The following is a 127,982-nucleotide window of genomic DNA, read 5'->3' as shown; positions in this document are numbered from 1 at the left end:
GCGGAGGTATTGCCGTCGAAAAATTTGGATTATGAATAAAATAGTATTTACGGTGACCAATTCTTTATTTATTACAGTGTCCGGTCCCAGTGGTAGTGACTAAAATCAGTCATCACTTTTTACCAAGGCTCGATATCACGGCCTCGTTGACTCGGCGACCTTTTGTTTCATAATCAATTTCCCAAATGCTACTTTTGGAAGCCCCGTTTTCCGTTATTTTTTCGCGACACCCATAGAGTCCAATCGACACCCTGACTGACAACCACCGTGTTAGCGACAGGGCCAGGCGCAATGCTACGAGTACTCAGATCCTAATAGAGTATTAATTGTAATGATCGTGTCAATGAAGCCGGGTACGGTAGTTAAATTATACTCCTCTTTCCACTAGGAGTTATATTATCAATGAAAGTTCTAGTTTCGATACTTAGTTCGCACCGAGTTAAGCCTTGAAACTTTGATTAGTCATATCGCATCATCCAATGTAGCGCAAAGCTACGTACGTAAGCGGTAACAGCATTTCTGTGAAGTCATGATCAGTCCGCAGCATTTTCGTAAAGTGCAATGTAATAGGTACTGTCGAAAAAAAATGCCCGAAATTATCTTTATGGGATGTAAAACTGGTATTATTTTATTAAAGTCTCATAAATGAAACTTCTTTGAACTTTCCGCATGTTACAGACTGTTGCATCATCACTACATTCAGAATCTTGGTTTTGCCTTGCCCCAGTAAGCGCCATGATCACGTTGAAAGTGATTGTCCTCTAAGCAAGGGTGCTTGCAAGGTCGATCTTCATCTACATTCATGGTAGCTTCAGGTTGGCATATGGCATACTGTGCTGTGATAGGCTTACTGATGGTAATAATTGGTGAAACTTACAGTGTCGGCACAGCGTAATTATGTCATAAGATTCAAGCCTAAGTACATCGCAGGCTGACAGCATAGAAAGTATGAATTGACCTTTCGTTGAGAGAGCGCTCGTAGGGTAATTGTGTGTGAGTCTCGATAGACTTCGTTATGTGTTGCTTGCAGTATATGCGTGAGACTTGGTATTAATGCATGAAGCACCCGAATATCATTTCCCACTAACATGCCCTATCTGGAAATGAAATGTAGCCGGACGTCTTTTGATGTTGGGCTGAATCCACTCAATCCTTTGTGAATTCATGGATCTTTTTATCAAACATGGTTGGCATGGAATATGTGGATTGCCATTCGTGGCATCTGTCCAACTTTGAAGAATTTAAAGTGTTTTATCCGCATTGGTAACTATCAGTCGAGATTGACAATACAAAAATCCTCAAGAGGCGATTTGTTATACTAGTCAGATAATGCCAACTCTAGAATCCCGCCCACAACCTATTCAGGATAGTTCCATTTATAACCTTGACGGGATCCAACCTACTGGTGCTCTACTGAGAGAGATACGTGATGCTCCAGTTGTATTCAATTCTGTTGCGGCAGCTCCAGTTGTATTCAATTCTGTTGCGGCAGACTTCTAATACACCAAACCCACACACAATCTTCCAGGCAATCAGATATACCATGATGCTTTACCAAACTAACAGATGACAGGCACCTCAAGTGACACCTCACTAATGAACAGGCAATGAGGCAGTGAAAAATTTCATATTTTTTCTAAAAAATACGTTGGTAACAATTTTCAACGATGTCATGTCGTGGTCAAGACCGGCGGGAACGCGTTCTTTTTGCTGATAACCAGCTTCTTGTGTTGGTGTGAAATGTATCCTCGTATATTGCCGGAATAGATCAGGCCCGCCACCAAGCACTCGGTTTCGTCCATATCGATGTCAGATATCTGAAAAATCGGACTGTCAAAGGCAGCAGCCATCGACGAGCTCAGAAGACTTCGCCAGCTGCCATTCGTCATTAAATTATTGAAACAAGGAATGAATGTCGCATAAAAGCAATCAATACCAAATGAAGTTTGAACGATAATTGAGCTAAATTGGAACTAAACGGGGTGGAGGGTGTCCGCTACCCTAGAGTAAGTAGTGCAAGTACTCGGCTCTTGCGATTCTCACCCCTTGCATTTCCAACGCGCTCTGGAAGGACTGTAACGGAACTTGGTGCGTGTTCAACAATTCCGACACGCGTTTCAGCAACGTCCTCAACACCACGGCGCGCAGTTTCTCCAAAATTAAATACACCCCGGTCTTGATAAACAGACTTTCATTACTGCCCAGAGTCTCGTTGAACTGCTGCACGTTCCCAGTCCTAAAATCGAGTGCTAGCTCACGAGAGAGACCAACGTTTGGTCAACAAACCAGCATTGTACCTGATGGCGTTTGCGATATTGCCGTACTGCTCGAGGCCGTACCGTTCGAGTATCGATTTCGGTGGCAAGCTGCCGAGAAGCATTTTCACAGGCACCAGGTATGTCATGATCAGTTTCAAGTTCTTCTTGCAACTGGAGTGGCAGTTCTTGAAGGCGAAACTCAAGAACTCGTCGGCTGTAAGGTAACATGATTGCATCACGACAGACACATTAGAGGCGGACAGTAAATCAACATCAGCTGTAGTCAGTACCCATTACTGAAATTACTCAAACTCGATGGTGGTCCGACATTATATCGTTAATCAAGGATTCGTCCCCCAGAGATCAGATTAATCGCCCTATGGACGCCAAGACAACCGTTTTCAAGGGTTGAACGCGATTCCCGATATTAGACTTGCACTCTAAAAAACGCAAGCAAACATAGCAGTGCTGGTCTCAAAAAAAAAAATCGCCTACACCTGTCCGATTGACACCATAAAATCAAACATGGTGTCTTGTGTCGATTTTGCAAGGGACCGTGTGTCATTTAAAAATGTCGCAGTAATCAAGCGGGTTCAGTGATTACGTCTTGAGATTACTACTAGGACAGTTGTTGTTGGCAGACTTGCTCACCCCTTACATTTTGGATATGTAAAGGTAAAAAGTAAATTGAGGATTGTTCATTTTCTATTTCCACTCCAAGCAGTTTTGGCACGTCTTGAATATTTCTACTTGTAAATGAGTAGAAATTTGCAACCTTAATACGAGTACCGGTAACTCCTACTTCAATTACCGAGCAGTCAGCGACAGATAGAAGACTACATGTAATTTGCTACAGCCAATTACGGGATGGCGTACACCAATGACGATGGTCCTAAAATGCTCACCCATTTTATAATCGCTGTCGAACATTGCTTTTCTTCCGACATAAAACCTAGAGGGATGAAACGAAGAAGTGTTTTCATTCAAGCAGAGAATTTCAGAGCAGACGTACTTATAAGTAACCCTTTGCGCGAGAGTGAATTTATCTTTTATATTGTTGCTCTCGATGGCCCGGATCAACGGTTTGCATAAATGTAACTTTCCGATTCTAGATGAAAAAGAATAGTAATTAGTCTATAAGTAACATTACAGTAGGTACAAGTATATTCAAGTATATTCACATCTGACAACAAGACACGCCTAACAAGTTTCAAAAGTTGTCGGGGCTACTCGCAGAATAAAGCGCGGAGGGATAACCCACAAACTACTCTCTGAAAGCTATACACCAAACACAGTCCAAACCATTAAAATTCAACGTTCTACTTGCTTGGCTTGGAAACTGCCACTTTGGCCTACTCTAGAAGTACCGGTACACAAAAACTTCGAAAGGCCAACCTGAAATATATTTTAAAGAGTTGGTTGACGAGAAAAAGCATTCCCCATTTCTTGGAAACGTCGACCGACGAGCGTCTGAAAAGAACAGTGAACGGTAATAATGATTATAGATTAACAAAACTTAAAATGGGACACACTCATTTGCTGTAATCTGATCAAGAGAAATACTTAAATATTTTATAAAATCACTTGTTGTTAAAAGTGTAGTGCCGTATTTTATTGCTTACTCGGTGCTCGGAAAGCATCAAGTTTATACCCTTCAATCTTTCACAAGATATCGTGCTTTCCTGACATTTCAGCACGGGACGCAATGCCAATGAGTTTTGCATAAAACAGTCATGCCTTTGAGTTTATAAGCGTAAACCCACCCAAATTTAACCCTCATGCTATTGTGTCGCATGCTCATATGCACAGTTGTAAGCAAGTCACAAGGTTCCGAGTCACAAGTCAACTTAACTTTTATAGTTTTGACTCGAGTCAAGTCGAGTCATTTTCCAAAAACCTCCGAGTCAAGCCCAAGTGCAAGTAGAGTGTCGAGTCCGAGTCATAGTGTTTTGAATCGAGTCACAGGCACAACGGTCAGAGCATTCGAATAAGTCTGAAGTATTACTTGCAATGATTCGAGTTGGTTATGGTTATTAAAAACAGAATCATCTTTGACGATCAGTAGTTGGCATTATTTTCTTGCCAAACAATATATTTTAATATTTTGTTGAACTTGCATACCAGGTACCTATTTCAACTCTTCCTATATGTCCCAATGATTCTTACTCCAACACTGGACTGGACTTGAAGCTTAACACTCTACTCGGAATTGAATCAGCGAAGTACTAGACTTTGCACCAGGGTTATAATGACTCGAGTCGCAGTTTTTTGGCGACTCGACTTTACTCGAGTCATTTTTTCAAATGCGTAAAATGACTCGACTCGTTCGCGCATGACTCGAACCAAGTCATGACTCGAGCCTAGGGCAACCAAGACAGACATTTCGTTGTAACTTCAAAGAATAGTAAAGTTACCACATTATTATTGTTACGTCCATCAGTCTTGGTAGCCCACTTGGAATATAGGGACAGAAACTGTTAAAATTGAGGAAAATTCCTATATTATGAATGCGAGCCATTCTATATCACTCGAGAATAGTTGAAAAGAGTGGATTGAACCGAATTCAACTGAAAACTGAATAGTGAACATAATGACTTCGACTCGAGTCAAAGCAATATGACTCGGACTCGACCCTCTAATACAGGGGTCGCCAACTCAAAATGGGTCGCGGGCCACTTTTCCGAATTCCTAGAGACCGCGGGCCGCAGGACATCAATATCGATGTAAAAGTTGGCAACGCAGTTCAACAACCACATCTGATAACTCTACGTTATTACAATGCTGTGCTCTCTTACATGGGCGACGGTTATAGTCACCACAAGGAAATAATATTTTATTGAACAAACACAAATATAATAAAAATTATCATGATCATCAATTTCGTTATATTTTGAACTATGAGCTGTACACGATACCTGACAACACTCTGTAGCCGCTAAACAGGGGTGGCCAACATTTTTGCTATTCATGGCCGCATTTCGATTACTCATTTAGCCTGCGGCCGCATACCGGTGGTTAGTCGTAATAAACTAGCTGGGGTCAAATGCCCAGGTTAAATTGTCCATGTCCATTGCCGGTACACTCCGAACTAATCCATTTATACATATCGGCTTACTAAGCGTACCGAAATCGTTAGTAGTTATGTTGTAAAGAGCCACCGGAAACCGGGGCCTGTAGTCGCGAAGCGCGAAAAATTTTTCTATGTTATTAGTGAATTTCGTCAATATTCGTATAGTTTCACATATTACTATAAAATATTTATCCTTTCCCGGCCAATGTGATCAGATTCACCGATAGAGCTGATGCAGGGAGTATCTTAGAAAACGTAGGGTTGTTATCAAAAGTGTCGACAGCCACATAATTTCCCTTCTACTACCGCAGATGGCCACCCCTGGATTAAAGAATCAATATTTGGGTTAGCTAGACACGGTAGGCCTGCTTGCTAGACAACTATCTCCTCGTAAAGCATGGTCTTTTGGAGAGCCCGAAGTTGTTTTTCCCGCGTCTCGGTCTTGGCAGTCGTGGGCCATTGCACGTCAAGGCAATATATTATGCCCATTCGTACCAGCAAATTCTTCATCCAGGGAATGATATTACCATGCCGAAGCCGTTTCAACTTGAAAGGAATAGTGATATTGGGCACAGTATAATGGCTTACTTTGAACAACAACAACATTATGTTTCAATTGAAATCAATTTCAGCGTTTCAAAATGATTTACTAAGCGTTTTTCTGAATTTTTTTCAAATCGGGTCGCGGGCCGCAAAATAGGACCTCGCGGGCCGCGTGTTGGTGACCCCTGCTCTAATAGCTGACTCGGACTTGACTCAGTGGTGAATTGAAAATGACTCGACTTGACTCGAGTCAAACGATAAAAGTGACATTTACTTGTGACTTGGAACCTTGTGACTCGGTTACAACCCTGCTTTGCACAGCCCTACTCATATGTTCAATGACCTTTTAAAAGACATTGTGTTGAATTCGATGACAAACTATGATATTGAGAGATGGATGCATAACAGACTTACCCATCACTTGCGCAGACTCTGAAACAGCTCATGACGACTTCGGCAGCTGTTTCTAGAGTGTCACCTTTCCTTCCCTTACCGGAGGACAGAACGATTTGTTCAGCCTAAAAAGATCGACACGGTCAACGGGCTGACAACGTCGCGTTTGTTTCGGACGTACCTTGTCGGCAAATCTCCTCAGGTCCAAGATCAACGTGTACATGATGGGCAAGGCCCTGTCAAAGTTTACGGTAAATTATAATTTACAAGTGAATGATACGTTCATATTGAAATGAACCCGAATATTTTCGGCTGACACTCGTTAGGGGTAATCGTCAGCAACTAGTAGAGAATTTGAAAGAACATTGTATCTCGAAAATTGTATCACAAAATATGACGTCACTGTCATAAAATTCCGAAAAATCGGGGCGAAGAGATCGTTTACAATCACTCTGAATAGATAGCAGTTTTAATAAGCGTTGTCAGGCCCAGTACTATTGAAACAGGAGTTCAACACAAAGACACAGGTTGACTCTATTAGATGCGGATTCATTCACAAGCAATGTCAACGCAAGTCCTCAAGTTTCCTAACCTACCAGTTTTCGTCTTTTTGAACTTGAAAGGCCCTCACAAAGGCGTGCACCGTCGCCACTTGACTGTTGTGGGCCTCGCCGAAGTCTCGATTCGCAACGCACCAGCAAGCCCTGCAATTCGACGAGAACAGCCGTCGGAAAATGGACTCTTTCCGTGGATACTCGAACAGGACGAATCAACAAATCAGTAATTACCGTAATTTTCCGAATATAGTGCGCCCCCATGTATAATATTCACCCTTGAAATGACATGTATATTCTAGGAAAAAAGCCTGTACCCATGCATAGTACGCATCCCGCATTCGCAGTACATGAGTACAGGGTCAGATCATGTCAAGTGATCCAGAAAAATTTCAATTTATGCCCCCACCATCTCAGATTATCATGGAAATTGGTATGCTTAGAAAACTTTTCTTTCTGAATTCAGAAAAACAAATTTTATGAAAATCGGTCAAGTAATACTGAAGATGTGGCCGTTCAAAAATTGCTGTTTTTGTGATCGCTCAAGCGGAAAAAATGTCAGAAATTTACACATGTAATTGAAATCTGCTATATTTTGGTCAAATTAGGGTTGTTGAGAGTGACACTTTCACACATGTTCATTTACATCCTACTTGATACTTTGCCCCCTTCTTTGACACCTGGGGTTGCATTGTCTGACCTTTAACCCCGCGAATCTGTTAATGTCTTCAAAAATCACTCATGTGTGACGCCATTTTTAATTGCAAATATCTTTTGGCTAAGACGTGGTGTCATCAAGTATAAGGTGTCATTGGAAAGCTCTTGGCAAGGACTTTCAAAATCAAAAATAACATTCCTCGCTAAAGAACCATTACACACCGTAAGAGTGCAAAGAAACTAACCTGCAAATAGCATGTTTTAATGAAAAATTCTCACATTGCGTACTTATAGAACAAACCGATTTTCAAATATTGAAGGAATTTTTGCTGCACAGTTTGTGGTGAATACACAAAATACTTCATAAACATATAAGAATTCCAAATTAACACAATGATGAGATACAATATTTTTTGTGTCTACACAATAGATTTGAGTGACAATCAGCACTAAGCATGACAATAAACATCAATGTCCTGTGGGTTTTGTAGTTTTTATATTGTGCAGCGATGATTACTTTTCACACATCAGATACATTTATCTTTTATGATATTTTTCCCAACCTCGATCCACTTTCACTTTTGATTCTTTTGACAGTTCATACTGTCCCCGACTATTGACTAAAGAAGGAACGTCTACTGTGCACAAAATGTGCTGGAATGGTGTCCAACAACAGTCTTTATTTTGTGGCCAGTGAAAAAACAGAGATGGACCTTTACGGTGCATGAAGTTAACCAAAGCATCGTTGTTTAGCTTATCCAACTCTATGACCATGCCAATGTACCACTTTTTGTCATAAACCGCGCATACAAATTGGTTTTGAATAATTTCACTTTGAAGGATGTGTTCTTGGTTTTCAGAGTCTTCATTCAATTCAACTTCCAACGCATAGTGCTCATCTTGGCTGACACGTTTTGCTCCTAGCTTTGTTGATGACAATGGCCTAAAATGATGAAAGGCTCGAGTACCTTTGACTGTGGCTGCGAGCTGAAATCGAGTTTCCAGAAAAGATTTTGTAGCATCCAATTCGTCTTTGAGCAAATTTATAAATTTTATTTTTTGAAGATTTGGCACGCAATAAGACATCATTCCTTCCACATTCAAAATCTGATCATTCAGTGGGCGTCTCAGACTTTCCATTGCTGTAGCTCTTTTGACAGTGCCACCAACTCCATCACATGGCGATTTACCATGGCTGGTGGCAAAAAAGGACCAAGCGGCGTCCACTTTAAAGTCATCATTGTGCTTGCACAAATTGTAAAAAGATTTTCTGTTTTTGTACTGCGCAGCACAACCATCGCTAAAATATTCAATATTGTCCAAATCGGGAATTGTTGCTTTGAGAACTTGAATTGTTTTACGCTGAATCAAATAAACCATGACTGCATCATGCAACAACTCTTCGGATAGAAAACAGAGACTAAAATGCAAAATTTCATTGCTTGCAGACTTGTAGTAGCAAACTACTGGGTGCACAGTGCAACTTCGGTGGGTCCAATGATACCCCTGAGCTTCATCCTGAATGTGGAAAGAGTAATTTTCTGCAAAATCCATTAATACAAGAGCTGTTTGATGATCCATATCTTGTTTACGTTTTTTCAAATATAAAGACTGTGAATGCGAAATGTGATGATGTGGTGCTAAATTCGCAAGCCTTTTCAATAATAATTGAATAAACTCAGTTACTGATAAGGTTTGAGTTATAAGATCAGTTCGGTCAACTGACACCCACTGTTTGAAAGAAATTGGTTCATCCACATCTTCAAATTTTGAGTTGAGTAATTCCTGAACTGGTTCAAATCCGGGACAGTTCGAACAACGCTGCAGCATGCAGTCTCTGTTTTCAATATTGCAGACTGACAATTGAAGCAAATCTTTATAAGTTTCTTCAATGTGGGCAGCATGCAACATAAGAACAACGTTTTGATGTATGGTGCAGACACATACTGCATGTGTTCCAGATGATCCTGCACTAACACACCATTTTGGCCTCAATTCACAAAATTTAGTGAATCCAATCTTCACATGCGGGTTTTGCTGTTTAAACAAGGTATACAATTCTTTCAGAGTACACAAAAGTAGACGTTTTTGTTTATACACCTTCTTTTTAATGCTAACTCGGTCTTTCATCCCTGGCATCAACCTGCTGTGTTCGTTGTTTTCAAAAAACTTCACAACTGTTTCAATTGTTTCATCTGAAAGCATCTTCCCTTTTCGTGGTGGTGGTAAAGAAAAAACTCCATTGTCTTTTCGTTGCTCTTTCGCATGTCTCACTAACCTTTCACTTACTCCAAAAATTTCCGAGATTTTCTTTCTTGGCCAATTTTCTGGAGCCATTGTTAAGACTTAAATTTTTTGAGCTCTTGTTGAATTAGGGCTACTGATTTTTTCTTTCATTTCTGATATGATATTTTCAAAAGCAGCTTCATTTTCATATTCCTCTTTTCCCGTCTCTACTAATTCTTGAATCTCATCAACATGTAAAACCGTGGCAAGCTTTGTTCTAACATTGAAATTCAATTCTTCTAATTTTCTTTTGCCGTATCTGATTTTCCGATTACCAGAAAGAGCATGCAGCTTTAGTGGAGATTCACCAACAGCATGAAGACTCTTATTTAGAGATGATAGTGAGGAATCTGCTTCAAACTGTGATTGTATTTCTTCCAACTCACTTCCACTAGTACTCAATGATGTATCAGGATTGCTTTCAAGCTTTTTTTCCATTTTATATCTGCAATTGTTGCACAGTTTCCTGCCCGGAATTATATTCAAGCTACTGTCGTGGTGCTTAATTCGTTTAAACCAGTTCAAAGAAATGATGCCTAGTTGTTTTTTGATAGGTCTTGTGTGGCCTTCAAATACATCACAGCAGGATTTATATGATGCAGAATAAGTGTCAAGAAATTTATACTTGTGAAACGTGCAAATTGTACCAGTAGTCAGAAGATCAGCACCGGTACTAGTATTGATGTTGCATTCTGCTCCAACCCGGATTTTCAGAAGCTCTCGTTCTTCATCATTTAGATCATCCAGTGACACTAATTTTTGCTTTTGATATCGGTAGGCCTTTATGTGACAAACAGCTTCCAAAACAGAGCCTATACTACAAGTATCCATACTACAAACATAAGTCTTAATCCAATACCGTGCAGCCTGTAAAAGTAAAATTGTAATAACATTTCAAAATACAAATATTTTTTCAACACTTTTTTACAACAAATTTTTCTAATATAATGATTCTTTAGCGAGGAAAGTTATTGTTGATTTTGAAAGTCCTTGTCAAGAGCTTTCCAATGACACCTAACACTTGATGACATCACCTCTCAGCCAAAAGATATTTGCAATTAAATATGACGTCACACATGAGTGATTTTTGAAGACATTAACAGATTCACGGGGTTAAAGGTCAGACTATGCAACCCCAGGTGTCAAAGAAGGGGGCAAAGTATCAAGTAGGATGTAAATGACCAAGTGTGGAAGTTTCACCCTCAACAACCTCAATTTGACCAAAATATAGCAAATTTCAATTACATGTGTAAATTTCTGACATTTTTTCCGCTTGAGCGATCACAAAAACTGCAATTTTTGAATGGCCACATCTTCGGTTGTGCTCGACCGATTTTCACAAAATTTGTTTTTCTGAAATCAGAAAACAAAGCTCTGTAATCATGCCAATTTTCATGTCGGCTCGAGATGGTGGGGGATATGGCTTGGATCACTTGACATGATCTGACCCTACATGAATAGTTGCGGTTTAGTATTCGATGTTATTCTGTTTTGCGATGTCACTGTCGAACAATTATGACATAATGATCGCTAATCATAATACCATTATTGGCATTATCTCTAAACGAGAGTAGATAGTAACTAAAGCCTGTAAGGTCGGCGACGCGATTGTTCAGGCTAGCGACACACGACATCTTGCACACGTGGCCTATTACAATTACAGATGCGATTGCTCAGGCAAACGGTTATGTCGGGCGCACCAGTCCTGTTGGAGATGCGACTGATTACGCAAGCGATTATATCTCGCGCACATGGCCTCTTGTGTATGCGATTGTTGAGGCCTGGCTTTGACGCGATGAATCAACAAGGATTGCCGCGCACGTTTGTAGCAATTAGCGACCTAATTTCGCTCGCGTACAAACGGCAAACCCACTCAGCAAGAGATCGCGTGCTTTGCAGATGACTCTCATTAATTAGAAACACGCTTTCGTTGATTGGTAACACGCTTCTCTATTTGGCAGCGCGTTACACTCTATAATACGAATTACGGGGCCCAATGGCTAGAGCTGATGCGCAATTTAAACAAGCACGAAGAAAGGTGTGATTTCAAGTTTTTGATCGAAGGATTTTTTTTCAAGGCTTGCTGTACCCATGTATAATACGCACCCCCCTATTTTAGGGCAAAAAATCGGTAAAATTTTGCGCATTATACATGGAAAATTGGGGTACTCAAGCCGTTATATGTTTTGAGACGACTTGAACTTTGACTTGAACACTTTTTAGGCAAAACAACATATTTTTTATAATTCCGGATTTTAAAACCTCGAAGGCAATTTTGGGATAAGTTTGTAACAATTTCATGAACACCGTGTGAAATAGTCCCTGTATCACGGTAACTGAATAAATTTTCCAAGAATCTACTTATGTCAATTTGCATTACTCACGAAGAAACATCTTGCATTCTATAAAGTAGTATTCACCTCAGATTTACCGCCAACAATATACGACCCCTCGAGCAAATTGACTTTTCAAATCAAGTACTTTTCGTATTTTTTATTTCTTCTTGAAGTGTGTTTTTTCATGCCTTGTAAATTGCGACTTCCACGTGAGTAAAAACACGGACCACTTTGACCAACGCCATCGGCTAGTGATTTCCACTGACTTCAATTCGACGGAAATTCACCCAAAACTGGCATTTTACTTGATCAAATTTTACATTTTAAAACTCACTGAGTCAATGGTAGAAGCAATATCATAAGCTTTCTAAAATCCAAAACACATAAGCAGCACAGGTAAAGACACTCGCCCTCAGTAGGCCTTACCGACTCGTTAACGGCTACCAGGGTTGTGATGACTTGAGTCGGAATTTTTTGTTGAATCGACTTGACTTAAGTCATTTTCTTGAGTCACTCGACTCGGCCTGTACTCGAGTCAAGCCGAGTCATTTTAAATTCACCACCGAGTCAAGTAAGAGTCCAAGTCAATCTGTTTCGACCCGAGTCCGAGTCCAAGTCATTGTGTTGACTGTTCAGTTCTGAGTTAATGTCAAGTGAAACCCACTTTTTACAACTCTGCTTGGTGATATCGAATGCTTCGCATTCATAATATACCGGTACTAATTTTCCTCACTTTTAATAGTTCTGGTAGCATTTTCAAGTATCAGTACTGATAGACGAAATAATAATAGTGTGATAACTTTACTATTCTTCAAAATTACAATGAATGCCTGTCTCGGTAGACCCAGTCTCGAGTACAAGTGGAGTCAATACAAAAATTGACTCGAGTTGAGTCGAGTCATTTTCATTTTCAAGAAAATGACTCGAGTCAAGTCGAGTCATCAAAAATTGTGACTCGAGTCATTACAACCCTAGTAGCCGTTAACAGACATGTTAAGAGTGAGAAAAATAAGTATGAATGCGAGGCCTTCGATATGACCTAAGAATTTCAAAAAAGTGTCAAGTCACCAAGTCACAAGGTTTCGAGTCACAAGACAATCTCACTTTTATAGTTTTGACTCGAGTCAAGTCGAGTCACTTTAAATTCACCACCGAGTCATAGTGGTTTGACTCGAGTCCGAGTCCAAGTGATTATGCTCACTGTTCGGTTTTCTGTTCAATCTGGTTCAACCCACTTTTACAACTCTGCTCGAGTGATATTGCGTGGATTGCTTTCATAATATCGTAATTTTCTTTAGTCTTAACAGTTTCTGGCCCTATTTTCCAATTATCATGACTGATAGACGAAATACCAATAATGTGGTTGGTAACTTTACTATTCTTAAAAGTTACAATGAAGGCCGTTCTAGTAGCCGAGTCGAGTCATTTTACGCATTCGAAAAAATGACTGGAGTTAAGTCGAGTCACCAAAAAAAAGTGGCTTGAGTCGAGTCATTACAACCCTGAACTAGAGTCTCAAAACTATGCCACGCACTCGACCATTTGCTCACTGACTTGTATTCGACTCGGTTGCGAGTTGAAAATGACTCGACTTGACTCGAGTAAAAACCGCAAAAGTAAAATTGACTCGCGACTCGGAACCTTGCGACTTGGTAAAACCCTGCCGGCTACATCCGCATACACAAAGTCTCAGTATCACTCACCTGAGATGAGCCGCAATGATTTCGTCGTAAGGACTGTCAAAGAAGCGACGACAGCTGCCGATTGCATTTTCACTCTGCAGCTTAGAATTAGCGACGTGCGGGTCGTTGAATGATACCAAGCGTGCGAAACCGTCACCGTCATATTCGTCTAGCACCGAAGACACCTGAATGGAGACACGGCCAAAGTAGTAACTATTGGTGATCAAGTAGCATAGAGATATAAGTAATGCAGTGAACTTAATTCAGAGTGGAAATAGCAATTTCTAGGACAGTCGGAATGAGTGATTGGCATTATAGTTTGGCTGCAATTTTAAGGAGGTTGTCAGCTTGATAAATTTACATGTCTTGTGTGAAATAGAATTTGTTTAACTACACTTCTGTGAAATTGAATAGTATATTCATATTGAAATGAACCCGAATATTTTTGGCCGACACGCGTCAGGGTAATCGTCAGCAACTAGTAGAGAATTGAAAAGAACATTGTATATCGAGAATTGCATCACAAAATATGACGTCGCAGGCATGAAATTTCGAATAATCGGGGCGGAGACAGCTCTTACGCTCAATGTAGGCTACTATTTTCAGATGTTACAAAACCTCCTTCTGTAGGCACAGGCTTGTTTGGCGTATTTTGATAAAAGTCGACCCCAAGGCACCCAAATGAAAGTGTGAAATAATCAAAAGGTTTCTATCAGATATGGTTGTCTTGCGGCAGTACTCAGTAGCGGTAGTACAGCAGCTTGAAAAACTTAAAAATTTCAAGAAAAGTCACTTACCTCTTGTAAATACTGATTTAGCGTATGATATGACATCGTATATCGTTACTTAATTTCACTAATAAAACAAAAAATCGCCCATAAGAAATCATTGAACTAAATTTGCGCCTTTCAAGAGTCAAATACATTCAATATCAGCGTTCACCACTACATGAAATATAGTAACATAATTATTCATGATATACAACAACAGATTTCCAAAAAGTCTACTAGTTCACAAACAGAAGTGACAGACCCATCAATGATAGAATAGCTAGAAAAGTAATCATGACGTGAGGTTGGGTACAAAGTCTAACATATATGTCCACTGGAACTTCAGAATGATCATCAAATTTCAAGTTGTATGCCTTCCTGAACACGTCACTGGAACAAGTTAGCTATACATGTACAGTACACGGGCATTGCACATAACATAATAAAATTGTAAAAACACCATTCAAATTATCGAATTTCTCATATTAGATGTTTTAGGATTCGTTCACTCATCATGTTATGCAATATAATCCACAATTAAACTTGTGGTTCCCAACGTTGACAATATCAACCCCCCAGTGGGCGATGTTATGAAACAAGGGGCCGAAAACACCAGAGGGGCGATATGGGGGGGGCGAAAATTTTAAAAACGTCCAATGACGTATATTTAATTAACACGGCCCAAAAATGCACGTGATAACGGCTTGGCTTATCCCGCATACGACGCGAAAAAAAGGCCTACTCAATGGAAAGTAGACGCGGAAACCTGTTTTCCGGGCACCCTCCACCTCGGAAAAACAGCCTATTTTAGTAAATTTACCAGCAATCAGAGTTTAGGTGAATATATTTCCCGTTTAGACGTCCTCTTTTTTGAACCGTAAATATAGGGAGGGGGTGAAAATTTGTGTCGAGATTGAGAAAGTGGCGATGGGTTGAATAAGTTTGGGAACCACTGGCTTAGCCGAAGTTACACATTTGATTTATGTTTTGAATTCCAGAGATGGGCCCAATATCAATGAAAAATTTCACGCTCTCAAAAATGACATACATAAATCGACCAATTCCATACTTACAATAAATAGATGATGACTCAAGTCATATTGATACTGTGGTTTTGAAGAAACAAACAAGAGTAAGAGTGCCCAGTGGCATTTACAAGTTACAAACGATAATGGCCTACAAAAGAGGCCTGCACAAAATTCATGGGTCATCAGAATCATCATCATCCTCGGCGATATAATCTTTAATCTGCCTTTGCCCGAGCTTGCTCTGCACTTGAAATTTCAAGTAGATATTAAAGATCCCCTTCAGGAATACGAATGACATACCCCCTAAAACGCTACGGCGCAAATTGGACTTGACGCTGTGAAATAACAGCTTTCCGAATAGCGTGGCTACAGTTGGAAATATCAAAGCGCCGCACAGGACCCTTGTGAATTTTATCTCCCTAGTTTGTCGAGCTTGGACTGGGACGGGCGGCAAAATGGTTTGAATCGACCTGGGCATCGTACTGCCCGAGAAAAAAGTTTTAAGCGCGTACAACTTGTGAACGTGCCTGTTGTAAAATTTCAGGAGATGATCGTCCCACTGTATCATTTTACCCAGAATCAAAACAACCGGGATCATGGGAAGGCCCACAAGTAAAAACAAGGGATCGGCCCGCTCCATCATATCTAGTCCTTCTTTGTGACCTAACACTTGCATTACAGTGATGGCTCCGTACGTGACCGCGCTCCAGTACAGAGAACCCAAAAGCACACCAGTGGCGGCAATCGGTGATGCTTTATACACCAAATGGTCAATGTATTGGATAGCTTTCGCAAGCTTCCCAAACGGAGGGAACACGATGACGTATTCGGTGTTACACTGCGGGCAGTTGACTTTGTTGAAGGAATGTCCTTTTTGCTTTTCGTCAATCCACCGCATGAGACAGGTGTGGTGCACCCACATGGTGGTTCCCTTGCATCGGCAGGGTTTCACCCAGGCGGAATTCATATCCCCGTCTTCGTCAGTGCCGAAACACACCCAGCAGCTACGCTGGTGATAGTCTGACGAATCGGACTTGTGTCGTAATTCCCCGGGCTCGCTCATCGCGTATTCCCAGAAATGCAGGCAGAATATTTCAGGTTTATTTTAGCTACAAAACTTTTGATAGGTGGAAGGTGAAAAATATGATTTATAAGCACTCTTGTTTCATCATACAATTATAGAATTGTTCTTGCCTGAAAAACCATGTAAGATATTTCATTATCATTTGCAAAAGATCTGGAATTGCTCCTGAGCAGTTTATAATCGGATGCTTCACAGTACCAGGCGTATGTTTACACCACAATCGTCAGCGTCACTTTTTGTGTAGCTCGGACTGTCGTATATTACTTTCATAATTGTAGTTCTCATACCAAATGTTATGTTCTCTATTACACTGAGTAGCCTACCCAATAGCCTATAGATCTGATTACTCCCAATAACGCCAGAAAATTTCACATCAGCATCATCTCCCAATTACTGTAACTCTATTAATCATAAATTCCTAACTAATAATCATTTTGCATGACAATTCCTTCATGAACTGCATTTTGGCCTAGTTGTAGTGCATCCGATCATTTTTTGTTGTGTGTGTCATTCCACAATTGATTTTGAATATATTCTCTCTCTCTCCCGCAAACACACCAATGTAACAATGTGAAATTGACGGGTATAATAAAATATGATAATATGAAACAATCCCTTGTAGTAAAAACAGCTAGCGTTGGAGATAGTCCAGTTTACATCTTGACATATTAGATCACAATTCGGACCTTGACTTCTCTCGAGACTCAATTTAGCATAAATTGATTGCATCTTGTAACATCTAATAGAAAATACCAAGGGAAGTGTTACGGGCCTTCTATCACCGAGAGAAAAGAAGATTTGTAATGGTCAGGAGAGTTACAATTAATGAATAATACCCTATGTTTTAGAATGAATTGCGAAATTACATCGCTGTCAGAAGGTTGCAACTTAGTAAAGTGTCGCTCTACATCTAAATCGATTAAATACTAATACGCCAAATTGGAGAAACCGTGCATATATATTATATTCCTGATATCACAGTTCATCAACAAGTCTAGTGTAATGGTATTCCCAACACAAACACAGAATGGCGGATTTCGTATCAATCTATGTATTGGGCATGTCCACATGCTATACCGGTACATGATTTAACATATGTTCATTTAATGTTATCATCTGTTACCTTTTAGGGAGTCCCAATACCTCATTTTACATGTTTTCCCTTCATCGGCTTCATCAAAATATGTTGGTCTAGGTGGATGTCAACTAAAGACTATTCCAAGTCGTTGTGACTGCAATTTCTTTTCATAGTGATGAATTTCTCCATAATGGAACTGACCAGTACAAACAAAGTATTGTCGGAGAAACTTGATTTAATGATTAGCTATGATTATGATTACCAATTTACCATCTAGGCATCTACATGGTTCACTTTTTAAGTTGACCGCAACATTTGAATATTTTGGTTGTCGATGCGACAACGTTAGGCACGCTAAAATAGGTCAAGTTCAATAACAATGACATTGACACGACGAAAATCAGATAAAGCAATAAACAAGGCTTGATGGGGCGGTGTTTTACTAGTATTCGGTCGAAGCGGCAAAGGTAAAGGATGATTTCCGAGATTTTAACATTATGATTTACATAGATTAAAAGGTTATAACTTACTAGTATGGATCAAGTTTAAATTCACCCTTGCACAAGTACAGCCACCGTCAGCCAGTACAACCAACTATATAACCGACGATTATGAACTTGCGATGTTTACCATGTTCACCAAAGTAAAACTGGACCGAAACCAGCGAACCATGCGAAGGATGTCAAAATGGACTCATTTGGCTGAATGTCAATAGACACTTACGTGACCTTTGACACGAACCAATCAGGTTGCAGCAGGATGTAAACAAAGAACATGGCCGGGCAAGCTTACTATGAGCTCTTATGGAAAAGGGTTGAAAAATATAATTTTTTAGCAAAATTACATTGAATTGGGAATAGCTGGCTTTGGTGAATGGTAATAACGTAGAGCTAGTATGTATTTGCAGTGTTCTAACCTACAATAAACATGAATGGTGGCAAGCACGCATCGGCATGGTATGTCCAAATGCATGGATTTCTGACAACTTTTCGGATGAAACTATTACTGTATTATCCTTAGTCGTATACTATAGGATTGTCGTACCGAATAGCATGTATTAGAGGAATCTTGAGTCAGGATATGTGGGGTATTCATTATGTAGGCTTGGCGTTATATGCGTTCTATTTATGGAATCGTATATAGTAGTCTGCAGTCTGTATTATTATTTAGCAAATTACTGTTACACTGGACACTTGTCTGCCTCTTCAATGATCATATTAATATGATATATGTTAGGCAATATGATCCGTTCCCAGCTGAAATCGTCATTTTTTGTTCTAGCTCATGTATTGAATTATGGAATGTGACTAGTCACATTCCATAATTGAATCAATCAGGATAAACACTGTGCTAATAGCCTGAGTAACTTGGAGATGGCTACCCAGACCGTTCCTGGTGTGCGCTTGTACCTTTCCCAGAGCCAATAAGATGCATGGAAGAATGTAACATCTGGATAAAGGCATGTGGACTTCCTTGTAGTCATCGGAATTCTCATTTTATTAAATGACACACGGTATCTAATATTGTACCAAAAATATTGAATCGTGACATAATTTAGATGAAACAATTCTGCGTTTCAAAATGAGTCCAATCTGAAATGCAGTCACACTTGATGCCACAATCAACTTGGTGTGTGTCTCGTTTTATTCCACTCCAGTTTTGTTGCTTGATGGTGTGTCATTGAAATTGTTGAGAGCAATATATTCAATAATGAGATGAATAGTTGAAATTGGTAGCGGTGATACGTTGCATGAGTCGGACGAGTACGCTTTGATAGGTGCCTGCAGCCCTGCACAGCAGTGTTGCTCTGTAAAATAAACATATTATATATTTTGCGCAGGCTTGATGGATATCTTTTATGAAGCTGCAGAAACAGGAAGTCGATGGATAAAACTCAAGAAATTCAAATTTCTGGAAGAAGTAGAAGCACAAAACAGGAAACTCGTCCAGGAAAATTACAAATTGACGGACAATTATTGCTAGTGAAGTTCAGTTCTCAGAGGAGCATCATAATGTCAAAAGATGCGGAGAAGCTGATATTTTATGCTAGATTACATTAAATTCTTTCTGAATTGCCCGACTTATCCTACTGACGTCAAATTTATAGTATTGCTGTAAGCATAGTATCAAACCATTGGGTCAACCATATGTAACTGCTTCATTAAATTTCAATTTGGCCATGTAGATATGTGGTTCTTAAAAATGCACCATTTGCATTCATTCATGATTTCTCAAAACTAGAATGATTATTGACTGTCAATAAATCACATACAACTTTGAAAGGATTGATGGTTTGTGGTGCACTTACTTTCGTGCAGGAACTATTCACAGGGAGCATTTCAGATCGAAATATTAGTTAAATATGTGGATTCGACAAGAAATGTAAGAAAATGATGGAGTTCAGTTATGGGGAGCCAGGCAATGCTATCATGGCAGAAAAGGGATTCACCACCGAGTCTGAAATCAAGAAATTGAATCTAGATTTGAATATTCCTGCACATGATTTGGCACACCGTCAAATGCCTGAGCCAGACTGTTCCGCATAAAGAAAGACGACGAGACAACGAATTCATATTGAATAGCTGATCGGAAGAATCTAGGAGCATAAAATTTTGTCCGGTGTCATACTATGCAGCACTGTGTATCACAACTAACCAAATATGGACTAATTGCATACTCTAATTCAAGATTGAAAATTAAAAATAAATGACGCAACATATTTGGCAATTGTGCAAATTCAGTTCCATTGTGAATATCGTAATGCCTAATAGCATGCTACGGATCGTAATCGCGCGGTGTCGTGGTCAGTGTGTACCAACAGTGCATGTATATATATTCCAGTGGTGTTGCATTGAAGCTCATTTAGATGCCCAATTTGTTGAATGAACAATTCTCCAGGTGAAAATGTTCTAGGATTATTTGTGTTTGGTGGAATGTTATAAAACTGAAGACACCAGATACACCAAAATCTACCTTGAGGCAGGAGTTGATCGGTTGCGAGTACGGTCGATAGATTGCTTGTCGATCACGATCGAGCTCACTGATGCTGATGCAAATCACAATGTAGTCCTTGTAGCTTCAGGTGCTGGATTGTCTTAATCAATGCATTTGCATGAGAGCATATATCAGAACCTAATGTGAAAATAAATCATGGTTACAATATCTATTGCAGGAGTCTCTAAAGAAATTTCTTTTCCTTACTTACCCTGTCTCACAAGTGCAAGACGAATCAATAATGGCTTTTCTGAAAACGTGTATTTCCATTGAGTGTGTTATCTCACTTTTCCGCAAGTTGCGATAACATTGGCTGTTCACTAGATAGAATATTGCTTCCACAAAGAGTGGATTGTCTCCTCAATCTTTATCTTCAAGTCGTGTACGTAGCGCTCCATGAAATACTTCGTAGCTTTCTCCGCGGTGTTAGAAGAAGATGCTGTTCCACTCAAATCCAGAAATTCGATAGAATCTCCATTGCTTTCAAGTTTCATAATCAATACACAAAAATAGTGTGATGTGTGCCAGCAACTGTATTTTATAGCATATATTTCTGAACATGAGATATGCTTGAAAATTTCGCTCGAGACCTGGAGCCAATGAAATCGTCAAAATATGCATTACCACAATCCTATAGTATAGTATACAACAATCGTCGCTTAATCCGAAAAGTTGTCAAAAACCCATGCATTTGAACACAGCACGCTGATGCGTACTTGCCACCATTCATGTTCATCCTAGATTAAAAGCTGCAACTACATACTAGCTCTACGCTATTACTATTCATTAAGGCCAGTCATCCCCAATTCAACGCAATTTTGCTTAAAACCTTCATTTTTCAACCTTTTTCCATAAGAGCTCATAGTAAGCTTGCCCGGCCCTGTTCTTTGTTTACATCCTGCTGCAACCTGATTGGTTCGTGTCAAAGGTCACGTAAGTGTCTATATAATATTCATGGGATTTAATAATCTTTTGCATGTTTGTCCATAACTTCCAAGACGATTAAAGGATATCGTGATCTGTAGTCCGGAGGATATCAACAATAAGTATATGCTACATAAAATACGGCATAACAGTTTTTCAACAACAGGATTGGATTTAGCCTTGCAATTTTCATAGAGTACTCGTCCGAAATCTGCAATCTATGCTTGCACGGTCCATTAATTACGGTTTTGTAAACAGGACATTTTCGGATCCGGTATTTTTTAGCCAAGCGACGTTAAATCTGAAAGTGTGCTCACTCACAGAATCAGGATTAGATTGGACTGTCATCGGGGTATATTGGTTGAGGAAGGTTGATGAATATAGGCAATATTTCTCGAGAGAAGAGACCACGTCAACCACAGCTACGAACACGATAGAATCAGTGCGTGCAAACAGTTGCAGTCGGTACAGTGCATAATCTGTGCCTGCACAAAAAGAACACAATTTATACGCGCACGTAAGGAGTGGGTGTCATATCGGCGTGGGGCGTGTAGCGGGGGCAAAGTAAGGTCGGTCGCTATGAAACCTCTAACCAAGGGGTGAAAGGTCTCCCTTTTTAACTAAGCAATATGACATATTTTCTCACTACATCAGAATAGATCCGTGGTGTAGCAGGTGTGGTATATGGCACAGCACCTTTCTAGCGCGTCATTGTTAAAAATAATTGAGCCCAAATTTCTGAATAACGGACTTGTAACCAGTGGTTACAAAAGAAGTCATTACTTTGTATTTAATGAACAGTATTTTACAGATTACATATATACGGACAATCGGACAAGATAATAATGTCTTCTTCGGAGGAAGAAGAAGAATACGTTTTTTACCGGTAAGATTAATACCACTAGAATTGTGATAGATGGAAATACTTCCCGATAAGGATTGCCCATTCATGGTCAATACAATATTTTGTCACGAGTGAACATAATATTTTGATTTATTGTGCTCATTTTTCAAGCAACATTAACAGCTCGATTCATATTGTTTATTTTAACAACAACTATATTTCAGGGATCGGCCAGAATGGAAGGATGTGGTCCCTGTACCTCAAAATGACGGACCTCACCCTGTTGTGCAGATAGCTTACAGTGAAAAATGTTAGTTAGCCTACAATATTGGTCTGTGCCTGATTACCGATCTTGGTTATTTAACTTTTTTTGGTACAAGACTTTGATGTGAATCGTAAATTCTGGTAAATTTGTATGTTCGGCTTACTTGCACCACTTGACTGAGTGTATTAAAATATTGTAAACTGAAGATGAAGCTTCAACTTGATTAATGACTGTTATCTGTTCTGCTAACATGTAGCCTATATACGTTTCAGTCAAAGATGTTTTCGAGTATTTCCGAGCTGTATTAAAAGCTAATGAAAAAAGCGATAGAGCGCTTGAGCTGACCCGAAGCGCAATCAGCATGAACCCTGCAAATTATACAGTTTGGCAGTACAGGTAATGCATTAAACATTGTCATATTCTATGTTGAAATTGGAAGACAAAGAGATAATTTATCGCCAAATCTCCATTGCCAATGCAAAGTGTGCAATGGCTTACTCCTATTTTCCATGCCATTTTCCACCCTAGTTTGTTTAATATATTTTTTTAGTCTCAAATCATCAAGTGACCACTTGAAAATTACCAGTCTTTAACACTGCAAAGAACTTTATGATTCATCGCAACTTTAAATAGTATTGCTACTGCAATATTATTAATGCATGCAGCTGGTTTTTGGGTGTTTACTAAACGCAACCTTTTTGGGGGTGATGTCTTTAGGCGAGTTCTTCTGAAGCATTTGAATAAAGACATGTACAAAGAAATGAAGTTTCTGGCGGATATAATTGTGGAACAACAAAAGAATTACCAGGTGATAATACCTCTTCAACGATTTGAATTTACTGCCTTTAACCAATTCTCAAAAACCTAACGTTCACTGGCCCTTTTGGTGCCCACGTGATCTATTGCGCTTGGCTTTGGCCAATGTTGGATGGATTTGGTAGGCATGATGGGTCCAGTCATGTGCTTCTCTATTTTATGGGATAACTAGATTTCGAGATTTGATAGTAGTTGTGCTATGAATAACATTACTGCGAAAACAAGTCCACGTCCACACTGTACATTGAGTCCCTAGAATTACCATATCCCAACAATTTCAGGAATTGATTTAGGTTATATTTCACACCCTAGTCAATCATTGCAACTTGGTCGCAATCATTTTTTTGGTAAAGTATGAATTAACTCCTGAACTATGTGAAATTTTCAACTCTCGCATTGATATTTGTCGATCTGAAGCCATGGCTGAGCTGCGAATGCCTTGGCATAAAGTTGACATTGATATCGCGCCTGACATGGTCCTGTAGACTGCTTCAAGTTAAATTCCTTTGACTGAGCCGTCGGAAAAACAGATTTGTCGTTTCAGGTTTGGCATCACCGAAGAGCGTTGGTGGAATGGACCGATGACCCTTCGAAAGAATTGGAGTTCACTGCTAAAATTTTGAATCTCGACCAGAAAAACTATCACGCCTGGCAGCACAGACAGTGGGTTGTGAAGGTAATAGTGTGCTGTGTGCTGTGTGAGAAAACATGAGAATATAACAGATATGATTGAATACGTCTATATATTTTTGTCATATGTTGTCACACGTCAGTGAATCTTTAGTAGGGTTGTAACCAAGTCACAAGGCTCCGAGTCAAATGTCAATCCCACTTAGTTTTTACTCTAGTCAAGTCGAGTCATGTTCAATTCACCACCGAGTCAAGTCCAAGTCTGCGAGTTGAGGGTCGAGTCCGAGTCATGGTATTACGACCCGAGTCCAAGCCATTGTGTTGCCTGCTTAGCTTCCAGATAAATTATTGTTAAATCCACTTTGTATAGCTCTGTTAAGTGATATCGAATGGTTCGCATTTATAATATAGGCCCTACTAATTTTTCTCACTTTTAGCAGTTTCTGGTCGCATTTTAAAGTATTCGTACCAATAGACGAAATCCCAATAGGATGGTTACTGTACTATTCTTCGAGCCCCCTCCGAGTCTCGAATCATATGATTTGGCCCGAGTCATGCGCAATACTCGAGTGCAAGTCGAGTCAATTATGAGTATTATTATGAGAGGCGCATTCTCGCTCAATTGCCCATACCATTGTCGTCTTACTGAACGTATATACGGTAGGTTACTTGTAAGAGAGTAGTTAAAAAAGGATAAGCTACTTTCAGCAGTTGAGTGAAAGTGACTGCTTGGGAAATCGCAAAATGCATCTTTATACTAACCCAAAATGACTATTGATACCATGCGTAAGGCCAATGTTGAAAAATATCATCATGTACCTTGATACAGGGCTGTTTCCCGCAATTGTAGGGATGCAAATATACGCCGAAGCTATTTCCTACTGCACTGAATCGTAAGTGCATAAAGTAGATAGTTTTGCTTGAGAAATACTCAATAAAGGTGGCAGCAGTTTAAAATCATAACCTGTTGAGTCGGGAGTGTAAATAGACCAAACCTACTTGAGTACTCAAAAAAAGTAGAAATACGCCATCACTGACCACTTCTGGCTGTAAGGGATCAGTTAGGATCATGGACTTTGCCTAGTAGCCAAAGCCAATGATCCCTTATAATTCAATAATCACTACTCCAACACTGCAGGATGGAGAATCAATTCTCTTTCAACGCCAGCAAAATTGCCGAGTCTGCCTTTCACAGACAATTTAGCGTAGTGGTGGAGCATCCGACTTCTTGATCGTTGGATCGTGGGTTAAATCCCCGGTCAGGTCAGACCAATGACCTGATCGGTAAAACTGGTATCTGTGGTTTCCCCGCTTGGCATTTCATAGCATGGAGGGCTGGTGCAAGACTTAGAAAGCCATACAAGGCTATATCTGTACCTTCCTGGTCCAGCGGCATAAGTACATCATGCACTCATGGTATATATATGCACATATCGTGTGTATGTATAATGTATATCAGTCAGTATATATGCTGCAAAAACACCAACAAAATATATAACGTCCTATTCCTATTCGATTAACCAGTACTGCCAGCTGCTAACGTAGAGAACAATATTTCATGCAGTCATACAAACTCTGGGACGGAGAATTGGAGTTTATCGACAAATTCCTCGATTCAGACATGCGCAATAACTCCGCTTGGAATCACCGATACTACGTCATCACTCACACGACGGGGATTACAGACGAAGTGCTGCACGATGAAATAGAGTATGTGCTGGCCGCCATCGTTTCAAAACGATGAAGTCAATCCCTTTCTTAATTTCCATTTCTCTTTTGTTGTAGATACGTCATAAAAAAGATTGATATCATTACGAAGAACGAAAGCGCTTGGAATTACCTTCGAGGGTGGGTATAGTTTCGATGAGGACCACGGCTGTAATATGTATCAATCTAGCCTTTGCAGTTTCTTATCCAACACTGGTCGATAGACATTTGTCGATATTTAGGAACGGGAGATAAATCTTTCAGGTCTGCACACGCCGAAATAATGTTAGATATTGTGTGACTTGAAACTAGTTCAAAAGCCACTTTGATTATCACAAGTCAAATTATTAACGCCATGGGTTTTGTCAGGTCTATCTATAGTTAGTCGACTTAGTCTAGATATCCCTGGTTTTCGTGTCTACCTCAGAGTTTTTTAACCTTTACTAAACTGGCGAACCCTTGAGCTATTTTGAAAACCGTAAATCTTCGCCTAGTCCAGTGGTTCCCAACCGGGGAGGAATTCCCCCCTTGGGGGGAATTTTTGAAATTTTTAGGGGGAATCTGGCTTTGGCGTTGTATCGGAAGATACACAGGGTTCACAATTGTGGCGAAATAGCGCAGTGGTAAACTCCACAGCTGCTACACCAATGGGTTCTGGGTTCGAGTCCGACCGAGGTCGACTCCAGAATTCCTACCTCTAAGTGTTGGGGGTTTATCTAGGCACCTCCTCGCCATCTCATCCGTGTAAGCGGTGTCTTATAAAAGCCTAGAAGTAGTCCATGCTATAAGTCGGCCGCTACGGAACATAAAAAAATGCAGGAAATTGGCCTGGTATAAATGACCATAGTAGACAACACACACCATGAACGCCTCAAAACAAACCAACAGGGTTCACAAGGTTTTTAGATTTTTATGGTACAACTGTTATGTTGAAACTAATTCTTTACAATTGTATGTCTCTTTGGCGGATTTTCAGCTGGGTGTATGTTTAAATGCCTTCCGTAGATATATACAACCCCTGATAAAATGAGGCTCGCGAGACGATTTCGTTGGGCCCGCGACAGCCTCCCGACCAAATTGCGACTAAACAGGAAAAAGTCAAGCCAAATTCAGCACAAGGCCGCTGGTGAAATTGTTTACCTTTTTAAGTCAACATATGAGCTAATGTGAAAAACATATCAAATTCATCGATTCGACTCGAGGCCATAGCAAACTGACTTAGTGATTTAAGTTTCGTCAGCGGCTACCCGACCGGTAAAAAAGCAGTTCAAGTTTAGCTGTACTTTACCACAGTGTTGTGCGGTTCGCATTCGACATAGCTCGGTCATATCTGAATATGATTGTCCAGTAAATGCTCAGTCAACAAATGGTTGTGCGTTAAAAAGGTCCTTTTTTGTCACAGGCAAAGTTTTCATAGGGGGGAGTTTCAGCTCAAATATCGGCCAAGGGGCCACGAGACGAAAAAGGTTGGGAACCACTGGCTTAGTCACAAAAACAAAAATCACATCACAATTGAATGCTACTGCACAGAATGAACTTAGCATCAACATCAGTGTTAAAAGAAGAAAACCGCAAAAACATTACTTTCACCGCAAACAAAAAGATGATTATTAATATTTGCTGCAGATCAGTATGTCTGTCGAACCCTTGGGGTTAGTGTGAAGCCCGTTTAAGAACCTACTGTCCAGCCGTAACTGATTAGTTCATTGAATCCGCTTTTATTTCTAGAATTCTGCTGGAGCGCGGGTTGCTCTGGAGCGATAAACTGAACAAGCAAGTCCATTCTTGGAGGGAAGAGGGATTGAAATCGCCGCAGATCGCAGCGTACTTGCTGGACATGTACGAGGAACAGCTGGAGAAGAACGTTGCCGAGAATAAGGAGGAGACGTTGCAAAGCGCGATGAAGGTGGGCGGAAAGTTACGAAGACGGGGGCAGCAGTTTGTCGTGATACTCCAGTCCACTACTGAGTGGATGTGACATAAATTTCTACTCTATTTCAAGTAGAAGCGGCGCATGACTCGGACCAAGTCATATGACTCGAGTTTCTGACGGCCGAGACCACTATTGATATTACGTGTATTAGTACTGGTACTTGGAAATTCGACCAGAAACTGTTAAAAGTGAGGAAAATTAGTATATTATAAATGCGAACTATTCGATATCACCGAACAGAGTTATAAAATGTGGGTTTAATCAAGACTTCAACTGGAAACTGGGTAGTCAACACAATGACTTGGACTCGGACTCGAGTCATAATACCATGACTCGGACTCGTGCCTCTGCCCGATGACTTGGACTTGGTGGTGAATTGGTTCTGACTCGAGTCAAAACTATAAAAGTGAGATTGACTTGTAAATCGTAGCCTTGTGACTTGGTTACAACCCTGCCTTTTGCACTTGGTGGTGACTAGCCTTGTTACTTTAAAAATTGCAGGGTGCATGTTCGGTACTAATGTGATACCAATGACACCACAACTAGGTTCTGCTTTCGAAAATATATTCATTAACTACGATACAGAGGCTATTCCGCCATGTTGGCACGGCGAATCTGCTCATAAAGTGATGCAAACAAACCCCAAAACTCCGTTCTATTTTATAACATTAAACTGCAAAAAGTAAGTATTTTTGCCTTAAAATCTGCCAAGTGGAAGTAGTCATAAATCACATACCTACTTTACTTAGTAGGCAAAACGTATTTGGGTACTGCGGAAAACTGTAAGTACTTGGTTACTGATCACTAGGGCAAGTTTTTGCAACTTTTTTACAGCTTCCGGCAGCTTCCTAAATACTCGTAAGATATGTAGAATGCTGTTTTAAGCTGTTTGAAGGAATCTTATAGTGCAACTTTTTGCAACTTTTGTCCATTTTTTTCATGCAACTTTTTCGATTTTTCATGAAAGTATTTTTGATTTTGGTGAAATACACGGCCAAATAATTCGACTGAAATACCGTAAATCAGCACTGAAGTAACGCTCTTGCGGGTATTTCGGGAGCTGAGCCGGAAAGTTGACGTCTTTTTTTTTATGGTCAACCGAGCAAAATGTGGTCTTTTAGTGCAACTTTTGTCAAAAATAAATGCAACTTTTCACGGATTTAACTGCAACAAAAACTTGCCCTACTGATCACCTCAGTTCATCAATTACAAAATACAATTAAACATTATAAATCCGTTTTCATTCAAATCCAGATATATTCCGATCTGGTTTCAAGCCGACCGACAATATTAGTAAACCGAACCACCAATACATGCCTCTTCTATTAATTTTCACTCCCGCAGATATGCGAGGAACTGGCCAGCGAAACGGACAAGATACGGCGCAAATACTGGGAATTTCTCGCAAGATCGTTAGAGGAACACTATTCGAAATAGCGACACATGGTCTGTGTGCCGGCCTGCTACTGTAGTGCTGGTGAAGACATCACTTTCTGCGTCGACATGACGAGTTTACCCGAAACATTAACAACGGAACTAACGCGACAGTTTTCCGGTCGTAATCGTCACGGTCCGCCGCGTGGACTGTTGTGACGATTTTTAATAAATCACGTGCTCGTCCAAGCCTGCGTTATATTTGCTGGATAGGTCAAGTTAGTCAGCGTACGACAGGGGTTCCCGACCTTTGTTGGGCCGTGGCCCATTTTCCGGTTTGAAAAGGATACTATCTTTTTCGAACAGTCGCCAAGACGATCATCCTACCAGAATAGGACAGCTAGATGATTTTTTTCTAATGCTCCATTTTATTCTAATTTCTGTTCTTCCTGAAATTGCTACAGGGGAACTGTATGCTGCGAGGCGAACCAAGCTTTGGGGTCAGACATTTATTGTAGTTCTTAGGAATTATGAATTTAATACATTTGCAAGTTTCTTCTTACCGGCCTCGCGTAAGTTCTTTCCTGACAGGTTAACGTATATTATACACAATACTTCTTCAACGACGGTTTTACTCGGGAATTATGCATTTGTAGAATTAAGATTCAGTATGATAGCGAAATGGGTGGTCCCATGAGGTATTTATGAATGCACAATTGCACATGCACAGTTGCACACGTTATTATATAGGACAAAACAGTGGCGGCTCGTCCTATAGGGCAACTGGGGCATTGCCCCACCTAAAATTCTGTTCAATAACAATTTAACCATTTATAGACGCACAGCAATCAATATATACCGAGATCACAGCGAAACCCGCGTTCTTGTGCTTTCGCTTGCAAACGCCCATACATAGCGAAGTCTCTGCGAAAATCGAATTCTCTTCTGTGTTTTCGCTTTGTGAATGCCTAGCCGGGGCTTGCCCCGGTAGCGCTCATAACAAGCTTTCACTATCTATTCTCTCAAAGCCGCGCACAATATAGAAACGGTGATTTACTCTCTCCTATTCGTAAAATGGCCGAGCAACCGGGGCAAATATGCCTACTCGCCCCTAAGGTGTGATGTAACAATCGTATCTATATCTGAACTCGGTTACCGTAATATGCGTTGAGTCGACCTTTGCTGGTATAGGTCGATTTTGACGGTGTTTCGCACCATGATAATTCTTGAAACTTGGTATGATATGTCGTGAAGGTAGTATTTAACACTGCTCCAAGTTTCAGGCTTGCTACTTAAAGATAATGGTAGTAATTCCGTTTCCGAAGTTCAGTGTGTGCTGATCTATCATGTACATAGTACAGCAAACGGATTTTACTCAAAAGCCGGTATTGGTCTCCATTGATTTTGACGATGTTCTATACCGAGATCGGTCATGACATTTGGCACGGTAAGTGTTAGTATCGACCGATGTAACAAGTTTTAAGTTTGTCACTGAACTATGTGGGTGGTAATTTCGTTTCCAAAGTCGAGTAAGAGCTGACTCTTCATTTATCGCCAACAAATTTACGCAAAAGCCGTTATTGGTCTCTATTGATTTTAACGATGTTCCATACCTAGATCTGTCATGAGCTTTCACACGGTATGTCTTGATTTTAGTATCGAACGCGGTGCCAAGTCTTAAAGTTGACACTCAGGGTGGGTTTCAAAAAGTTGTCTTAATTTAGACCTGGCTTAAGGCCAGTGAATGACTTGGCCGAGACGCCAGGCGACGGCGGTCTTAATTCGGTTTCAAATGTCAATTTGGCGCCGCGCTCGGCCAAGTCCGTTAGTTGCGAGTAATTACTGTCTACTTCGTCGCTGTAGCGAGTTCAACACGGAACCGAGGCCAGATTGTTATTGTTTTGAGTTGCTCGTGGATGAATGAAAGGAGATCAGTGGAGGATTATGGAATTGCTGGAGTTGTTGGAATTTACTGACGATGATGATGAACAGTACAGACTGCCAAGAAAGTATCTCGCAGATGTTCAGAACCCCTTCGAAAGGTATTCGAACAACGAGTTCAGACTGCGATTCCGGTTTTCAAAAGACGCAACTCACTATCTTTTTGGGCTGTTGAAAGATGATGAAGAATTGACCTGCAGAGATCATGCTCTTCCGCCAATACTACAACTAACTTGCGCCTTACGGTTTTTCGCGGATGGCCATTTTCAACAGACTGATGGTGACCTAGCTGGTATAAGCAAAGTAACTGCTCACAGAAGCATTCACAAAATTACCCGTGCCATATGCCGCAAGAAGCTCCTGTTTTTGAATTTTCCTACTGACCTCACCAAAGTAAAGCAAGAATTTTATGACATTGCAGGCTTCCCAAACGTTGTTGGAGCAATCGATTGTACTCATCTACCCATAATATCCCCTGGCGGTGATAATGCAGAGGTGTTCCGGAACAGAAAAGGTTATTTTTCATTGAACGTTCAAATGATATGTGATGCACAGCGAGTCGTAACAAACATTGTCACACGTTGGTATGGATCTTGTCACGATTCAAGAATCTTTGACAATTCGGTGATCCGTGATCGATTCGAAGATAATCAAATCGATGGATATTTGCTTGGGGATAATGGATATCCACTGAGGAGCTACTTACTTACACCACTATTATCACCAAGAACATCGGCCGAAAAAAAGTATAATCACGCTCATATTGTAACCCGCTCTCGCATAGAGCAGTGCTTTGGCATGCTGAAAAAAAGATTTTTCGCCTTAGCTATACCGATGAGGACCAAGCTCAGCAATTCCACGAATATCGTTGTGGCCATAACCTGCCTTCATAATCTGGCAATTCGGACACGACAGATGACTGATGAAACGGAAGTTGATGACGTATTCGAACCAGATGCTTCAGACCACCCTCATGTCGCATCGACTCCTTCTGGACAATCCGAGCGACAAAGCATAATTTTGAGACACTTTTCAAACTAATCCATGAATATTCTTTTTCTACACATTCCATTTCAATTACAAAGAAACAAACATGAGCTTTATTGCGTGTGTCATGTAAAAATGAAAATTCGCATAGCGGCTGATAGTAAGTTTAACACAGTATAGCAGGATAGCATAAAACAGTATAGCAGGATAGCATAAGCGCTTAAGCGGTGTAGAAAAACGGTGGAAGCAATTTTATAAATTGCAATACAGGATAGCATGAGCAGTGTGGAAAACCTCGGCAAGAAAAGAATGGCGTGTCAACGAAATTGAACGAAGTATACAGAAAATTGGTTCAGACACTGGATTCAGTGAGCAAAAATTCACTGATACTTTTTGTCCAGCATCTCGGACTTTTTTTTATAATGATTCACTTTGAGATCATGCTCAATTTGTCTCATTCTCGTCTCCGTAACTCTCATTTCCAAATCCTTTTCCAGGAGTCTTTTTTTAGCCTTGCTCTCCTCCAATTTAGCGTTTAGTACATCCAACCTCATTTCTTCATAGGTGGCCTTAGGCTTAGAGCGAGCTGTTTGGAAAGATGAAAATGATAAATACCATGAGTTTAAAAAAAATGTTGATATTTATATTGCTGCAATATGTCCAAAATTCCGCAGTTGATAGCAGGGGCGGCAACCTCTGGTCCGTAGACCAGCACTTTTCAAGTCCGTTCCTGGTCTGCGAAAAGTGATTTTATCATGCTTTGGCAAGTAAAGCGGGTTTTCATAATTATAGTGGTCAAGATCCCTGATGCTTATTTGGAAAAATTCAAGTGAATCTATTCTGAATTATTTTCCTCTGCTGCTCGCATCTGTAGGCTACTATATTCTGGGGATCAGATTGCATAATTCAATTACTATATTGTAGTTGAAAAATGAAGCCGAATTGAAAATTTCAAGAATAATTAAAATCTCTCAATTCCGAAATTCAATTTGCATGTTGACGGCCGCAAGCACATACTAATTGAATTACGTGTCGACGGCCGCACAAATGTCCGGCCATCCCAGAAATAGACAATGGTTAAATCAGAAATGAATGCGAATTTACCTTGATTTGGTAGTGGATTGTTCATGACGGAGCAAGTAGAAGTTGAAGTTGAAGTTCCAACTGCAACCCCAGACGTTGACAGATCAGGTGAACTAGGATCTATCAGAAAATATCCAGTAAATTCTCAAGCAGTGAATAGAAATTGTATTGTATACTTACGGTTCAGTGTCGGAACGGAAAAAAGTTCGACCATAGAAGTTTCAGAAGAACCTAAAGATAAATCGTATTAGATCATGTTATCACCATTCAAGTGTATATACAGATATATATAGACCTATTTCAGAGCATGGCAGTTCTATGCCTGCTACATTTTCTGTGGTGCTGAAAGATGGCGCCTCCATTTGTGTTTCGCAGCCTGCATATGACTCTTGTTGCACTTGTACTGATATTGAATCATCATCAAATTGACTGGGGATGCTACTTATTTGACTTGGTATCAAACCTGTGAAAAACAATCCTGAATTATTATGTAGTCTACACAAGGAATGATGGATTACTGCAGCACCTACTTTTGATCTTGGCATAGATCATGTCTGATGCAGTTGGTTGAAGGTCAGGTATTCCACCACCAGTTTTTCTTTGCTCCCGTACTCGTTGCGCCTCATGCTTTTTACAATCGCTCTTCAAATTTTTCCAGAGTTTTTTCAACTTGTCCTCATTTCTCTCCACTTGTGCAATTCCTGATGAATTGAATTCACTGACAAGTTTGCGCCAGGCCGCTTCTTTATTCCTTCTAAAATCCTTATCGCTCTGTCCACTAGTTTTGCTGGTAATCAAAACGGGGTATTTTCCAATCAAGTCGATAAATCCATTTTTTTCAGCTATGCTGAAATTCGGAGCGCGTGCAGTGCCAGCCATTGCTTGTTCAGGATAATAAATTTTGAGTGGTGATAGCCAAAGAGTCAACTAGACCAAATTGAGTATGAGCACAATGCTGGTAAAAACAAAGTCGAGTAAGAGCTGACTCTTCATTTATCGCCAACAAATTTACGCAAAAGCCGTTATTGATCTCTATTGATTTTAACGATGTTCCATACCTAGATCTGTCATGAGCTTTCACACGGTATGTCTTGATTTTAGTATCGAACGCGGTGCCAAGTCTTAAAGTTGACACTCAATGATTGAGGCAGTTATTTCGTTTTCGAGGTCGAGTATGGTAGAGATGCGCGCTGATCTGATACTTAGCCTACCTACGTCATTGCGGATCTCACGCAAAAGCCGGTGTCGGTCTGTGCTAATCTATAGTCTGCGTTCCATAACGAGATCGGTGATGATATTTCCAATGGTATATCTCGATGATCGCATGAAACAGCTAACCAAGATTCTCGGTTTGCATTCAAGTATTCGCATAATTTTATGTTCGCCAATGTCCATTTCACTGTGAAATTGTGGCCTTCAAACCATTTGCTTACAATCCCCTGTCAATTGCGATAGCTATTTCATTTTCGATGTCGGCTAACAGCTGATCATTCGATCAGCCTATTCCTCGATCTATTTTACTTAAAGTTCGGTGTTCGTCTGTTTGCATTGATTTTGACAGTGTACCATACCGGAATGGGTTATGAGATTGCGTATGCTACTTGTCGATGATTTCTTGTAACAGTATACTAAGTTACGGCTTTTATTCATGTATTTATATATTAATATATTTTCCAACGGCGATTTCGCAGCAGACTTATAGACAGTAAGCCGTATGTGTTGTGTCACAGTCTCCAGTTTCAAGGCCAAAATGTCCTACGTTGTTCCGAGACCGAAGTTCCGAGGCTGCTGTCCTTAGTTCTTCAAAGACCATTCAAATTGATGTTCTGGATTCAATTTGGGCTCGAAAGTCACGTGACTTGTGGTTCGCTGGGGCCAAACAACTATATTAGATAGGCGCTCCCTGTGTTAATTTGCACCACTGTGATTCTAATAGAATTCTCGGGAATTATATATGTTCAGGTAAAGCACAAAAAACAGCGCGGACATCATGATATTTTTCAGTTAGGAATTTTTACCAGAATTCCAAAAACCACTTGCCAGATTTTACAATAGCTTTTTGTGACAGGTTAAAGGGATATCTGATCAAGAATGCGACTGAATCGGTAGACACAGGTACCCAACTATAAAACAAATTTACAATAAAAATGGTTTGAAATATCTCAGGAATACGAACAGACCGGAATCACCACCAATACGATGAAATATCACGTTGTTCAATATATAGATATAATTGTATTTTCGACAAAATCGACACATATATAATTAAAGAATTACCCATGTTGGGACCCTAAAGGAAGATATTCAACCCCATCAGTGGACGTAAGTGACCTTATAAAAGAAATATTGACAAACAATAAGCTTCGGAATAACTCAGGAACAGAACAGAATCCAATCGAATTCGGCGGAATATCGCGTCGTTCAATCCATAGATACACTTGAATTTCTGACAAAATCGGCACATATATAATTAAAGAATTACCCATGTTGGGACCCTAAAGGAAGATATTCAACCGCATCAGTGGACGTAAGTGACCTTATGAAAGAAATATTGACAAACAATAAGCTTCGGAATAACTCAGGAACAGAACAGAATCCAATCGAATTCGATGGAATATCGCGTCGTTCAATCCATAGATACACTTGAATTTCTGACAAAATCGGCACATATATAATTAAAGAATTACTCATGTTGGGACCCTAAAGGAAGATATTCAGCCCCATCAGTGGACGTAAGTGACCTTATGAAAGAAATATCGACAAACAATGAGCTTCGGAATAACTCAGGAACAGAACAGAATCCAATCGAATTCGGTGGAATATCGCGTCGTTCAATCCATAGATACACTTGAATTTCTGACAAAATCGGCACATATATAATTAAAGAATTACCCATGTTGGGACCCTAAAGGAAGATATTCAACCCCATCAGTGGACGTAAGTACCCCTCATAAAGAATTATTGATGATCATTAAGCTACGGAATGACAAAGGAACAGAACAGAATCCGAATGAATTCGGTGGAATATCGCCTCGTTCAATACATAGACACACTGGAATTTCCGACGAAATCGATACATATATAATTGAAGAATTACCCATGCTGGGACTTTAAAGGAAGATATTCAACCCCATCAGTGGACGTAAGTACCCCTCATAATGAATTATTGACGATCATTAAGCTTCGGAATGACAAAGGAACAGAACAGAATCCGAATGAATTCGGTGGAATATCGCCTCGTTCAATACATAGACACACTTGAATTTCCGACGAAATCGATACATACATAATTGAAGAATTACCCATGCTGGGACCCTAAAGGAAGATATTCAACCCCATCAGTGGACGTAAGTACCCCTCATAAAGAATTATTGATGATCATTAAGCTACGGAATGACAAAGGAACAGAACAGAATCCGAATGAATTCGGTGGAATATCGCCTCGTTCAATACATAGACACACTGGAATTTCCGACGAAATCGATACATATATAATTGAAGAATTACCCATGCTGGGACTTTAAAGGAAGATATTCAACCCCATCAGTGGACGTAAGTACCCCTAATAAAGAATTATTGACGATCATTAAGCTTCGGAATGACAAAGGAACAGAACAGAATACGAATGAATTCGGTGGAATATCGCCTCGTTTAATACATAGACACACTGGAATTTCCGACGAAATCGATACATATATAATTGAAGAATTACCCATGCTGGGACCCTAAATGAAGATATTCAACCCCATCAGTGGACGTAAGTACCCCTAATAAAGAATTATTGACGATCACTAAGCTTCGGAATAACTCAGGAACAGAACAGAATCCAATCGAATTCGGTGGAATATCGCGTCGTTCAATCCATAGATACACTTGAATTTCTGACAAAAGCGGCACATATATAATTAAAGAATTACCCCTTTTGGGACCCTAAAGGAAGATGTTCAACCCCATCAGTGGACGTAAGTACCTCTAATAAAGAATTATCGACGATCATTAAGCTTCGGAATAACTCAGGAACAGAACAGAATCCAATCGAATTCGGTGGAATATCGCGTCGTTCAATCCATAGATACACTTGAATTTCTGACAAAAGCGGCACATATATAATTAAAGAATTACCCCTTTTGGGACCCTAAAGGAAGATATTCAACCCCATCAGTGGACGTAAGTACCCCTAATAAAAAATTAATTACGATCATCAAGCTTCGGAATGACAAAGGAACAGAACGTACGCGCGTCCTCTCGTTCAATTACCACATGATCAGCAGAATTTAAGAGAGAACGCGTCGCTCTGTCAAAGTATGATATCACTAGGGCTGTGCAAATTCGAGTACGGTGATATCGTAGTATTTGCAATCCTCCACATTCATCTGTTTTGGTTCTCAAACTAGGATAGGTGAAAGCATCTGAAGTGGGGCGCAAAGCTGCACTGAACTGAAATTTTTTGAACGCTTCGCGCGATATACATGCCATTGGTAGTTATTGTTCTGCTTAAAACTTCAGATTTCATATTTTAGAAATCTCTCTTCAACAACTATAACCTTGCATGCTATCAGACAATCCGTTGGGAATGTTAGCATTCTGGTTGCTTGATCCCTATAGCATAAGGTCGATATTTGCAGGCAAGGCAGATAACGGTTACTCGATAATCGAGCTAAATCCGATCTAAAACTTGGGGGTCCGCGGGGGTCTGTGACAGGTTCAAGGGGGTCCGCGGAGACAAAAAGGTTGAGAACCACTGCCTAGATCTGCTGATACTACCAGACTGTAGCATTCAGCTACACGGTTACTCAGGTATTTAAATTTATATTCGTTGTTTGATTCAATCAAATTTAATTCAATTAATCTAGCTGTCTTTCACGCAACGAGTGATGCTAATGACTATGAATTATCACTCATACTTCGAAAATTCAATTTGAGTTGAATTGCGACTTTTCTCGTGACTTAACTTGATTCGACTTGATTCGACTCAAGCCACCTCCAAAAAATGAGTGACTTGACTTGACTAAAGTCACCTTCGAAAATCGATTGACTTAATTTGACTCGAGTCAAAATGTGCAATGACTCGAGATGACTCGTGACTCGAAGGTAGTGACCTGATCCCAACACTGCCGTGTGAGTAAATGAATAATATCGGGGTTTTACGACAGGATCACGGTCATTTCAAGAATCCGACCTTAGAGTTGGACCGAAGTAGGGCCAGCGAATTGAAAAGACAAGATATCAGAGTAGTTGTCCATCCGCGCCGCACTATACTTGATCATAAGAGCGACTATATTTCAAAGTTTTCTGAAATCCTAGATAGAATGGTGTCTAGTGATCCAACCAACGGTGCCTGCTCATCTACATTGGTAAATTATACCGAAGGAGTAGACCAGTGGTTCCCAACCTTTTTCGACCCATCGCCCCCTTTTCAAGGTCAACACCGATCATCGCCCCCCAAATTTTGTTTACCGAAAATTGGGCATACAAACTGTAATCACCGGCGGGTTGACTAAAAAAAGGTCAAATTTTCGGCTCGATGTCTAATTTGACACACTTTTGTAACGAAATTACCGTGGGTTGACTAAATGAAGAAAAAAAAGGTCATCCGTTTTGACGCGTCATCGCACCCCTATCTCCTCCTTCGTTATTTTCTCGCCCTGTCGCCCCCTTTGTCCATTTTCCCATTTTCGCCCCCCTATCGCCCTCTTCGTCATTTTCACCCCCCTAGACCGCCAAATCGCCCACGTTGGGAACCACTGGAGTAGACGAAAATAAACTGAATATACCCCCCTCCACCTATACATTTGAAAACACAATTTCACACGCTATATCGTTACTTTTCGCTATACTCTAACTAGTAGACTATATATTCTTGGAACTGTTTTAAAAAGGAAATTGTGTTCGATGCAAAGCCGGCGCCAATTTGGTTAGTTATCATGTACAACAACATAAATGAATTGTACATATCACGGTGTAGGAGTAACTTGAAGTATTATTATATTGACTAACGGGATATTCCACCGAATTCGATCGGATTCTGTTCTGCTCCTGAGTAATTCCGAAGCTTGATGATCGTCAATAATTCTTTATTAGGGGTACTTACGTCCACTGATAGGGTTGAACATCGTCCTTTAGGGTCCCAACATGGGTAATTCTTTAATTATATATGTGCCGATTTTGTCAGAAATTCAAGTGTATCTATGGATTAAACGACGCGATATTCCACCGAATTCGATTGGATTCTGTTCTGTTCCTGAGTTATTCCGAAGCTTATTGTTTGTCAATAACTCTTCATTAGGGGTACTTACGTCCACTGATGGGGTTGAATATCTTCCTTTAGGGTCCCAGCATGGGTAATTCTTCAATTATATATGTGCCGATTTTGTCAGAAATTCAAGTGTATCTTTGGATTGAACGACGCGATATTCCACCGAATTCGATTGGATTCTGTTCTGTTCCTGAGTTATTCCGAAGCTTATTGTTTGTCAATAACTCTTCATTAGGGGTACTTACGTCCCCTGATGGGGTTGAATATCTTCCTTTAGAGTCCCAGCATGGGTAATTCTTCAATTATATATGTATCGATTTCGTCGGGATTTCAAGTGTGTTTATGTATTGAACGAGGTGATATTCCACCGAATTCATTCGAATTCTGTTCTGTTCCTTTGTCATTCCGAAGCTTAATGATCGTCAATAATTCTTTATTACGGGTACTTACGTCCACTGATGGGGTTGAATATCTTCCTTTAGGGTCCCAGCATGGGTAATTCTTCAATTATATATGTGCCGATTTTGTCAGAAATTCAAGTGTATCTTTGGATTGAACGACGCGATATTCCACCGAATTCGATTGGATTCTGTTCTGTTCCTGAGTTATTCCGAAGCTTATTGTTTGTCAATAACTCTTCATTAGGGGTACTTACGTCCACTGATGGGGTTGAATATCTTCCTCTAGAGTCCCAACATGGGTAATTCTCCAATTATATATGTATCGATTTTGTCGGTAATTCAAGTGTGTCTAAGTATTGAACGAGGTGATATTCCACCGAATTCATTCGAATTCTGTTCTGTTCCTTTGTCATTCCGAAGCTTAATGATCGTCAATAATTCTTTATTAGGGGTACTTACGTCCACTGATGGGGTTGAATATCTTCCTTTAGGGTCCCAGCATGGGTAATTCTTCAATTATATATGTGCCGATTTTGTCAGAAATTCAAGTGTATCTTTGGATTGAACGACGCGATATTCCAACGAATTCGATTGGATTCTGTTCTGTTCCTGAGTTATTCCGAAGCTTATTGTTTGTCAATAACTCTTCATTAGGGGTACTTACGTCCACTGATGGGGTTGAATATCTTCCTTCAGGGTCCCAGCATGGGTAATTCTTCAATTATATATGTGCCGATTTTGTCAGAAATTCAAGTGTATCTTTGAATTGAACGACGCGATATTCCACCGAATTCGATTGGATTCTGTTCTGTTCCTGAGTTATTCCGAAGCTTATTGTTTGTCAATAACTCTTCATTAGGGGTACTTACGTCCACTGATGGGGTTGAATATCTTCCTTTAGGGTCCCAGCATGGGTAATTCTTCAATTATATATGTATCGATTTCGTCGGGATTTCAAGTGTGTTTATGTATTGAACGAGGTGATATTCCACCGAATTCATTCGAATTCTGTTCTGTTCCTTTGTCATTCCAAAGCTTAATGATCGTCAGTAATTCTTTATTAGGGGTACTTACGTCCACTGATGCGGTTGAATATCTTCCTCTAGGGTCCCAACATGGGTAATTCTCCAATTATATATGTATCGATTTTGTCGGTAATTCAAGTGTGTCTAAGTATTGAACGAGGTGATATTCCACCGAATTCATTCGGATTCTGTTCTGTTCCTTTGTCATTCCGAAGCTTAATGATCGTCAATAATTTTTTATTAGGGGTACTTACGTCCACTGATGCGGTTGAATATCTTTCTTTAGGGTCCCAACATGGGTAATTCTTCAATTATATATGTATCGATTTTGTCGGAAATTCAAGTGTGTCTATGTATTGATCAACGCGATATTTCATTGAGCTGGTTGTGATTCTGGTCTGTTCCTATTCCTAAGTTATTTCAAACCATTTTTATTGCAAATCTGTGTTACAGTTGGGCACCTGTGTTTACTGATTGAGTCGCATTCTTGATCAGGTATCCCGATAACCTGTCACAAAATAAATATTGTAAAATCTGGCAAGTGGTTTTTGGAATTCCGGTAAAAATTATAAACTGAAAAATACCATGATGCCCCTGCTATTTTTTGTGTTTCACATGAACATATATAATTCCCGAGAATTCTATTAGAATCACAGTGGTTAATTTGCGTTATTGGTCTGTTTTCAAATCGTATTTTCTGTCTCAGTGAGGTTGTTTGAAGTACAGTTCTGGGTTTTATGTTATCTTCTATGACTTATTAGCTAGTTTCAGGACTTTTAGACACCAACTAGGTAGGTTTATGTTGTTTTGCAGCCGCGCAAAATGCCAGGGTATAACGTGCCAATTTGTTATAATGGATGAGAAAACAATTCGGAATAGTCTTTCCATCGACTTCTAAATTGCCAGAAAACGACAGGAAGGTGACTGAAATTAATAAGGCTAGATAGAATGATAAATATAATTAACATTTGATCTATGTTGACTTGTTTGTTTGGTGGTATCAAATGTCACACCGGTATTTTGTGTGCCCCAAGACAGCGTAATCAAGTCAGCTTCAATAGCAAATGATTTAAGATAACCCACAATTATTAGATTTTTATTAAAGTGTTTATATAGTAAAATTGTCCTAAGAATAGATGCATCAACTGCAGGCACCGGTTAGCTATTAAGATATCTGTGCCATTTATCGAAAAAGATAATCAAGAATTTCGGTCAGCCAAATTTATGTTGAACCATGCCAATCAGAAGGAAGTTATTGATTGTTTCAAGGATAGTGCTGAGAAGACTGCTATTGCCGGACAAGGACAAGAGTACCGTACTTTCGACTTGGTTTTTGTGATGATGCAGTGATTTAAAATTTGGTATCATTCTAACTCTGGAATGTAAAGATTCTTTTAATGGAAGACCAGGTCTTGCTGTTACTCGTGACACTACTTCGTATAATTTAGTACTGGCACTGTAGCCAATGTTTTTTTTTAAATTTTGATCAAGTTTCTATACATCAATGTTGTTCAAAAACAACTTTTTTTTCAAATTTCACTGTCTCATGAACAAAATTGTTAGGTTGGCTCGAAGAAAGGTTGCACACTAGATTTGGCTCAATTCCAACATGCAGAAGTGAAGTTATCAGATTCTTCAAAAAAAAAATTATTGAAAAAATAAAATAGTTTTATAGAATTTTACTGGCTACGCCATGAAATGGTTGAGTTTTCAAAAAAATGTATAACAAATTGGGCTAGTTTAGCCAAATTTAAAATTTTCTACCTTCAGTAGCTTTTGCATTGCCCTATACAAAATTTACACAAATTTCTTGAACAAAAATCAGAGGGTAGGCTAATTCATAACCATTTTATTCTCTTTATAGATACCTACTTTCAGATGTTTAACAAATCAATGCAAACATTGATGCTAGTCTCACTAATCTGTACCTGATTGCTGTGCTAGTGAAGTTGCACTGTGCGCTATATGTAAACCATATCCGGGGCATCTCTGATCCAGGCATTTTGTATGATGCAATCGGTATCTCTGCCAAAAACTGCTCTCCAGAAGACACCATCTCCTTTATCGCAAGAACGAGAAGCACACACACGCTATTTACCCCTTGAACGGTGAGAAAATGCAGCTCAACTGTCTATAAAATGACGTCACCGTAGGGAGGTGGAGCGAACACTTGGAGACGCTTCCGGCCTTAAAAGTCGGGACCACATATACTTCCTGAACTTGGAAGAAATCCACCCAAAACGCTGGGAAGGAACTGACATTGTTGTCGACATATGGTACACCAATGCCACCAGTAGGTCATTTGTGTGAGACCAGCCTCGTAACCATACGGACCCAACAACACTGGTATCCCTTACCGTCGTTCTCAGGGCCAGAGCACCCTAAATTTACACAAACGCCGTTCAGGATCTTGGCTTGTCAATGGGAAATACTTACGTCGACGCGATGCAGAAACGCAATAACTACAGATTCCCATGGAGTACTCACAGTTATGTTGCTTGCTGTTATTCTCGTCAATTTCAATATACCAACACAGTCCTATCAATTGTATTGCTTATGGCTGCCCATTTTCAAGCCAACTCTGTGTGTTTAAGTGAGTCGTCAGTTTAAGACTACCTCCACAGTAGCAGTGTATAGCTTGAGTCAAAATTGCATCCGTCTATGGTAAGTTGGCAACATTAATCAGGAATACCTAATCTGTGACCAATACCTACATTCTATTTGTTTCATTCTCGGTACAAAGGAAATACATTCTCAAGTTGTGAATTTGTCGAATTTATTCGCCAGTTATTGATTTCGTCAGCACTCTTAGAATTTTGTAAAATCAAGCGAGAGTATGCAAGATCAAGAAAGTATTGTTGTGGAAATATTATAATATCAGAATTAGGTAGTTCTTCTATTCAGAATCTTGAGGTAATCGTCGGGTCCAAAACAATTAAATGGCATAAGTTTTGAGTATGCAGTGCACAAGCTGCCCTGCACTTGTCAAAGTACTTGTGATGCTGGGCAAGTACTATAGCAGGGCCGGCCAACCTTTTCAGCCAAAGGGCCACATTCGATTGTTCATAGGTCAATAATATTGTCACTTGACTATATTGCGAGCCTGTCGTATATCGCTGGGCTAAGTTTGCGAGAAATGGGCTATTCGGCGCATGGACATATCGGTATCGAAAGCTGCGACCAACATGCGTCAACCTTTCCGTCCCTAGGTTCCATATCCAACGATCTTACTGCGAGCGCAAACGCAGGTCGCATATGTTGAACGACACTTTGTCTCGTAATCGCGAATATAGTTGGACTCAATCTGATACATCAGGCGTTCTTCCATTTTCACAAAAAGGGCAACAATATTAAAAAACAAGGAATCGAGTGACAACATGTTGCGCTAAGCTTGCAGAAGATTTTTACTTTTGATAAATCTATCGCAAATTATTCTGCTTTATTGTAGTGTACGAAGATATACCAATATGTGACTGGCTGATGGATCTGTCAATGCGTCGGAACTGATATTCTAGTCATCACATCTCAAGTGTTGCGGCCAAACTAATCAAATTTTTGGTTTGCCTTGCAATTTCACAATCTATGCAATCCATTTTTGATATTAGAAATTTCGGAAATTACTTCGCGGGCCACTCAAAACCTTCTCGCGGGCCACATGTGGCCCGCGGGCCACGGGTTGGCCGGCCCTGTACTATAGTATCACCGATGACCGACTCATTTCAAAATGAAGACTTTCTTCATAAACGCTCAAGTCTATTAATGATCTTGATTTGGTAGAATAGGGACACTTGATATCTATCAATACACACATCACAAAAGTGCCGCAAACATGTCCTAAAACTACTTTAAAAAATATAACACTCCGGCAAGTATGCAATATTACATAGTACTCTGAAAAGGTGGAAATGCTATCTTCTTCACTTTCATTCAGTGTGCATTAGGGCTCTACAAAAATGACTTTTTTCTCAAATCGTACTGGCTACTTGATAAAATTGTTAGGTTACCTAATTAAAGCCTACACACAAAATTTGGTTCAATTCCAGCCAGTAACCGCTTTGCTACAGGAGAAGAAAGTTTCTATTTATAATGGAAAAATAAATAATAAAAATTTTGAAAATTTTCTGTTCACCCCATAAAAGCGTTAGGCTGTCTATAGAAACGATGCTCACCAAATTTGGTTCAATTCTAATTAGTGGAAGCGGAGTTATTGCCGTCGAAAAGTTTGGATTTGAATAAAATAGTATTTACGGTGACCGATTCTTTGTTTATTTATTATAGTTGTGCTCACCGTAAATACTATTTTATTCAAATCCAAATTTTTCGACGGCGATAATTCCGCTTCCGCTGGTTGGGATTGAATCAAATTTGGTGAGCATCGTTTCTATAGACAGCCTAACACTTTCACGGGGTGAACAGAAAATTTTCGAATTTTTTATTATTTATTTAAAATAATAAATAGAAACTTACTTCTGTACCAAAGCGGTTACTGGCTGGAATTGAACCAAATTTTGTGTGTAGGCCTAAATTAAGTAACCCTAACAATTTTATCAAGTAGCCAGTAGTCCCAGTACGATTTGAGAAAAAAAGTCATTTCTGAAAAGCCCTAGTGTGCATGTGCATGCCTCCTCTTTACATCGCCTAGGTCAAGATAAGTGTCCTGATTCCATATACTACTCCCAGTCGCTTCGACATCTTCCTGTCTTTTCATTGTATCGCATTTTGTGGTGTATCGAACTGATAAAATTGGTAATAAACCAATGATGATGATGATCGTCTGTTTGCACCACAAAATAAATGCTTTCAAGTTCAAGGGTCTCTTTGCTTTTTGATAAGCTTTTTCTGAGTTCCTGTCACCCATTCGTTGACCATCTTTCTTCTCTTGCTTGCTTTCATATGTCCTCGTCAGTGATGCCGATTTTAGAGCCTCATTGGCTTTACTTAGCCATCTGGGCTTGATTACATGACGCTGCTCATGTAGTTAGGTAAGCAGTGGGGAGTCCAGATAAGGCTCCGACCCACTTGCGTCAAGTGGGATTCGAACTCAAATCCAACGCTTCCCCAATCTTTCAGGTAATTTTGCAATTACCAACCTCCACGTCATAAACTTTCATTATACTCATGGCTGAACTGACTGTTTCCCAATTCACTGCCATCTCCACCATACATTGCTGATGTTGGATGGTCGTTGTCTAAATCATTTTGACTTCTTTTGACCAGATTCGGATCATTTTTGAAGAACTCGCAAATCGTAAAAGTAGCTTAACCAAATCCATCTGAAATCAAATTTAACACGGTACGGTAATGTTACAATATTACTAATCTCCGATGTTGACTGATCACTGTCTCGGTGTCGATAAGTATACACTTGAAGCATAATAATGCTGCAGCCATACGATGAATAGTTAGTAGGTCCAGATGAAAGTACTAAACCTTGGAATTACTTGTTTGACATAGGCTATCTTAAACTGCTCTATACTCCATCATGTTAATTGAATACTACACATTGTCATCTATCTGCACGAAAAAAAAAATCAATCCTGTAACACAAACACAAAATGTGACAGCAAAGACCAGGGCAGTAGCAGAAATTGCGACATACAAATGCATTACTGTCGCAGAGAAGATGATACCAGAAACGCGCTTGGCCCCAGACGGTGGTTGCTATGCTGAAAAGTCACGTGACTTTCGAGCCCATATTGACAGGCCCAATCTATGAGATAACAATTGCGTATGTGTCCGAACTCGTTGACCTTTCCAGTTAGGCTTACGCAATCTCTCGAGTTCTAGTCGTTGGAATTAGTCAGGTCAAGTCAAGTGCGAACATGAATCGTATTTAATCTTTATTCCGTACGTAGTTTACGCAGTTGCCTTTAGAGCGAAAATGAGAGGTCTAGAAGTTGTCCAGTCTATCGATCCAATCGTACGCCGGGTGCCTCCGCTTTGGTTGCCTATTATCACCTGGTCGTAACCAGAGATGGCCACAGTCCGGTTCAGGAGCAGGAGCAGGATTTCAATGTTTTTTTACCTGGCCGGACTGGATCCGGATTTCGAATTTGGGGTGACGGTCGGATTTTAGGGTCTATCGATTTGCGTAATCTATAACTCTACCATGAAATCAAAACGCATGCTACTAAGGATGACCTGATACTTGATTCGTGGCATAGGGACGATTCTTAGTTCACGTACAATTTGTAAAATAATCCTTTGATTAAAAATAAATGAATAAAACATTTGTTACCACACTTCAAGTCACGGCTCACCGGCAAACTTCTCGCGGCACCTACGTTAAAATCACTGTTGTCGGGAAATTCATGTGACCATCATAAAGTTACTTTTTTACGTTGGAAAACGCCATTGTGACGAAATGTTGATAAAAGTCGCTCGCAGCCCTTGCCCCACCACCCGATATTGTCACGAGCCGCCACTGGGACAAAACACACAAAGTAGGCCTACGTGGTCAACTGGTCATATATGACAGTATGGTGTTACTGTACGTTGTATACTGTACTATACGGTGTGCGTAACGCATGGCTATGTTGCATAACATAGAATAAGACGCCAGGGGCTCTCTGGACTACCGAGTCTTTCTCTATACATCTCCTTTATTTGAACGAAAATCCAAGGATTTCAGTCGATAAGCCGACTATTCCATACTTTTAATAGATATATCCCACCATATAATTTTATATGATTTATGTTTAGAGGTGACAACAATTGAGTTTTATACATTTCCCTCTAACTCTTCTTCCGTTGGGGTATTTCTTGGATGATAAAATGAATGCTGAGTCCTGGTAGCCTATATGCGAATTAGCCTACCTATATAGGCCTATAATAAAGGTGAAGTCATTTATCATGTCTTATGGCTTATATCAGTTCGTCTTTCAAAGGCTCCAATTCGTGTTTGTCCAGGGAATTTTCCTTTGTATCTCGATCCAACCGGTTTGCCTCGTGTGGGACGCCGAAACGGAAAAATGCGATGACGGTTTGCGGTAATTTTTGGTTGCTCAATATCGGCATAAAAAGCTTTGGGTCAGCGTCCCGGCCCTTCTGATGTCCTGTTATGTGATAAAAATACTTGAGCTATAAACTACAGGTTTATGTAGACCGGGATACGAGTAGCCTAAAACTACGTGCAGGACCACAACTGCTGCTCATAAAAAATATCAGAATAAAACAATAATAAAAATACGCATAATTCACAGAATTGAGTCTAATGATATTCGTTGTTGTTCATGTTCAGTTGTTCACGCACCGAAATATCAAGGACCATATCGTCTTATCCCAGCAGTCTGAGCCCGCTGTATAAATTTGAGTTTGGTCTAGTAAGTGTGACAGATTATCCACCAGTTTGGTTAAACATCTAATATGGGAGCCCAAGACGGTGGCCACTATATAAGGACTAAGGAGGCGCTGTTCCGGTCCTGACTAAGTGCACGCAGCTTACATAATTGTGCATTTTGCCCATGGCTAGCTTAACTGCTGTTCGAATCAGACAAATCGAAAAAGTAGCTGGAAATAATCTAATGCAGTACATATGAAGGATTACTTTTCAGGATATGGTCACTTTTCAGTGCAGTTGAGGTGTTAAGTATAATGCCTTGCGAAGTAGATGCAAATTGCTGAGTTTGTAGTGGTAGATTAATTGGGATGATGTGTGGGGATGTGTCGCACATTTATCTCAGTCAATCACCGGTGACATCTCTCAGTCACAGAAATGGATCTTACTAACGCAATCTGCATAACCTAATATATATGTCCGTTCTGGATATAATTATCATTGTTTCTTTCGCATCGCCATTGATAACGGATCATGCCTATATTTATCATATGAGTTATCCGAGTAGGATAACTCATTGCATAGATAGACGGAACGAAATGCAAATATTTTAGGGAAGGTTCCGAAATCGCTTCTAACCTGTTAGGAATGACACTACCAATCCGACTATCATTGTCACTGAGCAACCAATCAGTACATAATAATGGAAGTTGATGCTGTACATCGTCTCGGCGAACGAGTACCTGGAATTATTGCAGACTGAGTTAGTCCTCCTCAGCATTGTATGAATGTACATTGTACAACTATGTCTTTACCCGTCATCGATTTGTTCGATGGTGAAGGTTGCGTTCGTAGTCGTAATCACTTCTGGCAAGATCGTTGTGTTGCCAACCGTGTAATTTCTCGCAGGACATAACGCCACTGATGTTGGCAGCAATGGTACGCGCGGAGGCCGGTGCGGTAAAAAGTTTGAGCCGTAGAATATCCAAATCATGAACATGTACCCCGTCACCGCTCCTGTGATTGCTCCCTGTGATTTGATAGATGAATCTTTATTTGAACATAAATCGAATTCCGCTTAGGTCTCGCATGGATTTTAACTTGGGGTCAGCGGGTCCTGAACCGTCAATGTTGTCCTATCCTTAAGTTTGACTAATGTCAGTATTTTGTGTTATGTTCAGTGCTTACCACAAATCAAAATAGTTTATAAATGTAGCCTACTCCAACCGGTAAACAGACCACGATGAAGGCTGGTCGAAGGGGATGTTCGTGTTTTAGAGTCACTTGCTTCCCAAATTATGTGGTTACAGACTACATAATTTAACCCTGGATTTATAGTTCAAAAAATTATGATCACCGTAGGCCCATAGGGGGTTAGTAGCCTAATCGTGTGATCATCCGCAAAAAATGATGAAAAATGCATTTTCTACAATAGAACATAGAGATCGGTGATTCTTCATAATAAATCCACATTCGCATATGGCAGCGTGCCTAAAATCATAACCACTAAAAACTTGCATTATATGTTAGAACTAGGGATGGTGTGAACGTGAGGTTCACGTTCACGTTCACGTTCTGTGTGTGAACCTCGGAATTTTTCAGGTTCACGTTCACAAACGAACCTTGGTAGGTTCTGCACTCTGCACTGTGAACCTTATTCATATATTACAATTTTCGCTTCATTATAACATCATTGGTTGAAATTTATTGCATTTCAACTGCGGGCCACTCTATACATGGCGCTGGCAGCATAAAAAAATCAACACCAAACGAGCATGCACCTTGATAATTTCAAATATTTTACTTGCTTTGTTACAACAGTTTGCCCGAAATATTCAGCTTTCCGGAAATATTCGGGGGTGGGGGCATAAATCTTCGTTGCATGTTGTTATTTCGTGACCTCACGTCTGCTATGTAAAAAGATATTGAAATCGCCAAAGCGCACTAAACTAAAAGACGCACACAATTCCCAATTGGTATTTCTTCACGGGCAAATATTGCCTATGGACAATTGAACATAGTGGTTTCCGATCAGCATAAGGGCAGTCCTTTTCGGCCAAGGTTTTCTCGAGGTCGAGCTTTTTCGCATTTACTTGGTTAATTTGATCAGCAGTTGCAATTGCAGTGCATTCTCGTTATCCCGTGTTGCCCTAAACTTCATATATTTTGGTGAGTCGTGGCGCGGTAATGGCTGACGCCGAAATGGCCAATTATATAAACCATTGATCTCTAAATCGCGCCTATTTGAAAGAAGTTGCAGAAATTTTCAAAAAATAAACATTCTATAATTTATGTTCGTTCACGAAATAATTTTGGGTGCCCTTCGAGCTCGCCTCCCAATTGGGGGGTTTAGGGTGCGGCAGATACGGTCCTGGGGATATTATGAAGCTTATTGTCTGGATAGCCGGTTTCCGAGAAGTGTACAGCTTGCCGGAAATGCCTTGTTATTGAGCCAAGCTTACAGTTATTCCGAAATTCGCCGTGTCTTGACCGAGGGTATGTCTTCGTATTTTTGTCATAGAACCGACTTCAATTATACTCCTTAAACACGGCGACTTTCTCGGCACTAACTCCTAAAAAGACGGGTAGTAAACAAATATTTAGTCCTCCGAACCATCCTTGAATTTAAACTTTCGGATTTCATTTTTAACATCCTTTATGGGTGGTGATATACTCATAGAAATCACGGGCACTGCTTGACTTGTTTTACGAATTAGGGATTTGGAAATGCATCACCTAATAATTTGAAACACAGACCGTGTAATGCGTAATCTGTAGTCTGCGTAATTGCGACATGTTAATGAACAGGCTTGATAGTAAATTTCTGGTTCAGTTTATACATCCTATGGTTTTAATCCACGCAGCAACATTAAAAAGTAGGTTTTATATTTTCAATTTCAAGCAACCTTTCGCGGGTCGCACAGAATAGCTTCGCGGGCTGCATTTGGCCCGCGGGCCGCACTTTGCCCAGGCCTGTTTTAGATGTTCACACCACCCCTAGTTTGAACCATATCAAATTCCATACTTCAACCCAATGTTCCCTCTAATTTTGGACGAGTCTGCGCACACTCACCAACTCACTGCGCAGACCCTTGGAAAATAGTGCGTATAACGACAAAAAATAGGTCATCACTTCGGATTTTTCGTGCGCAACTCAGATTTTCTGTGCGCAGAGACCGTGTCAGCACTGCGCATTTGCGCACGTGCGCAGCTTAGAGGGAACATTGCTTCAACCCTAATCTGGTCAAAATACCCGGACTATCTTATATTCCTAATCTAAATACGTGTCTATATTTCTGGTCTCTTATTATTATTATTATGGGAAAAAATGGCGCTTTCAACCGATGATGGTTATTTGCGCCACGCTCAGTATACATTCAATGAAATGATCGGAAGAAAGCAATAGACAGATCTAGAGAAATAATTCGCATATTTCTGGTAGAAACGCTTTACTGGTATTGCCAAGCTCTGATATATTTAAAGGCATACATACCGCAGAATTTGTCCACGGAGTAAATATTCCAAGGAGATAGATCCCCAGAATGCTTCCAACGATGGATCCCGAGACTTGTCGCATGAGCATGAAAATGTTGCCCTGCGCTTTGGAGATCCCAAAAGCCATCACAGTCACGATCGTTCCCAGAACTAACGCTGCGATATTTCACCATGTTTGCATATAAATACTTTGATCGGGCTCTACTCAGTTAAACTCACCGCTCAATTTCCCAACAAATACTTTCATTTTCTGACCCATTCTCGGAAAGAACATCGGGCAAAAATCTTCCACAAATACCATCGCATATCCATTGAGACCAGAAGACAACGTGCTTTAAAGAGACACGGACCGTATAAATAAAAATAATATTAATAATGATGCGTTACATAATTCGATAACTGTTCCAAGTGGACACTGCGACACCACATCATTAGAAGATGCGAATCACACTCATAGATATCCAACGTGACCTATAGTTTTCAAAGTCTGAGTCGATCATTATGTTCCATATCTGGCATGGTAGGAAAATCCAATGCGTCCCTCCATTTAACGATAAATGTCTAGAGATGGACAAAGTAATCATCGTTGATAATCAAGTAGACGCAGAAGCAGGGAATTTTAAGTAAGTAGCCTATATTCTAGACCCCAATTTGCCTGTAAATCTGAAAACTGTCAAGTAGAATTTGAAGTAATCTAAAACCTAAACCACATGAGTAAGTAGTGTGCTCCGGAAAATTAGAACCGACCGTTGTGTATATCTATATCAATATATATATGCATATATTCATAATATCGTTTCCTCAATTATTGGCAAATTCAATGAAAATTGAACATAAAACTTGTAAATAAACATGAACGAGCTATATCAAGGCATGAATATATGAAGTTTTCGGATTATACATTGAATATTGTAGATTATATCAGACATAATACGCTTATATCAACATCATTGATGGTCTTGAAGATTGTTGAGTTAAGTAGAGCAGCAAAAAAGCGAAGAAATCGACCGTACGATAGCCGCGGAGACAGCTGCCACGCACGAATCGTGCATGTGTGAACATTTCCACGTCAAGTCGGCCTGTTAACCGTACGATGGAAAACCGCACGGCAAAATCGTGGCTGGGAACCGTGCATGTGTGAATTCGCCTTAAAGTCTGTCGTGATCAACTTGAAGCCTCGTGACAATTTAAATTTAAATAAGTATGGTCGCAAAATTATCGAATGTATGATCCTTCTCCACATGGCGGCAGGAACGGTCAATATTTTCTCTAAATCAATAATGATATAGTAACGTCATAATGAGTGGTAACGTGTGGACTTTTATTGACTCCAGGCTATCGACGCTATTTCTTGTAATCATGCCGATTATATACCATTGAATATATATCGATACTGCCTTATGTTATCCTCTTCTCGGACGATTACAAGTTTCCAGACTTAGTATTGTCAGCTGCCACACGAAGTTCGTGACAAAATAGGGTTAGATACGAAGGTTACATCAAACTATAAAGTACGTCAATCATCAATTATAAGGATGATACCGTGATTGATGCTCATTGCTTATACGGTTTCGATCAGAATTACCGATTGCCGACTATTCAGCACGTTTTCGTCGATTTCTCGATCGGTATATTGAACGAATTTATGTCACATAATGTACAATATTTTGAGATTCGAAAAAGAGGACACTTTTTACAAGTCATAACAGATATAATAGCGGACGAAAATACGCGTGGCTTCAAATTTTATAGTGGAAATATTATTGGATTGACTAAACTAAACTTTACCGCAAGACACGACCTTGTATGAGACTCTCTCCTGCCCGATCCTTACCTTAGACTCCCGCTGAATACTGCCGCCACAAAGGCACCGGCAAGTCCCGGCAAAATTTTACTGAATTCCATTAGAGCCAGTAAAGGCAGCGCTTGATCGCGGCGTTGAATTAGTTTGTATTGCACTGGGTCGCATCCTTCGTAGTACGCGTAGAGCAGAAGGCCGTTCGCAATCGACAGCGTTATGATGCACATAGCCGGGAAGAAGTAGGCGAGTATGGCGCTAAATGAAATATTTTGAATATTATGCTTCGTTAACACAATTTCGTCCCCGAATTAACCAACGAAGTATACTAATTTGGACATGTTTTCGGTCTCAATGCAGGCTGCAATCAACCTCCTTCAACCAACTTCAAGAGGTCACCAGTAAAACTGAACAGCCACTTTTTCGAAGTATTCAATCACGTTATGCCTATCACTCTTAGCGAAAAGAGTGTGATTTTCACCCGCATACCACCCCTGATATACCGGGTGTGAAAATACACCCATGACACACAAAGGAAGAGACCTAGCTCAGACCTACCGCGGTATAAATCGAGTACAACATTTTAATCCAAATTATGCTTGTACGCATAGCAGCGTAGGAAGGTATTTACGTGTAGGTACTTAGAACAGTGGTTATTTTGTTTTGGACTACTTCTATGCTTCTGCTTCAACAGTTCTGAAGTCAAACTGCTCACCATTTTCATATTAGATTTGTAAAGTGGAGAGTATAGCTTTGGAATACATCTGCATCACTTGAGTGATTTCTAGACCTCTCATTTGCTACTACTCTTTCAGGTAGTTTTGGCATGTTTTGAAAGGCGCTATCAGTTCTTGTCATTGAGTATCATCAATGACTACTTTGACAAACTATACCTACTTTTTCTACTATACCTATACCTTACTGGTCTAAACCGGGTCCCACCTCTTTCATGCTTAGACATGAAACAAATTCTTCCAAGTCCACGCCAACTTGTTAACAATCATCTCTCTACCTAACATGATTGGCATAAACCCGTGTCTTAAATATGACTCAAATTGACCTTTCACCCCAACCTGTGTACATATAATCTGTCGTTAGATACGCTTTTATTCTAGCAACTCAAATTCAGGCTGTAGCCGTTGTGTAATCCATCACGTCTGATGCCGTGCCGCATATCGGAAGCAGACATGGGGTGATTACTTCATGAATGTAATCGATTGCGATTACGATTACTTCTGAATGACGCGATTACGATTACGATTACGATTACAGCGAAATCAGGAAGTAGTCCATTACGATTACATTGGAAAAGTAATCACGATTATTCACGATTACATTTATTTTGCATCTTAGAAGCTATGCTGGAAGTCCATATATGGATTGCGCGGAAAAGGCCTAATGAGATAACAAACTCCCTTTAAGAAAGATGCGTCATTTGCTTGTTATGTCATAATGTACCCATTGCCCATTTTTATAGAGGTCAATTTATCGCGCCCAACTATCCGCATTCTTGCCAAGGCCATAACTGCCGCACCCCAAATTTCTCAATAGGCTGGAAAGCGGGCTCGACGGGGACTCAAGAATTATTTCGTAAACCAACATAAGTTATAGAGTATTTTCGAGAGATCTAATCAACTTGAAAATCCTCTCTAGATCAGTGATTCCCAACCGCGGCTCCCAGATAGCCTATTTGCTGCTCCCATTGATGTCGGAAAATCCAACAAATATAATAAAAAATCAATCTATAACATAAACGAATATATCGATATTCAAAAATTACACTTGCTTGGCTTGGAATCTGGAGTTTATAATTAAGGGTGGAGACCAATTCCTTTGCTGTCAAGTAGCGATTCTCTACTCAGCAACGATTTCGTTACTCAACTCACGTCAAAGAGTATGCTCACACTCAAATGCGTTTGCATAGGCACTCAAATTTAAGTCTGCTCATCACCAGACTTAATTAAGTGCAGGTGGTGTTACAACACGTTCTACAACGCTATCTGACCATCAGACCAATGGATCATTTGGCTTGATTGTTAAGTTCAACGCCCGCATTGACGGAATGAATGCTTTTTTGTCCACGATGAAATTGTTTTCACGTCCTATTGTACTTAATGTGGCCACTGATCCTAGTAATTTACAACTTGAGTTGCTAGACATGCAATCAGATATAAGACATGACGATTTGTTTTTGCGTCTCACGAAAGTTTTTCTTTTAGTCTGCTACGTTTGAGCCACCGCAATATCTTTTGATTATGCAACAAATCGGAGGTCACGAATTACCAACATACACTAAAGTAATTGTAACAAGATAATATGAATTATGAATTACGTTCCCCCAGGTCTTCAAGTAGGTAATTGTGTGGCGAGATAGCGCAGTGGTATAATCCACGGCTGCAACACCAATGGGTTGCGGGTCCGACTCCAACCGAGGTCGACTTCAGAATTCCTACCTAAGTGTTGGAGGTTTATCTAGGCTCTTCCTCGCCGCCTCATCCGCGCAAGTGGTGTCTTACAAAAAGCCTAGAAGTGGGACTTGCTACAAGTCGGCAGATACGGAATCAAAAATGTAGAAAATCGGCCTGGTGTAAATGACCGTCGTAGTCGACAAACACCATGATTACCTCAATCAAACAAACTCTACAGGTAAATCTGACCATCGGGGGCTGAGAGAGGATTAAAAATTAATAGTAATATAATACAATTAATAATATGATTGACGAATTTCAGTCTTCAACTTGAGATTACCACCCTATGCGGGCCAAAACCAACGTTTGGACTGGGGGACGAATTGCTGTTTTGGTCCTGATTCCAGCTACATCCCACGTTAACATGATATATAAGCCCATGGCCATGGCGGCAGGTCCCAATGTTGAGTAAAGAATTGTGAAATACCGATCGGCGCCCGTTTCAAGTAGAGTCATATGAGAATAAGGCGAAGCGAACATGAAAATATGCTTAATACAGATATACCGAGATACAGATATACTGCAAGCTGCAGTTACGAGAAACGGCAAAAACGGCTCGGTTATGATATATTCATATATATCGCCAGCTGTTGATTTTTACTGCTTCGTTGTGGAAACCGCACAATGTTTTATTTGACGAGTACAAAATATCAAATCTTTGTCCGGTGTACGTACGTACTAGATAGGCCTACTGCGCGCCAAACAGCAACGGTCAGACTGCGTTTAACTAAGCATAACCAAACATCAATACATAAGTTACTATTTTAAACTAGGCAGAGCAGAGACAAATTATACTGCTGCAAGGTAGTGGCGTGTGGAAGGTCTTGATTACCTAATGTAAAGCACGGCGGGTGTTCTTACAATCACACTAATGTACGACGTACGTATACAATGTACGTCGTACATCGAATATCTATTTACTGTGGATACTTCTTACGCAATGACGCGCAAAGCTAATACGCTGCTTCTGACGTAACAATGAGCAGTGGCGTTTGAAAATCAGACGTTTGTGGTATCACGATCCTGGTATAATATCTCTTCCTTGTTTACGAATGTTCAGTTTACGTCATAGTCCTTGTACAAATAAAAAGTAATCGTTCTTTCACAGAGAAATCGATTAGATATGAGAAGTAGTCGATTACGATTACTTCGGAATTTTTTCGAATGTAATCGATTGTGATAATGATTACTTGAAAATGCTGTAATCGTCGTTATCGATTACGATTACTAATCGCGATTACCCCATGTCTGATCGGAAGCTCTATAAATATAACTATCTGCTATATAAATATATGTATATATATATATATATATAAGTGTCTGATTCGGGAATACTGTGACATTTAGGGTGACTGTCAGATTCCAAGACATGTAGAAGCCTTATCATGCCTGAACATGAAATTCAGAATCCGTGTCGACGTTCTCGTGGAGTCGATATGAGATGGAGCGACTCATGTCATTACCATGTTAGAATCCATGTTTATTTTTTCAAGTTCAAGTGGTTCAAGTGTTGATGAAAATTTGAAAGTTGTCTCGGGGTGCTTGGTACGGTACTCGACGTGATGTTCGTACACACTTACTTTTTTGATTGTCTGACATTCCTGCAGGATAGAAGGCGTTGGTAGATCGCCTGTGTAAAGCCCAAGTATTGCGTGAACACGAAGAACTCTCCTATCACCAACGCAACGGGGTGTTTTCGCGATGAAACATCGAAGTCTCCGAATCTATACAGAAGTAGGAGTAGTTATTGTCTTGCTGCAAGCCAGTATAATGCATAGGACTCTCTGTAAATCGCCTTACTTGAAAAAGGTGTCACGCTCTCCTCGTTTTACAGCCGCAGAGAGACTTTCCAATCCCCCGACCGAATTGGACCCAATTACGAACACAGTGAGCGACGCTGCTATCATGAGCAGAGATTGAACGACATCTGTCCACACCACAGCATTCATACCGCCCTATGTGAGACAACAGGCGGTATGGTCAGACGGGCCAACATATGAAATTACGATGTTAAATCCGTTAATAGTTTATTGCTTCAAAATTGTTCTCAATCTCAAGTTCTACCACTCCTATATCCCGGGCTAAACTTGGCATGTAGGTTCAATTCAATTCAATCTATTGCTAAAAATTTCATCATTTCAATACACCACAAGACTGCGATACAATGAAAGACAGGAAGGTGTCGAAACGGCCTGGAGAATTCTTCGGAATAAAACTCCACCTGAACCGAGGCGATGTAAAATAGGAGGCATGCACATGCTCTCTGAATGAAAAGTAGAAGAAGATAATATAAAAGGCCAGGTGACAAAAAAGGTGGCATGTGTCGGAAGGCGATATCGATATGTTAGGTCCAGTAAACTAGAGGGCTATAAAACACGAAATGACTTCAGTCGGATCAGCACGTCGGAAACTGGGAAAACATTTTCGGAATTCACTTTGACACTTTGAAAACTTGAAGAGACTTGAATTTCACCCAATTCGGGAGTTCAACTTCTATGGTACCTTCTTAATTGAGTTCTGTCATACTTAAGGAGTTCATTATACACTAACCTAATATTATCACTCGCACTAGGGTTGTATTTAGAACAAACGATGTTTTTGAAAAAGAAAATTTTGTTTTTTAAGTTGTCAAATTATGCCGTAATTTTGTATAGACTTTCCAAAAAACATGTTGTATGAGCCTACGGACAATTACCACCCGATATAGCCAACGTATATCGATATGGGATGGTTGGAACCCTCAAAATAGTCGGTTCAACATTAACAGTACGGATATTTCGTCAAAGGAGCTATATTCACCCTATATTTTCAATTGTCAATGTCAATCCACTATGACGTCACAATTGAATAATCCTGACGTCATGGCTAAAAAAAAACAATAAAAAACATGTTTTAAATTAGGGTCTTCTTTTAAACATGTTTGTTTTAAATTGATTTTTGTTTTAAATGCAACCCTAACTTGCACTATCGCCCGCCCAGTTGTGGAATTCGTAATATCTAGTAACAAGATTTTCTAGTAGCTTAATTATTTCCAATTATAGCATGTGACCAAAATACCAACGATTTGATAAACATCACTTAAACCTACAATAATACTACGAGACTTAGCACATCTCATATACGGGTGCAGTGAGCTTGCAGTCTCCTATAGCCTAGAGCTGGAAACACAACAGGATGGTCATTACATTCACCTCAAACCCTTTACCCCACCCCCTTTAGGCAGCCCATAAAACAAATCTACTCGTTGAAACTAAAGTGCTTACAGTAGTTTCAAGTCCCTTCACTTTCTACTTCCACGTGGAGTAGTTTTGATATGATTTGCAAATCGCTCTTCTACTTTCAATTGAGTAGAAATTTATGGCGTGTTACTCTTGCTTCTACTGGAATTGCAACGCTGACTATACTTTCACCACCTCTGATGATGATAGACTTTAATCACATCTGAATTCATAACTCATTCATTCTAGTTATATTGCGTCGTCCTTGTCGTAAGAAGACATTACCAATGTCGTGTAGAACGTGCATATTACTCCGATGAGAGCGATGCTAGTTGTTATCGGCAGAGGCGTAACAGCGTTTATTGCCAATGATGGAATATAAATGATTGATCCCATGTAGAAAATCTGCAATGGAAACATAAGGGATGTAACGTCACGTGTATAGAGGAAATTAGCATGTATGCCAACCTCATTAATCACGACCATCCCGGCTACCATCCTTCGGGTGAAAACGCTATATCGCAGTCCGAGGTACTGAAAAAAGCGACATGGTTTCAAAGCCTGTTCGTATAGTTTCAAAGCACAACAAGCGCCTCAATTACAGTGCAGGTTTGACTGCGTCAGTGAAAGTGGTATACCACTACCGGCAGCCCACCGGCATTTTCTCTCGCGATCCCGAAGTCGCATGATGTAACCATGTTTCCTTTCTATCCCCTCTGGATGTCAAAGAAAATGGTCGCATAATCAACTCCTATGCCTAGCAATCAGTAAAAGTCCTACCGTGTACACTGTGTCCAGCTGTAAGTTGTTGAAGAATGGTACGTAATAGATGTATGACACCACCACGGCGGCAAGTATACCTCCCATCGCCCAATAGAAGGCTGTACCGACCAGGTATACTTCAACGGGATACCCGATCATGGTTATCGCAGAAATGCTGGTGACTGCAGTTGATATGCCTACCGCAATCTGAAAACGGAATGATAACATTGGAAGCAATTGTGTAAGATTGCATGTCGTGTAAAACTGTCGATTGTTCGCTGGCTGGTCATGGATATTGTATTTGTCATTCAAAGGATGAATCAAGATCCATATGCGGTGTCGAGCTGACGGCTAACACACTGGTACATACATGCGGATGGCCGCAAAATCGTCTCTAGTAAGAAACCATGATAACTAACGTGCAATGAAACTGAAGTCGATCTGATGTCCTGCAATGTACTGATCTGTGTGTGTTGTGGCGTTCTATAGCAACAGTTCTCAGTATTTTATGCAAAAATAGGTCTTGAATGCAAAGTCTTTTTCTCACCTGGAAATCACCATTTCTACTTGTACGTGAATATAAATTCACGATGTTACTTCTACTTCTACTTGAGTACCAACTACGTATACTCTTGACCGCCTCAGGTGGTATTCGACTGCGGTAAGGGCACCAGGTCTATATATTATCGCTTACAGTCTAATCATTTAGTTCACCTACGTATAAATGAGATTATTCGGTTTCTGAACCCTCCCTCTCTCATCCCATGCAGAAGTATACGTTAACGTTTCTAATATCAAATTAAAAAAACGAACTATCCCGAGAATCCCTAACTGCAAAAATATAGCTTACTATCAATTTAAGCTTTTTCTAAACTTATAAACAGATGGGTTAGCATCGCCGGGGAGTGTAGATCAAGGTGGCGGTAATAGTGACGTCGAAAAAAACCTTCGTAATGATAAGATAAACGCGCTAGTCAAAATATTTACCGGATTCATCTCCTTTCCGCCGAAGAAGTATTGTTTCGCAGTGACATCTTTTCTGTCTTTGAACGCGAAGTAGACGCCCATGAGCATAGGGATCGTTAGTAACACTGGATGAAGGAAATATACAGATGTGACATTATAATAAAAGTACGAATTCGACGAGGAACTACCACACTACCATTAAGTAGCAGTGGTTCTTAACTTTAACTCTAACTGAGAGCGAGCCAAATCTGAGTTTTATTGACATCTCGCGACCCAAGCCTCATACATTGAAATGTATGCATGTTAGAATGTTAGAATATGATGTTAGAATGCTACATTTGCACGGGCACGTATGCAATAACAGTCAAATAGACAATCAATTGTACGCAACGCGATTCTATGAAACATGATTCATTTCAAAAAACTAATTGCTTCAGCGAGGTGCATCCGTAGATGTCACATAGCATTTATCCACAGCATTATTTATGCACGATTCATTGGTACGGGACTCTATACGCGCATATCAGTGGTCCGCAAGTATTACCGTTATTAAATATCAATGGACATAATAAATCCTCTAGACGCGTGGAACGCGAATTTTTTTAAACTCCATGAATGAATTTTGGCAATAATATATGTTCTTGCATAAATTACCGTCATTTTTAGCCCTCTCTCAGCCGATGCGATCAAATCTATCGGTGGAGGTGATGTAGGGGGTGTCTTCGGAAATTTAGGGCATGTAATTGTATATCCTAATGGCGTCATGTTCATACAAAACCACCTATCTGCGCGTCTCGCATATTGTCTTAAGTACCCAACACAGCACCTGGACATTTTTAGATTACCCACAGCAGATCGCGCAAAGCGCGAAGAAATAATGTTGCTATGAGGTATTCAGTAAATATCACATAAATAACAAACGATCGCTCTGGTGCGGTCGCCACCCATATATAGACCTTAGGCTATTTAGACCTTTTAAGAACCCTTGAAGTAGATAAACATGTCAATTTGATGTCTCATGTGTTTAGTTTTCATATAATTCTGGAAATTGCGATTATCGTGACTATGCAATCCAACAGTACTCGATATCTGACGCGTTACCTGAGACTATATGCCATCCCTGCAAACAACGCCTACTCTACAGATATACAATATACATATTGCGAGTCATCATACGAAAGCAAGCGTTTCGTCAATGTCCCGTCGTAGTCTCCCGATATCCATACAGGAAGCATATCCCCGGCGAGACAAATCGAGAAATATCTTTCTTTATCTAATCTCTGATGACGCAAAAACGCGCTTGAAAAAGGAATCACCTGGGTAATACACGGCAACGTACGTTATAACATTTAGATAGTATGTTTATAAGTATGTATTATTGTGTATGTGTGATAGTCCATCAGAGTGCAGCGTATTGACCATGTTTCAAATCAAACTTTATTATCCAGCACTGATTCAAATTCATTCACGATGAATTCACGTGTGAAAATACTAAATGATGAAAATTTTCATGTTCAAATACTAGTTTACCAAATATTGTAAACCTGAATTCGATTAGTTACAGATTTTTCTGGGCTCCGCATTGCCCAGGTAAATTGCAATCTGCATATGCGTACAAAGCCAAACTAGATCAAAAGTTGGCTGTGATATAATTGGATCAAATGAACGGCTGGTTATCTAAATGGAAACCTTCCTTATTTTAGGATCCCAAATATGAATATAAATACAACTTCACTTGCTAGACGGTTAACTACACACTGAGTGAAAATGTCACGAAGCTATATATTTGACCCCAGGGCATACACTATAAATGAACTCGACAGAACTGCTTATTTCAAAGGACGTATTGATGTAGGGTTTAAGCCTAAATGTACGCAAAAATCGATAATTTTTTATCCTTCAATTGATGTCCGATAACTGGACTCAAATAGTAGCTTATAGGCCTACAAAAGTAACGAAAATTTGAAGTTCGCTGACTTTTGTACGTTGCAGTTTCCTTGGTAAAATTTAATTGTCCATAAGTAATATTGCTGATATCATCATAATGCAGGCTTGCCTTGAAAATGGTATGTGCTCATTCGATCGACACGATTTCTAGCAAGCTCTAATGTAGTTCATAATATTATAGGGCCTAGGCCTACTTATAAAATGTTAGACACAGCGATACATCATTCTTGTTTCGTCGCAGCATCATCCGTTATCGAGCAAAATTTGCTAACCTTACCTCCGAACGTCGCGTAATCTGCGCTTGATAAGCTCGCGTCATATTGCTGAATCTTCATTGTTGAATGAATGTCTCGAGCTATGAAACCTACACGAGCGAACTTGAAAAAGATGCGTACAGAAACGCGAAACTGCGTTCTTTGTAGATTTGCACCGTGTAGAAACTTTTACTCCTATTAATCGATTGTGGATGTTATCTTCATAACTCCTTTCACGCCTCAGGCGAATGCATGCCTATATTGTTTGCCATTCCACCGCTTCCCGTGATAACACTTTCGTTCCCGAGTATGCTGGACAGTGAGAAGAGCTGATTTGTGCTTATATACCATACTGCTAGGGTTGCATTTAAAACAAACGGCGTTTTAAAACACTTTGTTTAAAACATGTTTTGAACAGTGTTCTAAACAAAAGCCTTCAATTTTTTTTAAGTTGTAAAATTATGCCATAATTGTGTAAGTACTTTCCAAGAAACATGTTGTATGAGCCTATACGGACAATTACCCCCCGATTTAGCCGACGTACATCGATATGGGATGGTTGAAACACTCATAGTCGGTTCAACAGTTATAGTACAGATATTGCGTCAAAGGAGCTATATTCACCTTATATTTTCAATTGTCAATGTCAATCCATTATTACGTCACAATTGAACATTCCTGACGTCATGGCTTAAAAAAAAAACAATGAAAAACTTGTTTTAGATTAAGGCCTTGTTATAAACATGTTTGTTTTTAATTGATTTCTGTTTCAAATGCAACCCTACCTACTGCTGTTATAATGATTATAGTATCACGTCTTAGAGACGATCTCTCTCTTTCTGTTGTACTCAACGGAGTTCAGGACACGATTGGGAAGGTATTCGATCGTACAGGATCTCCGGGGTAGGTACGATTGAGTGCACACTGCACAGTAAATATATTATTGTATGTTGCATTCAAATCTACGAGGTGAATTCAGTCCACGTCACGTATGCGGACTACTTAAACTCGAAGACACCTTGCTGATCGTAACCTTACTCGAAATCCTAACGCCGGATTCGCAGTATGCGCGGGGCCGTAACGGCGATCGCGTTACAAAATGAATGTCCGAAACGTTAGTACGAAATGACAAATGTCTGAATTTTGTGGTTACCGTAGCAATGATCTTCTTCAAATCGGGCGGTATCACTAGCAAATAAAATCTTAATGTCAGCCAATTGAGTGCTTTCTTGCCTATAACTTGAGTCGAAATATCACTTCCGATTTCAATTTCGTTCTTCCCTTTACATCATGCATGCAGCCCAATTCTACATCTCTTACCGGTACCAGTAGTCACGAGGGCACGGTACGGTATGGAATGGGAAAATTCCATACCTGTCTCAATCGTTCTATACCATACTTACAATTTTCCATACCATAAAAATATTCTTCCATACCATATTTGATATTTTTCCATACTTTCACAGCTGTCCAACCTCTCATATATTATTCTATTTTTGATGTGTGGAAATTTTCCGGCATTTATATTCTAATTATTCTATATGAAATTATTCATTTAAACAGCTCTGATGCACCAATTCTACCGCCAACTTTTCTGTGTCATACGTCAGTGGTGTAGGCTGCCTCATTACACTGGTCTACACAAAATTTCAGGTTTGGGTTTTGACAATTGATTTGGGCTAGTTTTGAGGCGCTGAATCCGAAAATGGCCTCAGATTTTCTCCATCACATCACGTTTTCAAGATATGAAATATCCCTATTTTTTTTTTTAAATTCAATTTTTGATCCCCCTCTGTTGTCAAAACAAGGAATTCTGATGCACTAAACACTGTTTTACCTGCAATAATCTGGCTTTAATTAGCAAACAAGCATTCTATGTTAGATTCATACAAATTTGAGTTGTCTTTATTAAAGTTTTATGCCCCGGAATTAAAAATAGGCGTGCAAAAGAGCAACCATATTAAAATTAAATGCTACATTATGCTGACGAACATGTGGATAGGACAGTAGCAAGGTATTATCTGAATTACAGCCTAGAGTTCACATAATATGCACATAGACATTCCAACGAAGTGCAGAAATTCTGAAGACAGGGACTTGGGCAGGGCGAGTACAAAAACAGTAGAAAAGAGCTTTCATAAAATATGAAGTCTTCACTTATAAGCCTAATTCTCTTTTGAGGGACTTTCTTTTACGAACAGCATCTGGAATTTCTCTTTTCCAACTCCATCAACAGTCGGCTATCATACGAAAATCCAGGTACAGGTGGCAACTGTGTCCTTGTCCTTGCTCGTACCGGATTTTTACTGGTGTGGGAAATAAATGAATCTATGAATCCCACCGACCTTGATAACGTGCCTCCATAATTTTAATATCTTAGCTGAAACGTTCACCCTGTTCTTCACTAACTTACCCAAGGTTTGGTGTAAACTCATCCGCATGGCTCTTCAAATCGTTAACTTTGATGCTCATCCTGCATCCCAAATCTTCATAACAAAGCAGTAGCTCCCCTGAGAGATTTTTATAATTTTCTGCTTTTTTGTTTCCCCAAAATCAGCACTGAAAGCATTCTAAGCTCTAGCCTCGAATGGCAACGTTGATTATATACAAGGTTTTAATCCTTTAACAATTGCCTAATTTGAGGTCCATTGAAAATCCCAGTTCTTTTGTCTCTTCATTGAGACCAGAAAAAGCATAACATATATCCTTTAAAACACCACCCTTCACAATCTAAAGCTTTTACATATTGTTTCATGAGACCAAGTTTGATGTAAAGAGGACGCAAGAGGTTTTTTTTCAAATCAACAAACTGATCACGTATGATATTGTTAGTAGTTATATAGATCGCTCGTGATTTGCCTGGGGCTCTTATGGCGGGGTGGCGATTCGCCTGGAAACCCGGGGTGGCGATTCGCCTCTTATCTCTTATGGCGGGGCCGCGATTCGCCATGTGTTCTTATGGGTGCGGTCGTGATTCGCCTTTTCGGGTATAGGCCGCGGTCGTGATTCGCCGTGAAAACTCGTGGTCGTGACTCGCCTTTTTTGCTATAGGCGGTGGCGGCGATTCGCCTGTCGTGTATTCTTACGGGTTCTGTGGTGATTCACCATGTGTTCTTATGGGCGCGGTCGTGATTCGTACTTTCAGGTATCTCTCGCGTGGTGTTGAATATGTACGAGTCGCCAACAATAACCGCACAAACGGAAACGTGGCTTGTTGTGAGGATTAAGCAGTGCAACCTATATTTCGAATGACCTGTGCGCTGAATTATTTCTCGTCCAGCCGCTACTATCGAATATTACACTAGACCAGTCAGTGCGAAATAGTTTGATCGTAAATTATGATATATGATGTCGTAGTTTAGTCGTGTCAAATGACCGATCGTGTTCTCTTTCCTCGCTATTGATTGCTAGCTGAATAATACTTTCGGCTTATTCGCTGTTTCGCGCCTACAGAATAGTCTGCTGTTCACAGTCGCAACAAGAATCACAAGTATACACATTTATACATTCATTTATTACTCTGAAATCAAACTCTTCACAAAAGCACGTACAATCGTATCATTCACTTTTTTATCATCGCCAAAATTATCCAAGTATTCCTCGGTTGAAAACCCTTGAGCTCTTTTTATCAAGAATGCGATAGCATGATCTCCACACACATCCGAAGTTTTACTCTGTAACTGTTTGCCAGTCACGGAAAATTCATCCGGCTCCGGGAATTCGATTATCTGAGGTTTTAGTGGTCCGAAACCTAGTGAATCATGAAAATGAGTATCGTCATCTCTGTATATACACACCCAGTGAGACCCAGACAAACTCGACTCGTCGTAATTAATGGTGATAGCGAATTTTCCGCTAATTGGTTTATGGCCTATCGGATAAGTCCCTAGATATAGACTTTGTGTGTCAGGGTGGTTATAGAGAATATCATTAATCTCAGACAGAGCCGGCGTAGACGGTGATTCCAATACCAACAACATGCTAACACTCCAAATAGGTGTGAAATAGTTTGCAAAACCCCGCAATCGCTGACAACATAATGTCTCGGTCATAGCCATCTTTTGCGACTTGGCGCTACAGGCATCGATCGCTCAAGCGTTGAAATTTTCGTAAGCAGTTTGTCACAGAACTTGATTTTACTCGTAAGATTTAATAAGTAACGAATATTAGACCGTCAGTGTCGGTAACTTGAATAACGATAAATTGTCACTTATTTCTGCTCTAACCCTAATCCTTTGTGAAGTGAACGCTTATTCAAAAAGGTGTGAAATAATTTTCAAATCCTACGACCGCTCACAGGGTAATGCTTCAGACATAGTAATCGCTTACAAGGTAATATTTCCGCAATAAGTTTGTCACAGAGACGGTGATTTAAAAAACCAACAATTTGACACTTTCTGGTGGTCGCTATATGTTTGGACACTTCGGAACAGTCGTTGACTTTGTATGATAAGAATCATGAGAATATTCAAGCAATGTGTCAATTTGTCAACTTGAAATGAAACTCACTACACAAACCAAGTTGATTCGTATTTGAATGTGTTGATCCGGTACAACTCGAATCCTTTGAGAAATCCATTTACCGCGATCTGTTGATTCGAACGTAACCTGAATATTACTGACTCCAACTTCAGTCGCGTCGAATTATTCACACATTCCACGCCGCTGTTTCACACCTATAGAATCAATACCAACTAACTAAACAAGAATCAAGAAATCTCAAGTATACACATATAATAATTGTATTTATTTCTGAGAAATCAAACGCCTAACAAAAACACGCAACTTATCATTTGGCCAACTCTAGCATTACCAAAATATCTAGGTATTGTTGATTGAAAACCCTTGAGTCCTTATTATCAAAAATGTTATAGTGTGGCGTCGGAATCCATTCGCGAGATGTTCTATAGGTAAATTGAGGTGATCCAAAATGAAATATCTCGGCTTTGACATCGTCTAAATTGAAATAGATTGACAAACATGACTACCAACTTTCCCGCAGCTCCATTTCAATATTATACGCACATTGATTTGAAACAAGTAATGATACCTTACAACTCTATTCGCGATCCGGCTTTTCGTTTGTCAAAGCGACATTTTAACATCTTACCATACTCAAAAGAATTATTCACAACATCACCGAGTGTTAAAAATCTAGTTTTCACTTACTTGATTATATCACTGCAACTCACAAATTTGAATTAATTCATTCTGGTTGTATTCGTATGATCGGTCTTTTTTTTTATATTCAATTGTAAAGGTCGTTACTGTTCTGAAGACAAAGTAAGCTATTTACTAATCGACACATATACGACTTGACATAAACATATTATATTTTGAGTATACGAGATTTGAATGTCTGAATAATAACCGAGAAATAATTTATCACAATAAAATCCGTACATTACAGCGTAAAAGATGTTGGAATGTCAGCAACTCTGTACGGTCAACCTGATCAACTCGTCATGATCATTCCTGAAATCGACACAAACACGACCACTGACTTGAGTTAACCACAAAACAGCATCAAGTTTTAAATCCACTTGTAGCTTACGGCTTATTCGAATGCTGGTTATGTTTTGTTGTAATTGAGTGTACGGAAATAGTATTACATCTCGACATCTTACCATCTTACCATATTCAAAGAGTCAACCACGAAAACATTGCCAAGTAAATCCGTTTGTAACTTACCCAACCAACCCAACAGTATCCTTATGAAAAGTAGACAAGACTACGCGAGTAATCACCACAATCCGAAATCCATAGCAAGTTCAGTTGTATTCATGGTCCGCCAACTCGTATTTTTTTATTCAGCTGTAAAAGTCGTTACTATTCTGTAACCTAAAGTAATTACTACTCGGCGCGCACAACTTGAGATTAACATAATATGTTTGAGTATACGAGGTTTGAAAGTTTGACCAACGTAGTTGAGAATTCATTTCTTACAATCGAACGCAGGCGTTATATTGAAAATTATAATGATGTAAACATAAGGTTCGACACATTGATTTGACATATGAGATTTTGTAATGCTCGACCATGACTTGATTATTAAATTATTTTGAATCGCCTGAAATAATTGTCGTCATCTAATCAGACTACTGAAAGTCGTTGCCATCACAAAAAACAATTTGCATGACGTTTATTAAATGTGTCCTATAGTTAGAATTATTTGTAAAACACACACACAATCAGAGAAATTGAAAATCTTCCTAATTTCATTCGTCAAAGTAAATGTCATCACAATACTCAGTCACTAAAAGACCTTACTTGTACGGGATTGAAGCACCGATAATTAACTAGCTAAACCGAACTCCAAAGAAATTTTACTCACTCGACGGATATGAAACAGCGTCGCTTAATCGGTCTATATCGTTTTTCTAAATGCAAATCATATCCACCCAGCAGAAAACAATTTTCACTCGCTTGGTAATGAAACCGAAGTCTCCATTTGATATTTTATTTTTGGTCAAATACTTTGCAATGAACACATTTGAGTGGCTGAGCTTTACATCATCAAGCTGTCATCTGTAAATCAAGATTACATCCAACTTGTAACTGTATCGTTTAACTACCAGGTTGCATCAGTTTGCTATTTTTGTCATTCAGTGACTGCTGAACATACCAAACGATACCCATTCACTTACGAAATACTGTGTTGATCGTAATTTCCATCATCGTGATAATCGCAGTACATTTGTTTCGAGTTCATAACAACCGACTACTTCTCTATGACATGACGAATTTTTGAAAAGTTAAGCTTAGTTAGAAGATTGGTGCATCTCGCGAAAAATAATATACCACTCATATTGATACTGTTACTCCATTGACCGGTATTTTCAAACGAGTCGATTTTCAACCGTGCAAAATTTATTACTTGAGTTGTCCCGCTTACTATATTTAAATGTAAACTCACCCGTCTTTCAACAACAAACAATGATAAAAAAAGTACACAAGCAAACACAACAAGTTTTACTTTTGTAGGACACTAATTATTATTCCACGCATCTCATTTCACACTAAGTGTATATGAAAGATATTCATGGTACACGAATATATTCGCTCATGCTACGAACATACGCAATGATTGGTGACGCTTTCACACTATTTCGATTTAGTGTAACAAAAACAACAACAACAATTTTCACTCTCTTGACTTATGAAAACAACAGACGAACATTCATTCAATATTTTGTTTTTGTCAACTAGTTACTTTTTCATGAGACCCCCACTACTCTTACAAAAGTACGAAAGATATTTACATCACACAAAGTAATCAACTTTACTCGATATTCCCACATTACGAAACTAAAGAATGGTTGGTTTGGCTCTACAAACTGTTTCGTTACCTCAAGACCTTTATTGTCTGAATGGTTGTTCATGTGTCTTAAGAACCGAATAGTTCAACACAGCACTAGTATTAACAGAAACACCAGAGTTGTTTACACAAAAGTTGTATGTGTGCAGTATACAAACATCATGTGTAAGTCCAGCACAATTGTGGTATCCATACGAGTTAAGTTAACACAATTTACGACACCGAGGTCGCCTCATCTTTCGTAAGACAACAAACCAAGGCTTCAGGATATGTCCATGTCATAACAATAAATCAGCTACGCCAACATCAGAGTACATATGTTTTCTAGTTACGGTGCTTACATCTTACACACAAATCGACCTACTTTGCTAACGAAAAGTGCTGAGTCATCACATGGTTGTCCTCACAACAATACAACTAAAACATATTATCATACAAAATGATCGTTATAGTTTGCACACCAATGGTACATCGTACAAGTAACAAGTCTCGAGAATCCAGTTATTAAAAAAAAAAAACGTGAAAGTGTTCCTACGCCAAGTCGGTATGTTGACGAAAGCATATACTGTGATATCATGATCGATTTACATTCGTTGGTCACAAAATGTCTATACTCTAAATAATTATTTTTCGCTCAAAAGCCTACTTGTCACCATTCGTTTCATCAAGCACGAGTTCAAGAAACCTGCTACGATATGAATTGTTATTTTTATGTTGTGTAAATAGGTAATAATTTTAGTAACATTATATCAACATCATCGAGTTGTGCGAATAGATTTACATGTGGTCTTGTGGTTTTCATCGAGACATACAGCACGAACTAACTGTAGACTCCTCTCTGTTGTACAGCTACTCGGTAATCGAAATGCATTAACATGTAAACAGCGATCTTGTTTCGTCGCACCAAAAATATGTTCCCTGTCGCGATAATCCTTTTCACACTCGTAATAGTATACCAACGTCAAGCGATAACGTTTAACAAGACCAACGACACTGAACCCACGACGTTTACCTATGTAAAATTACCACTTTCACTTGCCAGTCCATCGTTTACCTGACTAAACATATTATTTTCCTTTGGAGATCTGGCGTTTACCCAGAGTAAGAAACCATTTTCACTTGTAAATATTTTTTTCCTCAGCTAACAAACCTTTTTTCACTTGGAAATATATTTTTTCTCTGGTTAACAAACCTTTTTCCCTGAGCAACACACCATTTTGACTTGGTGGTCGTCGTTTACCCGAGTAAAAATATCATTTTCTTTTGGAGATCCGGCGTTTACCCAGTGTAACAATACATTTTCACTTGGCCCTCTAGCTTTACCAGAGTAACTAATCATTTCTCCTGGGTAACAAACCCTTTTCGTCTGGAAAACTATCATTTGCCTGAGTACCAATACAGTTTTCACTTGGAAATCTATCTTTCACCTGGGTAACAATACCATTTTCGTTTGGAAAACTATCATTTACCTGGGTACCAATACCATTTTCGTTTTGAAAAGTGACAACTACACCGGTCAATTTGATATTTTTTGTATATTGTTACAACAGACAGTGACAAAATATACACCAACAACGACTCCGATACATTTGTGTAATCGCATATTCACTTGTTCTGGTGCATCCCATCAAAACCCTCAGTTATCCACATGTAATGCGCTGTACATCGATGTGAATGTTTTGGAAAATTGGACAATAGGCATCGATAGTTCTGTGATGTCCGGGTTCGTGCTTTGGATTTTCCAGAGTCAAAATGTCTGAATAAAACACCTCCTTGACGATGGTTGGTATGTGGATAACGGTGTTCGGAAAACGGTTAGATTTATGTCACCCATCGCGATAACAACTCCAGGTCGAGTTTTCCTCCCGCATGTTTACTATATTGTGTCTTTATTGGTCAATGTATGTCTCGACATTCAGTTTGAAATCGGAAACCCTGATAAAGTATGTAACCGGATCCGGATATCAACTGTGAATTGATAAACCAATGGACAATATTCAAAGTAAACATGTTACACCCTGTGTTTCCACGAAAAAATACCATCCAGACATACGTCGCGCTTGTTTGCCCACACCAGTATACGCGTAAATGGAGGTGTGTGACATTGCATGCAATGTGTTGGTATACAAACATCGACCCACAGACATTATCATAGACGGTAGTTTTGATGTAGATCGAATGTCACCCGATAACAATGTCATACCAATAAGCCACATTGCAATGACTCTGAGTCCGCGCTATTACATCGATATTTCGATACCGTTCACTGATTTACTCGATGGTGTTATCGTGTTGTTACATTGCAAGATAGTCCTGACCCTATCTCCAGACAGATCACCCAGACCAATTGGATACATCGGTCGATATCCGTCGTGTTGTCGACACCGAAGTTTTCTGCTGAGACTGCAGCGTTTGACCAATGCGAACTATCGAAGTACGGTGCTCGAAATGATTGCGATCAGTCTTTCAGTCACGATGCATGGATGTCGCTACTCCCACATAACGACTCCAGATAAATATCGCGAACAGTGATTCTGAAAATCTCGGACTGATACTGTGATCCAATAAGGTGTGTTTCTGTGAAGACTGCAATCGTACACCACAAATAGAACACTACCTCGTGATTTCACACACAATCATAAAACACATCATCCTAAGGGTCCATTTCGTCCGGTGTCATCTCGAAACGGGCATCGCTACAAGAGATCGGGTTGGTCTCGTCATATCGGTAGCATTTTGACACTGTCATCACCACGAGGTTATTGACATCGATTCAGTTGGTCATGTCAATCCGTTTCACAATCTGTCGTTTTTCAAGTCCCAGCACCATAGTGTTACGTCACAGACAAGAAGCGTCGGTGGAAATGATAAAACACGGAAGGCACACTTTGGTGTTATTTGATATGGATTTTACACCAGACGAACCTCACATTCGAGCGATGTATTTGAATGGCGATTGTATTATTGATGTCCAGGGAAAAGAAATGTATCGATTTATCGGTTTCGTACATATCCAACAAAAACCTGGGTATATGATTGTGCACGGTTCGCATATTTGACTGTGATCACAATATTGGTATGTACTGTACAGTTCACTTTCCCTGTCAAAGGTGTAAGCAAGAGTGTAAAGCGGGTTTCTATCCTGGGTATACGGTCGTGCACGTTTCGCATATTTGACTGTGAACGCTATATTGATATATGCTATATAGTTCACTTTCACCGTCGAAGGTAGTCGTGTGAATACCCATGTTACGGTTTCTATGTTTGTGTGTCTGTATGTCATGCTTCAGATTGAGAGTCATTACAATGTGGCTTATTGGTATGACATTGTTATCGGGTGACATTCGATCTACATCAAAACTACCGTCTATGATAATGTCTGTGGATCGATGTTTGTATACCAACACATTGCATGCAATGTCACACACCTCCATTTACGCGTATACTGGTGTGGGCAAACAAGCGCGACGTATGTCTGGATGGTATTTTTTCGTGGAAACACAGGGTGTAACATGTTTACTTTGAATATTGTCCATTGGTTTATCAATTCACAGTTGATATCCGGATCCGGTTACATACTTTATCAGGGTTTCCGATTTCAAACTGAATGTCGAGACATACATTGACCAATAAAGACACAATATAGTAAACATGCGGGAGGAAAACTCGACCTGGAGTTGTTATCGCGATGGGTGACATAAATCCAACCGTTTTCCGAACACCGTTATCCACATACCAACCATCGTCAAGGAGGTGCTTTATTCAGACATTTTGACTCTGGAAAATCCAAAGCACGAACCCGGACATCACAGAACTATCGATGCCTATTGTCCAATTTTCCAAAACATTCACATCGATGTACAGCGCATTACATGTGGATAACTGAGGGTTTTGATGGGATGCACCAGAACAAGTGAATATGCGATTACACAAATGTATCGGAGTCGTTGTTGGTGTATATTTTGTCACTGTCTGTTGTAACAATATACAAAAAATATCAAATTGACCGGTGTAGTTGTCACTTTTCAAAACGAAAATGGTATTGGTACCCAGGTAAATGATAGTTTTCCAAACGAAAATGGTATTGTTACCCAGGTGAAAGATAGATTTCCAAGTGAAAACTGTATTGGTACTCAGGCAAATGATAGTTTTCCAGACGAAAAGGGTTTGTTACCCAGGAGAAATGATTAGTTACTCTGGTAAAGCTAGATGGCCAAGTGAAAATGTATTGTTACACTGGGTAAACGCCGGATCTCCAAAAGAAAATGATATTTTTACTCGGGTAAACGACGACCACCAAGTCAAAATGGTGTGTTGCTCAGGGAAAAAGGTTTGTTAACCAGAGAAAAAATATATTTCCAAGTGAAAAAAGGTTTGTTAGCTGAGGAAAAAAATATTTACAAGTGAAAATGGTTTCTTACTCTGGGTAAACGCCAGATCTCCAAAGGAAAATAATATGTTTAGTCAGGTAAACGATGGACTGGCAAGTGAAAGTGGTAATTTTACATAGGTAAACGTCGTGGGTTCAGTGTCGTTGGTCTTGTTAAACGTTATCGCTTGACGTTGGTATACTATTACGAGTGTGAAAAGGATTATCGCGACAGTGAACATATTTTTGGTGCGACGAAACAAGATCGCTGTTTACATGTTAATGCATTTCGATTACCGAGTAGCTGTACAACAGAGAGGAGTCTACAGTTAGTTCGTGCTGTATGTCTCGATGAAAACCACAAGACCACATGTAAATCTATTCGCACAACTCGATGATGTTGATATAATGTTACTAAAATTATTACCTATTTACACAACATAAAAATAACAATTCATATCGTAGCAGGTTTCTTGAACTCGTGCTTGATGAAACGAATGGTGACAAGTAGGCTTTTGAGCGAAAAATAATTATTTAGAGTATAGACATTTTGTGACCAACGAATGTAAATCGATCATGATATCACAGTATATGCTTTCGTCAACATACCGACTTGGCGTAGGAACACTTTCACGTTTTTTTTTTTTGAATAACTGGATTCTCGAGACTTGTTACTTGTACGATGTACCATTGGTGTGCAAACTATAACGATCATTTTGTATGATAATATGTTTTAGTTGTATTGTTGTGAGGACAACCATGTGATGACTCAGCACTTTTCGTTAGCAAAGTAGGTCGATTTGTGTGTAAGATGTAAGCACCGTAACTAGAAAACATATGTACTCTGATGTTGGCGTAGCTGATTTATTGTTATGACATGGACATATCCTGAAGCCTTGGTTTGTTGTCTTACGAAAGATGAGGCGACCTCGGTGTCGTAAATTGTGTTAACTTAACTCGTATGGATACCACAATTGTGCTGGACTTACACATGATGTTTGTATACTGCACACATACAACTTTTGTGTAAACAACTCTGGTGTTTCTGTTAATACTAGTGCTGTGTTGAACTATTCGGTTCTTAAGACACATGAACAACCATTCAGACAATAAAGGTCTTGAGGTAACGAAACAGTTTGTAGAGCCAAACCAACCATTCTTTAGTTTCGTAATGTGGGAATATCGAGTAAAGTTGATTACTTTGTGTGATGTAAATATCTTTCGTACTTTTGTAAGAGTAGTGGGGGTCTCATGAAAAAGTAACTAGTTGACAAAAACAAAATATTGAATGAATGTTCGTCTGTTGTTTTCATAAGTCAAGAGAGTGAAAATTGTTGTTGTTGTTTTTGTTACACTAAATCGAAATAGTGTGAAAGCGTCACCAATCATTGCGTATGTTCGTAGCATGAGCGAATATATTCGTGTACCATGAATATCTTTCATATGCACTTAGTGTGAAATGAGATGCGTGGAATAATAATTAGTGTCCTACAAAAGTAAAACTTGTTGTGTTTGCTTGTGTACTTTTTTTATCATTGTTTGTTGTTGAAAGACGGGTGAGTTTACATTTAAATATAGTAAGCGGGACAACTCAAGTAATAAATTTTGCACGGTTGAAAATCGACTCGTTTGAAAATACCGGTCAATGGAGTAACAGTATCAATATGAGTGGTATATTATTTTTCGCGAGATGCACCAATCTTCTAACTAAGCTTAACTTTTCAAAAATTCGTCATGTCATAGAGAAGTAGTCGGTTGTTATGAACTCGAAACAAATGTACTGCGATTATCACGATGATGGAAATTACGATCAACACAGTATTTCGTAAGTGAATGGGTATCGTTTGGTATGTTCAGCAGTCACTGAATGACAAAAATAGCAAACTGATGCAACCTGGTAGTTAAACGATACAGTTACAAGTTGGATGTAATCTTGATTTACAGATGACAGCTTGATGATGTAAAGCTCAGCCACTCAAATGTGTTCATTGCAAAGTATTTGACCAAAAATAAAATATCAAATGGAGACTTCGGTTTCATTACCAAGCGAGTGAAAATTGTTTTCTGCTGGGTGGATATGATTTGCATTTAGAAAAACGATATAGACCGATTAAGCGACGCTGTTTCATATCCGTCGAGTGAGTAAAATTTCTTTGGAGTTCGGTTTAGCTAGTTAATTATCGGTGCTTCAATCCCGTACAAGTAAGGTCTTTTAGTGACTGAGTATTGTGATGACATTTACTTTGACGAATGAAATTAGGAAGATTTTCAATTTCTCTGATTGTGTGTGTGTTTTACAAATAATTCTAACTATAGGACACATTTAATAAACGTCATGCAAATTGTTTTTTGTGATGGCAACGACTTTCAGTAGTCTGATTAGATGACGACAATTATTTCAGGCGATTCAAAATAATTTAATAATCAAGTCATGGTCGAGCATTACAAAATCTCATATGTCAAATCAATGTGTCGAACCTTATGTTTACATCATTATAATTTTCAATATAACGCCTGCGTTCGATTGTAAGAAATGAATTCTCAACTACGTTGGTCAAACTTTCAAACCTCGTATACTCAAACATATTATGTTAATCTCAAGTTGTGCGCGCCGAGTAGTAATTACTTTAGGTTACAGAATAGTAACGACTTTTACAGCTGAATAAAAAAATACGAGTTGGCGGACTATGAATACAACTGAACTTGCTATGGATTTCGGATTGTGGTGATTACTCGCGTAGTCTTGTCTACTTTTCATAAGGATACTGTTGGGTTGGTTGGGTAAGTTACAAACGGATTTACTTGGCAATGTTTTCGTGGTTGACTCTTTGAATATGGTAAGATGGTAAGATGTCGAGATGTAATACTATTTCCGTACACTCAATTACAACAAAACATAACCAGCATTCGAATAAGCCGTAAGCTACAAGTGGATTTAAAACTTGATGCTGTTTTGTGGTTAACTCAAGTCAGTGGTCGTGTTTGTGTCGATTTCAGGAATGATCATGACGAGTTGATCAGGTTGACCGTACAGAGTTGCTGACATTCCAACATCTTTTACGCTGTAATGTACGGATTTTATTGTGATAAATTATTTCTCGGTTATTATTCAGACATTCAAATCTCGTATACTCAAAATATAATATGTTTATGTCAAGTCGTATATGTGTCGATTAGTAAATAGCTTACTTTGTCTTCAGAACAGTAACGACCTTTACAATTGAATATAAAAAAAAAGACCGATCATACGAATACAACCAGAATGAATTAATTCAAATTTGTGAGTTGCAGTGATATAATCAAGTAAGTGAAAACTAGATTTTTAACACTCGGTGATGTTGTGAATAATTCTTTTGAGTATGGTAAGATGTTAAAATGTCGCTTTGACAAACGAAAAGCCGGATCGCGAATAGAGTTGTAAGGTATCATTACTTGTTTCAAATCAATGTGCGTATAATATTGAAATGGAGCTGCGGGAAAGTTGGTAGTCATGTTTGTCAATCTATTTCAATTTAGACGATGTCAAAGCCGAGATATTTCATTTTGGATCACCTCAATTTACCTATAGAACATCTCGCGAATGGATTCCGACGCCACACTATAACATTTTTGATAATAAGGACTCAAGGGTTTTCAATCAACAATACCTAGATATTTTGGTAATGCTAGAGTTGGCCAAATGATAAGTTGCGTGTTTTTGTTAGGCGTTTGATTTCTCAGAAATAAATACAATTATTATATGTGTATACTTGAGATTTCTTGATTCTTGTTTAGTTAGTTGGTATTGATTCTATAGGTGTGAAACAGCGGCGTGGAATGTGTGAATAATTCGACGCGACTGAAGTTGGAGTCAGTAATATTCAGGTTACGTTCGAATCAACAGATCGCGGTAAATGGATTTCTCAAAGGATTCGAGTTGTACCGGATCAACACATTCAAATACGAATCAACTTGGTTTGTGTAGTGAGTTTCATTTCAAGTTGACAAATTGACACATTGCTTGAATATTCTCATGATTCTTATCATACAAAGTCAACGACTGTTCCGAAGTGTCCAAACATATAGCGACCACCAGAAAGTGTCAAATTGTTGGTTTTTTAAATCACCGTCTCTGTGACAAACTTATTGCGGAAATATTACCTTGTAAGCGATTACTATGTCTGAAGCATTACCCTGTGAGCGGTCGTAGGATTTGAAAATTATTTCACACCTTTTTGAATAAGCGTTCACTTCACAAAGGATTAGGGTTAGAGCAGAAATAAGTGACAATTTATCGTTATTCAAGTTACCGACACTGACGGTCTAATATTCGTTACTTATTAAATCTTACGAGTAAAATCAAGTTCTGTGACAAACTGCTTACGAAAATTTCAACGCTTGAGCGATCGATGCCTGTAGCGCCAAGTCGCAAAAGATGGCTATGACCGAGACATTATGTTGTCAGCGATTGCGGGGTTTTGCAAACTATTTCACACCTATTTGGAGTGTTAGCATGTTGTTGGTATTGGAATCACCGTCTACGCCGGCTCTGTCTGAGATTAATGATATTCTCTATAACCACCCTGACACACAAAGTCTATATCTAGGGACTTATCCGATAGGCCATAAACCAATTAGCGGAAAATTCGCTATCACCATTAATTACGACGAGTCGAGTTTGTCTGGGTCTCACTGGGTGTGTATATACAGAGATGACGATACTCATTTTCATGATTCACTAGGTTTCGGACCACTAAAACCTCAGATAATCGAATTCCCGGAGCCGGATGAATTTTCCGTGACTGGCAAACAGTTACAGAGTAAAACTTCGGATGTGTGTGGAGATCATGCTATCGCATTCTTGATAAAAAGAGCTCAAGGGTTTTCAACTGAGGAATACTTGGATAATTTTGGCGATGATAAAAAAGTGAATGATACGATTGTACGTGCTTTTGTGAAGAGTTTGATTTCAGAGTAATAAATGAATGTATAAATGTGTATACTTGTGATTCTTGTTGCGACTGTGAACAGCAGACTATTCTGTAGGCGCGAAACAGCGAATAAGCCGAAAGTATTATTCAGCTAGCAATCAATAGCGAGGAAAGAGAACACGATCGGTCATTTGACACGACTAAACTACGACATCATATATCATAATTTACGATCAAACTATTTCGCACTGACTGGTCTAGTGTAATATTCGATAGTAGCGGCTGGACGAGAAATAATTCAGCGCACAGGTCATTCGAAATATAGGTTGCACTGCTTAATCCTCACAACAAGCCACGTTTCCGTTTGTGCGGTTATTGTTGGCGACTCGTACATATTCAACACCACGCGAGAGATACCTGAAAGTACGAATCACGACCGCGCCCATAAGAACACATGGTGAATCACCACAGAACCCGTAAGAATACACGACAGGCGAATCGCCGCCACCGCCTATAGCAAAAAAGGCGAGTCACGACCACGAGTTTTCACGGCGAATCACGACCGCGGCCTATACCCGAAAAGGCGAGTCACGACCGCACCCATAAGAACACATGGCGAATCGCGGCCCCGCCATAAGAGATAAGAGGCGAATCGCCACCCCGGGTTTCCAGGCGAATCGCCACCCCGCCATAAGAGCCCCAGGCAAATCACGAGCGATCTATATAACTACTATTGTTGTCTCCAGGCGTCAAGGTGAGCCTTGGAGGCCACTCATCTTTGTTCCTGTTGTGATCCTTGACCCTGCTGTCCCGGTAGCATAGGAAACATGGGTATTCGGTGAAGCCCCAGCAAAAACTTCGCCATTTTCAAATCTAGACAGATGAGCCAGCCATGGTCATGCTACTACAACTTTTCGAGAACGGTTTTGATATTCTGATAATCTTCTTTCATTGTTCATTGCGATAAAATGTCACGCTTGTACCAGCTTTGTTAGTTGCTCTTTTGCCTGCTTATTTTTTATTCCAAGGCATGAAATTTTAATAAATACAACACAAATTTGTTTGAATATAATATAGAATTCTTGTTTGCTAACTAAAGCTGGATTATTACAGATAAAACATTGTTTATTGCATCAGATTTTCTTGTTTTGAAAACAGAGGGAGGTCAAAAATTGATTTTTTCTTCAAATTAGGGATATTTCATATCTCTAAAACGTGATGTGATGGAGAAAATATGAGGCCATTTTCGGAATCAGCGCCCCAAAATTAGCCAAAATCAGTTGTCAAAACCCAAACCTGAAAAAAAAGTTGAAATTTGTAGACCAGTGTTATCAAAGACGGAACGAGAAATATAGAGGGATTATTTGGGAATCATAACAAAAGCTCATGACATGCAAAACTAGTGTGGTAATATTATTTTCCTTCATATATGCGAGTTGCACAACCTTTTTGTCTTCAAACAGATGTCTGTGCCGGGATGGGTGAGTATGAGACGCAATTTGAGATGCGAACATAGAATTGTCAGTGAACGATTTTCTGAGAATTGATAGGACAAATCGAAAGTAGCATCTTATATTGTCATGGCAAAGCTGCCAGAGTCAGGAAGTATCGACAAAATTTCTGTACGCCTACCATATTTGGAAATATTCATACCATACCATACTTTAACCTTTTCCATATCCCATATCGAAATTTCGTTTCATACCATACCATACTATACCATACCATATCATACTGTGCCTTGGTAGTAACTACAATATATTAATGGTAGGTTCTGCACTGTGAACCTTTTTCATATATTACAATTTTTCAGGTCATTATAACATCTTTGGTTGAATGATTTTGCATTTCAACTTCGGGCCACCCTGTCCACGCCGTTAGCAGCATAAAAAATCACCACTAAACCAGCAGGCATCTTGCCAATCTCAAAATTTTTAGTTATTGTTATGATACATTTGGTGACGTTTAAAAAGTCAGCATGTACTTCAGCATTGTGGCATAATGTGCCCTGAGTCGTCGCTAGGTATCTTGTATATCACTTCACGGAAACGTAGGGTTAAAATTAGCAATATGACATCACGTGACGTCATAATGTTCGCCTTCGCGTTCACACAGAACCTTTCGAAAAGTTTCACGTTCACACGAACCTGAATCTTTAAGAGGTTCACACCACCCCTAGTTGACAGTTTACATGTCTTGGTGTGTCCTGGCGCGGAGATGACAGAAGTGAGGGTTGAATCGTTATACGCAGGCCAATCAGAGAGCGCCACGTCATCCTAATTGCCACGCCCATTTTCATACCCTAAGGGTACATTCATCTGCTACGTCATCTGTGCCACATCATCAAGCGCCACGCCTATAGTGCCACATCATCCATCCATTGCTATATCATCGCTGCATTGATTGCCGCATCTTGATACTTTTCTCAGATATTGTATTATGTGTATTTAGGACTAATATCATCCATACATATTTTTTAAACTTGATTTTATGTGTACAAGTTACGGCTTCTGCAGTTTCCACATTTTACGACTTATGATTGCCGCGTCAAAACTTACATTGGCACTTTACTCAGTCTCCTTGAAATAGCATTGTTTAGTGTACGAGTTCATTTTATTTCGAAAAAAGAGCATATCAATGATATCGTTGATCGTTATTGCGTCGATTCACTAGCTGAAATCCTCCAGATCGGTTGATGTTTCGAGGTACACCGCTTTGCTGCCGTCCGACACTGCGATCCGAGTTCTTGCGTTCGATCTGACCGTTTTGTTTGATGTAGCGATCACTGGCTTGTAGTATATACGATACGAGCGGAAGGTCGGGATTATGAACAACTACGCTAGGCGAATAGATGACGAATTCATCAGCTCGCAGTATAACCGCTACCTGTATAATGTTTGCATGTCGAGTATAAGGGTATTTAACTCGCCACTAAAATGCCAACGGAATAGCCGCAGGGAGCCGGTTCTCGTTGCTATAATTAAACGAACACCTTTGCCGCAGGTACGCGATCACCGACGTTATAATGATAGGGACAAATTAGCCGCATGAAAGCGAGTCTAATGAATATAACGACAGACAACAAGTTAGTTGAAAAGTAAAACTAATCGTGACCGATGCAAGACGGCGTGAAACAGCGCTTTCGCTCGATTCTTGTTGATGTAGCGATCACTGGCTTGTAGTATATACGATACGAGCGGAAGGTCGGGATTAGGAACAACAACGCACAGGCAGTCTCACACACTTTGCTGCATCTGAGCTTCGTACTAATACATGCATAATTTTTGCATGACGAGAATACGGGTAATACGGTCAATAAACGCCGGAGGCGAGTCATTTAAACCTTGTTGCTAGATAATACCACTTTCGGCTACAACAAAGTTGCCCTGCAACAAAAAATAGAAGCCCTAATGATCATGCAGAGTAAAGTTCAATTATACATCGAATTATTCGAATAGACTTGTGTAGGTATGAAGTGAAATAGAACGGAGTTTACGCAAAAGTTGCTATTGATCATAGACCAAGCTTGCTTTCAGAGCTGGAAACTAAATGCATATGAAAATTTAGCTAGGTTTTCTCCACACGCATCAAATGTAGGCCTACTCAAGTGTTTATGAGGCGGCGAATAGTTCGAAGGTTGTTAGCATGTAAGGACGTCACATAGAATTGTGGAGTTTTCTGTAAACTATAATCCGGTGATCTATTTTCAATCACTATATTTTTCATTAATCTAAACTTCGCAGTTACGCTTTCTACAGTTTACACATTTTACGACTTATTTTCTTTAGACCCATACAAGTGATCCCCAATGTCGGGGCTATGGAAACAAATCAAGCATGCGTAAGTAAATCTTGAGCTTAGATCACCGAGACTCTTGTATGCAACTAACATTACAGACAACCATTCGACAATATTCAACTAGCATTAATGCTTTCGATATAGTGCATCATGTACAGCGACACGCTGATCAATTCAAATTCAACAATGGGATCCCCCGCACAATCATGAAGCCCGATTTGCGTTGAATATTAACGATACCAACAAATCGGAAGATCTCTTTTCCCTCTACATCTATGATAGAGGTACCATTCCATTGACTACGAATAACTTGAGATTCTGTGGGATTGAAATCGCAATCAAATAATATGAGAGTTTTTTTTCCAGCTTTCAGAACTTGGACAATCGTATCAGGACTATATCGCAACACCGCAGTATGTGTGCGTGCAAAACGATACACAGTTATTTTTAGTGCCATCCGTACGACTTATGTTCAACTTGCAGTGCAACAGATGATTTATTTGCGACCGATGCATTAATGACTTTAATACTATGTACTTTAAATTATCCACACCTATGAGTCGAAATGTTGTTAAGTAACTCATGTTTTCAGCATAACCTAAAAGCAAAGTGGACGAATTTCCATGCGACCGATGCATTAATGACTTTAATACTATGTACTTTAAATTATCCACACCTATGAGTCGAAATGTTGTTAAGTAACTCATGTTTTCAGCATAACCTAAAAGCAAAGTGGACGAATTTCCATGTTGATCAAATACCCCAAACACTGCTTGCTTTCATAGTTAGTAATTAAGCGCATCACAGAATTTACCCAAAAAAGTCGGTACTCCGAAAATTTTCTAAAGTAGAGCTTTTGGCGTTGGACTTAAGTTCAAATGAACAAGTGTTCACGTAGGTTCGAGGTCTGAATGAGTCTTTTAAAGCATATAGAAACGAAAAAACTAATCTAAAAAATGTACGAAGTTTGGATGCGGCATATTTGGGTTTTTTAAAAATTATTTATACCCACGATTCGAGATATCGTTACAATGGAACTGGGTTGGCCGAGTGGTTAAGGCGTTGAACTTAAGCTTCAATGAACAGGTGTTCACGTGGGTTCGAACCCCACACCCAGTACGTCTTATGGGGATTAGGATTTTTTGGATTCAAATTTTTCGCTATTTTTTCATGGCCATAGGTCATTCTGGACCGCGAAATTGTGTAGCATATACTAATTTACGATAGCGCATTTGTAATTCGTGCAAATACAGTAATATCATAGTTCTTGTAACAAATTTGTATGCGCACAATATATGTTTATCATAAGTCCCACACATTCATGATTTCGTCCTAGTTTGAGTTTTAGAAAATATTATACCCACATCGCGACATCTTTCAAAAACAAAACGATGGCCAATGCTTGAGAGAGCAAATTTGCTATTTTTCATTGCCAAATATTGTGCTTTCAATTCACACATGGATTATTGGCAATATAATTTTACTTAACATATTTCTTTCAATTCCAGGCCTATTCAGTCCAATTAACGGCCACAAAGCTGAGTCCTCGACATCTCATACTAGCGCACCATGAAAATGGTGACCTGCAGTCATGGATCGTGGCGAATGGCTTCCGCATAAAGGGATCGTCTCACAATGAAGCGACACCATTTGAGATGGTGCTGGATCTTCTCTATTATGTTTGTGACCTCACATATCCAAAAGTTTTCCAGATACTCTCAATTTTGGATGAAATATTCGAGCGACATCGAACTGTCCTAAACGCAGTCTCCAAACGTCTCCGCTATTTGCACTTTTTCACATTTTATAACACCTTAAGTAGTACTTAACAGTTTTAGTTTTAAATAAAATACGGAATATAAACTAATCGAAAAATTCGGTTTTTGCGTGCATCTGTTTTTGCGGGAGCGTATAGCACGTACCTATACATAGTCAACTTTAATAACTGAATTACCATGCTTAACATTGAATCCCAACTCTAAACTTGATACGTAGATGTAGGACATTATGGCAATGCACCATGCTAAATTTCATCACACATCTAATGATGGAACACCTTTAAAACTAACGCAGTCGAATACCGACTTTTACGCGTATCTGTTTGCGTGAACTTAGCATATACCTATACATAGTCAATTTTAATAGCAGAATTACCGTGTTAAACGTTGAATTCCCATCTTGAAAGTTGGTACGCGGTTATAGGACATTATAAAAATGCACCATACCAAATCCCATCAGACATTTCATGATGGAACAACTTTAAAACTAACGCGACTCTACATCAACTTTTTGCGTACATCTGTTTTGCGGGAGCGTATAGCACGTACCCATACATAGCCAACTTTAATAACGGAATTACCATGCATTGAATCCCAACTCTAAACTTGATACGTAGTTGTAGGGCATTATGACTATGCACCAAGCTAAATTTCATCACACATCTAATGATGGAACACCTTTGAAACTATCGCAGTCGAATACCGACTTTTACGCATATCTGTTTTTCGTGAACATAGCATATACCCATACATAGTCAATTTTAATAACAGAATTAGCATGCTAAACATTAAATTCTCACCTTGAACGTTGGTACGCAGTTGTAGGACATAATAACAATGCACCATACCAAATTTCGTCAGACATTTCATGATGTAACACCTTCAAAACCGATGCAGTTCTATACAGACTTTTGGCTAAATCTGTTTTTCCGTAGCGTAGCACGTACCTAAACATAGTCAATTTTATTAACGGAATTACCATGTTAATATTCGACTCCCTACCTTGAAACTCGGTACGCAGTTGTAAGACATTATGACAATGCACCATGTCAAATTTTGCAAGTACTTTATCTTTACACGACGTTTTTTGTAAAATGAATACTAATTTTATTGAAAAAATAAAAAATAAAAAAGAGCGAAAAATTACATTATATCCCGGAACGCAACAAGAGAAATCGTATGAATTTGTAAACTACTTGTTCATGACATAATAATAATTCTACTTGTACACTTTTTCACATTTTATAACACTTTAAGTAATACTTAACAGTTTCAGTTTTAAATAAAAGACGGAATATAAACTAATCGAAAAATTCGGTAACCAATTTCGCGTAGGCTATGCATGCATACAAATGAGGAAAGTTACATCAACGCGTGTTAAAGTAGCTGTATCGAGTTATCGAATGATATTCTCCTTACATCAAAACAACTAGAATGTATAACTAAATTTAAAAAACGTATCTAAATGAGCTCCAGGGCATTGTGATTATGCTGCATACCAAATTTCATCACACATTTCATGATGGAACAACTTTAAAACTAACGCAGTTCTATAGCAACTTTTGCCTGAATCTGTTTTCGGCAGCGTGTACATATACATAGTCAGATTTAATAACAGAATTATCATGCTAATATGTGACTCCTCACCTTGAAACTTGGTACGTAGTTGTAGGACATTGTGATTATGCAGCATACCAAATTTCCTCACGCATTTCATAATGGAACAACTTTAAAACTAACGCGGTTCTACATCGACTTTTTGCGTACATCTGTTTTGCGTGGGGGCGTATAGCACGTACCTATACATAGTTAACTTTAACAACGGAATTACCATGCTTAACATTGAATCCCAACTCGAAACTTGATACGTAGTTGTAGAACATTATGGCAATGCACCATGCTAAATTTCATCACACATCTAATGATGGAACACCTTTAAAACTAACGCAGTCGAATACCGACTTTTACGCATATCTGTTTTGCGTGAACATAGCATATACCTATACATAGTCAATTTTAATAGCAGAATTACCGTGTTAAACATTGAATTCCCACCTTGAAAGTTGGTACGCGGTTATAGGAGATTATAACAATGCACCATACCAAATCCCATCACACATTTCATGATGGAACAACTTTAAAACTAACGCGGCTCTACATCGACTTTTTGCGTACATATGTTTTGTGGGAGCGTATAGCACGTAGCCTACCCATACATAGCCAACTTTAATAACGGAATTACCATGCTTAACATTGAATCCCAACTCGAAACTTGATACGTAGTTATAGGACATTATGGCAATTCACCATGCTAAATTTCATCACACATCTAATGATGGAACACCTTTGAAACTATCGCAGTCGAATACCAACTTTTACGCATATTTGTTTTTCGTGAACATAGCATATACCCATACATAGTCAATTTTAATAACAGAATTAGCACGCTAAACATTAAATTCTCACCTTGAACGTTGATACGCGGTTGTAGGACATAATAACAATGCACCATACCAAATTTCGTCAGACATTTCATGATGTAACACCTTTAAAACTAGCGCAGTTCTATACCAACTTCGCGTGAATCTGTTTGCGGGAGCGTAGCACGTACCTATGCGTGATCAACTTTAGTGATGGAATTACATATGTAATTAAGTTTCAACACTTTTACAGTGATTCGTCTTGCTTCCTATAACATCCCACTCGAGAAAATGCGTCGTAGGATATAGATGAAACTAGCACAACTCATCAAGACCGCTGAAAACAGTACATTTCAACATTTAGTAGCAGTAAATTTCTAGTAAAGTACAAGACGTGATGATTTCCGAGTGAGTTAAAAAGTAAGTATTGCAGGTATAGTTTACCTGAAAACTGAATACTCTGAAATAGAAGTAGATGCAGTGTAAATAGTTAATCACTTGATTAAGTTTAGTGCAAGCAGCTAAACCTATACTTGAGTAGTACAAAATGCACGAGTACTTCGCTATCGCCTCCCTCCGCGTAATAAGTGTCTACGGTTTAAGACTGCTTTTACCGATACTCGTCGGTTTCAGTTTTAGATAGAATTCGGAAACCAAATAATTTCATAAACATAAGCTAATTTAATGAATTTACTCGAATGTACTATGCCGCGCTGATAAGATTAATTATAATATACTTATCATGTTACAGCGATTTTTCTAGCGTTGAAAATCTTTAAAATGTAGTAAGCAGGCCAAATGAAGATATTCGTTGAGCTGAATAAACATAAAAATACTCTAGACTACTTTATCGGTACTTTACAGTTACAGTTTTAGATAAAATTTGTCCCTTTCACCTATAATTACAACTCCTCGCTATCTAAACATGTTTAGAATATATTATTTGCGATGATACGAACCCGTGAAGTACTCAAGTTGCTTTTCGTAGGATATAGATGAAACTGACAACACTCACCAAGACCAGTGATCCACTGAAAAAAGTAAATTGTAGCAGTAAAGTCCCACTAAAGTACAAGAAGTAATGATTTCCTAGTTAGTTAAAAAGTAAGTATTGAGGTATAGTTTGGTCGAAAAAGCGAAAAACTCTGAAATAGAAGTAGATGCAGTGTAAATAGGTAATCACTTCATTAAGTATAGCGCAAGCAGGCCAAACCTATACTTAAGTACTGCAAATGTACAAGTACTTCGCTATGTTCTCCTTCCACGTAAAAAGTGACTAGGTTTTAGAGTACTTTATCGGTACTCGACAGTTTCAGTGCTAGATAAAATTTGGTAAGACTTTAAATTTTAAAGTAGTTTGAGCTTACGTTTGTATCACCTTGACAAGTAACATTATCAGACATGAAAATGATACTATCACCGAATATAGAAGTTAACACGCGTCAATGTGTTTCGGAATTCACGAGAAATTGCTTACTAAGAGAAGTATATTGTTGTATACACAATAGTGGAGAGAATATTTAAAATGTAGTAAGCAGGCCGATGGGTATTCGTTTAGTTGTATAGGTATAAAAACATTCCCGCGCGCGTCTTAGTATTAGGTGGTAGGGTTAGGAAGTGTTTTGTTTAAGAGCGCGCGGGAATGTTTTTTATGTCTATACAACTAAACGAATACCCATCGGCCTGCTTACTACATTTTAAATATTCTCTCCACTATTGTGTATACAACAATATACTTCTCTTAGTAAGCAATTTCTCGTGAATTCCGAAACACATTGACGCGTGTTAACTTCTATATTCGGTGATAGTATCATTTTCATGTCTGATAATGTTACTTGTCAAGGTGATACAAACGTAAGCTCAAACTACTTTAAAATTTAAAGTCTTACCAAATTTTATCTAGCACTGAAACTGTCGAGTACCGATAAAGTACTCTAAAACCTAGTCACTTTTTACGTGGAAGGAGAACATTGCGAAGTACTTGTACATTTGCAGTACTTAAGTATAGGTTTGGCCTGCTTGCGCTATACTTAATGAAGTGATTACCTATTTACACTGCATCTACTTCTATTTCAGAGTTTTTCGCTTTTTCGACCAAACTATACCTCAATACTTACTTTTTAACTAACTAGGAAATCATTACTTCTTGTACTTTAGTGGGACTTTACTGCTACAATTTACTTTTTTCAGTGGATCACTGGTCTTGGTGAGTGTTGTCAGTTTCATCTATATCCTACGAAAAGCAACTTGAGTACTTCACGGGTTCGTATCATCGCAAATAATATATTCTAAACATGTTTAGATAGCGAGGAGTTGTAATTATAGGTGAAAGGGACAAATTTTATCTAAAACTGTAACTGTAAAGTACCGATAAAGTAGTCTAGAGTATTTTTATGTTTATTCAGCTCAACGAATATCTTCATTTGGCCTGCTTACTACATTTTAAAGATTTTCAACGCTAGAAAAATCGCTGTAACATGATAAGTATATTATAATTAATCTTATCAGCGCGGCATAGTACATTCGAGTAAATTCATTAAATTAGCTTATGTTTATGAAATTATTTGGTTTCCGAATTCTATCTAAAACTGAAACCGACGAGTATCGGTAAAAGCAGTCTTAAACCGTAGACACTTATTACGCGGAGGGAGGCGATAGCGAAGTACTCGTGCATTTTGTACTACTCAAGTATAGGTTTAGCTGCTTGCACTAAACTTAATCAAGTGATTAACTATTTACACTGCATCTACTTCTATTTCAGAGTATTCAGTTTTCAGGTAAACTATACCTGCAATACTTACTTTTTAACTCACTCGGAAATCATCACGTCTTGTACTTTACTAGAAATTTACTGCTACTAAATGTTGAAATGTACTGTTTTCAGCGGTCTTGATGAGTTGTGCTAGTTTCATCTATATCCTACGACGCATTTTCTCGAGTGGGATGTTATAGGAAGCAAGACGAATCACTGTAAAAGTGTTGAAACTTAATTACATATGTAATTCCATCACTAAAGTTGATCACGCATAGGTACGTGCTACGCTCCCGCAAACAGATTCACGCGAAGTTGGTATAGAACTGCGCTAGTTTTAAAGGTGTTACATCATGAAATGTCTGACGAAATTTGGTATGGTGCATTGTTATTATGTCCTACAACCGCGTATCAACGTTCAAGGTGAGAATTTAATGTTTAGCGTGCTAATTCTGTTATTAAAATTGACTATGTATGGGTATATGCTATGTTCACGAAAAACAAATATGCGTAAAAGTTGGTATTCGACTGCGATAGTTTCAAAGGTGTTCCATCATTAGATGTGTGATGAAATTTAGCATGGTGAATTGCCATAATGTCCTATAACTACGTATCAAGTTTCGAGTTGGGATTCAATGTTAAGCATGGTAATTCCGTTATTAAAGTTGGCTATGTATGGGTAGGCTACGTGCTATACGCTCCCACAAAACATATGTACGCAAAAAGTCGATGTAGAGCCGCGTTAGTTTTAAAGTTGTTCCATCATGAAATGTGTGATGGGATTTGGTATGGTGCATTGTTATAATCTCCTATAACCGCGTACCAACTTTCAAGGTGGGAATTCAATGTTTAACACGGTAATTCTGCTATTAAAATTGACTATGTATAGGTATATGCTATGTTCACGCAAAACAGATATGCGTAAAAGTCGGTATTCGACTGCGTTAGTTTTAAAGGTGTTCCATCATTAGATGTGTGATGAAATTTAGCATGGTGCATTGCCATAATGTTCTACAACTACGTATCAAGTTTCGAGTTGGGATTCAATGTTAAGCATGGTAATTCCGTTGTTAAAGTTAACTATGTATAGGTACGTGCTATACGCCCCCACGCAAAACAGATGTACGCAAAAAGTCGATGTAGAACCGCGTTAGTTTTAAAGTTGTTCCATTATGAAATGCGTGAGGAAATTTGGTATGCTGCATAATCACAATGTCCTACAACTACGTACCAAGTTTCAAGGTGAGGAGTCACATATTAGCATGATAATTCTGTTATTAAATCTGACTATGTATATGTACACGCTGCCGAAAACAGATTCAGGCAAAAGTTGCTATAGAACTGCGTTAGTTTTAAAGTTGTTCCATCATGAAATGTGTGATGAAATTTGGTATGCAGCATAATCACAATGCCCTGGAGCTCATTTAGATACGTTTTTTAAATTTAGTTATACATTCTAGTTGTTTTGATGTAAGGAGAAAATCATTCGATAACTCGATACAGCTACTTTAACACGCGTTGATGTAACTTTCCTCATTTGTATGCATGCATAGCCTACGCGAAATTGGTTACCGAATTTTTCGATTAGTTTATATTCCGTCTTTTATTTAAAACTGAAACTGTTAAGTATTACTTAAAGTGTTATAAAATGTGAAAAAGTGTACAAGTAGAATTATTATTATGTCATGAACAAGTAGTTTACAAATTCATACGATTTCTCTTGTTGCGTTCCGGGATATAATGTAATTTTTCGCTCTTTTTTATTTTTTATTTTTTCAATAAAATTAGTATTCATTTTACAAAAAACGTCGTGTAAAGATAAAGTACTTGCAAAATTTGACATGGTGCATTGTCATAATGTCTTACAACTGCGTACCGAGTTTCAAGGTAGGGAGTCGAATATTAACATGGTAATTCCGTTAATAAAATTGACTATGTTTAGGTACGTGCTACGCTACGGAAAAACAGATTTAGCCAAAAGTCTGTATAGAACTGCATTGGTTTTGAAGGTGTTACATGATGAAATGTCTGACGAAATTTGGTATGGTGCATTGTTATTATGTCCTACAACTGCGTACCAACGTTCAAGGTGAGAATTTAATGTTTAGCATGCTAATTCTGTTATTAAAATTGACTATGTATGGGTATATGCTATGTTCACGAAAAACAGATATGCGTAAAAGTCGGTATTCGACTGCGATAGTTTCAAAGGTGTTCCATCATTAGATGTGTGATGAAATTTAGCTTGGTGCATAGTCATAATGTCCTACAACTACGTATCAAGTTTAGAGTTGGGATTCAATGCATGGTAATTCCGTTATTAAAGTTGGCTATGTATGGGTACGTGCTATACGCTCCCGCAAAACAGATGTACGCAAAAAGTTGATGTAGAGTCGCGTTAGTTTTAAAGTTGTTCCATCATGAAATGTCTGATGGGATTTGGTATGGTGCATTTTTATAATGTCCTATAACCGCGTACCAACTTTCAAGATGGGAATTCAATGTTTAACACGGTAATTCTGCTATTAAAATTGACTATGTATAGGTATATGCTAAGTTCACGCAAACAGATACGCGTAAAAGTCGGTATTCGACTGCGTTAGTTTTAAAGGTGTTCCATCATTAGATGTGTGATGAAATTTAGCATGGTGCATTGCCATAATGTCCTACATCTACGTATCAAGTTTAGAGTTGGGATTCAATGTTAAGCATGGTAATTCAGTTATTAAAGTTGACTATGTATAGGTACGTGCTATACGCTCCCGCAAAAACAGATGCACGCAAAAACCGAATTTTTCGATTAGTTTATATTCCGTATTTTATTTAAAACTAAAACTGTTAAGTACTACTTAAGGTGTTATAAAATGTGAAAAAGTGCAAATAGCGGAGACGTTTGGAGACTGCGTTTAGGACAGTTCGATGTCGCTCGAATATTTCATCCAAAATTGAGAGTATCTGGAAAACTTTTGGATATGTGAGGTCACAAACATAATAGAGAAGATCCAGCACCATCTCAAATGGTGTCGCTTCATTGTGAGACGATCCCTTTATGCGGAAGCCATTCGCCACGATCCATGACTGCAGGTCACCATTTTCATGGTGCGCTAGTATGAGATGTCGAGGACTCAGCTTTGTGGCCGTTAATTGGACTGAATAGGCCTGGAATTGAAAGAAATATGTTAAGTAAAATTATATTGCCAATAATCCATGTGTGAATTGAAAGCACAATATTTGGCAATGAAAAATAGCAAATTTGCTCTCTCAAGCATTGGCCATCGTTTTGTTTTTGAAAGATGTCGCGATGTGGGTATAATATTTTCTAAAACTCAAACCAGGACGAAATCATGAATGTGTGGGACTTATGATAAACATATATTGTGCGCATACAAATTTGTTACAAGAACTATGATATTACTGTATTTGCACGAATTACAAATGCGCTATCGTAAATTAGTATATGCTACACAATTTCGCGGTCCAGAATGACTTATGGCCATGAAAAAATAGCGAAAAATTTGAATCCAAAAAATCCTAATCCCCATAAGACGTACTGGGTGTGGGGTTCGAACCCACGTGAACACCTGTTCATTGAAGCTTAAGTTCAACGCCTTAACCACTCGGCCAACCCAGTTCCATTGTAACGATATCTCGAATCGTGGGTATAAATAATTTTTAAAAAACCCAAATATGCCGCATCCAAACTTCGTACATTTTTTAGATTAGTTTTTTCGTTTCTATATGCTTTAAAAGACTCATTCAGACCTCGAACCTACGTGAACACTTGTTCATTTGAACTTAAGTCCAACGCCAAAAGCTCTACTTTAGAAAATTTTCGGAGTACCGACTTTTTTGGGTAAATTCTGTGATGCGCTTAATTACTAACTATGAAAGCAAGCAGTGTTTGGGGTATTTGATCAACATGGAAATTCGTCCACTTTGCTTTTAGGTTATGCTGAAAACATGAGTTACTTAACAACATTTCGACTCATAGGTGTGGATAATTTAAAGTACATAGTATTAAAGTCATTAATGCATCGGTCGCATGGAAATTCGTCCACTTTGCTTTTAGGTTATGCTGAAAACATGAGTTACTTAACAACATTTCGACTCATAGGTGTGGATAATTTAAAGTACATAGTATTAAAGTCATTAATGCATCGGTCGCAAATAAATCATCTGTTGCACTGCAAGTTGAACATAAGTCGTACGGATGGCACTAAAAATAACTGTGTATCGTTTTGCACGCACACATACTGCGGTGTTGCGATATAGTCCTGATACGATTGTCCAAGTTCTGAAAGCTGGAAAAAAAACTCTCATATTATTTGATTGCGATTTCAATCCCACAGAATCTCAAGTTATTCGTAGTCAATGGAATGGTACCTCTATCATAGATGTAGAGGGAAAAGAGATCTTCCGATTTGTTGGTATCGTTAATATTCAACGCAAATCGGGCTTCATGATTGTGCGGGGGATCCCATTGTTGAATTTGAATTGATCAGCGTGTCGCTGTACATGATGCACTATATCGAAAGCATTAATGCTAGTTGAATATTGTCGAATGGTTGTCTGTAATGTTAGTTGCATACAAGAGTCTCGGTGATCTAAGCTCAAGATTTACTTACGCATGCTTGATTTGTTTCCATAGCCCCGACATTGGGGATCACTTGTATGGGTCTAAAGAAAATAAGTCGTAAAATGTGTAAACTGTAGAAAGCGTAACTGCGAAGTTTAGATTAATGAAAAATATAGTGATTGAAAATAGATCACCGGATTATAGTTTACAGAAAACTCCACAATTCTATGTGACGTCCTTACATGTTAACAACCTTCGAACTATTCGCCGCCTCATAAACACTTGAGTAGGCCTACATTTGATGCGTGTGGAGAAAACCTAGCTAAATTTTCATATGCATTTAGTTTCCAGCTCTGAAAGCAAGCTTGGTCTATGATCAATAGCAACTTTTGCGTAAACTCCGTTCTATTTCACTTCATACCTACACAAGTCTATTCGAATAATTCGATGTATAATTGAACTTTACTCTGCATGATCATTAGGGCTTCTATTTTTTGTTGCAGGGCAACTTTGTTGTAGCCGAAAGTGGTATTATCTAGCAACAAGGTTTAAATGACTCGCCTCCGGCGTTTATTGACCGTATTACCCGTATTCTCGTCATGCAAAAATTATGCATGTATTAGTACGAAGCTCAGATGCAGCAAAGTGTGTGAGACTGCCTGTGCGTTGTTGTTCCTAATCCCGACCTTCCGCTCGTATCGTATATACTACAAGCCAGTGATCGCTACATCAACAAGAATCGAGCGAAAGCGCTGTTTCACGCCGTCTTGCATCGGTCACGATTAGTTTTACTTTTCAACTAACTTGTTGTCTGTCGTTATATTCATTAGACTCGCTTTCATGCGGCTAATTTGTCCCTATCATTATAACGTCGGTGATCGCGTACCTGCGGCAAAGGTGTTCGTTTAATTATAGCAACGAGAACCGGCTCCCTGCGGCTATTCCGTTGGCATTTTAGTGGCGAGTTAAATACCCTTATACTCGACATGCAAACATTATACAGGTAGCGGTTATACTGCGAGCTGATGAATTCGTCATCTATTCGCCTAGCGTAGTTGTTCATAATCCCGACCTTCCGCTCGTATCGTATATACTACAAGCCAGTGATCGCTACATCAAACAAAACGGTCAGATCGAACGCAAGAACTCGGATCGCAGTGTCGGACGGCAGCAAAGCGGTGTACCTCGAAACATCAACCGATCTGGAGGATTTCAGCTAGTGAATCGACGCAATAACGATCAACGATATCATTGATATGCTCTTTTTTCGAAATAAAATGAACTCGTACACTAAACAATGCTATTTCAAGGAGACTGAGTAAAGTGCCAATGTAAGTTTTGACGCGGCAATCATAAGTCGTAAAATGTGGAAACTGCAGAAGCCGTAACTTGTACACATAAAATCAAGTTTAAAAAATATGTATGGATGATATTAGTCCTAAATACACATAATACAATATCTGAGAAAAGTATCAAGATGCGGCAATCAATGCAGCGATGATATAGCAATGGATGGATGATGTGGCACTATAGGCGTGGCGCTTGATGATGTGGCACAGATGACGTACCAGATGAATGTACCCTTAGGGTATGAAAATGGGCGTGGCAATTAGGATGACGTGGCGCTCTCTGATTGGCCTGCGTATAACGATTCAACCCTCACTACTGATGACTGTCGCCCAAATGCCGGGGCCATATTTCGTACAGCAGCTGCAGGCTGTACAGGTACACTGTGTACACGCCTAGACCTAAGCACCCCGCCGGGAAACGGTCACAAGCGATCCTATGAATATGCCGTTCTCTCATAATTGCGAATACAGTCAGACTAAAATCTGTAAGGAATAGTATAGTCGAGACTCGTTTTTGAGTAACATATTCCAGTACTGCTCAATTGTCTCCAAGCAACTTTGTAGATAGGATTCGACCTCAAGACTGCTTCAAGTCGATTGCCTTTTTCTCTTTTCAGACAGCGAAAGAGTAGGGCTGACGAAAAAGATCGAAGCTGATCCAGCCGGCCATGTAAATTAGGCCTGTTGTGATGGTCATTGTATTACGGTGCTCCGCTTCTTCTAAACAATGAAAAACGGGATTCCGTGATGAGGTGTAAATTCCTTTGCTACGAATTAGGAAAAAACTTTAGAAATTCCTAAACGAAAGTTACTCCTGATTTACATAGCTGAAAAAATTACAAATTAGGTTATCAATCATGTTGCAAATATAGATGGTTTGCGGCCCCCCCCACGAAAATGGTTCGCGGACCCCCAGTTGAGAACCAATGCATTAGTGCTATCAGCTCAATTGTTGTTTTGCCAGGGCTGTGGTGAATCGAGTCATGACTCGACTCGAGTCACGATTTTTTGGTGTCTCGACTTGACTGGAGTCATTTTCTCGAAATATGGAAACGATTCGACTCGATTTGAGTCAATCTGTGTATTGACTCGATTTGTGCTCGAGTCATTGAGAAAGACTCGGACCAAGTCATATGACTCGAGACTGGGACGGCCAAGACTGGCATTTCATTTTCGAGGAAGAGCAAAGTTACCACACTATTCGTATTTCGTTCATTAGTACTGGTAATTGAAAATGCGACCAGAAAATGTTAAAAGTGAGGAAAATTGGTATAATTAGAACGCGAAGCATTCGATATCATTAAGCAGAGTTGCAAAAAATGGGTTTAACAAGACTTTAACTCGAAACTGAACATGAACAGTCAACACTATGACTTGGACTCGGACTCGAGCCATAACACTAACACTAACATTGGGGAGCCTTGCCATATTCGGGAATCGGATAGGGGGCACTTTTTACAAATCCTAGAAGTCAGATTACCCGACTAGAAAACTGCTGCTTCTAAAATTTGTACTCGACACTTTTTACCTATATACTGATGTGGTGTTGACTGAAAAAAGGCCATTTATCCAGAATTACGCCCGAATGACCCTCTCGGTCTCGAGCGTCCACATAGAAGATTTCGCGTCATTTGTGTCCATTACTTTGGCTGTCAAAGCTATAAAAGAGGAGGACATTAAGGCGTCCACGGACGACATTTTCGATTTCCTGAAAAAGGAGGACCTATGATGGTAACCCTAACATTGGATAATATTAAAAATCACTCTCAAGTACGTACCGTAACCTTGAAAGATAGATGACGATAGAGATAAGATGTGAGCCAATAATCATGCTTACCGGACGGGATAACAGTCGTACCATTCTTCGAACAGAATGTGAAGCTTACATATATAATTGCTACTACATTTTTAATACCGATCGGACATCACAACACAAAATTTCACAACTAGTATCCATTTCTCACTATCGGCATGCACACGTTTTTCGGATACCGTACGTACACCCCTTATATGAGTGTGGCATAATAATGACCCTGTAAAGTTTCATCTATTTTGTACTGCAGTATAACTGGACTACTGGGAACGTCCCGCCACTGATGTATGCATGTGACTCGATACATTATGCATATAACACGAATGCTTATTAAAATAACGCAGATGACACCGGTTGATTGTCTGTTATTAGCATAAAACAGTACTGTTTTGGCAGTGCAATGATGTGCTACTGTGCCGTACTGAACCGGAGTGAGGTCAACAGTTTCAAGGGTAGGCTATCAATCAAATATGATACGTCACGACCACATTGAATGTGTCCCAGTGTCCCTATGCTTCCGAAATCGAGTCTTTATTCGACACTCACACGAGACGAGGTACACCTCAAGCTTCTTTCGTACCAAATTTCATAGAAATCCGCATACGAGATGTTGTCAAAAATTATTCCCACCACCGAAACGAAATTCACCAATTTAGGTGCGCGAAGTTGAAAGTTTGCAAAAGTATGTAGACAGAAAGCAATTGATTGCCATTGATACATAGGCTGACGCCCCTGGAGACCGTTGTTGCCAACTTGCCTTATCCACGACTACGGCAGCGTTTTGTGCTTGTTAGCTTATAAGCTAACAAGGCTGCGAATTGCGTTTTCAAGTTACATGTGATTGAGACACGAACCCCACGAGGATTCGCCAAACGTTGGTACCGCTCGAGTTGGAAGCGTGACTCGTCTAGTGGCAGCATTAAAGGTTTGAGTATATAGATTCATAACCTCCGTAGGTTGGTATTATATCGTTTGAGTCGGGAATTGTGATTTTGCGCACATAAATTCGTGATTGTGCTCGACAGATGTAATTTATACACATATCCTACGACTATACGAGGATTTCGATGATATTAGATACGGATAGAGTTTGAAGTGTGTCTCGTGTAGTGACAGTGTGAAAGTCAAAATAGTTTTGTAAAATTGAAATATGAATTTGTCAATTTCCTTTCGGGGCGGTGATTTTGAACACCATCCCGTACGAGGATTTCGATAAAATTTGGTATGGATGGAGTTTGAGGTGTACCTCGTTACTGACTGCCAAAAGTCGGATGAAGAATCGTTTTCGCAACATAGTGATGCATTCACTTGCGAATCCGCCGTGCCCAACATTGCACGCCTTGAAATCGAGGATTGGACGCCTTGAAATCGAGGATTTCACGATTCGCTGATTGATCAAAGAGAAAAGCAGACTTGTCGAAACCCGTGACAATGCAATTTTCAAATCCACATTGTCTGCCTGATCAATGGCGACAAATCAACTTGGATGCGACATTCCCAATTACAAATTCAAATTACAAACATAGCCAATTAGCCATTCACATTCTCAATTGTTTTGTTGCTTGCTGGCACTGTGCAGTAGGGTGGTTCAAAAATAACCTTTTTTCGTGAATCTTGCAGGTTACTTGATTAAATCGTTAGGTTGCCTTAAAAAACGACGCACACCAAATTTGAATTCATTCTAACCAATATTCGCGGATTTCGTAGAGTTTGAAAATTTTGAATTTGCCTAAAAATGCAAAAAAATTTTTTTTTCAAATTTTCCTTCCAACCTTATGAAATTGTTGCGCTGTCTTCAAAAACGATGGAAAACAAATTTGACTCAATTCCAAGCTGCAGAAGCGGAGTTATTCAAGTTTTTTGATGATAATTCTGAGATGATCCACCAATCAAGGATAATCCCAGAATTATCAAAGAAACACTGAAATAACTCCACTTCTACGGCTTCGAATTGAGTCAAATTTGTTTTGCATCGTTTTCGAAGACAGCGCAACAATTTCATGGGGTTGGCAGAAAAATTTGCAAAAATTTTTTTTTTTGCATTTTTAGGCAAATTCAAAATTTTCAAACTCTACGAAATCCGCGAATATTGGTTAGAATGAATTCAAATTTGGAGTGCGTCGTTTTTTAAGGCAACCTAACGATTTAATCAAGTAACCTGCAAAATTCAGGAAAAAAGGTTATTTTTGAACCACCCTACTGTGCAGTGCATGCAGGCTCGTAGCGCAACATTATGTTACACTCGAAGCATTTTATGATTGAATGTGAAGTTAACCAAACGTTAAAAATATCGCTGAAATTGTTGTCCTGGTTTGGTGGAGCGGATTGCGCCGCGCGAGACTCCCAGTGGAGCAATCCAGGTTTGAGTAATTCACTATACTATCGCATGTTTTATGGATTCCTTGGGAAGTCTGCAAAAAGTAAACTGTAAAATGCATGTTACTGAAAAATAAACAGTATATTCGCATTTGACTGTTCTCCAGAATTATTGGTTATGCATTAAAATTGCCTTCAATTTCGAAGATATCATATGACTCTCTCGGAAATATAATTAAATATCTAGTTCGATAAAGATTCCTGACCAGTAATAACAGTCATAAATAGAGCCTGGCCGATTACCGGTTCGCCGATAATATCGAGTCAATATTAGACTTCGAAAGAATTATCGCTATCAGCCATTGGAGGTGAAAAAATATCGGCAATCTTCGTGACGTCACAACATGATGGTATCGAGTCAGAAATCTATAATTCTTGACCGGTAGACTAAGAATATTGCTATATTTGATATATCATAAACTTTCAACGTATCGATATGCAGCCTTTCTAGTTTATTTCATGTTCAAGTATAACAGTGGCTGTAAAGCTGTTGAAATAAATGCGCCGAATATATCGGTGTTATCGGTGAACGTGTTAAATATCGGTTTTATCGGTATCGGCCAAAAAACCGATATCGGCCGGGCTCTAGTCGTAAATGTACCTATACGCAGCCCATCAATACGCACCGTCGCAATCACGTATGTGACATTATAACCAAGTAGCAATTGAGTTGTGAGTATTGATCAAAAATCGACAGTGCTACTTCTACTTTTACTTGAGTAGCAACTATGCCAATATTTGGACCACCAATGATTCTGTGCTATCTATATTTGAATAATAACGAAATAGAGTAATCACTAGGACCATTTTTATATGACCTTAAAAAATCAATTATATGACTTTATTTTATGGAAAATATGACTTTATATGACTTTATGTGAAAATAGTGTATTTTTACATGTAACCAACGTCACTCATGGAACTGACGAGTGAAACATGCACAACATAGCAGTAATACGCATCCCATTTTTATTTTAAACCACTGTTGTAGTACAGTACCATGTGGTGTGGAATGTTGTAGTCTTTAAAGTGAGAATTTGGACGTAAAAATAACTTTAGTAAGGAAAATGAGCGCTCCACAGACGCTGATGTGGGTTGACACTTTTGCAATTTTGCATACAGCGCTGGTGAAATGCCTTGTCTTTGTAGCTCCATAATTTGTTTCACATCGATTTTGTCCAATCGCATCTTTGTAATTTTTGAGCTCAAGCGGATCTTTTCTGAAATCAAGGGCATTTAGATGAGCATTAGCCTCTCGGATGGTGTACGTACAACTTTCCATTTTCAATATCAAGTTTGAAATATTGTTGTAGTGGAGGCATATTTCGGTGACCCATTCTTCAATTATATATTATAGTGGTGCCCACCGTAAATATTAGTTTATTCAAATCCAAATGTATTCGTATATGAGTTGACCAAAATAGAGCTTTTTAGCCAGTCTACCAATTGACTGAACTTCAAATGACGTCCTACTTCAGTGCACAGAAGTAAAGTAAAGTAACAAGACAATTAATGTGTGACCTCATGATGCAATGTCTGACCTATTAGGTCTGTGACTGTAATGTTATGTGTCACGCTAACCTTACAGCTTGCCTTCGTTCAATCAGACATTGCCTTACTTTCTTAGTGCTTAATTGCTTCACCGCGGAAATTGGCACTTTTTATTGAAAGTATACAACAATATGACTTTATAACTCAAATATGACCCAACCAGGAAAATATGACTTTATATGACTTTATAACTTTCTTAATATACCCCATAGGGACGTGGTTTTCGCGTTAAAATTGATTTCACGACTTACTGATGCATAAAAAAAAATATGACTTTAATGACTTTAAATGGCCCTAGTAATCACAAAGCTAATATAAGGCGTCATAACAATGCTATATACTTCCAGTAATTTGATCAAGCATAGTGTCGTTGCCTACATGGTTACGAGGATCCCCTGCATCGATTATGACATCCCAGCAAAATAAGACGCACTTCACCGCAGCAGATTTCGCTACGTTCGGAGGTAAGATTATTTTCGCCACTTTAGGGATTAAGCAAAATAACTCTCCGACATCGAATGCCACTTGACGCGATGCCATCGCAAAGTCAATCTGCTGCGAATCTGCTAGGGAGAATTTCTCATCCACTGTGACTCTTAGCCCCACCCCACTCAACTTTGCTCGGATCAGAGTTGGTCAACGGATCACGGTTATTAACTAAGTACATCTACTTTTTCAAAATACTCAAGTAGACTTTCCGAATTACTCATGTGCGTATATTGCGCTTTGTGTAGCTTCTACGTACTGTCTGTTCTCTCGAACGCCGAGCGTCACACGTGCGACTAATTGATTGCTTGTTGATTAGTTTGAATAGTTTACGTTGATGGCCGTAAATATTGGCTCGCAGACGCCAATATGTTGTTGCGTTACTGTTGCGGCATTTTCTTTTCAATGCACTTCGCATGTATATATATGATTTCAGATTGTTTCCACTTACTTAATGCTTTATAGATTTTTTGAAGTAATACGTTTTTTTGGGGATAGGCTTGCATTTCTTTTAGGACTGACACTGTCTTAACAATTGGGTGGAATGGCCCTGTATCGCGTCTGCCAAATATATTATCGATAATAATCACGATTGCTCTTATTGTAGTGTCTTTAGTTATTTTGTGTTTGCCTCGAAGATGGACATTTAAACTTCAAAAGTAGGTCACCTCATATTGACTACTTAACTACTAAAGCACGCAACACCTTTTATAAACTAGATCTACTTGAGTACTTCTCAGACCTCTCACTTTCTACTTCTGCTACAGTAATTTTGACATAACTTGGAAATTGCTACTACTACTTAAGTTAAAATGGTGATTGTTTTGACCACACATGACTTTAACACCATCACATTGACGATAGCTTGCACACGCCCACAATTTGCGACTTCGACTCTAATCCAAGTAAGTAAACGGTTGTGTTCAATTATATATACTGGTCTTCGCATCAGTTCTTGAATAATGTAGACATAACAATATGACAAAAAGTCACTGCTATACCGATCTAATCGGCGACTCTACGTTTCTTTCAGCATTACTAACAGTGCCCGCTGTCATTGGAATCTACTTCGCAATTAAGGACAGAAATGTCTCGACAACGAGCCGTTACTTCTTTGGAGGAAAAGAAATGAATCCAGTATGAATTATTCGACATAGTCGTTCCAACGCATTGTAATTTGTAACCATGGCATGTACAGAACATGACAATAATTTAACATTTTTAATTGTATATATATAAAAACGCATCTTCTGTACAGGTTGCAGTCGGTATTTCGACTGCGGTCACGAGTATATCTGCTATCACAATGATAGCGTATCCGTCGGAGGTTTATCTGGTCGGTTCCTGCTTCTATTGGGTGTTATGCGGCATATTGCTGGCTGTTGTCGTTACGTATGTGTACTATGTGCCGTTTCATAGTTCGCTGCAATTGGACACAATATACTCGGTAAGTATATAGATAGCATTACGTGTTATTAAATGGGATAATAAAACAAACGTCGGACATTAATATAATCCGGATGGAGCAGTAGAATTTTTTATTTTATTCATTTTTTATTTCTATTTATTATTTTGACTGTGTGGACTTTATGACTGACTTCGTCGAACCGTTATGACATAATGAGTACATATGACGTCACACTGAGTTAGTCAAAAACTTGGATGATGCAAAGACGCCAGCTCAGCATCGGGTGGGTATTTGGGAATTTCGTGACCAATCCCTAATTTGGGTGAGTAATAATAACTAATGGTTTTTATCTTTAGACTAGTGGTTTAGTGTTTGTGATCAGAATGATAAACAAGCGTGTGTTCAACCTAAAAATTACGAGGATATTAATCAAGTAATTTCCTTTGCAGTATCTCGGACTGCGCTTCAACAAGCTCGCGCAAAGGATGGTGACAATAATGGTGGTGATAAATGAGGTAATAAAACATCTAGCTAGGACTTCTGAACATTCATCTCAAAATGATTTTATCAGGCTACATGCAAATTTGCGTTAAAGTTTTAAGCATTCACTACAGACGGGAGAGATCATAATTTTTCTTCAGCTACAATGTTACATGGTCTAAGAATTATTTTTTAATTGTACATCTTGTCTCAATATTCCGTAGGTCCACTAATTCAAGACACCCTGTATTCTTCTTCTCGCTTTTGCACTCGTGCAGCCACTACAAATATAACTTTCGTTATAGCCGCCCTTATTTCTATGCACTATTGGCCTACCAAGGATTCCCAAACTCCGATTGGCCACAGATTCTCTGGTGTACCACAAATCTGTTCTGAATTTTGGAAAAGAACTATATATTTGTAACTTGATATAATTGTTCTAGTGTGATACAAGCTAAAGTTAGGATCCATTGCACTGTAGAGAGTGTACGCAGCTACAATTTCTTAAACATAGCATTGGTATAGCATTCTTCTATTGTAGGTATTTTGGATGGGCACAGTCGTATATGCACCGTCGCTGGCGCTAAACACAGTCACGCCGATTCCAATCGATTGGAGCATCGTAATCATTGGCGGAATCTGCACGTTCTACACGACGCTGGTAACTTTACCAGAGAATAACAGATCGTTACTCATCAACGCTAAACTTTCTCATCTGCAGGGCGGTATGAGTGCTGTCGTCTGGGCGGACGTTACCCAATCTCTGCTTATGATTTTTGCGTCCGCGTCTGCGTTCGTAGTAGGCACCGTAGCAGTCGGGGGACTGAATAGCGTTACAAGCGCGCTGCGGCGCGGAGAAAGAGACAACTTCTGGGAGTCAGCTTATGAAGTTATTTAGTTAGAAGATGTAGCCTCAATCCTTTTCTTTATTCGTTTAGCTTCGGCAATTACGACATTTCTTCGAGACGGCATCCGATTACCTTGGTTGTAGGGGAATTCTGCAATTTCACGCACTACTTCGGATTTGCGCAAACGGTCTATCAACGCATACTGTCGTGCAAGAACACAAGACAGTCGAAAAAGTGAGATTCTTCCAATTTTAAGATTTAGCGTTCGGTTTCGAGTAGGGGTAAGCGTAGTCTCTGACGAAAATCGGGTTGGAGTATATTTGATGGCCTCAAGATCTATACTAGAACACAAGTGAAAATAGCGATTTTTAAATTATTGCGTATTAAAACCATTAACTGGTATTAGAGCCGAACATATATCGCAATAAGTCCAATATAAGCTCGCTTATATCTCCTCGCAAACGTGTGCAATGTGCATCCCTATGATATGAATGGCTATCACATATTGGTATGTATTTTCAGTGTGCCTAATTGAATAGGATCCGCCAATGTGTGTTTATCAATGCAAAACTAACCGATATAGAATATATAGTAGTCTATTCGCTTGCTTAAAAATGCTCGTTATAAGCGCTTGAATATTGTTATGCGGCTCCATGCGTAGGCCTACTTTGAAGTTTGAAATGCGGCCCCACACCAGAAGAGGTTGGGTACCACCGGTCTAAGGGGTCAGTGCAGATACATTAACGAGTAAAAGTGACGCTGTACATTTCCACCCAATTAGAATTGGAAGTACCGAATTACAAGACGTCAAAATACTTATAGCGAAGTAGAAAATGAAGATCTTGAAAGTACTCAAGCAAGTAGTTGAAAAACAGATTCGGGCGAGGTGCTATAACAAATTCACTTCGAATTCACTCTAAATCTACTTTGGGAAATTACTTACTTGAGTAGGCCTACTTTTCAGCCCTTTCATTTTATACTTCTATTTGAAGTAACATTAACATGTCTTGTAAGAGCTACGAATGCTTGTAGTTGAGTATCAACGCTAACTGTTGTGACTACATCTGACAGTTTTGCGCCAGGTCTTTCCATGACTAGCTCCGTTTATCGCATTTCAGCGCAATTTTGTCATACGTATTTCCCGCAATGTGCATCCTGAGCATATCGACCGCTAACGGACTTATGCTGTACGCGTACTTCGAAGGATGCGACCCGATTAAAGCCAAGCAAATCCAACGTCGCGACCAGCTGCTGCCTTACTTCGCTTCCCTGGAGTTTGGCAGGATACCGGGGCTCACGGGCGCGTTTGTTGCGGCTCTTTTCAGCGGTAGTCTCAGGTGTGAAGTGACCAAAGTAATTTTACTGCGGTATATACGCGTATGTAGTCAGTAACGAAGTATTTCTACTTTTTTGAGCACTCAAGGATATGTCTTGCCTTCTCAGTTGATTACGTCTTTATGGACTCCTTCCGCTTCTACATAGCGTAACGAAACTTCGCATACTTTGAACACCCTCCATTTTGTAAAGCAGAAAGCAGTTTTGGAATATGCTTGCATCACGTTCATATGAGAAATGGCCATGACTATGGTGATCGAAAGGGTCCCAGTATCATGATAACTGAATATATTTTCGAAAATTGCACTAAATTGTATAGTGTCTTTGGTCATTAGGCGTTAGTCGCAAAGATGCACCTTTCAATTTCGAAAGAAGCAACCTCCGATTAACTGCAGAAAGTATGCGTCTCGTCGACCAAATCTAATTTCGGAGGGTAGGCTAATTACTCGGAGACTTAATTTCTACTTCCACTTGAATAACCTAGAAATCGCTACTTCTACTTGTATTCAAGTAGAAATACATGACTTTGTTACTTCTACTTCAACTTGAAGTAGCAAGTCTGACTACTTTGACTACCCCGGTATATACACATGATGAATATACTGTTCTACATGGCCTATCCTACGTTATCACAGATCTTCAGCACCTCCTTTAAACTCGGTGCTGCGATCATGCGATCATTCGACATTGTCGTGTCTTTGTGTTGTTTGAGGCTATGTTTAATTGAGTACGCCAAAGTCATTATATAATCGAATAGGAGGCAAGCCCAGTGCTCACGCACCAAGGCAGACTTCATCGCATATTGCCCGTCTTACTTTATCAGCACGTTATCGTCAGGCTTAAACGGCTATTCCATGGTATTTGTGGAGGACATTTGTCCCATTTTTATGCCGAGAATGGGACAAAAACTGAAAGTATTTGTGGGGAAAGTTTGCGGTAAGTTGGAATCTTTCTAAATATCGCGGGCTGCAATAATATCGGTATAAAAAATGTTTGCTAGCATTGTTTCTTGGCCTGATTGTGACTGTCACGGCGTACGGTATTTCGAGAGCTCCGGGAAACATTTACCGACTCATGAGGACGTTTACCGGATCGATCACGGGATGCATATTGGGTATTTATCTGTTGGGAGTTTTCACGCCATGGGCTAACAGCTCGGTAAGTACGCTATAGACCTGTATCGAGGAGCAGTCTGGTAATTTTCGAAGTCTCGTACGTACGAACGGGATTAGATGCGGTCAAAATACTCACTGATGCAACTTGAGTTTCAGTAAAGTGATTGTTCTTAGCGTAGTGGTATAATGCACGCTGCAACACCAATCAATGGCTTGCTGGTTCGAGTCCGTCCGAGGTCGACTCCAGAATTCCTACCTAAGTGTTTGAGGCTTATCTCTAGGCTCATCCTCGCCGTCTCATCCTTGTAAGCGGTGTCTTATAGAAGCCTAGAAGTGGGCCGTGCTACAAGTCGGCGGCTACGGGATAAAATGGAGAATGTTGGCCTGGTGTAAACGACCATCGTAGTCGAAAAACACCATGAATACCGCAAAACAACAGGAAAAACTTCCACTTCTCTACTTTGACAGACAAAACAGTACTTACTTAGTACAATTTTGCCCTTGAAAACCAGAAACTAGTTTTGGGGCAAGTTTGCATCACATTTTTGGTGGTAATGCGATAAGAACCGCGTGAAATAGCCAGTGAATAGATCTTCGAAGAATCTACTTACGTGTACAGCAGGGTTTGTTAAAAAAAAAAATTATTCCAAATTTTTGCGCTATTTGATAAAATTGATAGGTTGGCTACAAAAACGCTGCATACGAAATTTGGCTCCATTGCAATAAGTAGATGCAAAACTACAGGACTTTGAAAATTTAGTTTCAGCTTTTACTGTCAACTCCATGAAATTGTCGAGTTGTCTACAAAAACTATGAAAAATAAATTTGACCCAATTCCAACCAGTAGAAGCGAAGTTATTCGAGAGTTTTTCGATATTATAATAATTCGGGGATTAGACCTGCCCACCGTCAATGCTATTTTTGCGAATCCAAAATTTTCAATTGCGATAACTTCGCTTCTACCAGTTGGAAGTGAGCAAAACTTGTTATGCATCGTTATTTTGGACATCTTGACAATTTCATGGGGTTGCATGCAAAATTCGAAAAAAATATCTGTTTTTTATAACAAATTTCAAAATTTCAAAATCTTGTAGCTTCACATCTACTAGTTGAAATTGAACCAAATTTGGCTTGAAACGTATTTTTAGCCAGCCTAACATTTTTAGCAAATAGCCGCAAAATTTGAAAAAAATATTTTTTGAACAACACTTATTTGTACAATCTACACACAGTCATTAGTAATTTTGCGTTAGTAACCTAGATATAGCGTGCAACTTCAAAAGTAGCCGCCTAAAAGCAGAGGTGGTATAAGTAGTCAAGAAAGCTACTCAAGTAGAAGTAGAAGTAGCGACGAAAAAATCTACTCAAGTACGAGTAGTAGAAGTACTTCTTCCATAAGCAACCTACAACTACTTGAAGTAGAAGTAGAATTTACTGACTTTAAAAGTACTCAAGTAAGTAAGTAGTTGTGAAAACGATCCTAATTCGTTCACATGGATTGTAAAAAGGTGCAAATTGAGCTATGCGAAAGGTGAAGAGCTTGATTCCTATTGATACATATCAGCAGGTATCCAATTTTCTATAGCATAAGCATTCGTCCACATCATAGGATGAAAATGATAGTATTATTATGGAAATGCGATACTTGTCCTCTGTTTTCTCGAACAGCAAGTTTTAGAAAATAGCATGGTATGGCACCATCCCCCATGTTATAAGGTCCGTAGTTTAGCCGAAGAGAAATACGGAGAAGTTGTATAGGATACGGTGTAAACCCTTCTCGCGATTAGTAAACGTTAATAAAAATATGGGGGACCGTAAAAATGCCATATTGTGTAGCTTTATTTCCGGAAATTGAAAGCATTACTACCCTTGCTTTTATACTTCAACATGTATTTTATCTAGACAAAAGAACTGATATTAATTATAACTCAAAGTATATGATACTGGGAATTGAAAATAAAACATAAATACTACTTCTAACTGCGGAACACGTTTTTCATGCCTTCAGTCCACAAAATTTCAAAGGCGGTATGCTAAAACAGCACTAAAACTAACAAAAAAGTAAGAGTCCACTTTTCCAGATTAGGACGTGCCATGGAAATGTTAGATTACGATATGACAAGTAAATGATAGATTGCGAAACAGATGAGCCATATATACTGTGATGAATTATTTCATATGGGCGAAGGGCGACAATGTGGTGTGAACGCAGTGATATCTAGTTTTAGATATCCCTGTGTGAACGGAATCACGCCAACCCGCTACCTAAATTATATTCATCGATACTTTCGTGAAATCATACTAGTAAATCCAATCCACTGCGCGCGAGGCGCGACGAAATTCTGGGCTTTACTCTCGACTTTTATGAAAATTAAATGTTGATGCTCCGTGAAAACAGTCCCGAAATTCCTCCGGCTATCTTCCTGATTGGAAGATTGAACTACTTCTACTTTACAAACTGAAAATAGCGAAAAGTAAGTAAGTAGATCACAAAATATTACGAAGTAGAAGTAGAAGTAGCGGAAATCAGATCTACTTGAGTAAGTACCAGAAGTAGAGGAAAACTACTTGAGTACTTCGAAAAAGTAAAAGTACTTCGTTACTGACCACCTCTGCCTAAAAGTATGCAACACCTTCACCATATCTGCTTTTTGGATCCATTCACTTGAGTACTTTTTACATTACCATAATATACTTCCGCTTGAAGTAGTTATGGCATGTTTTGTGAATCGCTATCTCTACCTGTAATTGAGTAGAAATTTATGAATTTACGGCGGTATTTCTACTTCTGTCCGTTTAGCAACTTTGACTACTTTGACCATCTCGGCTTACTTTGTAAATTTCGGTAAGTTTGGTGTAAATAATATTCAAAAATCCTAAATTACAGGGAGCTATATCTGGTGCAGTATTTGGTTACGCGATCATGCTTTGGATATTCTACGGTTCAAACTACGCCATAATGGGTCGCCCGCCGAGAGTGGCGCTGCCGCCAATATCCTCAGACCTTTGTCCGCGAAACAACATCTCCAGCTTTAACGCTACCATGATCTCGTACTACAAATGGCAAACAAGCACACAAGCAACCCCCTTATCCAGCGACGATGGGTGAGGGCGCGCCACTCAGCATTGTATGATTACATCGTTTTATGTTACGTCTTGCGTCCATTAGCCATGATGGAAATGTCTTTTTCAGCCTCTCGTGGAGAATTTGTATCTCAGCTACTCATGTCATATTGAAGATAGTTAGATTTGAATTGTTAATTACCGTTTATTGGATTTGACATTCTGTTGCCAAATTTTTTTTTTCTCTGGAATTTAAACTGACAACATCTTCTATTTATCCTTTTTTAATGTATTTCATTATTTCATTACTTCCTTACTATTGTTGCCAGTTACTCTTTTGTTGTTCCAACTTACCACAGTTGTACCTGTTTTTAATTTATTCTTGACGCGAGACTCTCGGGATCGCATCGCTGCGACCAGTATTTTATTTTTGAATGTAATTTTTACTCGATAAAAACTGTCTCTGTCTCTGTTTGTTATCAGATATTCCGCAGTGGAGATACTGTACAGCACAAACTACCACTACTACATATTGATCGGGTGTATAGTGACAGTTATCGCTGGTCTGCTGATCTCGTTTATGACAGGTCAGTCTCAATAAAACCCTTTTAACTTGGCCAGGGTTATTAAATTTTCGTGGCATAAATTACGGACACTCTTTAGCGCCCGCTAGCGGGGTTTAGAATGAGGTATGAACATAGTAGCAATGCTTTGGCTATCGATTGTATACAGGAATGGATTTTTTTTAACATAGGTCGTGAATTACCTATAGGATATTGCGCCTTCTTTGTATTATGAGCTCTGGTGATTGTTAAGGTCGGTATTCTCATTTAGTTTGCAACACACTTCTTGACGGTCCCGATGAAATTATCTGGCCCGCCAGCTGTGTGTTTTACATCTCTGCAATAGGCCTACTGTCCAGCTATACTACCATTTATCACTATTAATTTTTATCCTCTCTCCATCCGCCTGATCAAAGTGAGCGGTCGAGCTGGTGGAGGTGATGACTTAGACAATACAGGTTCATGTCACACATGTAAGAGTATTTATGAGCCGAAATGACGATGCACACCAGCAGGTTGCACATCGAGTGGTTTTTAACCTTTTATGGTCGCCACTCCATTTCCAATTTGAAAATGTTTCGTGGCCCACCTCAAAATTTGGTAAGCCGATAAAACAGATCAACACCTTTGTCAGACTTCCTCGGGCCTATATTTAGGAAGCTGATTACGTTCAACACATTGAAAATTCCCAATAAAAGGGTAAACGACCGCCAGCTAGGAAACCACTATCTTTTACTAAAGCATCCAAGCGGCCTTACCGACACTAGTAATATACAGTTTTTTATAATGGCGATTACAATTAATCTTATTACATTAACTAAAGGTTATTTTAATTGAGTTTTGGTTGTAGTTTTTACGAGGACAGGGGTACCCATATTAAACTCAATATATGTGGCACTGAATCGCGCGCAACGCGAAAAAAATGTCAAGTATCATAATTATTCTCGAAACAAAATATATTGTTTATGTTGATTTACGATAAAATTGAGCTTCCTTCACACCTTCAAAATTCCGGACGTGTGAGCATATTTCAGCATTTCCTCTCATACGGAGTTTAAATAGTGAAATTCCGGACATGTCTGGAAATTCCTGACATATGGCAACCCTAAACTAGGCATAGAATAAAACTTCATTGGAAATCGCTTTTTGTACGTCTACTTGAATTGGTTATTGTTTTATACTACTTTCACCGCTATACTTCACAATTTTTAGGCAAAACTACATACTTTTTACGATATAGAAATTTGTGAAGTATAAGGTGGATTTGGGTCGTGTTTACATCCGTTTTATGTGTGTAATTAATATAACAACTGAGCGAAATAACCCCTGTATCATATGGTGATTGGCTATATTTTCGAAAATTGCACCAATTTGTAGTGAAGGGACGTTATTCATTACTGCACTACTTGAATGCCAACACGGATTACTCTGAAGACTTCTGTGTGTCAGCAAATCTTTTCATTGTGCTGCTCAACCAGTTCAATTACCTCGCTATATTCTCGATTACTTTTACCTCCAACTTGTGTACGTATTCACAGGCTACCAGAGAGCGAAAGACGCTGATTCGAGGCTATTTCTACCGTTGTTTAGCAACGCGTGCTTCCCGAGCGAGGTCGTCAACTTTTTTCGGTTAGGGGTCCCGCCGCAATCGGCACTATCCGCGGGCGTTGTTGACGAAGGGAAGTGCGAAATGGGACCATTGCGTGAAGCGAAATCAGAGCCGGATAAGATATGATGGAATAAGGACATGCCACTGAAGCCTGTTTCCGGTGTTGGGATCTCCTCATTTCCTTTGCCTTTGACATCTCTCAGTCGTTTTCAAAAATGTATGGTGGTGAGCCAAGGGTTACCATATTTTGGAATCGGGAAAGGAGGTCATTTTTTCAACATTTTCAAACTTAGAATCCCGGGGGAAAATTTTGAAAAAATGGTAAATTTTTTCCACTTCGTGGTCAGTTGACTAAAAAAAAATAGGTGAACTTCCTCGTTCAGTGCACAAAACACAGTTTTTCTTTCACATTATCAGGTGGTGGACTAGTAAAAAAGGTCAAACCCCCTCGATCAGTGCCCAAAAGACAGTTTTTCTTTCATGTTATCAAGTAGTTGACTAAAAAAAGGTCAACTTTCCGGCTCAGCTTCTGAAATAGCCGCCGAAGCGTTACTTCAGTGCTGATTTACTGTATCTCAGTCGCATTTGCCCTACATTTAACAAAAATTCTTAAACAAGAGGACATTTAGGCGTCCTCAGAGGACATTATCAAAAACCTGATAAAGGAGGCCAAATCTCCTAAAAGACGTATGGTAACCCTACGTAAGCCTGCATAAATCTTACTGACTCTATTGATTACTGAAATTCAGCTATTCTATACTATCGATGACGAATGGCGATAGATGATGTGCTTGCCTCTCAACTATCTTTTATTCTGTGAGCACTGAGCTGTGAAATTATCATATGTGCCGTCACATTTAAAGTAATAACCATGTTGAGACTGGGGCTGCGCTCAATGATTCGAGCTCTCAAATGCGAAACTATAAATTGTAATTATTCCAATCAAACATTGAGAGACTATATTTTCCAGTACTGAAATTATATGTCCTTTTCCACTAGAGCTACATTTATCAACGTCTATTATAGTTTTGATGCTTTTTGTCCCAACGTTATGGTTACCATATTTTGTAACTGGGAAAGGAGGACACTTTCTCAAAATTTTCAAACCCAGAATTCCGGAGAAAAATCTTTAGAAAATGGTAAATTTTTCCCACTTCGTGGTCGGTTGACTACAAAAAAAGAAAAATAAAGGTCAACTTTCTCACTCAGCGACTGCTGTACTGCAGTGTTGGGATGACTCGAGTCATGACTTGACTCGAGTCAGACTCGAGTCACCTTTTTCGTATGACTTGACTTTACTCGAGTCACTTTGCTAAAATGACTTGACTTGACTTGACTCGGCGTATCAAAAATGTGGATTGACTCGTGACTCGGAGCAAAATTCACGAGTCAATTTCGAGTCATCAACTAATCGAGGTCGATCAAAATCATTGTATCTTGCATATGATCGGATTGTAAGCGAAACGCTGGTGTGACCTGTGAGAGCGACCAATCATTCAATGATCGTTCGTTTTAATGAGCCCCCATTGTTCTCACACAAATAAATTGATCGCAAACGAAGTGATCGAAGGTTACAGCTTACGTTGTCGTAAACTAGCATAGTATAGTAATTTAATAGCAAAATGTCTATTTCTGTTCTCTGTTCTTAACTTAACCAAACCTTTTGCTTTATTGAAATTGGATACCAATATAGTGCGCAGGTTGGACTTGTATCATATCAATTTGTAAATGGGTAATGTATCGCATCGTATCAATTCGTTTCTCTATTCTCCATGTTGGCTGGTAACTATAAACTGAGGCTGTGCAATTACTTGCGTAGTTTATTAGTTCTACTTATACGTGAGCGATACAGCGCCTTACTTGCGTGTATATTTAACTCTATATTCGTTCATCGGTTCAAAATCAATGACCACTCAATCTGTATTTCAGACAGCTAGCAAAATACAATGACGAAATCACGCCTCATACCTCGAAAAGGCAATTTGACTTGAATTGTAACTTGACTCGAGTCACCTCCGAAAATCGATTGACTTGACTTGACTCGAGTCACCTTCGAAAATCGATTGACTTGACTTGACTCGAGTCAAAATGTGCAATGACTCGTGACTCGAAGGTAGTGACTTGATCCCAACACTGCTGTACTGACTACGAAAATACAAATTTCTGTCCTGGAAAACGGGTATCAATAGAAAGCTGCTGCTGTAGTGATTAGGAAAATATACATTTTATTCCGCTCATAGTCCTGGAACCCCCAAAATCAGCCCCTAATTTTGCATCGTGATTGAGTGACGCAACAATGCTGTCCGGCTCTTGATTCTTAGCTTCACTTTCGTTTTGCCAGACAAAATTGTTGCGTCGCAATGCCAAACTCGATCCCAATGCAAAATTAGACGCTTATTTCGGGGGGGTTCCAGGACTATGAGCGGAATAAAATTTATATTTCCGTAATCAGTACAGCAGCAGCTTTCTATTTATACCCGTTTTATCGAATTTAACGCCTGGCAAGCCAGTCAAAAATGGCCGTAAAGTTTCCTATGGTCAAATGGAAAGTATGAGGTAACCCAACTGCATTGAGCCGTTCAATCTCGCTGTGTTCCCTCTACACCAGAGGTCTCAAACTCAAATGTGCTCGCGGGCCAATTTCCTACTTTTTGATGGCGGCGCGGGTCGCAGCACCAATAATAGGTGAATTCAATGTATTTCCAAGTAGGCCTTATTTGACGGGACCTTGGAGACTGACATTCCACACGCATCGTGACAATGTGATTTACTATTGTGAATTCACGCCTGGCAAGGAAAAAGTAACATTTTAGATATTTGAATAAAATTGTTGCTGTACTTGGCATAGTTTGTCAAAATAATTAGTTGTAGACACTATGCGAGAGTCAGTGACGTGCGGTCCAATGAGGCAGGTGAGGCAGTGCCTCACCTGTCGTCTGGGTGAGTAAGTGAAAATTGTGAAAACCCTTGATGAGTCGATGATTATTGGTGTTTTACAAGGATGTTCATTAATATTTAAATTTGAATATCTATTTTTCACCCAACATCATCAATTTACATAATTATTATACAAAAATACAGCGCGAATGGAAAGGTGAGGCACGGGCGGGTCGTGCCTCACCTGCGACAATGCAATTCATCATAAATAACTCGGAATTCATAATAACTGGTATCAATCCATTGCTATCGTCACACTGATTCCGAAAATCCAAATATTAACAGTGTCAGAGCACCAGAACCCCCTCAAAATCGCCAATGAAGGTGATATTCGGCTTTATTACAGACGATGCCATCGCAGAGAAACAATGGCCAGGTGAGGCACAAACGAATTTGCCTCGTGCACTATTCGCTAACAATTGGACAATCGAAGCGCAGTGAAACGCGCTATCGATTTCGGAATACAACATTCTTCTAGGAATTGTATAGTAGCGACGACCAATACGTAGTGCAGAGCCAATACATTCCCTTACTTATGTAGCTGTTATGTATTTTCCATCTGTAGCTACGTTAAATTGTGGTATGTGATGGCTACTTCCATAGGCTGCATTGTCGTTGTTTGTGTCCTTTATGCTGTATTCGGCTGCAATACCTAGAACCCTAATTGTGGTATGTGATAGCTATACCTGCATAGCCTGCGTTGTCGTTGTCCGTGGTCACTAGTGTATTTTGACTTGACCTCGTGTCCTTAGTGCATTTTCTTTCGAAAATCGGCAAATCTAGTGTTTTTTTACTAAAAAAATTGTAACAGGATGCTATTTTCGTGTACTTCAAGCAATTTATACCGGTACTTGAAGAGATAGTAATTACTATCCGTCTAAACTTGTCCATTTAGCACAATAGCGACCAGTCCTACATGTATTGTAGACTATGGAATTGCAACGGCTATCAGTGTACAAAGAAAATGCTCTCTATACCCGCTGCTATTGTTACGTGCGTGCGTGCGTGTTTATGTGTGGTGATGGTGGGCGTGCCTCACCAGCCCTGAACCTCACCGCACGTTACTGGCGAGAGTACAAATGCATCAGGACATCGTAAAAGCTGTCAACGTTGTAATTTTGCAGCTATAGCGGACAATTGACGTGACGCAATCATAGGTATAATTTTACAATTTTACGAAGATTGGTCTGATATCGGAGCAGTACAGCCTAATCCGGATCTCGGGTATACTCCCGATAATGTAATTACCAGAGACAAATTAAATCAGCGTTAGATTTACCGTCGAATATTTGAACAGATCAATAACAACTTGAATAATGATTACTGTGCCGCGACAGTGCATTGTGTAGTAAGGTGGTGGGTGCGGATCGAATAGAATTCGTTTGCGATATTCAAAACCCATAGCAAAACCGGGAATCAGAATCATTACAGGTTCGAGGAAATGAAAACAGAGTTTATTAAGAAAATAACAGGCGGCTTTAGTAGGAAAAGTGGGCCAGCAGACAGGCATACTTTTATAATATGTGACACTGCGAGTGTTAAAGTCGCTTGAAATTAGGAGCATACTCTTCCCATCAGAGTGCCGAAAGTCGTTCGTAAGTAGCGAGATAGATCGTTCGGTAACGGATTTTCGAAACCTCAATCCATCCATCTCCCTCAAATTCTCATTCAACATCGAACAGCGTGGATATGTCGTCTTCTGAAACAGAAATCAAAACGTGTTATGCTGTAATCCAGTGCTTTTCAACCTTTTTGAGCTCCATTCGCACTTTTTTTGTAAAATAAATTTCATTCGCACAAGCTAGTCGAAAATTGTTATGCAAAAAGAAGATGAAGATACATAACAACATTTTGTTTAGATGTTCAACAACTTGACTAATATGTAGCTTGAGCTATCAGGTGTCTCATTAAAAAGGCAACTTTTTTGCTCGTTTTGCATTCAACTATTTCACAACAACGATTCTCGGCTAAACAATGTTGTTGGGTTTTGTACAAGAACGTCTACTAGTGCTTGGATGGCCAGGTCTTAAAATCTGTTCTGCACTCCTATCCAAAATACAGCGTATTTTTCGAGAGTGAAAAATGCTTGCTGGCAGAAATCGTTTTTGAGAGCTGACACAAAGGCCCGAAGGCTCCAATTTCTCGAAAGGATGAAAAACCCACAGATTTGTGTTGAGGCTTCCGCCTTATGTCTTGGAACATAACGTGTAAAACGATCAAGGAGAGTAGAGCTCGCTATCTTATGATACGCTTCTCCAACTTCTGTCTCGCGAGTATATGAGAAGAGCAAATAAACTCACGATACTGTGTGTTCTAGTCTTTAGCTTAATCTAGGTTGAGAATTCATAACAGTTTAATCACGGTGAAGCAGCTTTTAGACTACCACCAAAATCTAAGTTGTGTGGCATCTCGCGACCCGAGCCTCACCCATAAAAAGGAATTCATTTTTAAGATTACAGTTTTATGCTACGATTTTACGGGCATGTAGGGTTGTAGGCCTATGACATACAGAACGCGCACACCATAATTCTACCCAACACAGCTCTACAAAACATGTCTGACGCACGTGATTTCAAATTAGGACGAATTAAATTCCTCTGCGTATCGCAGTTGTACTACTGTCTACTCAAGTCGCAAGAAGGGGACTATTTCGTGCCGACAACGGAGCATATCCAATCCATCTCGAAAGGTTCGGCCATCCAGCATCGGTCATTTTTAGACCAAGGTTTTGTCGCCGCTTATGTTTTTGGCACCGCATTTTATCAGCGGTTTGTTCGCCAAAACTTTACGTCTTGGAACATAACGTGTAAAACGATCAAGGAGAGTAGAGCTCGCTATCTTATGATACGCTTCTCCAACTTCTGTCTCGCGAGTATATGAGAAGAGCAAATAAACTCACGATACTGTGTGTTCTAGTCTTTAGCTTAATCTAGGTTGAGAATTCATAACAGTTTAATCACGGTGAAGCAGCTTTTAGACTACCACCAAAATCTAAGTTGTGTGGCATCTCGCGACCCGAGCCTCACCCATAAAAAGGAATTCATTTTTAAGATTACAGTTTTATGCTACGATTTTACGGGCATGTAGGGTTGTAGGCCTATGACATACAGAACGCGCACACCATAATTCTACCCAACACAGCTCTACAAAACATGTCTGACGCACGTGATTTCAAATTAGGACGAATTAAATTCCTCTGCGTATCGCAGTTGTACTACTGTCTACTCAAGTCGCAAGAAGGGGACTATTTCGTGCCGACAACGGAGCATATCCAATCCATCTCGAAAGGTTCGGCCATCCAGCATCGGTCATTTTTAGACCAAGGTTTTGTCGCCGCTTATGTTTTTGGCACCGCATTTTATCAGCGGTTTGTTCGCCAAAACTTTACGTCTTCATGCGCCCCGACGCAGAAGTGGTTGGCCTCGAAATGAATGAGTCTGATAGGCCCGGACTCGCTCATTGCACACCCCTACGCTAGTTCATCCCAACGGTCTTCGACCATGTTTTCCAGAAGAAAAAAAAAAACAGTCGGACAAATCTTATCATGTATTCTCATTATATAGCCATATTTTATGCGATTCTCGCTTATTGGCTTTAGTAGGCCTACGCAACACAGTGACCTTGGACATGTAAAAACCATCTGTAATGATGGCATTTATAGTAGGGATGGTGCTAACCCTGGAAAGGTTCAGGTTTGTGTGGACGCGAACCTTTTTAAAAGGTTCTGTGTGAACGCGAACGCGAACGTGAACCTATGATGTCACGTGACGTCATATTGCTAATTCCGACCCTACATTTGAGTGCACACTGCACACTATACCTAGCGACGACTCAGGTCACATTATGCCACAATGCTGAAGTACAGGTGACTTTTAAAACGTCACCAAATGAATCAACTGGAGCAAGCAAATACTATAATAATTCTATGAAATCAATATCTTCCGTCGCTTTGCCAATAATTTCGACGAGGATTTGCAAGGGAATATAAGCTTACGCCTTGCCGGTCTAGGTCAGTCCGGAAAACGTATTCGGCATCTGATTATTGCTACATTGATATTGAGCAGAGTGTAAAACGGGTTTCTAAATACTTGCTACCGATATTACCCCATTAACATGTTAGTCAACACCCCAATCGCACGGATTTGGTTTTTATGATACAATTAACGTTTAAAATCAAGATGGATCCCTACGCATGCTAGATTTTTTGCGTTAGACAAGGATGTATTCTTTATATCAATGTAATTGATTGGTTGAATAAGCATCAATCGCGGACTACATACATGTAGTGCATTTCGTTTTTGATGTTTTGTTATAGCGCGTCAAGCTCACTGCAGAGATTCACTAAATTTTCACAAACGGAAAGCTGAATATTTCGAGCAATCTTTTGTAACAAAGCAAGTCAAGGTGCATGCTCGTTTAGAGTTGATTTTCTTTTTAATCCTGCCAGCGCCATGCATAGAGTGGCCCGAAGTTGAAATGCAAAGAATTTCAACAAAAAATGTTATAATAACGTGAAAAATTGTAATATATGAAAATGGTTCACAGTGCAGAACCTACCAATGTTCGTTTGTGAACGTGAACCTCTAAATTTCTCAGGTTCACACACAGAACGCTAACGTGAACCTCACGTTCGCACCATCCCCAGTATTTAGTACTATCCTCGCGCCTCGCGCTAATCGAACAGTTATTACGAAAATATGATGATTGTTTAGCAAAAGAAAGCAGAAAGTCAATTTGACGTCATTTTTTCAGCTTGTCGCAGGCTCTGACGGGCTGATATACTGTATGTCTACCACTATACACCAGTTTCCAAACCAGGCTTTTGGTTACGTAATAATTGTAGTGCGAAAATATTATTATTATTCACTACGGCTTGTGAGAGCTACGATTAGTGGTGCGTCGTATCACGTTTATACAATTTCGTCGCAACTACAAAAGTTACACCGACCTTAAATTTCCCATTAGTTTTATTCGAATTATTCCACGTCAGAAAAATTAACAATTAATATTCACGATTTTCATTCGCACTTGATCCGGATTTTCGTTCGCACCATTCGCACCACCTTCTTCATTCGCACTATATCCAGATTTTCATTCGCACCATTCGCACCACCTTCGTCATTCGCACTGCAATTTTTTTCATTCGCAAAAGTGCGAACCGTCACACAGGTTGAAAAGCACTGCTGTAATCACAGCTACCGATCGCTCTTTCTGGTTATGTTATTGGATTTCATCGGTGCAATATAAGCAGTCAAAGCTGTATAGTACTGTGGTGTACGGTTGGTGAGTGAATGGGAATAGGACGTTATTATTTTTGTCCTTGATGTTTTGCGGTTTCTACACCGACGCGTTTAGCCTTGCAACACGCGGTACAAGTATATAAGATCTGTGCATATGCCGATGGACAAGGAAAAGGCATAAGAGACTTATAATACTTACTAAATCTTACACCACAAGATTTACTGATCATATCTTTGGTCTGAACCGAACGGAGATTGAACCACGACTTAGCGAATGATAAAGTGTGAATATAAATCCTGACATCAAATATAGATGTCAGCGTCGAATTGGAGTTAGAACGAGAATAACTATGGGATCAACACCGTAAGACGTGAAAGTGAATGGGGATGCTTCATTAGTCACGCTGGAGCAGTCTGGGCTATCTCTAAACCCCCAATATATACATGATTATCATGGACATATGACGAATCCGCGAAAGCCAAATATTCAACTTAATTGTGGCGCAACACCGACAGGAAATAACAAAAATACCAGCGCGAGTCTAAATTCGAATGGTACCGATGGTGAATTTTATCACAATGGCGAATGGCTACCTTCCGTATCTGCGCTCCGTCGAAATCTATAATGTCCCCACGAGTTAATGTTCCACTGTCTGTACCGATACATCCTGTGAAGTAAGATAATTATTACAGAATTATAGCATGGCAACAGTAGATTGTGGAAAATGGGTGCTCGTAAAACGAATGCCACCTAGAGCGAGAACAAATCACTAGTTTTAATCCGGCATCTTATATCAGAGGGACATCATATATTAGGGATGGTGTGAACCTCTGAAAGGTTCAGGTTCGTGTGAACGCGAACCTTTTTGAAAGGTTCTGTGTGAACACGAACGTGAACCTCGTGACGTCACGTGACGTCATATTGCTAATTCCAACCCTATCTTCCAACGGAGTGATAGCCTATATTAATGTACACGATACCTAGCGAAGACTCGGTCGACATATTGCCACAATGCTGAAGCACATATCGGCGTTTTCAACGTCGCTTAATGTATCAACAGCGGTAATCAAAGGATATAATAATTGCTTAATATCAGTACATTCCGTCGCTTTGCCAACAATTTCGACGAGGACTTACCAAGGAATATAAGCTTACGCCTTAACGGTCTTAGCCAGACCGGGCAATGTGTTCGGAGTTAGTCGCTACATTGATATTGAGCAGAGTGTACAACGGGTTTCAATACTCACTACCGATACCACAAACAACGACAAGTTATGCAGCAGCAGCAAGCAATTTAATCGCACGGATTTGGTTTTAATGATACAGTAAAGATATGAAGTCAAGATTGACCCCGTACGCCCGTTCGATTTTTTACATCAGAAGACGATATCAATATCATTGATTGGTTGAATAAGCATCATTCGCTGACTACGTATATCGCTCGTGATGTTGTGTGATTGCGGGTCGAGCTCACAGCAGATAGTCACTAAATATTCACAAACGGAAAGCTGGTTATTCCCAGAAAATTTTTGCAACAAAGCAACTTTAAAGGTTGTCAAGGTGCATGGTGCATGCTCGTTAACCGTTGATTTTTTATGCTGCCAGCACCATGCATGGAGTGGCCCGCAGTTGAAATGCAATAAATTTGAGCCAAAGATCTTATAATGGAGTGAAAATTACAATTTACCAAAAGGTTCACAGTGCAGAACCTACCAAGGTTCTGTTGTGAACACGAACCTCTAAATTTCCGAGGTTCACACACAGAACGCGAACGTGAACCTCACGTTCACACCATCCCTATCATATATCATTGTCGGTCGCCCACGGACCGGAACAAGGCTATCAGCGATTTGGTCGCGGAAATTGTTAACATCTTGTAGCCTATAGCTCTCTAGGTATAAGCTAATATTCTATGCTGATAATGAGTATGCTTCAAAGTGTAGCCTGCCCTAACGGCAGTGAGATAGTTAGGCCTACATACCACGTAAACTTTTATCAGGGTGATATAAATATTTATTTGAAGTAACGATCAAAATCCCGTAACGTTGTCCACATACAAAAGAACAGTATCGGGCAGTTCTATGGTTTTAATCAGCACTGGGCTATAAACTGCACAGTGCACACCACAAGCACAAGCATGAAAGCAGATTTCCAGACTGCACCACCCTATATATAGAACAAAATTATCTTGGTTAAGTTATTGTACTCACTTCAGTCGTATGCCGCTGTAATACGTTGCAATTGGATGCTCCACTGCAGACATGACTATCAATAGGGCCAGTAAAAGTACCCCACCGGAGTGTAACATCGCTGACGTAAAATCACGATTTCTTGAATTCTGCGCGGCAAAAGGGATAACCCAAAAGTTACGACCCGAATTTCAGAGAATTCTAAAAATTTTTGCATGCATAGGAGGAAGAGAATTTACACAGGCCCACTATGCCAGTCAACAATAATTGTAATGGTGATTGGACTTGGAATTGTGATATAATGCGCACGCAAGGAAATATTACACTACTAATAAAATGATCGAAGAGTGAAATATAGGTCTATATTATGCTACGAAGTTGTAACACGATGTTGAAAGTGCAATCCTAAGTAGCCAATCGCACTAAGCACGCTTGCTGCATATTGGAACCATTTAATATGGACAGACGGGGTCAGCACTCAGCATACCACCTATAACGTCTCACACATCGTACATCTCATGCTACAGTATATACGTTCTATTTACTTACTCGTGCTTATAATTGAATTGTTCACGCTAGCAAATTTCCATCGCTGACAATAATGCATCGAATGTAGAATCTATATCAAATCCGCCCTTTAATATCACCTTTATCATTTTAATATCCTTCGAAAGGCTTAATCAAAACAATCGAATTAAGATGAAATTAAACTGATTGTGCGAAAATGACAGGAACTGTCACTTCAAATATGACGTGTCATCGCACCGATTCTGAAACCAAGAATATAGAGAGCGGGTGCAATAATCCGCAAATAGACTCTAATCATTGGAAGAGATTATCTATTAATTTTGTGGTACAAAGTGACGCGTAATAGGTTTACCAAGAAATCTTTTCTCGGTTATTGAACCTTTAGGCGAAGCGCCGCGGTTGATTTGTCGTATTCACTTATCTTTCTTCATATATATTTAAAATTAGGAATTGTGAGTTAATCAACTGTAATGTCACAGTGTAAGGTAGTTAATATATAATTTGCCGTACTTGGAAATTCCCTAATACGGAATCCAAACCTTTGTAACCACGATATCCGATTCAATGTAAAGCGCTTAAAGATGCGATCTATTGGGTTATGCAATACATTATCCTGAACTCATATACAGTATCAATCCAAGGAAATGCAATGCATGACTCCTCCCACAATTTGTGGGCTTCGATTTTTGTGTGGTTTTTGTGCTGCAACTGTCATCAGATGAAGATGGTCATGTGATGTATAACTGGCCTTATGTCCTGTGTTGTCGCATCAAAGGAACATATTTGAACTTTCCGCATCACCCAGACTATTTTTATGACATAAAGCGTGATACTCAAATATTCGACTCGACTCGAAGCTAATACTAGATTCGGGATCGAATCCTCGATCTGTTTAACTTTGCCATATGCCCATCCCTACTCACGACAATGGTCTAAGTCGTCTGATCTGTTTATTGATATTTAATAATAAATACGAAATTCGATTTTCGACCAGTTGCAACTGAGTGCTATGCGTTTTGCATAGAATCCGGGTTAGACAATTTTATTACTATATGCAGCTCAGTATGCCGCGGACGCCTCCTAGTCACGTAGCAATATTTCCTGAATACGCAATACACATAAACGCCACTGTAGAACCTTTAGATCAGAGGTCTCAAACACGCGGCCCGCCAGAGCAAAGTATTCGACAATATATTCCAATGCCACATATCTTCTTAGATATAAGAACTTGAAGTTCACCCTAAATCTGCTTTGAAAACACTGAAATCTCAACAAACTACACTATCACATCACTTTTAAAAGCTACCATGCGGTAGAAGATCAGCTACTACGTCACATTTCTAGTTTATAATGATAAAATATGATCCGTTGATGATTCGTGACTGGAAATTGTGAATTGATTTTGTGCGATCTATCGTAAAATTACTCGATTTCGGATTGACTGGGTAATTAAATAAAAATTACTCGAGATGAGTCGAATCAAACGTTAAAATCGGAGAAGGACTTGCGACTCGGAACGGTGACTGGCGATTCCACGGATGCAACAATCTATGAAACTGTCATGGGGAATAGTAATATATCAAAAAGTCGTAGGGTATATATAGCTTGCTTTTCGTATAGCTATCTAATCAGGACAGCATGGCAACCATCGGCATTATGTGACCCCCGCGACGCATATAGTTGGTTACATGCTGGGTGTTGTCCGATCTCTTTATCCTTGTTATTATTGGTGGCGACGCTCCACAGCTGTAACACCAATTAATTCATCGGCGATTGGACATTTCTATTCCATGAGTTCTTAAACAGGGTCCGCAGACCCCTTCGGGGTACGGAGCACCACATCATGGGGTACGAGATGCATTGTGGAATTAGGCCTTTATGCTGTGGAATATTTTCTTGACCAATTTATTCAACTGGAAAATTGTCTTCGCGCTACGCGCGATTTTACGTGTATGGGCTTTCTAATGAAATTGTGTTGAAAATGTCCATCAGGTGCTACGAGAAATCTTATTGGAAGCACGAGGGGTACGATCGCTAAAATTAAGAAACATTGCTATTACTATGGCTCAATAATGGTTATATTCAAGTTGTTATTGATATGTTCCAATAATAATCGAAGGCAAAATATGACGCTGATTTAATTTGACTTCGGCAATGACAAAGTAACAATAGCCTACTTATCACGACTATATCATAACCCGGATTAGGCTACACCGCTCAAACGCTCTGCTATCAGATCAATCTTCGGTATAGATTTTATATTCTACATATAATTGTGGCACGTCAAAGGTCCACTAGCTGCAATATTATAACCCGACAGTTTGGCGATGTCATGATCATGATTCGTCCTCTCGCATGATGTCTATAGCTCAATATTTGAACAAATAATGCCCGGCATAAAAACAATTTTATTCAAATATTTGAAAATATGATTTTTTCGTGTCAAGCGTGAATAACACAATAGTAAATTTCATTTTGATGAAGTTTGTGGAATGCCTGTCTTCAAGCTCCCATCAAACAAGGCATACTTGGAAATTCTGCGTTGAATATCCCTATCATTGGTGGTGCGGCCCGCGGCGTCATCAAAACTAAGAAATTGGCCCGCGAGCACATTTGAGTTTGAGACCTCTGCTTTAGATTCTTATATGTAGTCCGTGTTTCCAGCAGTCTGCATAACTCCGCTTAGAACTATGAATTGAATTGACTATTGTTATATCAGTTCGGTAGAGATCTATATACCCGGCCATGATATATTACGGAATGTAAACAAACATTATCCCAATATAATACAGGCGGTAGCGACGAGAAGGTAGCCTGGCTTAATCATATTGAAGGATAGTAATACCAGTATGTATTTCCAGTGTTTACAGTAGATCTGGCAATCACTCGCGCTATCGCAATAGAACAATGCTACGTTTTTGACTTTTGTCAATGAAACCTGTCGAAGCAAACGTCTTTCAAAATTGAAAAATAAATAAAAACCTTTTTGAACTTTTAAAGGTGAGGATCGATAGTTGATATCGATTCAGTCAACATTCGATACGAAACTGCCCGTAGTACCCGATAAAAAGATCATGGAAATCCATCGAATACGATTGGCATGATTCTCATCAAAGTTGAATTCGGGCCGTGTTGAATCGTTTGCATCCTTGACGCAATCGTAGCGCAATCGTACTAATGTTATACACAAAATGCTTGAGAAGCCCTGTGAGAAGTAGAAAGAAGCAAAGGGTTTGCTTTTGTGTATGCGACGAAATTTCAAGGGGTCGCGAAGTTGTCTTACAGTCGCACCAATATACCAATAAGACTAAAGGACAGTATATACCGCAATGATATCAAGCAGCTCTCTGACGCAGGGTGTCGTTAGTGATTGCTTTCAAGCGGCCGAACTTAGCTTTTCACTGAATCCACAAGTTCACCACAACGTTGAATAAAACAGGCACCGAGGTAAGTTTCCTATACCAATTAACAACCCACCAGCGACACTGTGCAATCTGAGAATATAAGGCAGGGGTGGGCAACTTCTCCAGTCGGCGGGCCTGATACTTGGCGCGACGGATTCCTGAATCGATGCATTGATCGCGTATTTATCCACATGTACAAGTAGTAAATCGTATATTTCATGTGGAAAAAACAATCCAATGAATATATTATACGTAATGTACTTCAATAGCCGCTGAAGGCCATGAGACATCTGTGTTCGATCAAAGTTGTCAACAAGTTCTTTGAACTCCGGCTGAATGTCGGACGTAGAAACCCTGAGTAAAGACTGGACGTGAATATCAGTTAGATTGGAACGCAACTCTGTCTTGTTACTGTTCACAGTCGCAGACCACGTTATCATGTAAGATCGGAAACTGTCTGCGGGCCGCTCAAAATCCCGTCACGGGTCGGGTCCGATCCACGGGTCGTAGTTTGCCGGTCTCCGATAAAGGGGATCATTAGAAACGGGCCATAGCTCATTAGGAAGAGAAAATTGTACATCTGAGAAATCGTTTTCTCATATTTGAGTGCGTGTATGAGTGTGAGATGAGGTTTGTTAGGCTTCGACAATCAACTATAAAATA

General features: G+C 39.4%; 6 protein-coding genes, 5 long non-coding RNA genes and 2 other non-coding genes across 15 annotated transcripts; 5 read left to right on the top strand and 8 right to left on the bottom strand.

Moving 5' to 3' along the window:
- Positions 1-1,611: 1,611 nt before the first annotated feature.
- LOC145437189 (PCI domain-containing protein 2-like) lies at positions 1,612-14,636 on the bottom strand. The gene is made up of 11 exons (XM_080314377.1): positions 14,577-14,636; positions 13,801-13,964; positions 6,861-6,968; positions 6,446-6,500; positions 6,286-6,389; positions 3,654-3,728; positions 3,271-3,366; positions 3,164-3,210; positions 2,298-2,472; positions 2,044-2,236; positions 1,612-1,817 (listed from the first exon to the last, which is right to left on the bottom strand). Exons 1-11 carry the CDS (start codon positions 14,610-14,612, stop codon positions 1,671-1,673), a joined length of 1,200 nt encoding a protein of 399 aa, XP_080170503.1. The 5' UTR covers positions 14,613-14,636; the 3' UTR covers positions 1,612-1,670.
- On the bottom strand, positions 14,630-18,357 carry LOC145437191 (E3 ubiquitin-protein ligase MARCHF5-like). The gene has a single exon (XM_080314382.1). The coding sequence runs from the start codon at positions 16,638-16,640 to the stop codon at positions 15,750-15,752; it is 891 nt and encodes a 296-aa protein (XP_080170508.1). The 5' UTR covers positions 16,641-18,357; the 3' UTR covers positions 14,630-15,749.
- An 846-nt stretch (positions 18,358-19,203) lies between these two features.
- On the bottom strand, positions 19,204-21,675 carry LOC145437192 (uncharacterized). The gene is made up of 3 exons (XR_013914610.1): positions 20,945-21,675; positions 20,713-20,871; positions 19,204-19,546 (listed from the first exon to the last, which is right to left on the bottom strand). It is a non-coding gene; the product is annotated as an uncharacterized LOC145437192 (long non-coding RNA).
- A 295-nt stretch (positions 21,676-21,970) lies between these two features.
- LOC145437190 (protein farnesyltransferase/geranylgeranyltransferase type-1 subunit alpha-like) lies at positions 21,971-29,475 on the top strand. 3 transcript variants are annotated; one of them, XM_080314380.1, is made up of 10 exons: positions 21,971-22,174; positions 22,469-22,543; positions 22,726-22,811; positions 23,039-23,162; positions 23,484-23,574; positions 24,127-24,258; positions 25,777-25,922; positions 25,998-26,060; positions 27,648-27,825; positions 29,197-29,475. In XM_080314380.1, the coding sequence occupies exons 2-10, from the start codon at positions 22,503-22,505 to the stop codon at positions 29,287-29,289; spliced, it is 954 nt and encodes a 317-aa protein (XP_080170506.1). In that variant the 5' UTR covers positions 21,971-22,174; positions 22,469-22,502; the 3' UTR covers positions 29,290-29,475. The 3 variants fall into 3 exon arrangements, with proteins under 3 accessions (XP_080170506.1, XP_080170505.1, XP_080170507.1); XM_080314379.1 differs by having other exon boundaries at positions 21,971-22,226; XM_080314381.1 differs by having other exon boundaries at positions 22,136-22,221.
- Positions 29,476-32,244: 2,769 nt separating this feature from the next.
- On the bottom strand, positions 32,245-35,068 carry LOC145437188 (uncharacterized). The gene is made up of 5 exons (XM_080314376.1): positions 33,768-35,068; positions 33,533-33,700; positions 33,418-33,468; positions 33,259-33,357; positions 32,245-32,740 (listed from the first exon to the last, which is right to left on the bottom strand). The coding sequence occupies exons 1-5, from the start codon at positions 34,114-34,116 to the stop codon at positions 32,535-32,537; spliced, it is 873 nt and encodes a 290-aa protein (XP_080170502.1). The 5' UTR covers positions 34,117-35,068; the 3' UTR covers positions 32,245-32,534.
- A 12,441-nt stretch (positions 35,069-47,509) lies between these two features.
- LOC145437187 (sodium-coupled monocarboxylate transporter 2-like) lies at positions 47,510-63,309 on the bottom strand. Its single transcript, XM_080314375.1, has 13 exons — positions 63,127-63,309; positions 60,924-61,027; positions 59,955-60,143; positions 59,643-59,708; positions 59,460-59,579; positions 57,757-57,911; positions 57,537-57,680; positions 53,525-53,746; positions 51,910-52,022; positions 51,689-51,846; positions 49,011-49,225; positions 48,835-48,938; positions 47,510-47,974 (listed from the first exon to the last, which is right to left on the bottom strand). Exons 1-13 carry the CDS (start codon positions 63,182-63,184, stop codon positions 47,784-47,786), a joined length of 1,839 nt encoding a protein of 612 aa, XP_080170501.1. The 5' UTR covers positions 63,185-63,309; the 3' UTR covers positions 47,510-47,783.
- Positions 63,310-82,258: 18,949 nt separating this feature from the next.
- Positions 82,259-85,007, bottom strand: LOC145437186 (uncharacterized). Its single transcript, XR_013914609.1, has 2 exons — positions 84,863-85,007; positions 82,259-83,086 (listed from the first exon to the last, which is right to left on the bottom strand). It is a non-coding gene; the product is annotated as an uncharacterized LOC145437186 (long non-coding RNA).
- LOC145437184 (uncharacterized) lies at positions 83,082-85,373 on the top strand. Its single transcript, XR_013914608.1, has 2 exons — positions 83,082-83,540; positions 85,007-85,373. It is a non-coding gene; the product is annotated as an uncharacterized LOC145437184 (long non-coding RNA).
- On the top strand, positions 84,535-84,617 carry Trnal-uaa (transfer RNA leucine (anticodon UAA)). The gene has a single exon. It is a non-coding gene; the product is annotated as a tRNA-Leu (tRNA).
- An 8,178-nt stretch (positions 85,374-93,551) lies between the features above and the next one.
- On the top strand, positions 93,552-96,355 carry LOC145437183 (uncharacterized). The gene is made up of 2 exons (XR_013914607.1): positions 93,552-93,751; positions 95,528-96,355. It is a non-coding gene; the product is annotated as an uncharacterized LOC145437183 (long non-coding RNA).
- Trnal-uaa (transfer RNA leucine (anticodon UAA)) lies at positions 93,997-94,079 on the bottom strand. Its single transcript has one exon. It is a non-coding gene; the product is annotated as a tRNA-Leu (tRNA).
- Positions 96,356-102,414: 6,059 nt separating the features above from the next.
- Positions 102,415-112,984, top strand: LOC145437182 (sodium-coupled monocarboxylate transporter 1-like). The gene is made up of 11 exons (XM_080314374.1): positions 102,415-102,577; positions 103,633-103,736; positions 103,858-104,046; positions 104,457-104,522; positions 105,029-105,148; positions 105,209-105,363; positions 105,426-105,569; positions 106,454-107,606; positions 107,671-107,828; positions 111,332-111,435; positions 112,950-112,984. The coding sequence occupies exons 1-8, from the start codon at positions 102,520-102,522 to the stop codon at positions 106,725-106,727; spliced, it is 1,110 nt and encodes a 369-aa protein (XP_080170500.1). The 5' UTR covers positions 102,415-102,519; the 3' UTR covers positions 106,728-107,606; positions 107,671-107,828; positions 111,332-111,435; positions 112,950-112,984.
- A 4,411-nt stretch (positions 112,985-117,395) lies between these two features.
- On the bottom strand, positions 117,396-124,755 carry LOC145437217 (uncharacterized). Its single transcript, XR_013914617.1, has 4 exons — positions 123,937-124,755; positions 123,409-123,536; positions 121,792-121,865; positions 117,396-117,656 (listed from the first exon to the last, which is right to left on the bottom strand). It is a non-coding gene; the product is annotated as an uncharacterized LOC145437217 (long non-coding RNA).
- Positions 124,756-127,982: the final 3,227 nt, after the last annotated feature.

The sequence above is a fragment of the Botryllus schlosseri genome, chromosome 4 (assembly GCF_051294905.1).
Source record: "Botryllus schlosseri isolate E-star chromosome 4, Bs_hap1, whole genome shotgun sequence".
Classification (NCBI taxonomy): domain Eukaryota; kingdom Metazoa; phylum Chordata; class Ascidiacea; order Stolidobranchia; family Styelidae; genus Botryllus; species Botryllus schlosseri.
This window is presented reverse-complemented; position numbering and strand designations above follow the sequence as displayed.

What these genes read in the sequence shown, in the direction of transcription:
- LOC145437189 (XM_080314377.1), bottom strand. Translation starts at nt 14,612, where the DNA reads ATGTCATATCATACGCTAAATCAGTATTTACAAGAG. An exon ending in TGAGGAGATTTGCCGACAAG is followed by an intron (nt 6,390 to 6,445) that starts GTACGTCCGAAA and finishes CGATCTTTTTAG; the next exon opens with GCTGAACAAATCGTTCTGTC. An exon ending in CGACAGCGATTATAAAATGG is followed by an intron (nt 2,473 to 3,163) that starts GTGAGCATTTTA and finishes GTTACCTTACAG; the next exon opens with CCGACGAGTTCTTGAGTTTC.
- LOC145437191 (XM_080314382.1), bottom strand. Translation starts at nt 16,640, where the DNA reads ATGAGCGAGCCCGGGGAATTACGACACAAGTCCGATTCGTCAGACTAT.
- LOC145437190 (XM_080314380.1), top strand. Translation starts at nt 22,503, where the DNA reads ATGTCTTCTTCGGAGGAAGAAGAAGAATACGTTTTTTACCG. An exon ending in AACAACAAAAGAATTACCAG is followed by an intron (nt 23,575 to 24,126) that starts GTGATAATACCT and finishes TTGTCGTTTCAG; the next exon opens with GTTTGGCATCACCGAAGAGC. An exon ending in GTGCTGCACGATGAAATAGA is followed by an intron (nt 25,923 to 25,997) that starts GTATGTGCTGGC and finishes CTTTTGTTGTAG; the next exon opens with ATACGTCATAAAAAAGATTG.
- LOC145437188 (XM_080314376.1), bottom strand. Translation starts at nt 34,116, where the DNA reads ATGGCTGGCACTGCACGCGCTCCGAATTTCAGCATAGCTGAAAAAAAT. An exon ending in ACTGCCATGCTCTGAAATAG is followed by an intron (nt 33,469 to 33,532) that starts GTCTATATATAT and finishes ATTTATCTTTAG; the next exon opens with GTTCTTCTGAAACTTCTATG. An exon ending in TTCCGTTCCGACACTGAACC is followed by an intron (nt 33,358 to 33,417) that starts GTAAGTATACAA and finishes ATTTTCTGATAG; the next exon opens with ATCCTAGTTCACCTGATCTG.
- LOC145437187 (XM_080314375.1), bottom strand. Translation starts at nt 63,184, where the DNA reads ATGAAGATTCAGCAATATGACGCGAGCTTATCAAGCGCAGATTACGCG. An exon ending in GCGGAAAGGAGATGAATCCG is followed by an intron (nt 60,144 to 60,923) that starts GTAAATATTTTG and finishes TTCCGTTTTCAG; the next exon opens with ATTGCGGTAGGCATATCAAC. An exon ending in CTCCGTGGACAAATTCTGCG is followed by an intron (nt 49,226 to 51,688) that starts GTATGTATGCCT and finishes ATCAAATCACAG; the next exon opens with GGAGCAATCACAGGAGCGGT.
- LOC145437182 (XM_080314374.1), top strand. Translation starts at nt 102,520, where the DNA reads ATGACATCCCAGCAAAATAAGACGCACTTCACCGCAGCAGATTTCGCT. An exon ending in GAGGAAAAGAAATGAATCCA is followed by an intron (nt 103,737 to 103,857) that starts GTATGAATTATT and finishes TCTTCTGTACAG; the next exon opens with GTTGCAGTCGGTATTTCGAC. An exon ending in GCACGTTCTACACGACGCTG is followed by an intron (nt 105,149 to 105,208) that starts GTAACTTTACCA and finishes TCTCATCTGCAG; the next exon opens with GGCGGTATGAGTGCTGTCGT.